This window comes from Eulemur rufifrons, chromosome 6, assembly GCF_041146395.1.
Source record: "Eulemur rufifrons isolate Redbay chromosome 6, OSU_ERuf_1, whole genome shotgun sequence".
In the NCBI taxonomy this organism is placed as follows: domain Eukaryota; kingdom Metazoa; phylum Chordata; class Mammalia; order Primates; family Lemuridae; genus Eulemur; species Eulemur rufifrons.
Window position 1 is genome coordinate 25,987,620 of NC_090988.1, and position 103,998 is coordinate 26,091,617.

At 40.1% G+C, this 103,998-nt stretch overlaps 2 protein-coding genes across 2 annotated transcripts in view; both read left to right on the forward strand.

Moving 5' to 3' along the window:
• Window positions 1–731: 731 nt before the first annotated feature.
• Window positions 732–51,453, forward strand: SLC35F2 (solute carrier family 35 member F2). The gene is made up of 8 exons (XM_069470924.1): window positions 732–1,289; window positions 32,664–32,839; window positions 37,442–37,569; window positions 41,150–41,309; window positions 42,165–42,321; window positions 42,881–42,933; window positions 44,488–44,642; window positions 50,645–51,453. The coding sequence occupies exons 1-8, from the start codon at window positions 1,180–1,182 to the stop codon at window positions 50,828–50,830; spliced, it is 1,125 nt and encodes a 374-aa protein (XP_069327025.1). The 5' UTR covers window positions 732–1,179; the 3' UTR covers window positions 50,831–51,453.
• Window positions 51,454–100,023: 48,570 nt separating this feature from the next.
• SLN (sarcolipin) overlaps window positions 100,024–103,998 on the forward strand; it is a 4,386-nt gene continuing 411 nt past the window's right edge. Inside the window, exons 1-2 of the mRNA XM_069468978.1 lie at window positions 100,024–100,116; window positions 103,790–103,998. The exon at window positions 103,790–103,998 is cut by the window's right edge and continues 411 nt beyond it. Coding sequence (XP_069325079.1) covers window positions 103,864–103,959 — 96 coding nt within the window. The 5' untranslated portion in view covers window positions 100,024–100,116; window positions 103,790–103,863 and the 3' untranslated portion in view covers window positions 103,960–103,998. The remainder of the gene's footprint in view (window positions 100,117–103,789) is intronic.

Here is a 103,998-nt window from a genome sequence, read left to right on the forward strand (position 1 = left end):
ATAATCAATATTTAGTCCTCTATGGATGACCATGTTCTTGTCTTTCCGGGTTTTTTTCCCCCATTTCACTTCAACAATTAAAAAAAAAATCATTTCGTTTAAATTTCGTAGTTTCTGCAGCTGCTAAATTTGGGGTTCCTAAAGCTACATTTCGCTTTCAAAACCTATTTTTTTCTTAGAATCTTCTTACAGAACTGCAAACTGGTCTGCATTACCTGTCTTCTCAAACACACATTTATTTCGTGTCCCCATCCACCCCCCCCACCCCGGAAGGAGGTGACCAGGAAAAAAAAAAATGGTCCCAACACCTTTTCTTTTGTCTTCCGCATCTCCTTTTCCGGAAGCAGGGGATCAACCAGACCCGCCGACTTCCTTCTGTCTGTGACAGTCAGGAACTTTTCGACCCCAGTTCTTCGTCCCCCTTTGGTCCGCGGAAACACCGGAAGGCGTGGCCCCGGCCCGGGCATCCTGGTTGGCACCGTCTCGCTCCCAGGCCCCGCCGAGACGACTCAGTACTGAAAGCAAACCGAACACGCCGCGAGGAAGGAGACGTGCCTCGCTGCACGCCACAAAGACACGTTTGCACGATCTTTTTAGGATCTTATCCATGTTTTGCGAGGAAAAGAAACACAACTGAAGCGTCTTCGGTTCTTTTAGATGGGGCTTGCTTGAATCAGTCAGTCAGAGGGAGGGAGAGCCGAAGATAAGGGGAGGGGTCAGCCGGTTCTTCCAGTTAGCAAAGTTCAGGCGGTTGCTAACTCGCTGCTTCTTAGGTCGGGACACCCTGGGAATCAGCCACGATAACCTCGTATCACCTCATTTGCTGATTTGAAACAAGGAACCATAAAAACCTGAAATGCCCATTGGGTGCTACCCAACACTGAGGCTCGACTGCCAAGGAGAAGCAAAAAATTGCCCTTTCTCCTCTTTCGCCCCCGGAGGTGCCAGGTTGCAATCTGCAAATGTATTGTCTGGCCCGTAGGGCTTGACGGTTAATGATTGGTGGCAGAAGGAGCGCGGCTGCGAAGCGAGAGGGACGCTAGCGGGCGAGCCGGGGAGCGTCCGCCGGCGCAGGGCCGAGCCCAGCCGAGCCCCTGCCGGCTGCAAGGCGCCGCCTCCCGTCTTCCGGGCCCCGGTACTTCGGGGGGTTCCGGGCGCCGGAGCCGCGCAGGGGCTCCCATGGAGGCAGCGTCGCCGGCGGGACCCGACGCTCCGCAGCCTGCCTCGCAGGGAGCGGAGGGCGAGTCCCGAAGCCTGCTGCGCAGGATAAAAGGCAAACTCTTCACCTGGTGAGTGGAAGCGGCGCGCGGCGGCTCGGCTAGGGGGGCGGGAGCCGGCGGGGACCGCGCGGGCGAGACCTGCTGGGGACCCGGCTCGCACGTGTCTGCGGAGCGCATGCACCCGCGGCCGGAGCAGGGAGGCAAAGGTGGCGGCTGCGCGGACTTTGGTTCAGGGGACTCAACACGTGCACTAGGGATGTTGCGCTTCACTTGGCCTCTGGAAGCACTTCGTGCTCCTCCCCCTCGGCTCCCTCTGAGAAATCGTGGCAATGTATTGCAGAGGATTTGGGAGAAATTTACGCTGTTGGCACTGTTAGGTCGGCCCCCAGTAGCCTCCTGGCGGGGAGGGGGCGAAGTCCCCGGAGATGCTGTGAGGGAGGGGTGCCCACCCCTGGGCTTGGCAGGTGAATGCACTCCACTTCCTGGCGCCGGCGTCCGCGTTCCTAATGCTGCGCAGCCAGTCACACCGGGCCGGGCGATCCTCCACTAACATGAGTTCACCCAAGTGAGAAATCCGGGTTAAGTTTTGTGCTGCTGCCCGGCGGGAGACCAGAGCCTGCCTCCTTCCTGGGCCAGAGTGAGGTGCCATGGCCACCTCCAGGGCTGGGGTCCAGAGAAGCCTGTTTCTCGTGTCACTGTGTGTGCTCTGTGGAAAATGGGGAGGCATATTCTTAAGGGATTGGCAGCAACTCTGGGGACAGCATTTCTGTGTTACTGGAGGACTTACGTTCTGGAATTAGAAATAACCCAGGACCTAAATAGTGAAAGCCATTTATTGCGCATTCATTCTATGTGAGGTATCATGCTTATCAGTTTATATGGTTAATATCTAATCCTCGCCACTTTAGGAGATGGCGCTACTGTTATACCCACTTTGCAGATGTTGAAACAGAAGGCTAAGCAATATGCCCAAGACCACGAGATGATCTGTAAGGGGTGGTGCTTGCAAGCCCTAAACTGCTTTCGCCACTGGCACCTCATGTAACAGGCACTTGATTTTTTTTTTCATGTTATAAAAGTGAATTTCCCTTTAAAGATTGTGAAAGCTGTGTCCTGAAAAGCTATACCATTTTCAAAACTAGATCGATAAAGGTGTATGCATTTTTGTCATGTAAATAAGTATAGTTTTAAATAGAGATGCATGTGTTCAAAGGAAAGTTGGCCAGAAATCACCTTGTATCAACCACTTGTGTATGTCCTGATAAATTTGCCACGAGATCTCAGCTGGGAGGCAGTAGTGTAATGGCATAGATTCTGGACTCAGATCTTGGCTGGGTGACCTTGGGCAAGCCACTTCTCTGTGCTCCAGTTTTCTTATTTGCAAAATGGAGAATATGACAGTACCTACCTTGTAGGGCTGTTGTGAGGATTAACTGGGTGACTACACAGGAGTGGGCAGACAGAGCCTGGCTCATTTCAGTGTTCTGCATGGGTTAGTTGGTCACCATCAGCTCCATTCCTGGGTGATGGGAACATGTAGTGATTGCTTAGGGAGATTGTCACGGTCCTGTCCATGGCTGGACTTTAAAGTGTTTACCGAGTTCTTGAGCTTCTGGCTTGGAGGAATCGCAAGCCGTGGCCCACACAGGGGAGGGAGATGACAGACGCTCAGCAAGTATGCATAAAGAATTTATTGTAAGGAAAGTTTAAGGGTGCAAAAGTACATTTCCTAAGGGGAAATGGGTCTGTGTTCCCGAGTGGAGAAGATACTGTCTTCTTCTATGTTTTTCCTTTTATATGCTAGTAGTATATGTTGATGTAAAGGTCAGTTATAATTACTTATGACTATATGTCACGGGTTTTGGGGTCTGGATTTTTCCAGGTATGGACATAACTTAAAGGTTATATTCCAGACATTCCTTTCTCCTATAAATGTGTTGGGGAAAGTCACCATTTATGGTGGTCTTCTGATTGGTGGTCACTGTTCTATGGTCTGATTAACCCATTCTTTAAGACTGAAATAACTGTTTTTCCCTGGTTATTTTTTCTGTAACTATTTTCTTCTTATTGTTTAAATGTTTCCTTCTTCTTGTTTTTCTGCCTCCTGTCATTCCATCACCTCTTGTTTTTCTGTCCCTAACAAGATGCCAGCAGCCCTGAGGCTGGGGCAGATGATACTACCAATGTCAGTTCAGCAAGATGTAGTAAGAATTAGCAATGATTTTTTTTCTCCTAATGTCTTAATATTTTCCAAATCCTGCTATGTTTTACAATCAGGACTGTCTAGTAGGCTCCTAAGTATGAGATTTCTACTGTCTCTGAACAAACTTTTTTTGTACCTCTCTGAGGGATTTTTCTTTTCTTCTTTGTGTGATTGCTATTTGTGGGCCTTTTACATTCCCCATGGACAGAGTTCTTTAACAGCAGGATTCGTGTCTTTTTCATTTTTCAGTGCATGTAAGAATGAGTGAGGATGACAAAGGTTCTTGAGGCCTCCTTTCCATTCTGTCACTCTTTGAACTCTTTCCTTTATTGGTCTTTATTTCAAAGGTCTTCCTTCAGTGGAGCTTCCTGTTTGGTTGGCTGGACGCTTTTTTTCATGAAGGTTTCCAGTCCTGGCTTTGGCAACCATCCAGGCACTTGGATTCTGGATTGCAGTTTCTCCTCATCCAACCCAGCAATCAGAAAAGTGCAGTTTACCAGATATCCAGTACTCCTTATACTCAGTATTTTATAAACACTGTTATTCCAACTCATCTCCCAAGTTTGAGTTTAGCTTTGTGAATCCCCAACCATGGCCACAGGGGGGTGGAGAGAGTTTGGCAGATGAATATGATATCACCATATGGATAGGATACAGGGGGAGATTTGTAACCACACAGCTCCTTTCTGCTCCTTGTACCAAAAAGGGGCAAGAACGGTCTTTTTGGCAACTTGGTACTAAATATAGGGGAAAAGATTGGGGCCTAGAGCTGGTTCTGTTTTCATTATGAGGAAAATATATTCTAGGTGACCTCAACTCCTGATATACTTGCCTTCCTTAGGCTACAGACAACTTTTCTCTGTGATTAAAAATATCAGATCATTTGTTCAATAAAAGTTTATTGAACACTTACTATGTGCCAGGCATTCATGGTAATGAGCACCATGTGTTCCCAAGTGGACTCTGCTTGTAATTTTGGCTTTTGTCATTTATTGCTATCAACTTAAATGAAGAATACTGTAACAGAAGGCCACGGATTTCCAGGAGTGCCTGAAGATACTTACTATTTAATTGTATACCATCAGGCAGTTTACATCTGACACATAGGCTTTAATTTATTCATATATTTTAAAATGCTTATTCTGTGCAACAAACGTCAACTTTATATCTCTAGCAAAGCCTTTAATTATTATTTCATATATTTATCTTTTTCCCATCAAGCAGATGGTCAGCTTTTTGAGGGCACAGATTTTATCATATTCCTTCTGTACGATAGTGCTGGATATGGTTCATTCATTCATTCTTTCATCTACCAAACCTTGGACATCTATAATATTCTAGGCTCCAGACTAGTCTTTTCGGCTATAACAATCAATAGAATTTAGTTCCTGCTCTTGAGAAAGCCTATAATCAAATTATGGTAAGAAGTTATCATAAGTGCTATAAAAATGAGTACAAAGTTCAGTGATGACATAAAGGAGGGCAGAGACCAAGTCTACTAGGGTGAGGTAGGGCGAGGGAGCTTAAGGGAGAGGTAATTGGGATCCTGAAGCATGCATAAGAATTTTCCAGGTGGACTAGGTGAGGAAGCGTAGTTTAGGCTTGGAAGTGCCAGAGAGTGTTTTACTTAAGGCATGGGCTGGAGGAGGGATGAACAATAATAAATAATAGTTGGTCAGTCTACACATGCATGCCTTGTTATTGTCTAGCAAAGGGCCTGGGTTGGCCCTTTGGTTTCTCCTTTTATTTTTGTTTCCTTCTTTCAAAGGGTAAAGCCCAGACATTTTTTAAGGAGTCGTTTAGTTGTGCTAACTGTACAGCCTTTATCTGTCTATTCATTTGACAAACATCTATTGAGGTCTCATTGTGTGCACAGCATAAGTCCTAAGCTGGTGTGTAGCCCTGCTGAAGGATATTGTTCTGTAGTGTTATTTAAGCAAAGATGTAAAATGAAGGATTTTTTGTGGCTTGTGCAGTTCTCTGGGGAATTGGGGAACTCTAGATCCTACAAATCTCCATAAATTCCCCCTTCCAACTTTTTACTGTGAGGTTATTTAATATCTAGCTCTTCTACTAGACTCCAGGAGTCAGGAACCGTGTCTAGCTTTGGTCACCCTTGTATACGCTGATGTTACAGCACCGACCTTGCAATAAATTCACAAGAAGTATCAGTTACTGACTGAATGAATTCCTAATTCCAAATAGGAATTGTAGAAAAGATCACATCTCCATTTTTAGGTAAAAACTTCCACTTAGCCCTATATGTTTATGACCCAGTCAGGTTGTTTTGTTCATCTAGTCAGTGTTTCTCAATCTCAGCCTTATTGACATTTTTGGATTGAATAATTCTTTGTTGGGGCTCTTCTGTACATTGTAGGATGTAGCAGCATCCCTGGCCTCTACCCAATAAATACAGTATAGCACCCCACCCCGACTCCTGCTCCCAGTTATGACAATTAAAAATCCCTCCAGACATTTCCAGATGGGGAAGAAAATCACCCCTGTTGAGAACCACTGATCTAGCCTATTGTTTCTAACTGCTGCAGAGTATTCTGTGGCTCCATGGTCCACCAGTGATGGGCAGCCATATAATTTCCAACTCTCAGCCTCCACAGACAACACTACGATGAGCATTCTCATACGTTTCCCCTTATGTACTGAAGAAGAGCTTACGGACAGGCCTCCAGGTGACTTTGGGTAGAAGGGAAGGGATGAACCCCAGGATGGAGAAACCTTGGGAATGATAGAACCACTGTTGATTGCTACTGTTCAGTGCCCTTCTGTTAGGCTATTCATTAGGCTATTCCTATTAACTGCTCTGGAAGAAGGAGGAGGCAATCTCTCTGGGTTGTAGCCTATTAGCCCAGGGAGCTTGGAGGGGGTGGTTGGAGCAGTGATTGCTGGCTAGACAGTCTGAACCTGTTTCATTAATTTCTCAATGCTGCAGGGAGTTGTTAAAGGGACAGGCAGTAATTGTCCCCATGGAATGTAGGTAGGGAGAGGTAAGAGTGGAATTTAAAAGCTTCTCTCGCCCCCATGTCCTTTAATGGGCCTCTGGCCACTTCCTGTCCCAGGCTGTAGTCCTCTTCCTGGCCCAGACCAGTTCTAGACAACCTTTGGGTTGTTCTTAATTTTCTTTGCTTTTTTCTTCAGGCTGATTTGAAGGAAGAGAAGATGGCTGCCAGTGCTTGTTTCCCATCTTTAATTTTTTTTTTTTTAAGAGATAGGATCTTATTCTATTACCCAGGCTAGAGTGCAGTGGAATGTTCACAGCTTACTGCAGCCTCGAACTCCTGGGCTTAAGCCATCCTTCCACCTCAGCCTCCCGAGTAGCTGGGACTACAGGTATGCACCACCATGTTCTGTTAAATTTAAAACATTTTAAATTTAGAAGTGGAATCTCATTATGTTGCCCAGGCTGGTCTCAAACTCCTGGCCTCAAGATATCCTCCCACCTTGCCCTCCCAAGTGCTGGGATTACAGGCATGAACCACCGTGCCTGGCCTTATTTCCCATCTTGACAGCACTTCCCAGAATATTCCTAGAATCCACCTCTCCCTTCAGCCCCTATTGTCACTCCTTCATTTCAAGCCTATATCATCTCTCCTCTGGACTCTTATAATATTTATAGCTTCCATCCATCGCCTCACCCCACCTCAATCATCTTGTTGCACAGGAGCCACAGTGATGCCACATAAATAGAAAGCATATCAATAGCTGTTATCAAATGAGAATTCACTGTGTATCAGGCATCCTACTTACATTTCATCAATCCTAATGACAATCCTCTAAAAACAGATTTTTTAGTCCCATTTGACAGAGCAGGTAAGTAACTTGCCCAGGACGCTTGGCTGGTAAAAGGCAGAGCTGAGATAGTTGCGTTTGATTCTAAAACTCAGACCTGCTTTACTATTTCGGAAATCTCACCTCATCATGTTTAGGCTTCTCTCCTTGAACTACAAGGCTCTCCATCACTGGCCCACTTCCCTCTCCAGGCTCACCTCCAGGAATGGCCATCTCTCCCTTGGTGCTTGGTCGAGTGACACTGACAGGCCTGTGGTTCCCATGCACATCATGCCTGCACCTTTGCACCTATAGTTTCCTCCTGGGATGCTTTTGCTATCTAACTTCTTGTCATGGCTGCTTGATAACTCTTTGTAGACACCACAAGTTAGGAAGTCTTTGTCCCTGACTTCTTTCTGTCCCTTCTCACACACATTTTGGGTTGGGTGTCCCTCTGCACCTTTCAGGTACCTGTTCCTACCTAACTCATCATGGCATTTACCATATTGTAAACTTAAATATAATGATCACTTGCCTGGAGAGTGCCCTAGGGGCAAAGATGGTAGTTCCTCTCAGAAGTCCCTGCAGTACATTGTGCCTGGCACAGAACTGGTAGCATTTCTTCCCATTTTGGAGGTAGACTTGGTTTTTAGGGACAGTAAAAACCTATTTGCATCCAGATTTGGTAAATAAGATGTAAGAGTTGAGACTGAAATAAAATTGGGCTATTCCTGAAGAGCAGCTTTCAGAGATGCTTTGAAGCTAGCCACATTTGTGGAAGAAGCAAATTGCCTCTCTAGGAAACTGCTTGTGTATAAAGTTTTGGTAAGTTTATTAAAAAGCTATAAGAACTTTCTTATGTTATTATTTACTGAAGATCACCAGAGAGAACTAGTCATTTCACATAGGTTAGTTTTTCGGATGACTTAAAACTCATTCATTTAAGCATTAAAATTTACTTTTAAATCCAGTTGAGGTTGGGTGCTGTAGCTCATGCCTATAATCCTAGCTCTTTGAGAGGCCTAGGCAGGAGCATTGCTTGAGGCCAGGAGTTCAAGACCAGCCTGGGCAACATAGCCAGACTCTGTCTCTACAAAAAATAGAAAAATTAGCCATGCGTGGTGGCTTGTGACTGTAGTCCCAGCTACTTGGGAGGCTGAGGCAGGAGGATTGCTTGAGCCCAGGTGTTTGAGGTTGCAATGAGCTATGATGATACCACTGCACCCTACCCTGGGCAACAGAGAGACAAAGAGATCCTGTCTCAAAAAAAGAAAAAAAATCCAATTGAATGACACTATTTATGTAATAGATCACTCATTTCTGCTAATTCATTTATTCCTATTTTTTGGCAGCAGTTCTTCAATGTTTAATTGGTTTGTACTGAACAACTCTCTAGGGTAGGCCAACCCATTTAATTACTTAGTGCTTCTATTTGCAACTAATCCTGGAGATTTTGCTAAGAAAAAATAAAACATTATTTAAAATTCATGACATATTTAAAACAAACATGAGACTACTCTCATTTTAATAGACAAATTGCATTCAACATGATAACACATTTTCTTCATGATGCAGGATCATCATTAGGAACTTAAATTATTCTTCTGAGTGGCAGCAGTATGTTCAGGGCATTGAAGTGAATTACTTTTCTTATTTGTTTTTTGACGTTTTTCTCCAAGGTTGTCATATGTGATTTTTTTTCTGTGTTACCAAGCATATCTCTGATAACACATATGCTTGGAAACAAATTATGGTTTCTAACCTGTTAACACTGTAGAAACAAGATAACTCAGTTTCTTACAATTGTTTATAGTGAAAGTATAAATAGGCCCTGAATAAAGATTTGAACGGTTTTCATTTTAATAAATTAAAAAGCTTTTAGTCCACAGATTTTGGAATGTTAATGTGGGTGGTTCCCAAAGGACTCCCAAAGGAGTCTATGTTAATTAAAGTCATCAGACAAGTGATATAGCACAAAAACTTGGTTATTTATGTCAATGATACAGAGAAAAAATTTATAAAAAACCACAGTTACGTCCAGAACTTCTTTCTAGTCATTTCTGAAAAACCAGAATATTTAAGGAACAAATGGATTCGATTTTTTTAGTCCAAAAAGTCCTCACTGAGAACCGGAAGCTGGTATTGTACTGGGTGCAGTAGCTCTCCCCAGAGAATTATAGGGACATTCCCACCCAGAAGAGTTTGGGAAATACTTGGGGAGAAGAGCATTTCCTAAGCTTTTCGTAGCGGCATCATGTGAGAGATAAAAGTAATAAAAGCCAGCCTTTATTGAGTAAGGCTTACCTTGTGCACCTAGTGTGACCACACTATTCTGGGGCCTCAGAGTGAATTAACTCATGTAAACCTTACAATAAATTTCTGCAGTATTATAATACTGTCATGGCCAGCCCCATTTGACACATGTGGAAGTTGATGCACAGAGAGGTTAAATCATTTTCCGTAACAGGATTAGTCACACAGTAAGGAATGCAACGAGGCTTCCTCCCTGGCAGTCTGGCTCCAGAGCCTGTGCTCTTAACCACTGTGCTATCCTGCTTCTTGTGGGAGGGCAGCAAACAGAAAATATAGGCCTTGGGCAGTCTACCCCAGGGCTTGCTCTGGATTATTTTTATCTCCAGCAGTGCCAGAGAGTATAAAGTTACAGGATAAATAGAATGCATCTTCCTGGAGCATCATTTATTTTTTTAGACTCCAGTTGCATGGAAGTGGATTAGTCATAATTCCTGGCTTACCATACTCTCTCATTATGGGCCCATGAATGGCTCAATTGTTTATTTATTTATATATTTATATATTTATTTATTGAGATGGTCTCACTCTGTTGCCAAGGCTAAAGTGCAGTGGTGTCATTGTAGCTCACTGTAAACTCACACTCTTGGGCTTAAGTGATCCTCCTGCCTCAGCCCCATGAGTAGCTGAGGACTACAGACACACACCACCACGCCTGACTAATTTTTCTGTTTTTTGTAGACATGAGGTCTTGCTGTATTACTCAGGCTGGTCTCAAACTCCTGGCCTCAAGCCATTCTCCTGCCTCTCCACCTCCCAAAGTGCTAGGATTACAGGTGTGAGCTACTGTGCCTGGACTCACTTGATTTTTTTAGTGGAATAAGTTCCCTAAACCCACCGCCAGCCCTAAAACTAGAATTTACATGTAGCTAGCAGTCACCTCCTTTTCAATCCCCCTTCCTCCCCAAAGATAATCATCATCTGGAATCTTCCTTTCTTTCACTATTCCTTTGCTCTCATTTTAATATAGTTTTGTATCTCTATATGTAATCCGTTGAGATTTATTTCCCCCATATCACATTGCTAAGATTAATCCATATTGCATGATGCTGTAGAACACTCACTTTGACTCTATATAATACTTTTTCCTGTGACTATACCATGCTTTATTCATTCATGCTGTTGATGGACATTTGGGTTTTTTTTGCTATTGTGAACACAACTTTTAGGAACATTCTTCTACAGGCTTCCTATTAGTCATGTGTTAAGAATTTCTTTCATATCCACACATGCACATATACATACATCTAGGAGAGGAATTGCTGGTTTGTAGGATATGTGACTCTTAAATTTCATAAAATAATGTCAAACTGTTTTCCAAAGTTGTTCTACAAGTTTACACTCCACTACCTGTGTATGAGAAGGCCTGTGAAACAACATCCTTTCTAACACTGCTATTGTTAGATTTTTAAATTTTTGACAGTTAAATGAATGTAAAAGAGTATCTTAATTTGCATATGCTGGATCACTGATGAAGTCGGGTCTCTGTGTATGTTTATTGGCCTTATGTGTTTCTACATCTGTGAAGTACCACCATTTCATGAAATGCTCATCTTTCCCACATTATTTTTAGATTAAACAGATTGCTGTATATACATTGCAATGGACGTGGATTTTTAAAGATACCACCTGAAAGTTGAGAACATTTTGGCTTTCATCAGCTTCCCCACTAATGCTCATTTATGTCTCTTTATCTGAAAGTAGGAAGTTCGGTTGAAAAGTTTGAGAGTATTGAGAATCTGCTGGATTGAATTAGGAGCCGTTGAAGCTGATAAAGGGGAGGAGTGCGACAGACTGTTTCTGGTTTGAGGCCTGTGGGGTGTTGAAAGACTGGAAAGGATAGTGTGACTCACAGGAAATCTCCCCTAACGCCTCTGTTTCCCTCCCTGGGCTGGGTCCTGGAAGCTTTCTAGATCAGGCTTGGACTTCTGTGTTTTTCTGGTGCCTGGTTGGTGTTTGATGATTGTGTGAGGTCAGTTGTTAGAGAAATCCAGCTCACCGCTGGCTGGAGCTATTAAAAACAAGAGGATTTATTCCTTTACAGAATCAAGGAAGGTTATGTTGCCAAACCACGGAGAGGCCAGAGAAGCAGCTGGAGCCAGGAACCCAAACCACACCAGGATTCTCTGTGCCTCTTTATTTGTGCTTTGCCTTCACTGTTGGCTTCATTCATCCAACTGCAGGCCAGTTGGTTATCTTCATCTGAGGTTTACATTTGACAGTTTAAACCACACAAAACAGAAACCAAACAAAAACCTCAAGTTCTGAAAACTAATTTTGTTTTGATAATCCACGAGGAAGTAAATTTAGATTTTACAATAGTTAAAGAAAATAGTCCTTCAAAACTTTCTGTTCAGCTTCAATGGGCAGGCAGTAAAATTTTACGGGATGTGACTTCTTGGCTGCCTGTTGAGAACAGGGTTAGTCTGTGCTCAGTTCCTGTGCCAGACTGGGTTGGGCAGAGGGAGGGTTGTGTGTCTGTCTCAGGGGCATAAACTCTTGTAATCCAGACTCTTGAAACAGCAGTGCATTTATTGCCCAGTGAGTCCCAAACTGCCTAATCCTACCCTTCCCCCATTGCTGCGCCCACCTTCACAGTCCCCCAGGAGCTCCTGTGTGGCCTTTGGAGTGTGTCCACCTTGGTGCTCCTCTTGGAATTTTTCTCACAGCAGAGTCTGTGGGGAGGGAGGTTCAGGGGGCAGGGGCCACATCCTCCACTTACCACCCACAGTTTAGTGCTGCCCTCCCCCATCTTGCTCCCTCCCGCCAATCTAGGCTCTAGACTCAAGTACCTCTGACCCGTATCCAAGGAGAATAGCTGATTTGAAAGTGTGTTTCACAATTTCTCATTTCAGCCAATCAAAAACAGAAGGCCAAAGAGAAAGAGATCATAAATAGATTTTTATGCCCTCTTCCTTATTTTCATTGTGACACCCCTTACTAAAATAATTGCAGAACATATGATCAAATGGGTTGTGCTGATCAAGGCCCATTGCTGGAGATGCAGGATAATTTGCATCACTTGATCTCCCTGTATGGTATCATAGTCCTCAATATTGTATGTTATATATTTTATTGTTGTCATCAGGGAGGCAGTGTATGGAGTGGGAAAAATATTGACCTACTAATTCTCTGACCTTGGGCAAGTTACTTCTCTGAACAGCTGAAACTCAGTTTCTCAAGTGTATATTATAATTGTACTAATAATCCCTATCTTACAAGAGTTTTTGTGAGATTTAAAAGAAACATCATATATAAGCACTTAATTTGAAACCCACACATATTGTTATTAAGCTACCTCACTTTTGTCGAGAGAAGAACAAAGGTTTTTTGATTCGCTAATAGATACAAGTAGGCCGCTTGCAATGTGACAACGGTTATGAGCTCAGCCTCTAGAGCCACCCTGGGTTGTTCTCCAGGTTCTACCATTTGCTAGCTGTGTGATACTGGGCAAGTTGCTTAACATCTCTGTACCTCAGTTTCCTTATCTATAAATAGCAGTAATAATGGTACTTATCTCATGATTGTTGGGAGGATTAAATAAGTTAAAACTATGAAATTGTTAGAATAGTGCTTGTATATAGTGTACACTCAATATGTACTAGATGTCATACTTATTATTGTTACTGTTACTATTACCAGATATTGTGTGGCTATGTGTATATAAGGAAGGGGGGCAAAAATATCCATGGCACAGTTTCTGCATTTAGAAGTTAGTAAAGCAAATGCGAAATATAAAATACTACAAGCAAGCCTAGGTAACATAGAAAGACCTTATCTCTACAAAAAATAAAAAAAATTAGCTGGGTGTGGTGGTACGTGCCTGTAGTCCCTGCATGTTGGGAGGCTGAGGCAGGAGGATCGATTCAGCCCAGGAGTTCAAGGCTGTAGTGAGCTATAATCACATCACTGCACTCCAGCCTGAGCAATAGAATGAGATCCTGTTTCAAAAAAACCCCCAAACCAAACCAAACCAAACAAAAACAAAAACAAACAAACAAAAAACACAACTACATGCAGAATGTAGAAAATGGAAAATTTAGAAGTGATCATTCTGGTGTGGGCACCTTTCTTACTATCATTATTCCCACAATTGTTTGATTTTCTTAGCATGGCAGAATGGAAAGAACACAGGCTTTAAAATTGTGTTAGGATTTTAATCTAGTGCTACTGTTTATTTGCTGTATGAACTTGGTTAAAAGACTTAAACGTTGGCAAAATGATACCCCCTTTATAGTGTTGTGTGAAAATCCAGTAAATTAAAATAATCTATGTAAGACCTCGGAATAGTGGCTGGCATTTCTCCCTCTCCTTTAATTGTATAGGGGCTGAGAGGACTAATATGTGTCCCTGTATTCCTGTCTAAGGGTCATGCAGGACTTAATATATGAGAAGAAATCACTGGATTTACAATGTAAGTTTGTGTTGATTTGCATGTAACTAGTTAAATGGTTTCTGGCTTGATGGCATGATTTTATTTTCTCCCTGGCAAATGATGAAAGTGTTTTAATCCAGGGTGGCTCCTGATTAGCTTTGCCTGTACTTACTTAATAAACTCTTTATTTCATGTAGTTACCTTGTTACTAAAGAAATTCATTGAGATGAATGTAAGTAGTTATAACATTATGATTCAAGTATTGTTTCAAAGTAGCACATGCATTATTGATGTAGGTATTAGTTTACGATTGCTGTTGTCATAACAAATTACCACAAATTTATTGGCTTAAATCAACACAAACTTATTATCTTACAGTTCTGTAGATGGGAAGGCCAACCGAGGTCTTAGTGGGGCAAAATCAAAAGTGTCGGTGGCATTGCATTCTTTTCTAGAGGCTCTAAGGGGGAATCAGTTCCTTGCCTTTTCTAGCTTCTAGAGGCATCTCTAGTCCTTGGCTCATGGTCCTCTTCCATCTTCAAAGCCAGCATCAACTGTTGCATCTGTCTGACCCTGTGTGGTCACATCTCCCTCTGACTATACCTGAGAAAGACTCTCCCTTTTAAGGACTCATGTGATTGGGGCTGGATAATCCAGGATGATGATCTCCCTATCTCAAGGTACTTAACCTTAGTCACACCTGCAGAGTTCCTTTTGCCCTGTAAGGTAACCTATTTACAGGTTCGGGGGTGAAGGGGAAAGCGTGGACATTTTGGGAGAACCATTATTCTTCTTCCCACATTTAGTCCATAGAACCTAGAAATGGTTCCAATAAGAAAAAATAGCTTTAGCGCCAGGTTTGGTGCCCTACACCTGTAATCCTAGCACCTAGGAGGCTGAGGTGGGAGGATGGCTTGAGCTCAGAGTTCGAGATCAGCCTGAGCAAGAGCAAAACCCTGTCTCTACAAAAAATAGAAAAATTAGCTGGCTGTGGTGGCACACACCCATAGTCCCAGCTACTTGGGAGGCTGAGGCAGGAGGATCACTTGAGCCCAGGAGTTTGAGGTTATAGGGAGCTATCATGACACCACTGCACTCTAGCCTGGGAGACAGAGCAAAACTCTGTCTCCCCCGCCACCCCCAAAAAAGCTTCAGAGCATAAAGAAATAAGACCATCTGGATGTTTGTAAAAATATAAGCAATAGTTCATAAAATATCAAGGAAACTTTTACTTAGCTCCTTAACTCGCAATATTTTACACATAGTCAGTGTTTGAAATAATCGACCAAGAATTGCTACTGACTGTTCAAATTGTACCCCAGGTTTGAAAGTGATTAGATAACAGCTGATTCCTTTGGGTGAGCTGCATCTGCAGGCTCCTGTCATGCCTGGAGAATTTACAATGCTGTTACCTCTGCTGGGATGACAGTTCCCATAACCCTACACTTGACCTGAACAAGTTGTCTTCATTATTCAAGTCTCAGATGAAATATCACTTCATGAGGAAGGCCTTCCATGAGACCCCAGATTAGGTTAGGTCTCCTACCCTGTACATCTCCTTGGTCATACCACACTGGTAACTGTTTCTTTCCTCTTCTTCACTGCTGTATTATGAATTCCATAAAGGCAGGGGCTCTATTTCTCTGTATTCCCATTGCCTGGCACAGTGTTAGGATCTAAAAAGAAATTTGTTGAATTGAACTGGATATAGTTAAGGAGATGATAAGTCATCGTGGGCTGTTGAAGTTGCCTTCCAGATTGGGACTGTTGCTACTCAGCAGGCAAGGAAAATTCTCACACGTTCAAGTCTCTAGATAGAAGTCTTGGAGTGGTGTGTGCACTGCGAAGGCCTCTCCTGAAAAAAGACACAAGTATAACCTTGATTTGATTGTTCCTGAGGTAGATCAGCTCCCTGATCTAGGGTAGACCGGCTGCAGTTTACCAGGTGTGCTTTGTCCAGTCCATAGGTGCAATTACCATCAATTATCTCAAGTGGCTATTTGCTCTTGCTCCACACCTCTCTGTCTTTGTGTGTGAGTGTCTGTGTTAAGTTTTCAAGGCATTAAATATTGGCCCCTTTAACGAGCACCCATTTGATTTTCTGTTTAACTCTAATTTTCTGGAGGTTTTTTTTTTTTTGATTCATTCAAATGTTTATTGAGCAGCTAAGGAGATACAAAACTGATTAAAACATCATCAAAGAGGTGAGGCAAACACACAAGTAAGGGAAAGCAAAGGGCAAGTTTCACTGAATCACAACAGTCAAAAGAAAATGCTTTAGGAAATCAAGAGTGAGATTGTTTCAAGCCTGGAAGGGGGAATGGGTAGCAAATCAGGAAAGGGGATTGAGATTAAAATAGAAGACTTCAGTCTGGTTCTGGAGGTTTTGATATTGGTAGCTTTTATTTTATTGGCTATGGGATGATATTGTGATGATTTAAAGTTGCCAGGTATTGCAGAAGGTTGTATATATCAGTAGTATGGACGATATTTATTAAACCAATTGGAATGTGTTAGGATATATTTGCATGCAAAATTCCAAGTAAAATGTAAAGTAATTATAATTCTATAATAATTGTGTTTTATGCGTATTATGTAATAACTGTATTTGCAGTTATTACGTAATACATTATTATGAAATATATGGAAAAATAGAACACTCAAGTAATATTCGGTGATCAGTTAAAAAGTCAGGGATTTATAGAAAGAAATGGCCTTAGCTTATATTTTTACAGCTGTAAAAATCTAGCCTGTGTTTTGTTTAGTTTTTAATTTTTAGAGACAGGGGTCTCACTATGTTGAGCAGGCTGGATTCAAAATCCTAGGCACAAGTAATCCTCCCACCGCAGCCTCCTGAGTAGCTGGGACTATAAGTGCACACCACCATGGCTGGCTAATTAAAAAAAATTTTTTTTCAGAGATGGGGTCTCGCTGTGTTTCTCAGGCTGGTCTTTAACTCCTGGGTTCAAGCAATCTCCTACCTTAGCCTGCCAAAGTGCTGAGTTACAGGTGTGAGCCACCACACCCAGCCAGGGTTCTGACACTTTTAAACAGCATCAGTTAGGAGACCCATTTCACCTCTCAGCCTCAGTTTCTTCATTTGTAACTTTATAGCATCGGCAAATGGATCAAAAATCAAATAAGATAGGGTGTAGAAAAGTTTTTGTAAACTGTGAGGCACTATTAAAAAAACATAAAGGGAGGTATTCTGATGGGGTCCATTAGCATGGATGTAATAAATAAATAATACTTGATGATGATGGATGTCCCTTGTCAAGTCCAGGGGGCTTTAAGTCAGCAACTTGGACACCTTGAATTGTCAACAGAGGACGAAAGGGCAGAAGGAGGTTTGGGGAGAAACAAGTGGGAAGGAGAGCTGTGAATCCAAATTAGCACAAGGGTTTACAATGGGGAGGCAAGAGGAAGTCTTCTAATGTAATTAGTGTTTTCTTGTAGTCCTTTCACTTTCCTGGTTCTTTTAAGAAAGAATGTAGGGAAAAGAAAAAAAGATAGGATCTCACTCTAAGTGGCATGATCATAGCTCACTGTAACCTCAAACTCCTGGGCTTAAGTGATCCTTCTGCCTCAGCCTCCCAAGTATCTGGGCCTACAGGCCAGCACCACACATCCAGCTAATTTTTATTTTTTTATTTTTTTGTAGAGTCAGGGTCTCTATATTGCCTATACTGGTCTTGAATTTGTGGCCTCAAGAGATCCTCCCACCTCAGCCTTCCAAAGTGTTAGGATTACAGGCGTGAGCCATGGCGACCAGCCTAAGAACGTAGGTTTTTAAAGTAGATTTCTCATTGTTAGAAACCTAGATGTACAAAATAAATAAAGAAGGAAACAACAACAACAAAAAAATCCCATAAGCCTACCCCAATTCTCTGGTTCTTTTAAGATTTAGTCATTCAGACAATTTGATCCACCAGTCAATTCATCAAGTCATTGACTTCTTACCCCTCCCACTAGTATCATTTGGCCCTAGACCCTCCTCTTGTTCTTGCAGGTTCAGAACAAAATGTAACAGTTCCAGGAGCTAGCAGAGTTGGGAATGCCCAGAGGGTTGAAGTTTGTCTTGATTGAAAATATCCAGAGTTGCAATAAAGTGACTCACAGTAATCCAATGGGTTATTTGCTGGATCTAGACTCACACTAAGCTTGGTCTTCTCTAAACTTCTGTTGTATTCTTATAAAATACTGCAAAATTGGTTCGCTTTCCCCCCTGCTCTAGTCTAAGAAGTACAATATGACACGGGGAAGAGAAAAACATATTTTGCCAATTTCAGAAATGTCTTGCTCCATTATTCTGTATAATAATCATAAATACAAGAAAATGTAACTAGTGTTGTAATATATGGTGTAATTTTTAGAAAAGCTTGCTTTATTGCTTCATTAAATAGCCCAGCTGTGGTTTTGGCAAAACTTTGTGAACGTGCTTCTAGAGCTGTAGGTAAGAAGGCTGACATCCGAACCTCTGGATTCCTGTTCCTTGCTGGAATTTTCCAGTTCTGTATGTCTGAAACATCACGATCAGTTCATCTGGGAGTGATCAGGCTCTGGGGAAAGTGGCTCTTGCTGTTCCAGCTCACACTTATACTTGAAAATAAATGTGCTAATTTATAATGAGGGAATTGTCACTACTGTTGACTGCTGGTCACAATAAGACCATACCAACAAAAAAACCTACATAAGAAATAATAAGATCTGAAGATGCTTGGTGAGTGTAGAAAAAGGACAAAAGAATTACATGTCCCCCAACTTCAGGAAACTGTTTCTTTTGTTTCTGCCTTGCAACCAGATGAGATTTCTTATTAATGGATCAGGAGACTCTTGGCTCCTGCATGGGACTGGAGAAAATGTGATAGCTTGCCAAGTTTTCTCTTTCTAGAATTTATATTGCCCAGCAGAGCAGACCACTATCATGCTGTCCCATTTCATAAGCATTGTAACTTATCTTACATTTTTAAGTTGAATGCTTTCTGATGGTCACATTCGGGTTGACACATTTCCAAGTTAAACCGTAGAATGATTTCTTCTTGTAGTCCATTCACTCCTACTTGTTGCAGATGGTCTTAATAGAGTTTTCAGAAAGGCCAGCTTCCTCTGGTGACATTTTTTACCTTTGCAGCAATTCAGCCAATGTTCATAGACTGGATAAACAAAGATGAATATGACATTGTTTCCGCCTTTTATGACCTTGCAACTTCCCTGGAGAGCCAAACACATATACTAACTAGAATACAATGTGAGGCATTTTTTTGTACTGGATCAATGATCTTAAGGTTTTTCCTCTATCACAAACCTCTTTTATTATTCTTTTCTTGCCAGCAATCCTATGTTTTGAAAGATTTTGACACCCTTCTCTCCCAATCGAATTTAATAATGAATTAATTTATTTTTTATTTCTCTCTTTTAAGTGATCAGACATTAGAATTTCTGATTAGCAAGAGAAAATGAGTGTTACCACACTTCATTGGTATAATTATAGCTGAAAGCAATTATCTGTGATGTTTAGATTTGTCTGAACAGCTTATCATGGGTAAATGTAGGGTTTCTGTTAGGCTTTTTTAAAAAACAAGTATTATTGCGGAAACATTCAAATAAAAGTAGAGACCATTCTCTGCTGTAATCTACCCACCACCAGTTTCAATAAATATCATCAACTCATCTTGTTTCTTTTATACACCTCTACTTCTTTCATCCTGGATGATCTTAAAGTAAATTTCAGGCATCGTATAGTTTCATACATAAATATTTTAATATTAATCTCTAAAAGATAAGGATGTAAAAGCATAATCATAACACTGTCATCCCATCTAAAAATTAACAAGACTGTCTTAATATCAAATATTCAGTTCTTATTAAAAGTTCCTCAATTATCTAATAATTTGAAAAAATAGTTTGTTCAAATCAAGATGCAAATAAGGGCCATACATATCAATGGATTGTTGTATCTGTTATATCTCTTTCTCTCTCTAGGCTTCTTTACTCTTTTTTTGCTTGCAGTTTATTTTCAATGAAACAATTCATTGGTCATGTAGAGTTTTACACATATTTTTATTTTTTCTGGTTGTGTCTTTCTGGTGGGTTTATGGCAGTTTCTCCTTAGCGTAATGGTTTTAAATGCATATAATTATATATGCATTATACATGCATATAATTATATATGCATTATACATGCATTCCATTATAGATTATAATGGAAACCAATTGCATATTTAGTTATCAAATTGTTAAAGAAATTATGATATACATTAATGTATATGCTCCTTTTCTTTAAGGATACATTAAATAATAAAATCTCACAATGGATCTTAAGCTACGAGTTTGGAGTAGTGATGAATATAAATTTTATTCTGAAAATAAAATTTTCATCTACAGTTGCCATATGATTTAATATCTGTGAATTCTTTTGGCAGCAGTCATAGGTATGGCTAGCACTGCTATAATTTGTTGCCTATATTTATAATTGAAGGGATTGTTAAATTTCAGTTAAATGTTATTGAAAATGAGATTTTTTTTTTTTCTTATCCAAGTTCATAGACCCCAGAATATTTTCATGGACCTGGTGCATGCACTCCAGACTAAAAACCCTTGTGGTCCTAGTTTTTGGGGAGAATATTTCGTGGGTATCGTATACTGCCATCAGCAGGTGTCTTAGTCCATTTTCTGTTGCTATAACAGAATACCCGAGACTGGATAATTTATAAAGAAAAGAGATTTATTTCTTACAGCTCTGAGGCTGGGAAGTCCAGGGTTGGACAGCCTCATCTGTTCAGCTTCTGGTGAGGGCCTCCTGCTGCATCATCACAGGGTGGAAGGGGTTCCCTGAAGGCCAGACTGGCTTTTATAACAGACCCGCTCCAGTGATAACCCATTAATCCAATGAATGGATTAGTCCATTCCTGAGGGTTCGTGACCCAATCACACCTTAAAGGCCCCACCTCTTAATATTGTTACATTGGGGATAAAATTGCAACTTGAGTTTCAGAGGGGACAAATATTCAAACCATAGCAGGAGGCATGTGATGTCTGCTTGTCTCTGTTTTTGTTATGTTAGCAGCTATTGAGGTTTATTGTCTAGATCCATTATTTTATTCAGGCTTGTAAAATGATGTTTTATTTCAGTCATTCCATCTTCATTTATTATTCAGAATACTTTTACAAAGACAAACTCACCTTCAACTCTTTTATTTTATTTTTAGAGACAGGGTCTCCCTCTGTTGCCCAGGCTGGAGTACAGTGGTGTGATCATAGCTCACAGCAGCCTCAAACTCCTGGGCTCAACTGATCCTCCTGCCTCAGCCTCCTGAGTAGCTGAAACTACGGGCACATGCCACCACACCTGGATAATTTTTCTTATTTTTTTTGTAGAGATGGGTTCTCATTATATTGCCCAGGCTTTGTCAACTCTTTGATTACCGTGAGGTATAATTTGTGTAGGAAGGGCAGGATAAATATTGCTTCCTTTCCTTTATTTACCAGTTTTCAAAATAATGAGTTGGTTCCCTAGCATCTTCCAGTGAGAAGACCAGTGTGTTTAAAACATTTTTTTTTTACATTGCTATAACTCATGGATTTACACATATTTGAGGTGTTTCAGTCCATTGCAGTTATTCTTATTGATGCCGAGAACGTTTTTTTGGTCATTGATCCAATAGTCTTTGATAGTTTTCTTGCCATTTGGTATGACAAGAAGTTCCAGGCTTATTTTGCATATTTGCTGCCTCAGGTCTGAAATTACCCATTCTCCAAAGAGCCTTAGGTCTTTTTAGTAGGAGATAGTATTTAGTTTCCATAATCTAGGCACTAGGGGTATTCATAATTAATGGGTTGGTCATTGTTTTAGGGCTTCTCAGTGGACAGAGATAGGAAATACATATATATTTAACTATAAAATGCTCATGAGTTAATTCTAACTTTCAATAAAGTTCAGAACTATAGGGTTTTTAACTCAGCCTCTTCAATCTTACATCTTCATTTTCTTTTTCCTATACCAAAAATCAATACATCAGTATAATTTCTTATTTGCTTTATTTTACAATATTTGCACACAGCCACAAAGTAATATCAACACTACCTTCAAACAGTTTAAGATACTTTACAGGTTTTTTTAATCCTATGGTATATTCTATTAGGAATGTACTATCAAATTAGCACATTTTAAAGTCACTTGAAATAATTCCTCTCTATTTAATTTTGCCACCAACTTAAAATATCAGATTTATTTTAGATGTGGGTTTTTTAAAGTTTAATTTTTGTTTTATATAATTATATGTTATGTAAAATATTTACATGGTTCCAAAGACAAATCTGTACAACAAGATATATTCAGACATACACATTTTATTTTGCTCCCTCTCCTGCCCTATACGTAACTTTAAAAAAGTTTTTGGCCAGGCACAGTGGCTCACACCTATAATCCCAGCACTTTGGGAAGCTGAGGCAGAAGGATTGCTGGATGCCAGCCTGGGCAACATAGCAAGACCCTGTCTCTACAAAAAGTAAAAATATTAGCTGGGCCTGGTGGTGACATCTGTAGCCCTAGCTACTCAGGAGGCTGAGGCAGGAGGATTGCTTGGGTCCAGGAATTCAAGGTTACAGTGAGATATGATCAGGCCTCTGCACTACAGCTGGAGTTATAGAGCAAGACCCTATCTCTAAAAAAAGAAAATGAAAAAATTCAGTTCCTCATTCACATTAGCCACATTTCAGGCTCAATAGCTACTTCCGAAACATTTCCATCATTGCAGTAACTTCTACAGTATTATACGGTGCTGATCCTTGGCACATTGTCCACTGTGGTAGCTGCTAGCCACATATGGCTATTTTAATTGAAGTTGAAATTAAATAACATTAAACATTCAGTTCCTCATTCGCATTAGCTATATTTTAAGTGCTCAGCAGCTACATATGGGTAGAGGCTACTGTATTGGATGGTACATACATAGAATATTTTCATCATCAAGAAAGTTCCATAGGAAACCTCTGGTCAAGAGGTTACTAAAGCCTGGGCAAGCCAGAGGAAGGAAGGAAATAAAATTTGTTGAGTGCCTCGGGTGGGTGGATGTCCTAGGTACCTTTTACATAAGTTATATAAATTAGCCCTTAAACTCATAAAGGTGGTGTTACACTCATTTAAAAAACATAAAGGAAACTGAGTTTTTGAAGCTAACTTACTCAACTACATAACACTAATAAAGGGTAGAGTTAGGTCTTCTGATTCAAGCTCTAGGATTCTTTCTACTATGTTCGGAAGGAAAACTCCTTTTCCAAAGGCCACATCCAAGGTACAATCTCTACCAGCCTTTTACAAAACATGATGTGAACCACTATTTTCACTAGCCTGCAGCTGTTTCTTTTCTTTTTCATGTTTCAAATTTAAATCTAGACCCCAGTTTTATCTAATTCCTGAACTTGTATTCCTTCCACCATAACATTCTTCGAGTTAGTTCACTTCTAAGGGTCTTTCTTCTACCTACAGTATTTGTCTACCTTGCATTTTAACATGATAGTATCTCAATAATTGTAGCATTTATTTGTTAATTTATTTTTTCTTTTTAATTTTTTTATTTTTTAATGATCAAGATCAGAATTGATATTCATTTAATAAACATTTACTGAGTACCTACTACAAGTAAGACATAATCCAGTGGGCAAAAAGAAAATGCTAATTTTCTTTCTTTACTTGCCTTCCTTTTGAGGTAATAATATATGCCACTACATTTTCTGTTTTTGAAAATTTGGCTTTTTTAGCCACTTTGAGTTTTTTTTTTTTTTTTGAGACAGAGTCTCTCTCTGTTGCCCAGGCTAGAGTGAGTGCCGTGGCGTCAGCCTAGCTCACAGCAACCTCAAACTCCTGAGCTCAAGGGATCCTCCTGTCTCAGCCTCCCGAGTAGCTGGGACTACAGGCATGCACCACCATGCCCGGCTAATTTTTTCTATATATATTTTTAGCTGTCCATATAATTTCTATCTATTTTTTTAGTAGAGATGGGGTCTCGCTCTTGCTCAGGCTGGTCTCGAACTCCTGAGCTCAAACGATCCGCCCACCTCGGCCTCCCAGAGTGCTAGGATTACAGGCGTGAGCCACCGCGCCCGGCCCACTTTGAGTTTTGAATATGAATTTGTTATATCAGAATGTGAGTTCTTCGAAACCAAGCTACTTATGCTTACTAGAATTAAATGATACATTAATGGCTACATTTTGAATCATAGAAATGTAGAGAAGGAAATAAAACAGCTCACCTAGGCTGCTTCTACTTACTATGTAAAGAAAAACTATAATTTATTATCAAGCGTGCTTCCAATATAATTTAAAATGCTTTAGAAATAGAAACTGGGTAGCCTATGTGCTAGGTAAGTGTGAAGATGTAGCATAAATGAATATTTCTTTCAGATTTGTAACAGGATTTTTATAGACATGCTGGAAGTTATTATTCTCTACCAGGTATTTACAGGTGGCAGATGAGATGGATTTAAAAATCTTCCTAAAGTAGCCGTACTCCATAGAAGTCTTTTAGCTCTAAAACTATTTTTTGCCTTTAGCTGACAAGATGCAACCTAGCAGCACAGATTTATTGAGACATAAAGTGAAGCAAATGTGTGATTTGCATTCAAACAATGCATTTTATCAGTCATTCAGAACTTTTTCTCCCATCAAATAGAAAGGAGAGAATAATTTAGTGGTTTGCCATCTGGACTGCATCTTAGACGCATCTAGGAGACTTTTAAAATGTGCTGATATTTCGGTCTGGGCTGGGGTCTCGGTGTCAGCATTTTTTGTTGTTCTTTTTTTTTAAAGATCCAATGATTTTTTAAAAATAAATAATCAGATAGAGGACTGCTTGTCTAACCTGGAGTTGCAGATGAAGAAAAGTTAAAGAAATGAATGGATCCCATCATTGTGTCTCATGTATGTATTATGTAAAACTAGGGTTTGATTTAGGCAAAAACCCATATGATAGCCTTCCCTCCATTCCTCAGTCTTCCTGAAATTGTTCACCTTTCTGGTCTGTGATCAAGTATTTCATCCTCTGAACTTTCTCTAGGGAGTCTTTACCCTTCCTTCCCACTAGACGCATGCACAGCTCTTACTTTAACACTTTCCCATTTTATTGTGGTTCTGGGTTGTCAGGTCTGACTCCGCCACCAGAGAGAAAGCTCTTGAGGCTATTCAACAATGGCAAACATCCTTTAAGCCCTTGCTGTGTGCCGGGCACTATCAATCACAGAGGCTATAATGTCCCTGTCCTCTTGGAGCTGAGAATGTTGTAGGGAGAAAAGCCTAAGCAAGGTGTTTGGGTTCTGTGATGGAGGGGCATGATATCTTGTCAGGGCACACAGCCTGAGCTCCCTGATCTGGTCTGGGGAGGAGAAAGAGGGTGTGGGACTGGGAAATAGGTGGGTCTTTTGAATTTGCAGTTCCTTGTGTTTGGCTCATATTAACAGCCAGTGAATTTTGGTCAATGAGTGAAGAGGTTACTGACTGAATACATCAATTAACAAAAGAAGGTAGTTTCATTGGAAAGCGTGTGTTTTCAGTGTGGAATGGGAGGGATGTTAAGATGTTCTTAAGCCTCTTTCCACCTGCTCTCCCACCCCTGCCCCCACGATCCATAACTCCTGTTTGCTGTGTTTTCTGGAGGGCTGACTCCACAGCGGGGAGCCGCCGTAGGGGGAAATATGTCGTGGAGTTGGACCGTATCCTGCCATTGAAGTTCACTTCAGTGGAGGTTCCGTTTGAAAAACCGTGACTGGATATATCCCGTGGTCGGATGCACGTTGCCTCTGGCCACTTCCCTTAGACAGGAGCAGGTTTTGTTATGGTGTAGCGAGTTCCTTTGTGCAGAATTCCTACAAACCACAATCTTGTAGTGAAACACAAATATGAACGTGGAACCATAAGTAACAAAAATTGTTTTGAGGCCTTTGTTGTCTTTCTCTACAAGTTCTGAGTGTTTTTTCCTCCTTTCTTCCCTGGTTCCAACTCCCTGCGCCCCCCCCCCCCCCCCAGCTTCTCTCTGTCTTCTCCCTGCTCTCGCTCTCTTGCTCTTCCATTATAGATGAAGTCATTATGATTTGGAGCCAACAGAAGTGCATTCCTGTAACTTTAAATCTCCATACTCAATTTGTGAGCCCTTTTTATAGAAGATGGTTATACTTTATAGTTGGAGGACAGCTTCCTTAATTGTACTGTTTTAGAATGCAAATATGAGCTTACTGGAGGAATTTTGTCAATTTGTGAACAGGGCTTAGTGCTTCCACACGTCTTATTCTCACTTATTTCAAATTTATAATTGCTTTCGAGTCCATTATGGGCTGCGAAAAATGGTCTGAATTTGATTAGGTTATCAGACGGTTGATTAGATTTTCTGTGCCTGGTACTTTGGACGTCCGGCTTCCCCATGATGTATAGGAAAGCGGTGTTATGCTGGGAGGGGAGAGGTCAGGCGAGGCTCCTTCTTTCCTGCCAGCAAGGTGAGGTGCAAGGATGCTATGAAGAAGGGGGTTTTAATGTAAGCTGTGTTATGAAATCATAATGAAGAGATGGAGGAGAGTGAAGAGAGGGATGTGGGGGAAAGAGAGGAAGGAGAAAGACATATGGAAGGTAGGAAGATACCAATGGTGGGGACCGACCTCACCTACTGCCCCCAGACCATGTGCTGTAGGAGAGACAGCAGGTGTTTCACGGAAGCAGGGCCAGCAGGAAGTTTGGGCATTGCCTCTGCTCCTGTATGATCGCAGGTAAAACACTCCCCTTTTCTAGGCTCCAGTCTCTTCGACTTAAAAAAGTGGGCATTAGTGCCAAAGTTCTGCAAATCTGAGACTTTCTTCCAGGGAGGAGAGGAAGTTTCCCTAGATCCTTTTCTTTAAGCAAATTTGAACCCTTTGATCCTGTCTTTTGATAGGTAAGAGCTCTGGCTTCCTCTGCCTTATTAACAGTCTGACTGTGGCGGAATTATGGAACCACTCTGAGTCTCATTTGCTCCATCTGTAACAGAAGTGTAAGAAAACTTTTCTCAGTGGTGCTGTGAGGATTATGTTATTGAGAATGTATGCTGAGATGGATACCAATTGAACATGAAGTACAGGAAAATTGGGGAACTGTTTCCTTGGCCAGGTGTCCCTCCCCACGTGATTCCTGACCGAAGTGTGTGGCTGGGAACAATGACAAAGAATGAATGCACTTTTTCATTCTTTGGCTTTGGTCCCGTATTCCTGTAGATGCCTGGTGCACTATACAGCAGTGGCCCCCAACCTTTTTGGCACCCGACCTTTTGGCACTTTTGGACTGGTTTCATGGGAGACAATTTTTCCATGGATGGGAGTACAGGTAGGGGGTTGCGGAGCTCAAGCGGTGATGCCAGCTCTGCAGCCTGGTCCCCGACAAGCCACAGGCCGGTGGTGGTCTGCAGCCTGAGGGTTGGGGACCGCAGCTACACAGGACCAAGTGGTGAATTTCTTTTGCCTAGCATAGGGCGGCCTTAGACTCCACATCAGTGCAAACCATGCCTCCTTCAGGAAGAAGTGTGCACCTGAGAAAGGGTAACAACCCCTGGATCCGGTTTGCCTCATCCGTCTGTGGCAGGTAGAGCCTAGAAAGAATACTACCTGTATGGGAGCAAGTCCTTAAGTCCTTGCTCATCTTGGTGAAAATTTCCTTCAGTAGCTTAATAAAATGTCTTTGGATTTGTCCAGTTCCTGACATCTTTCCTTCCCCTTGAAGGGTGGAGGTTCCTTCAGTTCCTTCCTTTTGGGAGTAATGGACTAAACTATATGAAGTAAAATAACCCTTTGAAGAACAATCTAGCAAAACAAATAAATGTGAAGATGTTCATGCTCTAAGACCAACAATTCCATTCTTGAATTTATCTCCAGAGCAAATGATTCCTTTCAACTTCCTTGCAAAAATATACAGTTATATTTATAGGATACTCTGAGTTTACTGCTCCCAGCAGGAAGCAGCAGGCCAGAATTTCTCCAGATGCCTTAGGTGGCCCCATCATGCCATCCTGTGTACTGAGGAGATTATATCTTAGCATATCTGTAACCCATTTTCACCAGTCTGCTAAAAACTAGAAAAACTCTTAGCTATGTACATCTACATATACAAGGATATTTATGGAGACATTGTTTATAAGAGCAAAAAAAAATTGGAATACAAGGTAAATATCTATTAATAAGGGAATGGATAAATACAGCATGATATGTTCACACAGTGGAGTACTATACAGTAGTGAAAAGGGAAGAACTAGAACTAATGTATCAATATGGATGACTTGATCAAAACAGCAAGTTGCATCATATATACAGCATGATGCCATCTATATAAAATTAAAAACTTAAGTAAGATAATACTATTTATTGCTTAGGGATACTTACATAAATATTAAAATATATAGAAATGCATGAGAATAATAAATACCAAGTTCTAGATAGTTATCTTAGGAGGGCTAAGAAATTGGGGAGAACACAAAGAGAATATGTTGATGTTGCCAATATTTTACTTTTTAAGGTGCTTGGTAGATACATGGATACATGTTGATTATACATTATACTTAGTTTATATTTTTTTATTTAAATTTTTTTATTTTTATTTTTAGAGAGAGCGTCTCGTTCTATTGCCCAGACTGGAATACAGTGGCACAATCATAGCTGTCTGAAACCTGGAACTCCTAGGCTCAAACAATCCTCCTGCCTCAGCCTTCCAAGTAGCTGGGACTACAGGCACACACCACCATTCCCAGCTAATTTTTAAAATTTTTTGTAGAGATAGAGTCTTGCTATGTTGCTCAGGCTGGTCTTGAGCTCCTGACCTCAAGCAATCCTCCTGCCTTTGCCTCCCAAAGTGCTAGAATTCCAGGTGCAAGCCACTATGCCCAGCCGTAAACTTAGTTATATTTTAAACATAAGAAATTTTAAAAATTAAAAATGAAATAAGCTGTGAGAGAGTAGTCCGAGATGAGGCTGGAGAGGCAGGCAGGGGTCTGATGGTAGCTGTCTTGTGGGCCATTTTAAAGTTTGGCTTGCATCTAAGGCCAAAGGGGAACCACTGAAAGGTTTTAGATATGGAGAATGATCTCATTGTATTAACATTCAGAACATGGCTCCTGCTGAAGTAGGAGTGAATTTGGGGAGGGTGAGAGCGGACTGGGAAGAGTGGTTAGGAGAAAGTTGCTGCAGTCCAAACTGTAGTGCTCCCTTCCTGAAACACCATCTTCTCTCAGCTTCCAATGTTCCTCCTTCCTGGTGCTCCCTTACATCCCTGGCCATTCCCCTTCCTGTCTGTCTGTAATTCCTCTTCCTCCAGCCCTTGAAATGGTGATGTTTCCCAGAGTGTTTCTTCTTTGGTCTCTTTTCTTCTCAAATTTTAGTTACGTGTCTTAGTCATCTCATTTATATCCCCCAACTTCAGCTACCACCTTTATGCACGTGATTCCCAAATTTATTCCTCCTTTCTCCCAGCTCCAAACTGCCTACTGGACATGTCTTCTTGGCTGTCTCATAATTAAACAAAATCCAGCGTGTCCAAAATGGAATTATTATCCTTTGCAAATGTGCATTTTCCTCCTGCCATCAGGATCTTAATTAACCATATTGCTGTATATCAGGTTGTCTGATCCAGAAACCTGGATATTATTCTACACTCTTTTGTCTCTGTCAACCTGTCGCTAACTGGTTTCCACAGTAGGAATTAAGGGTAACGTTTTGGCGCTATGTGCTGTAATGTATTCAAGGATCCAGAAACGCTCAATTCCTGCCTCAATGCTCAGTTTTCTCACTCCTATTTAGAAGATTTCAGTGATATCACCACCAGCAAGATATCAACATTAGAGCATTACATATAATCTTTTGTGTATGTGTGTGTGTAGATAGTTAGGATCTCCGGCTCTACATATAATCTTGGTATGAACTTGATCTGGTTTCTGCTGGCTTTTCCATCCTCATCTGCTACCATTTCTTTTATACTCTGCGCTGCAACAACATCAACCTACTTGTAATCCCTGAAAGTGCCATGTTATTTTAGGGCTCTGTGCCTTTCTGCCTGAAATGCCTTTCCTTATCTTGCCTGTCTGGTGAACCCTAAATGTTTTAGATCAACTCATTTTAGCACTTGTCTTGCTGTGTCCTAATTATGAGTTTGCATGGCTGTTTATCCCCAGTAGACTCTGAGCCTCTGAGGCACAGAAACTGCCTATTATTTTTGTATCTTCATGGCCTGGCAATGGTAGGCGCTCAACAAATGTATTTAGGATCATCTTACCCAGCAAGCTTCACCTCTGTTTTTTTGTCCTTGTGCTAATGTTGTTTGAGATTCGTTGTAGATTATTGAAACAAAGATTCCAGAGGAAAGAATACATTGTAAATTCTTAGGACAGATATTCTGTGTCTTCTGCTGTTCTGGTATTTTCTACTTTACTCAGCAGCTCTGGATACAAAGTACATGTTGAATAAATGAACGAAAAGATGAATAAAGAGATAAAAGCTGAGAAAGGATGACAGCATGAAATTCTGAAGCTAGAAGAAGCATCAAGAGGGCCTTGAAAGGAAATAATTACACATCCTGGCAATTTAATAGAAGTTTGGAAGTCAAATTGGATAACTTTAGGCACCTCATCTCTTCTCTCGACTTCCCTTTGACAGCCGAGAAGGTTGGACTGTGTCAGGGGTCTCAACTTGGCTCTCTGGGAGAATCACCAGGGGAGCTAAACGAATCCCAGTTTTTAGGCCCCACCCTAGAGATTGGTAAATAACCGGTCTGGTTTGGGGCCTGGGAATCATGATTTTAAAATGGCCCGCTTGTTGATTCTAGTGTGCAACCAGGGTGGAGAAACAGTTAGATGAACCTCAGAGTTCATCTAAGAAAGAACTCACATTTTATGCTTCTCTGATTTTTTTCTTTCTTTCTTTTTTTTTTTTTGAGACAGAGTCTCACTCTGTTGCCTGGTCTAGAGTGCCGTGGCGTCAGCCTAGCTCACAGCAACCTCAGACTCCTGGGCTCAAGTAATCCTTCTGCCTCAGCCTCCTGAATAGCTGGGACTACAGGCATGTGCCACCATGCCCGGCTAATTTTTTCTATATATATTTTTTTAGTTGTCCATATAATTTCTTTCTATTTTTTAGTAGAGATGGGGTCTTGCTCTTGCTCAGGCTGATCTCGAACTCCTGAGCTCAAACAATCCTCCCCCCTCGGCCTCCCAGAGTGCTAGGATTACAGGTGTGAGCCACCTCGCCCGGCCTGATTTTTTTTTTTTTAAAGAAGTTCAAGGAAGTATTTATATAGAGAACATTTTAAATGAACATTGCCTTGTTCTCAGTCTTGGTCCGTGACCCTTCCAGGACCTGTCTTTATCACCTCCTTTAAATGTCTTCCTTATAAATCTTCAAGGTTTCACCTAGGTTGTCTGTTGCTTATCTTCCACACACGCTTAATTTTTCTTGATCCCTTAACAAAACAATAAAAGTCCTGCTCTCAACTGCTATTTATTCTCCAAACTCTTTACACATCCCTCTTCTCCTCCCTTTCATCATTTTCTGAGAGAGTGATTTATGTTTGGTGCATTCATTTGCTCATCTTCTGCTCACTTAGCCTATTGAAATCTGACTTTGGACGTTACCGCTAATAAAAAGTTTTCCTTCAAAGATCTAGCAACTTCCAGCTTGCCAATCATACCGTCTCTTTAGTTTTAGTGCCACTTCTCTGTGCAGTTTCTGACACTGCAGTATTGATGATCTCTTCCTTCTTGAAATGTTTTTCTCCTCTTAGCTTCTGTGTCACGGCACTCTTACAGTTTCTTATCTTTCTCTGACTAGTCTACCTCATTGAGAAAGTGGGGAAGTATCATATGGGTATATATGGGAATTTCTTTATCCATTTACATTCATTTCTGAAATAAATATTTATTGAATGACAACAAAGTGCCCATTGTCTATTGCTATGTAACAAATTATCAATTTAGTGGCTTAAAACAATGCACATTTATTATCTCGCAGTTTTAGGGATCAGGAATCTGAGCATGGCTTAGCTCTGCCCTCTGTGTCAGGCCTCTCCCAAGGCTGCCGTCGTGGAGTTGGCCAGGCAGGAGTCTCCTCAGAAGACTCAGCTCGGATAGGATCCACTTCCAAGCTCTGTGATTCTGAAGTGCAGGCAACATTGAAAATCACTGCTTCTAGAGGGGCAGTGGAAGAAATCGGTATCTCAGAGAAAGGAAGGATGAGAAAATGTTGCACATTACTGAATAGAGAGAATTTAAACCTAGAGTTAAAGCTGAGTTTCTTAAAAACGTCACACGTACAGACACACACACGTATACATTTCAAATACTATATAACGTAATGAAGTAATCAAAATGATCTCTAAATGCATGGTCAATGAAATGGGGAATATGTCTTTGTGGGAATGGAGGGGAAATCAGAAATGTAAAAGAGAATAAAAATGTAGCCTCTCAAAATCCAACAATTCAGCCTCTTGTTACCACAGAGGGCCGTTCATCATCTGCGGCAAATGTATCTTGCTATTGCTCCATAAACCTATCTTGCTCTTCCTAAATAAACTTTGTTTCACTCTTAAAAAAAAAAAAAACTAACAATTCAATTTTTGTACACATGAAGTAAGCAATAAAATGGAATAAAGAACTGCCTGGAATAATTGGCATTTCACTTTGTGTTTAGCACTAAAGAGAGAGAGAGGGTGTGTGTGTGTGTGTGTGTGTGTGTGTGAAGGTATAACTTGCAAGTTATTCTGATCTCCTCCTTTATTTTCTAGGAATATTTTGAAAACAATTGCTCTGGGTCAGATGTTGTCCTTGTGTATCTGTGGAACAGCCATCACCAGCCAGTATTTGGCAGAAAAATACAAAGTGAACACGCCCATGCTTCAGAGCTTTATCAACTATTGCTTACTATTCCTGGTTTATACAGTGATGCTGGCGTTTCAATCAGGTATGTCAAATATGGGAATTACCTTTTCAACAAAATTATTTGCATAAAAACTTTTGGCTTCTAGACATTCAAAAAATAAGACACAGGGCAAAACCAAGAACAGGAAACTATACCTGTATTTCTAAAAGTTATTAGAAAACTATGACAACCTGTGAATTCTATGAAAGTGGTAACTAGAGATTTATGCATAATTCTCTGAGTTGTTGATTAAAATAAGTAGCACCAAACTGTTACAGAGTAGAAATTGTCAAGGAAGAAAAGAAAAAAAGACAACTATAACGTTGGCCAGAGTCCAGGCAGACAAAGGCCCACTCCTGCACTGTGGAATGTACTTTCTTGCTTCCTTTCAGCCTGCAATAAAGTCCTTTTTCTAAACAAACAAACAAACTGCAATGTCATTACGAGTTAGATTTTTTCTCAATATCAAAAATTATTAAAGCAATATTTAAAACACTTGAAAAGTCAAGAATCTCACTCTCTAAAATACATATTTCCAACAAAGTGGAAAATGCTCTGTGGAACATCAACTGCATATGGGTCAAATTTCTCTTTTGAGAGACACAAAAACAAGGAATTGGCAAGGAATTAACATCTTATCACTGGCTGCCTAAGCTACTTTAGAGCCATCATGGGATTATTATTTCTAGCTATCTACCCAAAAATGGGAAAAACTAGGTTCTAACATGTTTGTGCTAGGCATCATTTTTATTGCTTAAATCGTTAAGTTATACTTCTGCTCATTGAAGCCTCACAACTTAAGTGAGTATTATGCCCACATTATGGATGAGGAAACTGAGGCATATAGCACTTAGTCTTATTGGTCATAACTGGTGGAGCCAGGATTGCATCTTAGGCAGCCTGCTCCAGAGCTCATGCTATCACGACCACTCTGTATTAGAGGCTGCTAGTCATGGTTACAAATGACCTTCCCACAAGAGAAGAGCATGGTAATATCACATAAACTAAATGACATTGCATTTGGGAATGTGAGGAAAATGGGTAACCCAAACAAATTGGGAAGGTGCAGTACTTCCATTTTCATCATATTTAAGGCATATAATAAAATCACTGGCGTGGAGTTTGTTCATCCTCTTTTTTAAAATGAACCTCCATGCATATCAATGGTATTACTATGTGTCTATTTTAAAGAAAATAGAAACTAGTTGTGGGAGACAGGAAAACATTTTAAGGGGGAAGCACCAACTTTGGCAAGAGCTTTAGGAGTTGGAAGTAGAACTGTTACATGGTTAATAACGCTGGACTTCGCTCTTCTCTGGAAGCACCAGCCTTTAGGAGGTCAGTGGGATTCATAAATGCATCAGTGCAGTCCGTCTAAGGGATGGCTGTTACATGTTTCCCATGCACTCTTGTGTTGAGGAAGACTAATTCTGTGATCTCCCTCTGTTGCCCAGGCTGGTATGCAGTGGCACCATCATAGCTCACTGCAGCCTCCAACTCCTGAGCTCAAGCAGTTCTCCTGCCTCAGCTTCCCCATTAGCTGGGACTACAATTGTACATGTCCAGCTAAATATTTTGAAAAAATTTTTTGTAGAGATGTGGATCTTACTCTGTTGTTCAGGCTGGCCTCAAACTCCTGGGCTTAAGCTATTCTCCCACCTTGGCCTCCCAAAGTGCTGGGATTACAGGCTTGAGCCATCATACCCAGCCCTAATTGTTTATTTTTTTTTTTAATGTTTTAACTTTGAGTTTTCTTTTTCTTTTTTTTTTTTTACATTTCAGAGTATTATGGGGGTACAAACACTTCGGTCACATAAATTGCCTTTGCACCACCTGAGTCAAAGCTACAAGCATGCTCATCCCCCAGACAGAGCACACCACACCCATTAGGTGTGAGTTTACCTATCCTTTCCTCCCCTCTCCCACCTGCCTAACACCCAATGAATGTTACTTCCATATGTGTGCATAGGTTTTGATCGATTAGTGCCAATTTAATGGTGAGTACATGCGGTGTTTGTTTTTCCATCCTTGTGATACTTCACTTAGGAGAATGGGCTCCAATTCCATCCAGGATAAAACAAGAGGTATTAGTTCATCATTTTTTTTTTTTATGGCTGAGTAGTAGTCCATGGTATACATATACCACATTTTATTAATCCATTCATGGATTGATGGGCACCTGGGTTGTTTCCACATCTTCGTAATTGTGAATTGTGCTGCTATAAACATTTGAGTGTAGATGTATTTTTTATAGAATGTCTTTTTTTCCTTTGGGTAGATGCCTAGTAATGGGATTGCTGGATAAAATAGTAGTTCTACTTGTAGCTCTTTGAGGTATCTCCATACTACTTTCCATAGAGGTTGTACTAGTTTTCAGTCCCACCAGCAGTGTATGAGTGTTCCTCTCTCTCCATATCCAGGCCAACATTTGTTGTTTTGAGAGTTTTTGATAAAAGCCATTCTCACTGGGGTTATTCATAAATGATATCTCATTGTGGTTTTGATTTGCATTTCCCTGATGATTAGAGATGTTGAGCATTTTTTCATGTTTCTTGGCCATTAGTCTATCATCTTTTGAAAAGTTTCTGTGGCAACAAAGAAAATAAAATACCTAGGAATATATTTAGCTAAGGATGTGAAAAACCTCTACAGGGAGAACTACAAAACACTGAGGAAGGAAATAGCAGAGGACGTAATGGAAAACCATACCGTGCTCATGGATCGGCAGAATCAACATTGTTAAAATGTCTGTACTACCCAAAGTGATATATAGATTCAGTGCAATTCCTTTAAAAAACTAACATCGTTTTTCACAAATTTAGAAAAAATAATTCCACTCTTTGTATGGAACCAGAGAAGACCCTGTGTAGCAAAGGCAATCTTAAGCAAAAAGAACACATTGGGAGGCATTAATTTACCAGACTTCAAGCTATGCTACAAGGCTATAGTAACCAAAACAGCATGGTACTGGCACAAGAACAGGGACATAGAACAATGGTACAGAACTGAGAACCCAGATATAAAGCCATCTTCATAGCCATCTGATCTTTGACAAAGCAGACAAAAACATACACTGGGGAAAAGTTCAATAAATGGTGCTGGGAAAATTGGATAGCCACATGTAGCAGACTGAAACAGCATCTGCACCTTTCACCTCTCACAAAGATCAACTCATGATGGATAACAGACTTAAATCTAAGGCATGAAACCATAAGAACTCTAGAAGAAAATGTTGGAAAAACTCTTAGACATTAGCCTAGGCAAAGAATTTATGAACAAGACCCCAAAAGCAATCATAGCAACAACAGAAATAAATAAATGGGACCTGATCAAATTAAAAAGCTTCTGCATAGCCAAAGAAACTATCACTAGAGGAAATAGACAACCTACAGAATGGGAGAAAATATTTGCATGTTACACATCCGATAAAGGACTGATAACTAGAATCTATATAGAACTCAGGAAAATCAGCAAGAAAAAAATCAAACAATCCCTAATTGGGTTTTAATGATAATTATTTAGTTGTGAGTCTCACTACTTATATTTCTTTGTAGGTTATCTTACCATAAAGCCTTCTTATATATGTGCAAACTCTGTATCTCCTGTGGTGCTGGGTTCTCCAAAAGTAGTGAATCCAATTTTATTTGTTTATTTTTTTTTAGGGGCAGGGTCTCACTCTGTTGCCCAGGCTGGAGTGCAGTAGTATGATCATAGCTCTCAGTAACCTTCAACTCCTGGGCTCAAGTGTTCCTCTCACCTCAGCTTCCTGAGTAGCTAGGACTGACTACAGGTGCATGCCACCACGTCCGGCTAATTAATTTTATTTTTTTAAGAGATGGAGTCTTGCTATGTTGCCCAGGCTAGTCTCAAACTCCTGGCCTCAAGTGATCCTCCTGAGTTGGCCTCCCAAAGTGGTGGGTTACAGGCATTAGCCATGGTGCCTGGCCAATTAATTTGAATAAACAGAAATTGGGGGAATAAAAGATGTTTCTTGAATGGTGCCACTAAGCCTTTTCCCAAGCTTAACACTGACTCAATTTTCACTTGAAAGTTCATGTCTTCCAAAAGAATGATCACATGCAGAGTTTTCTTTGAAGAAGCCCATGGATGGAGGTTAAATAACAAATTAATTTATAGGAAAGCATTTCATTTCCTAGGTTAGTCTGTGGCATGTCAGAAATGGTGACATCCAGGCCTATATCTGGATATTATATTTCTGTTGCAATAGGAAAGGGATTTTTTATTTTTTTGAGATAGGGTCTCACTATATTGCCCAGACTGGTCTCGAATTCCTAGACTCAAATGATCCTCCAGCCTCAGCCTCTCACGTAGGTGGGGTTACAGGGGCATGCCACTGCACCTGGCTAGGAAAGGGAATGTAACCACTTTTCTCCTACTTTCTTTCTGGTGCTTTCATTGAATACTTAATCTATTATGACTCCTTAACTTGGGTCTCATACTAGAAATAGGTAAACTTTGACTCTGCTGAGCTGTTGCAGGAATTTGGGTTTTGAGTAATGGAAATTAGGAGCGACCACATTTGATACACACAATAAACGCTTGCTTTGGCTCTTTGATCTCCAAATTAACATGCCTGGTATCATTTTCAAGTAACATGTATTAACCTAGATTTCTTTCAACCAGGCAGTGATAACCTTTTAATTATCTTGAAAAGAAAATGGTGGAAGTACATTCTGCTGGGACTAGCAGATGTGGAAGCCAATTACCTGGTTGTCAGAGCCTACCAGTACACAACTCTAACCAGCGTCCAGGTAAGAGGGAGCCCTCTGACCTCTTTGCATTTTATAGCTTCAAGAGAAGAACATGAACTCATACTTGTGTTAACCTAATTTTATTGAAAACCTGTTCACTTGGAGAGAACCTAAGCCCAGGTGGGTGCTGTTTTCCAGTGGAGCATATGCTCTAATGAGCAATGTTTTCTGGAATTAGTAAAATGTCTACAAGTTAATCAGTTCCCAAACTGCGAACGCTATCACAGATGAGAACAGTCCCTACCCAAATAAGAATAAATATTTAGTTGGCAGTTGATGCTGTGATGTTGACAAGAGTTCTGTCTTATGTGTTGCTCAAATATGGCATACGAAAGTAGATGTACCTTGTACTATAGACAAATTGGAGGTTTGTGAGCAAAGTAGATATTCATGACAAAGGAACCATTCAAAGGAGCCTATTAAATATTTTGGGGAGAAGTGGTAGCCAAAGGTAAAACTCCCGTCCCTATTTCTTTGTTAGGTTTATTCTTGCTGGGTTGAAAGAAAAATGTTCCTACGTTGCAAGTGCTTTTCAACTTTGTAAAGTTGAGGAAGGCTGATTTCAGTTGTCTTAACATTAGCAAACTATGAGATGTATCATAACATTGAATCACCATTACTAACAACAAAATGTTTTATAAAAGGAAGTGAAAGTGAGATAGACTCCAATGCCAGGTTTGGATGTCATAGTTTAATGGATTTATAAGTTTCTGATGCATCACTTTCTCACTATGCAAAACAGACATCTCCAAATTTTAGAAACTGGAAAAATTATAATGACATTAGACTTATTTTACTTGGAAAAGATAAGGATTGATGACCACTCAGTATTTTTCCAATGTGAACATACATTAAATGTTACTACCAGAATGCATTTTATTAAATATTTTCTTTCCTGTAACATTGTGCTAAGCATTGACCTTAGCAAACCTCTTGGTTTTTGACTGGTATGGGTTAAAAAGCCGAGATAGGAAGTGGTTTGTGACAAGAGATGTCGCAGGAGGCACACAAAGAACCCAGAAATTCATAAAAATGAAAACCAGGAGTTACCTAGAGGATGACATTTATCACAAATAGGAGAAAGTGTATGCTTAGCATGAAGTCATGAGGTATCCATCAGTATGTAGAAGATGGTATTTTCTAGTCACATCTACTCTAACAATCTCACACACATTTTAATTACTTAATTGCAGAAACTTTGATCTCTGATAATGAGAAAAAGTTTTGAATTGGTACGAGGTCTAAACACAGATAAAACCCAGACACTTATAGTTAGATTTTTGTGACTGAAGTTCATACCTTGTACCATCGAAAATGACTTCTTTCATCCTAGCCTCTTCGAAAAACCTAAGCATTTGGTTGTCAAAAGTCATGTACTTATCATCTTAGCAAGGAGCATTTTTATAATAAGGCATCTAACCACGAAAGCTCCCTCCCGCAGCAGAGCTCCCTGTCACTGGAATTATTCAAGCCGATTCTCTACTTGAGTAAATCCCTGGTCTGGGTAATCTGAAAGGGTGGAAATTTGGATTAGGTGGTCTTTGAACCTCTTTTTTGAGGATTTCTTTGAAGATTCAGTAATTACAAATAGTTACGAGGTAGTTCCTGTGAAGTTCATGATGTTGCCAGGTTTCTACTCATGTCCCACTTTGCTGCCACACCAGCCGGTTCCCCACCCACAGGCTGCTCCTCGTCTCCCTTGCTGTTCTGCCGCGCTGCTCTTTCTAGAGTGCAATCCTTTTTGAATATCCTCGCCCCCGTTCTCTAAGGCCTAATTCAATTTCACTTCCTTTTCTCAGCTCTATTGTATCTCTGATATGGTCCAACTCGTTTTTATACCCATGTCCCCAGGGTCTTACTTCGTACCCTGCTTACTGTGGCTGTACCATAATTTTTAAATATTAACTTAAATGAGACTCTTGGAACTGAAGGCATCAAAGAGAAGACATCCATCACCAAGACTACATTTTGAAAAGAAAGTTCATGCAGACAAATGAGGCATCAGTTGAGAAATCGTGGAATGCTAGAATCGGAGGGGACCTGCATGATCATTTAGTCTGAGCTCTTTATTTCATACTTTCACTCCGAAAGAAACTGGCTGGAGATCACACAGCTGGCTGGTTGGTGGCAGGGCTCGGGCCTGAGGCCTCTGGAGCTCTGACCATGACATAGGCAGTTCCTTTATTATAGGGCCACTCATTGCCCACCAAAAATCGTTAAAGATAGAGCTAATTTAACTTTGATTTTAAGACACAAGGTTAGGGAGTCTTCTGTGATAGTTTTTAGGGTGGTTTATTTTTTCCTACTTTTTTTAGTTTAACGAATGTAGTTCAGACATTGTTAAGCCGTTATGGCTGGATTCTGCTGGTGTCTTCCGGGACAGGCTATCATGATTTGCATCTTTTAATGGTTTGTTATTCAGGCAGGCTCAATAAAGCACTTAAGAGATTAGAGTTCTGCAGCTGGAATAAATAACAAGGCAAGATGCCCATTCCTACTCATGGTGTGTCGGACTCCGGTGATGATACTGCAGTGAAAGGCCATCAGTAAACAACTATGCACAGGGTCGATGGGCTGCTGGAGATTTAGGGGCCTGACTTGTCCAAGACTAAACAGATATAGAGAGAATCAGTGACAAGGTTTAAAAAACAAACAACAGGGTGAGAATAAAACAGCAGTTTCAGGAGTATTATTACTTTAAGGAATATATGTTTTCCTTGAATACACTCGATTACATCAAGGATTATCCTTGAATTCACATAAAATTTGTGAATTTAAGAACTGTGTAAGTGCAATCTGTATTTTTCTTTTATCTCAGAAATGATTTTAGATTTATTGCAATTTTGACATGCCATTCAGACAGGCAATATTACGGGTATAGCAGGTGTTTTCTGGACCTAGGATCAACAGGTGTGGGAGAAGCATGTGATGAAGATGAGCAGGTCTGTCTCACATGGTGTGGTTGGGACGCCCCGGCAGGGGGATGGTGTCTGTGTGCTCTCTCATGGTAACCTGTACTGCTTAGCTCTTAGCCCAATTGCAATTAGATAATCTGGTTGTGTGTTGATTTATTCCATGTGTTTTCTTGCTTTGTGTGCCCCTGAGGGCACGGCTCGTATCTGTCCTGTTCACTTCTATTCCTAGCTCCTCACACAGTGTGTTGCACATTCGAGGTGTCTAATAAATATCTGTTCCCTGAGTAAATGGATGCATGCAGGAAGGAGAGTTTGCCTACTGGGCTTAAGGATAAACCCTGGTGGGAGTGGAGAGGTAAATTGCGCAGGCCCCTGGGCAGAATTCTTGGGCTCAGCAACTGGCTCTCCCATTTTTAACTGTGTGATTTCGGGCAACCCATTTCGCCTCTTTATAGCTTCATTTTCTGATGTATAAAATGGGATTGTAATATCAATCTCATAGAGTTGTGAGGATTAAATGAATTAATCCAGATAAAGCACTTAGTCCAGGGCTGGCTTATAATAAATGCTCAATAAATACTGACTCCTGTTATTATTAATATGGAATTGCCCATCTTTTAGCTAATGAGAGATGTTTTAAGCTGTTTATTTCTCCTTCCATGCAGCTCTTGGATTGCTTTGGAATTCCTGTGTTGATGGCTCTCTCGTGGTTTATTCTTCATGCAAGATACAGAGTGATCCACTTCATCGCTGTGTCTGTCTGTCTGCTGGGCGTGGGAACCATGGTTGGTGCAGACGTCTTAGCAGGGAGGCAAGAGGATTCAGGTAAGAGTGTGTTATTACTTATTTGTGATTTAGTCACAGAAGAGCTTTCCTCATGTTTTTACTTTTATTTTGTAAAGATACAGTAAATGGCAGAAAACATGTCCCGGTTAACTACCTTTTAAATTTTATTTTCAGATTTACTTGTTTATGGTATTTTATAACCACGTCGGCAAAACAATCTTTATGTTCCTACTAGCCCACAGCCCTTGTTCCTTTTTGTCACACTAAATAGTTTGGTTTGTCTCATGAGAGAGAAGTTTTTTTATATGTTTGCAGTTTTTGGCTCATACATTGGATTGGATACTGGAAAACCTACTGTAGATTCTTGTTCTTTTGTGTTTTTCAAAAGGAGACTTGGTGTTCATGGGATGATCTCTTTGTGAGCCTCTCTGTCAATGAGAACAACTTGCTATATTTTGTGTTAAATTCAGACAATTGATAGTACAAAATCTAATTAAGGTCTATGAATTCACCCAATCTACCAGTGATTCAGTGTCTCCTTAGATTAAGAGAGAAAATCACCTTGAAATCAGTTCCTTCCTTATAGTTTTCAAACTGATGTGACCCATTAATAAATTTCATTAATTTGTCATGTTATAAAATCATTTTCCAAGGGCTTAAGTTATGGTGTCTACCACTATCTTCCAGTCTGTTAGTCTTCCAAATTATGAAGAACCACAGCAAAATTATACTGGAAAGTTAAAAGAGTAAGAGACTTCATACTTCTAGAAACCAGGTTTTCTCCTTCTGTAAAGTCTTATTTAAATGAACACAAGTCAGATAAACTCCTGGGGACAAGCTGTTGAGGTTCACCTATTTACAATGTATTCCTTTTTGTGGCTTGTCGTCCTGTAGGGAGTGATGTGCTGCTTGGTGACGTCTTTGTCCTTCTTGGGTCTTCCCTCTATGCCATTTCTAATGTTTGTGAAGAATACGTCGTGAAGAAGCTGAGCAGACAGGAGTTTCTAGGAATGGTGGGCTTATTTGGGACAATTATCAGTGGCATACAGCTGTAAGATTCTAAATTTTTTTCTAAAAACATAGTAGGCAAATATATCATTGATGATGACTTTCTAACTACTAATATTCATTATTTATTGTGCCCCAATTCACATTTGAAATCAGTAATAGACATTGCTAAATGTCTATTAGAGAATTGTTAAAATGTCAAGAATTATGGTTTATTTTCTTAAAAATGTGTGAAGCTTAGGATTCCTGATTACAGTGTGGTAGAGGCATTACCAGGGAGGATTTTTTCCCCCCAATTATCTTCAGAAAATATTAACACATTAATTCTCTAAGCTTATTCAAAAGGAAAGCATAATGTCATGTTTTCCTCCTATAGTTGGCTACAATTAAAGAGCACTTTTAAAGGAGCCAAACGTATCTTTATGAACTCCTTTGGTTTTATTCTCTGTCACTTTTATTAAAGATAGTTATTTTTATATTCTAAGAAAAATTCAGAAGTCAACATAATTCCTCACCTTTGCTGAAGAATAATAAATAAAATGCTTGTAAAACAGTAAAAATTAGTATGTGAATCTCTCTTTGACCTCTTATTTTAATCTTAGATTGATTGTGGAATATAAGGATATTGCCAGCATTCAGTGGGACTGGAAAATTGGTATGTAAATAAACAATAATTCTTTTTAGCCAGTTCTTTCCTTTAACAAAAATCAACATCCAGAAATAAATGCTTCCTTTTAAAAATATTTAGACATCTTTGTAAAATCCCAGAGTAATTTGATGTATATCACCTATAGTGGTTTACATTGAGCTTTCCCTGAACATTGGTAGATGAACTTCCATAAAAGTTCATTCTTAGTCTTTACCTGCAGGGATAGCCTTTCTTTTCTTTTTTTTTTTTTTTTTTTTTTTTGAGACAGAGTCTGACTCTGTTGCCTGGGCTAGAGTGCCATGGCATCAGCCTAGCTCACAGCAACCTCAAACTCCTGGGCTCAAGCAATCCTCCTGCCTCAGCCTCCCGAGTAGCTGGGACTACAGGCATGCACCACCATGCCCGGCTAATTTTTTCTGTATATATTTTTAGCTGTCCATATAATTTCTTTCTATTTTTAGTAGAGACGGGGTTTCGCTCTTGCTCAGGCTGATCTCGAACTCCTGAGCTCAAACAATCCACCCGCCTTGGCCTCCCAGAGTGCTAGGATTACAGGCGTGAGCCACCATGCCCAGTGGATAGCCTTTCTTTACTAGGAATTCTGAACCAGATTGGAGACTGACCTTTGGTCATAGCCGCTTTAATTAGACCTGTATCTTGGGTCCTCAAACTTGCGAAGATTTTCATCTGCTTGATGTAATTTGTGAAGCATTAACCTGAATCACTGATGGTGTGGAATCACCCCCTACTTCCCATTGTCCCTCTCGTATGATATTCTTAGGCATCTGCACAAATAAATAAAGCAGAAGAAAATAGTGATGAGACAGGAAAGATTTGAGCCTTATTTGATGACGGGTGGAAAGAAGTTAAGTGTACATAAATGTCATTGAAGATTGTGTCTCATGCTTGAATAGTTTAATTCAACTTAATAACAGATTGCCAGAGAGAGAGCGATAGAGAAAGAGAGAGAGAGAGAGAGTGGTGTTGGATATGGAGTGAGACTAAAGAAATGGTTGCAAAGCAGAGATGCTGCTGATGTAGTCAGCATCCACATGAAGACTAAAGAGGATAGTTAGACTGTGCTGTCTTGGAGCATTTAATTTGACAAGATGAACAAATACAGTGGACCTAATAACTGTCTTTGATACCTTAAAAACACTTTATTCTGAATCCAATTACACAAATCATGTCCAACCAACCAAACAAATAAAAGCAAAGAAAAGATAATGAGTGATCTTTCTGGACACGTGATATTGATTCTGCTTTTATTGACCTTTCATCACAGACACTCTGCCCTGGGAGGGTGGATGGCAAGATTTTATTGCCTTGACCATCCAACGCCCTGTTGGATTTTTGAGGTCCTTATCTACATCACAACTTGTTATTGGTATTTTTTTTTCCCCAGAGAGTTTTGTAGTCGGATTGGCAATGCTAACTGTTAAAAAGGGGCCTTGTAGATAATATGTTGAAGAGTCAGGGAGTTTTATATGACAGCCAAGCCTCAAGTTCTTTTGCCTTCTGATTCCTTCCCATAATATTAGATATTCCATTTTTTCACAGCCTTGCTGTTTGTGGCATTTGCCCTCTGTATGTTTTGCCTGTACAGCTTCATGCCATTGGTGATTAAAGCCACTAGTGCCACCTCTGTCAACCTGGGCATCTTGACAGCAGACCTCTACAGCCTTTTCTTTGGACTCTTTCTGTTTGGCTATAAGGTAAGCAAATAGGTCATGTTCAAATAAGAACACTTGACTGGTCCAAAAGAAGCAGCAGCTTTCTTCAAGATTCTTAATCCAAAATAAAACCTTCCCATCCTCTTCACAAGAATTTCATTGGTCAGGCCTCACTCCTTTTACTGCTTCCAAATTAAGAAAATTGGTCCAAGTAAGAATTGCCTGGGCTGGGCACAGTGGTTCACACCTATAATCCTAGCACTTTGGGAGGCTGAGGTGAGAGGATCACTTGAGCCAGGAGTTTGCTACCAGCCTGAGCAACATAGCAAGACCCCATCTCTACACAAAATAGAAAAATTAGCTGGGTGTGATGGTGCACACCTGTAGTCCCAGCAACTTGGAAGGCTGAGGTAGAAGGATTGCTTGAGCCCAGGAGTTGAGGTTGCTGTGAGCTATGATGATACCGCTGCACTTTAACCTGGTCAACAGAGCAAGACCCTGTCTAGGGGTGGGGGTGGGGGCAAGAATTTGCCCTTTTAGGGTTTTTCTAAAGGGCGAAATACAATGGATTTCATCTTCTATGGCATGTCCTAGGACTTTAGCTTATGCAAGTGCTAATGCACGTTGCCAGGTGATAAACAAACAGTCCCAGAGCTGCCCGTCAACCTTGACGGGCAATCTAACTTAGGCTGGGCACTATGGACTTTCCTGTTCACTCTCTTTGCCCTGGTACATGGACAAAAGTCTAAAGTACCTGATAGAAAGGAAGGGGAAAGGGGTGCATCATCATGCATGCACGATGGAAATGGTTCCATCTTTCATAATGATTTTATGTCCAGAAGGGACCTTAAAGGTAAGTCAGTGTGGTGGTTTTTCAGACTTTCTATTTCCACAGCGTCACAGCATTCCCAAGCATAACCTGTTACCGTCAGTAACGGCTACTATCATGTGTACTAATTCTCAAGATAGAAATGCATTGGTATCTTCAGGGGAAGCCAGAGAGCAAATATGTAATTCGAAAAAATAATACTCCAGAGAGTCTGATACACCTGACCTTGAAAATGACTGATTGGACCATCTCATTTTAAATGAAGGAAAGAAAGGTCCAGGGAGGTTATGTGCAGTTGAGTGACCTATCCTTAGTCAGCAGCTGGTTAGTGGTTAAGTCAAGACTAAATTTTAGTTACCAGGCTTCTATCAGTCCAGTCTTCTTTCCGCTGCACTTTCCCTCTCATTTTCATTATTAAGGTAAGAATCTCAAGCTTAAGAATCCATCATGTTAAAGTCTTATACTGCAGAGAGAACCAAATAAATAGATTTTTTTTCAACTTCACAGCTAATTTGAAAACACCTAGGATAGTAGTTCTCATTCTTTTTAAATCTCAGGACCCTTTTAAAAATGCTTAAAAGTTGAGTACTCCAGTCACTTATACCTATTATTTACCATATTAGAAATAAAAAATGAGAAATTTATTCCTTTTTTTTTTTTTTGAGACAGAGTCTCGCTCTGTTGCCCGGGTTAGAGTGCCGTGGTGTCAGCCTAGCTCACAGCAACCTCAAACTCCTGGGCTCAAGCGATCCTACTGCCTCAGCCTCCCGAGTAGCTGGGACTACAGGCATGCACCACCATGCCTGGCTGACTTTTTCTATGTATATTTTAGTTGTCCAAATCATTTCTTTCTGTTTTTAGTAGAGACGGGGTCTCGCTCTTGCTCAGGCTGGTCTTGAACTCCTGAGCTCAAAGGATCCGCCCACCTCAGCCTCCCAGAGTGCTAGGATTACAGGCGTGAGCCACCGCGCCCGGCCAAAAATGAGAAATTTAAAAAATATTTATTAAGAAAATAATGAACTCATGTTAACATAAGTAACTTTTTTTTTTTTTTTAAGAGACAGGATCTCTGTGGCTGAGGCTAGAGTGTAGAGGTGTGATCATAGTTCACTGCAACCTCAAACTCCTGGGCTCAAGAGATCCTCCTGTCTCAGCCTCCCAAGTAGCTGGGACTACAGATGTGCTACCATGTCTGGCTAATTTTTTAAATTTTTTGTAGAGACAGGGTCTTACTAAATTGCCCAGGCTGGTCTTGAAATCCTGAACTCAAGTGATTCTCCCACCTCAGCCTCCCAAAGTGCTGGGATTACAGGATTGAGCCACCATGTCCAGGCTAAATAACATATTTTTATGAAAAAACTGTATTTTCCAAAATAAAAAAAAATAGTGAGAAGAGTGACATTGATTTACATTAGAAAACTCTCTTTGATATGTGGCTTAACAGAAAACAGTTGGATTCTCATATCTGCGTCTTTATTCTGCTTTGTGATAGCACATGTTATGTTGCCTCTGGAACATTCTACCTCACACTTGTAAGACAATGAAAGTGAAAAGGGTAATAGCATATTAGTATTATTGTAATAATAGTTTTGACCTTACGGATTCCCCTCAAGGGCCTTGGGTCTCCTTACAGGCCTTTGGATCGCACCTTGAGAACTGCTGCTGTAGAAATGGGTCTTTTCTTCAGTAAAGCCTTGTTGACCTGTTTGCTATCTTTCCCCACAGTCATTTGAGCAAATAGGGTGTTGGCTAATAATTGGTAATTTTAGTTTCAGTAGGGGACTAAATTTTGTATCCAGGCAGAAATCCTCAATGCTGATTTACAGTATTCCCAGGAATTGGCCATGAACTCACAACACTTAGCTAAATTATTGATACATTAAGTTCAGTGAGTTCTCAGAAATTTCTGCTTAAGGAGCATAAATGCTTTTGCCTTGCAAAGTTACATGTGACAGGAACCTGCTGTTATCTTTGCAGACTTGCTGGTTAAGGTATTTGTGAACTAAGACTGAAGGAGTATTTATAGCTTATTGATAGTATCATGAAAAGTAACAAATATGGGCCGGGCGTAGTGGCTCACGCCTATAATCCTAGCACTCTGGGAGGCCCAGGCTGGAAGATCGCTTAAGCCCTGGAGTTTGAGGTTGCTGCGAGCTAGGCTGAGGCCACTCTAACCAGGGCAACAGAGTGAGACTCTGTATCAAAAAAAAAAAAAAAAAGTAACAAATGTCAAAGTGAATCAGAGAAGTGGTCCTGATGGGCCCAGATTTTTTTTTTCTATGCGAGCTGAATTATCAAGGGCTGCAATGTCAGTCTTAAAGGTAGTCAGTGAGTTTTTTTGTGGTGCTGTGGCTGCATTTCACATGGGCACCACTAGGGGATGATAGTGTTTCTATACCGTAGTTCCAGGCCAGGTGGTAGCTATCCTTAGCTTCAGCAGCTCTTAACTTGCATGTGAAAAAGTCCTTTCATGTGTCATTTTTTGGCCATATGACTTTAAACTACTGTTCTCAGAATTGGAGCACGCAGTCTATAAATTCCTTTATACTTCTTTTGTTTTATGTTGCTTTATCCCTGCATGTCCAGCAGCTCACTCTTAACTCAGATCAGATTTTTATTGTTTTTGGTCAAAGGTTGCTTCAAGACTTATAGAGCAAAGAGGAGGTCTGCTGTGATCTTTAGAGTAAATAACAGAGGTAGAAAAAAAAATTCAGAGCATAATGAAGATATGTAGCATTTTAGAAGTAGTTTTTAAAGACAATCATAAGCATAATATATCTCCAATTTAAAAAATTATATATCTAAAATAACTTTGGCTCTGATTTTTTGAAGCAGATGGTTGAAAGAGTCTTAAATTTTTTTACACATATCTAGGTTAGACCTTAAGCACTCTGCCTTCTGTGCAACTGATTTTGAGTAAATACTTATTGAATAAAGTAGCCAAAAGAAACTTCTTGTATAGATCCAGACGCAAAGGGTAGAATTTACAAAAAGAAAAAAGTAAAAGGCTCTAATTCAGGAGACTTACCTCACTCCATTCTCCATTTATTAGTCTCCTTGTTCTAATAAAGATGCCTCCATTCAACTACCTGCCTGAAGAGACACATATTTTTTCTTCTGAACACTTAAAAACCACCAAACCAAACAGAACGGGTTTTGAACACGTTATATAGATTTTCCCACAGGTAAACTGTGGACATTTTGTAGGATACCATGATTACCTTTCATAATACCAACTTTAAAAGTTTAGGGTACTCTAAATAGCTCTAACTTCACCTAATATTCATTGAATCATTTTTTTCTACAAACATTATTAAACACCTGCTGTGTATTGGGCGCTGTGCTAAGTATTAGATCTAAGAATTAAAGCCAGTGCTGGGAAATTATAGTAGACCGCTCAGCTCGACATCACTGGCTTTGCATCATCACTGAGTCCAGGGAAGGCTTTCCTGTCTGGGAGAGAATTCCTTAAGGAATCCTCAAGGTTTAAGGTTAAGAAGTAGTAATTGAGCATCTACAAAAAAATTAACATGTTAAAACCACTGGTGACCCACAGAAGCCCACAGCTAGATGTGACCAGCAATCTACTTACTACTCATTTCAAAAACCTATTTAGTTTTTTCCTTCATTTTGGGGAGTGACTCTTACTTTCTTTTTCCCTCTCATCTTTTTTCTCTTCCCCTTCTCCAGCCCATTCCATTTTCTTGTTGCTTTTCTCTGTCAGCCCCTTATGAACTTTTTTATTGGGTATAATATGAAATCTAAGCTAATTTAAAAATATTTATTGGCTTCAATAAAATATCGTGTCCCCATTCTTAACTTTAAAATCAGGTTAGCAGGACCCTTCATAAACTGAGTTTGCTTGTTCCATTAAAAAAAAAAAAAAATCCAGGACATGTAATTACACATTAATTGTGCTATATAATTTTCCTATACCATTCTTGGTCAGTCTTTAGCTACTTTCTTTCTGTGCTTTATTTATCATGCAATTAAAAACAGATATTGATTTATTTAATACTTGAACTTTTTCTTGGATCCCCAATTCAAATAAAAGCAAATATACAAAGTACTTAATATAATTTATTTAAACTTTTGGGGTATGTCAGAATATACACCCAACGGATTAGTGTTCTGTCCTCATTGTGTTTTGCTCTGGGTGGTTGTTTTCAGTCCTAGAAAGGGGCAGGTTGAAGGTCACCAAAAACTCCATCTGTCCTTGTGGTGTGTTGTCAGAGTAGGATCCTGCTAGAACTAGTCCTTCTGAGAGCAGAGAGGTTAGGAGATGCCTCCTGTTGGGCTCTGTTCCCTGTGGTTGTCTTCACTGGACCATATACCAGTCACTTCTTTGGGCTTCAAACTCTTGAAAAGTGATGTCTTAGGCTCTTTCTGGCTCTAAAAGTCTGAATCTGCTCAGCCCAACATAAATTTTACTATATATCATTTGTCTAGGGCCAGGCATAGTGGCTCATGCCTGTAATCCTAGCACTTTGGAAGGCCAAGGTGGGAGGATCACTTGAGGCCAGGAGTGGTGGCATGTGCCTGTAGTCCCAGCTACTGGGGGCTGAGGCAGGAGGCTTGCTTGAGCCCAGGAGCTTGAGGTTTTCAGTGAGCTATGATGAGGCCACTGTACTATAGTTTAGACAACAGAGTGAGACCCTGTCTCCAAAAAATCCCTAAGAAGCAAAAAGCAAAAAAGCCAAAACAAAAAACCTACTTGCCTACAGAGACAAGATAGTCTATTAAATTTTAACAAAATGAATTTCATTGGAATAGCATACATGGAGAGGCTGTTGAGCAGATGTTGCCTGTGTATATCCACATTCTATTAACATCATAGGTCCTGTGATTCTTTATTTCATACCAGTAGTGTGAAGTCATGTCTAGGATCTGCACTGGGCTGTCTCATGGTGTCCGTGCTGATCTTTCACTTTCTCCACTAAGTGGGACTACTTACAGGGCGGGGTGCGGCTGGATCATCACAGAGAAAGGCAAAGTCCCATTTCTCCGAAAGATCCAAGGATCTAGCTGGTGAGGTGCTGTTGCCAGAGCCTTCCATTCACCGGTACATCCGGGAGGGTTTTGGGTGTTGGCATCTCCTCAGGCAACTTTCAGGAAAAAGGTTATGAGAAGGGAGCCCTCAAAGCTCGCTAGGCAAAAGGCAGCAGCAAAGATGTACGTGAGGGAGCCCAATTTTTAGCCTGCTTTTCTCTCCTAGTTTTCGGGACTCTACATCCTGTCCTTCACCGTCATCATGCTGGGCTTTATCCTGTACTGCTCCACCCCGACGCGCACGGCAGAGCCGCCCGAGAGCACCGTGCCCGCGGCCACCAGCATTGGCATCGACAACCTGGGACTGAAGCTTGAGGAGAACTTCCAGGAGACCCACTCTGTGGCCTTGTAGCCGGAGAGGACAGCGCACACCCGGGCCCCACCAGGACACAGCAGAGCCTGCCGACCACCCAGGGGACACGTGGGGAAGTACCAGACTCGGAGTCAACACTCTACGGCATTGGATTGGATCCAGTGGTTAGATTTTAGAAAGGATGTTAAACTGTATATCAAATGTAGAAATACCAAAAGAGAGCAGAGCCCAAGGCTAGGATTGTGTTTCTGTGTGTCTGAGGACCAATACCTATTAGTGTCTGGGAGACGAGGTGCAGGCACCGCACGGGGGTCCCAGAGGCGCGTGTGGGAAAGCGGGACTGGGGCGAGACCCAGGAGTGAGCCGGCCTCAGGACCGGGCCGAAAGCAGCCCAGCTGGGCTGGGCTATGTGCTCAGGGTAGCTTTCCTCAGTTGGAGGCTTTGGGCTTTTGCCCTGGGGAGGCAGTCATTGTCTACAGGCCTTGTGGCCTTAGGCATATGAGGCCTGGTGACAATTGCCTGTGGTGGCAAAATGGATGGGGCAGCACTTGAGAAGTCCTGAGGTTCAAGTGTGAGTACTACAGGAGGCTTAAGCTGGAGTGCTGTAAACCTAGGAAACCTCTCCTAATTGTTTCTTTTCATTTCTCTCTCTCTCTCTTTTTTTTTTTTTTTGAGATAGGGTCTTACTTTGTCACCCAGACTGGAGTGCAGTGCTGTCATCATAGCTCACAGCGGCCTCAAACTCCTGGGCTCAAGGGATCCTCCTGCATCAGCCTCCCATGTAGCTGGGACTACAGGCGTGCACCACAACACCCAGCTAATTTTTTCTATTTTTCGTAGAGATGGGATTTCACTCTTGCTCAGGCTGGTCTCAAATTCCTGACCTCAAGTGATCCCCCCACCTCAGCCTCCCAAAGTGCTAGGATTACAGGCGTGAGCCACTGCCCCTAGCTAAATTTTTTTAATTCCTCCTGCATTGTTCATTCCAGATCCCAGAGCAAACTCTCTCTGCTCTTAAAGCCTGTGACACTGGACATCTCTTCCACATTTTCAGTCCCAGATCCTGTTCTCCAAGATTTCTCAGACCCAAGTAAATGAATTGCACCATCCTTTCTGGAAAATTCTCATGACCCCCTGGAATATTTCTACTGATCCCATTTTCTAATATTAAGCATCAGCTCAGTAAACTAAGTCTTACTGCAAATTATTGCAATAAGGAGAAAACTTTGTTTCTATAACTGGTAGGAAAAAAAGTTATCATCAAAATCAAACACAAAAGTAATAATTTCTCAGAGAAGAGTAGGCCTAGGAGGAGGCCTCAATTGTTAAAAGAAGATACTGTACTACTTCTTAACAAATATTTGGAATGTCGTGAGATTTTTTATGATACTTCCTCAATACGGAATGTTAACATGTAGCATCAGTATAATATCAACCAACAAAATGCCACTTTAAGAAAACTCTGTATGTAAATTTTTTTGTAATAATATGGTAAAAAATGGTGGATCATGTTATTAAAAGACTTCAGATTCATGGGAGTACATTCACTGTGTGGTTTCTTTGATTAACAAGTTCCTCTTGTGGATTTTCAATGACTTAACATATTTGAAATTTCTTCATATTCAACTTTTCAGAGTCATGTCTTCTTTAAGGTGAGGGAAACCCATGTATTAATATTTGGGGGCTATGCTGCAATTGAAGGGAATTCAGAGTGAGCTCACAGATCATTTGCAGGAATACACACTTTCCAATTCTGAATTGCCACAATGAAATTTTTCCCTTTTTAAGTGAAATGTCATTCTCTGCCACAAATTAAAACTGCGTTTTCAATTTATGTTTGGTTTTCATTAACAACTGTCAGTGAATGGAAAAGGTTATGTTAAAATGTTTGGCTGTTTTGGGAAGATTTTTGGTTTGATTAGCACACTGATTATTTCTTTTTTTTAATTTGTGCTGTTTTGTTTATTGTTTCATTTTATTCACCTCAGTGACAGCTGCAGTCAAAGCTGTGGTTGTTGATCCTCCATCTATAAGATTGCTGTTTAGCTGCCAGTGTCATTCACAAGGTCTTTGGTCACATATTTGGGTGTTTAAGGCCAGGCGCGGTGGCTCACGCCTGTAATCCTAGCACTCTGGGAGGCCGAGGTGGGAGGATCGCTCCAGGTCAGGAGTTCAAGACCAGCCTGAGCAAGAGAGAGAGACCCCCATCTCTACTAAAAAATAGAAAGAAATTAACCAGACAACTAAAAATATATAGAAAAAATTAGCCGAGCATGGTGGCGCATGCCTGTAGTCCCAGCTACTCAGGAGGCTGAGGCAGAAGGATCGCTTGAGCTCAGGAGTTTGAGGTTGCTGTGAGCTAGGCTGAGGCCATGGCACTCTCGCCGGGGCAACAGAATGAGAAAACATATTTGGGTGTTTAGCATACCTACATATTTGATGGACTTTAGAAATAGGAGGTAGCATTTTTTTTAACTCTAGGAAATCATCCAAATCTCAATTTATCTCTGTTAGCTTCTAGAGATATACTTTGTTTACATATTCAAATGAAAACATAAAATTAAACATTTTAGAGAAAACTTTGAAGTACATATCAGACTGGAAAACATATCACTATAAGTAAATGTTAATGTCCTAACACAATTGAATTATCCCACTTGAGTCTGAGTGTTCTTGGAAAATCCTTAAGTCGCCCGTTATAACTGATTTGTGTCCCTCCTCATTAAACAAATATTTGTTGAATGTTTACTGTGTACAAGTAGTTTAAATTTGCCTAATAATGTCAATAATCAAGGAATTTGAAAACGTTGACCTCTGACTCATGGAAGGGCTTATCATCTAGTCCAATTCCCTTTTTTACTTTTTCCCCCTGGTTCTCTTTTTAAAGATAAATAAGCAATAATATGTGAAGGCATAGGAAGGTGATAACAGTTTGTCTCAGTTTTATGCCCAACAGTGCTAGATTCCTAGTTCATTTCTACTTCCCAAACTTGGCAAAATGTCAGAAACACTGGAGATGCTTTTAAAACTATAGATTCTCTCTGGTTCAAGTTGGTGTTAAAAAAGTAATAATTAATAAATAAATAAATAAATAAAAGATAGATTCTCAAGCCCTATCCCAGAACTACTGAGTCAGTCTGCAGGGGCGGTGCCCAGGGATCTCTGAGCACACTGATTGTTTCCTAAAATATCTTGCTTAAGAACAAACCTGTGTCGCTATAGGGATAATGGTGAGATAGAGAATCTCAGATGACAGAATCCCACGTGTCCATCAAGGTTGAGCTCAAATGTCGACGTCTTCTAGGAAGTCTTTCTTGGGCCACCCAAAGGGCTCCCACCCTCCTGTAGGCCCCCGCAGGCCTCGCTCATTTCTTCCTTTAGCACCTCACGGAGTGTTTGCGGTTCACCTGCCTTCCCCTCCACAGCTTGAGCTTTTACAGGTTAGCAATGGCCTTTTTTCATCTTTCTAGCCCTTGGTCATTTCACCTCTTGAGTGTTTATTAAATAAATTTTGCCTTTGGTCCCAATTCAGAACATTGATGGGGAGATTGACTTACAGTAAAAAAGGCTTTTATGCAGAAACATGTAGTTAGCAAGTTGTCCTGCGCTGCTAACCCCTCTGTGTTCTCTTTCCTCCCACGCCCTTCAATCCCCGTCTTTCCCCTGGCCTGCTCCTCATCTGGAGAGGGGCAAGGGAGTGCCAGTCTGAACATCCCAGGTCAAAACTCAGGAATTCAGTGTCCCAGAAAAGCAATGCTCTGAATGACAGTCAGCTATTCAAAAATAGTACTGTACAGCCGCACAATCTGATTTAGATAAATTTGTGAGGACTTGGCGTTTAACCAGCTTGTATAACACTGCTTCCATGGGGAAAAAAATATGTTTTCAAACATCTGGATTACACACACACTTAAAAAAATTTTTAACAGTATATTTTAATTAACCCAATATGTTTAAAATATTATGATTTCAGTACGTGTCACTAACCACATTTCGTGCACCAAGTGGCCACATGTTGGGCAATGCAGGTTTACCTTGTTCACATTAGACTATCCGAGGAATTGTTCATATAATATAAATTGTCTTATCACAGAGATTAATAGTCTTCAGTTATCACAATGTTTAAAATCAAATACATTTGATGACAGCCCATTAATTTTCATAAAGAATCTTTTAGTGATTATTTTATCATAAAATCCATTAATGACGATAAGAAACCATCGATCTAAATATATGCTGATCCCTGAGGTGCAAGCACAGCTTTCAAAACACGGCACATTCAGGCCGGGCGCAGTGGCTCCCGCCTGTAATCCTAGCACTCTGGGAGGCCGAGGTGGGTGGATCATTTGAGCTCAGGAGTTCGAGACCAGCCTGAGCAAGAGCGAGACCCCATCTCTACTAAAAATAGAAAGAAATTATATGGACAGCTAAAAATATATATAGAAAAAATTAGCCGGGCATGGTGGCGCATGCCTGTAGTCCCAGCTACTCGGGAGGCTGAGGCAGTAGGATCGCTTAAGTCCAGGAGTTTGAGGTTGCTGTGAGCTAGGCTGACGCCATGGCACTCACTCTAGCCTGGGCAACAAAGCGAGACTCTGTCTCAAAAAAAAAAAAAAAAAAAAAAAAAAACCCAGCACATTCTTTTGTTGATAACCTCCTCTAAATCCTTTTCTGGCCTATTAAGCAATATTTAATAATTTTTCAACATTTCTTGTAGATATTCATGACATTAATAAAAATCCACCTTACTGAATAGTGGAATAGTGTTGCTACATTGTTCTGTAGTATAGATGTATAATATTAATAATATATTATGCAACTAGACTATGGTTACACTGTAAGAAGAGAGGGCTTTGCTGGTGCTGTTGTTACTATTTGTATTTTGAAACTAAGTTCTCTTTTGTGGACAGGCATTTAACATTTCTCACCTTTCTGATACTAGCCTCTTATCAGTGGAGTTTCCAGCAGGTGGTGGGTGCTTTAACAATTGTAACAACTCAAAGGCCTGTGACATAGACAATAATCTGTCTTATTTTATAGCATCTGCATAATGTCCTGTTAAATCAAAGTGTTTTGTTTTGTTTTTAAAGAGAGTATTATCGTAACTGTCTTCAGCAGGGATTGCCTTTTGGTTAACAGTTGAAGAGTTGGGGTCTCAGAAAAGTTTCAACATCCCCCAGAGGTCACACAGAGTTTGGTGGCTAAGGATGCAAACAGAATCCGGGATTTTAACCTTTCAGTTTAGTCAGCAGCCAAAGTCCCCACTCAGTGAATTCAGAGGGGGTCATGGTTCCTGCGGAACTGCTGAGCCAGCAAATGCAAATGCTTCTCTAATGAGAGCTGTTGGGAAGATTTCCTTGGAAAAACTAGCTTGGTAGTACAATTTTCTCTGCAACCGTGAAGGCTGGCCTTTTAAGAAGCTGTCTGCAGCTCATCTCTGTGGGGTCTTATGTATGCACAGTCACGATTCCCTTTTCTATTATATTAATAATTACGGTGATGTGCCATTTCATCTACATTTAATCACTTAGTATCTGGACATATCCTCAGCCCTCAAAAGATATCAATAAATCAGGGAAATTCAGTAGATAGCCACTTAGCTGATTAAAAGGCAAGAGATTTATGAGGAAATTAGGTAATGCTGAACATGCAGTTTTCCAGTAGTCATGTAAAGGGTGTTTTGAGAAGTCTGACAATATATAAATGATATATCAGGGAGAGTAAAGCCTCTTTAGAACAGCAAAATTTTACCTGCCTTTCCATGCAGAAGGGTATACTGTCGCAGGGTTTATTCTCCCAATGCTCAAACTTTCATAATGCACTTTATTCTTTGGTTGGTTTATTTATTTATTGGAGACAGAGTCTCGCTCTGTTGCCTTAGCTCAAGTGCAGTGGCATCATCATAGCTCACTGCAACCTCAAACTCGTGGGCTCAAGTGATCCTCCTGTCTCAACCTCCCAAGTAGCTGGGACTACAGGTGTGCAGCATGACACCCAGCTAATTTTTTTCTATTTTTAGTAGAGACGGGATCTAGCTCTTGCTCAGGCTAGTCTCGAATTACTGAGCTCAAGTGATCCTCCTGCTTTGGGCTCCCAGGGTGCTAGGATTACAGGCATGAGCCACTGCACCTGGCCTATTCCTTGGTTTAAATATCGTCCTCTTCTAGCAGCCTTAATTTAAAATGCAGACACTTTTGGAGAAGGAAGTTTAGATTGAAAGGGGGAAGGACTTGATACCAATGAAGAAATATAAGCCATTTGAACAATTATTGCCTCCAACTGACCATAAACAACCATTCAGAAGGTTCCATATACTCATTGCTCAATCATCTATTACCATTCACTGCCTGCCAAACGGGTAGGCTAGAGTCTATACAAGGTATGACCTAGAGAACTTGTAGTACAGAAGTGGAGTTTCCATGCTGTCTTAGTCTATTTTGTGTTGTTCTAACAGAATACCCAAGACTGGGTAATTTATAATGAACAGAAATTTCACAGTTCTGGACGCTGGGAATTTCAATGTTAAGGTGCTGGCACCTGGCAAGGGCCGTCTCGCTGTGTCATAACATGGCAGAAGTCGTCATCAGGTGGTAGAAGCGAGGTGGAGACAGAGAGAACAAGAGGGGTGGACCTTTGAGGGTGGAACCCTCATGATCTAACCATCTCTTAAATGTCCCACCTCCCAATACTGTCACAATGGCAATTAAATTTCAACATGAGTTTTGGAGGGGACAAACAGTCAAAATTTAGCATATGCCAAGTCCTACCATCCCTGACCTTGGATGTTACTTTCTACCTACCTGCCTAGTGACTGTGCTTTTTTGTTTCTGTCTGAATGTTTCACAAACTTTCAGATGCATAATCTGACTTTGATCTTGTGATCCCATGTGGGACTCTATCCACCTTTATCTTCATGAAAAACCTGCTAGTTCAGTGTATATATCTTGGAAACACACACCCACACCCCACCATCACCAAGATAACCTCCACTGAGTTCTACTTTCTTGAAGGATTGCTGTTTTCAATAAAACTGATTACAGCAGCTTCAGGGAATCTCTCTCTGCCCCCGACACACATGTAGAGGCATTCCTGTAGAACTTTATTTTCCCAGTGCATCTGTTGGATTGAATATATATGTACTTATACTTGACACATGGGTGTACAACACTTATTTGGTCTTTACTGTCAATTTGGAGGATTAGACAGGCAGGAGGAAGGCCAAAGCTTAGTCCCTGATCTGCTAAGTGGAGTGTGAGACATGCCAGAGCAGGGAGATTTGGCTCACTTGAGAGCCAAACTTGGCTGATGAGCAATGTGTACTATCCTGAGTACTCTTTTGTTATAATGTAGGGACATCTTGTTGTGGGAGGCGGAGCAGGAGGACTCCAGGCCAGGCCAGGAGACACTGGAGGGGAGGTCTGTCTATAGAGAGCAGGGCACCCTAACTGCCTGGAATTCAGTGGCTGCATGCCAGTCCCCTAGGCAGAAGGCTAGCTTGGATGTGGCAGGGCACTTGACTAGGTCTCCAAGACGGGGATCCATGGGTCAGGGAGGAGAAACCAGGGAAGGTAAGAGTCCAAGGTCCCTGGGACTGAGATGAATTCAAGAAAGGTACCTGGGGGCACCAAAGACAGACTGAACTCAATTTGGTCCCCAAATGGGCCTATGCCCTTAGAATGTCCTTTAACTTTCCAAAATGAACATTTCTCCTGCTGACTGACTAGCCCGTCATTGCCTCAAGCTCAGGAAGTCAAACTGAAGCATACAATGGCTCCTATCTCCTTCATCTCCTGCATCATTTGCTCTCGCTTTTGAGTTTCCACTTCTGATTTTCATATTTCATTAATAGCACTTTTCTAGTGTTGCTCAGACACAAACCTCTGAAGCTACATTAGATGTATTCCTCACCCTTCACATCCAACAGGACACCAATGTCTGTTAGTTCTTCCGTGGTGACATCTCCCATGTCTCTCTTATTTTTAATTTATTCATACATAGTAGTTGTACATATTTTTGAGGTAAATTTGGTATTTTGATACATGTATATAATGTGTAATGATCAAATCAGGGTAATTGGGATATCCACCACCTCAAACAATAATTTCTTTGTGTTGTGAATATTATAAAGCATTTCTTCTAGATATTTTGAAATATACAATAAATTATTGTTTCTGTCTTTTTGTTTTTAGTTCTCACATTAGCTCAAACCCTCATTACTTTTGCTCATACTCCATGCTGTCCTATTCCATTCTATAGCCTTCTGTATTAGTCAGGGTTCTTCAGAGAAACAGGACCAATAGGATATAGATATAGATATAGATATAGATGATAAAGATATAGATACAGATACATAGAAAGAGATTTATTATGAAGATTGGCTCATATGATTTTGGAGGCTGAGAAGTCCCACAATATGCTGTCTGCAAGCTGGAGGCCTAGGAAAGCTGGTGGTATAGTTCTAGCCCAAGCCCAAAAACTTGAGAACCAGACGAGCCAATGGTACAAGTCCTAGTCCAAGTCTGGAAACCTGAGAACCATGTCTGAGGGCAGGAGAGGAGGATGGCCTAGCTCAAGCAGAAAGAATAAATTTGTTCTTCCTCTGCCTTTTGTTTTATTTAGACCCTCAAGGGATTGGATGATGCCGTCTCACATTAGGGAGGACAATTTTTTTTAATCAGTCTACTGATTCAAATGCCAATCTCTTCCAGAAACACTCTCACAGACACAGAGAAATAATGTTTTACCAACTATCTGAGCATCCCTTAGCCCAGTCAAGTTGACATAAAACCAACCATCAACCTTCTAACTATCTTGAGTCTCTGTCTATAGTTTATTCATTCTATACATTTTCCTAAAATGTATACATTTTAGGAAATCATTCTATACATTTTTCAATCCTACATATATCTGCCAGAAGAACTTTTCTAAAACATCCCTGATTGACCCAGAAATCTTCAATGGCTCCTTATTCCTCTTGTAAAAGTCCAAGCTGAGGCTGACTCTGTTCTTACCTTTCCAATCTTTTCTCCTGTTACTGCGTGCCCACACGAATTCATTCAAGACTCCTCCCTGGTTGATGCTCACGTGCTTTGTGCATTCCACCTTCATGTACTTTACAGGCAATTCTCTTTAGGTGTGCTTCCTTCTTCCACTTCCTCTTTGTGTATCTAATGCTCGCTTTATTCTGCCAGCTTCTGCTCAAGTTCACCTCCTTTCTAGATGATGCAGTCTGCCAGGTTCTCTCCCTCTTTAGAGTGAGTGTCCTGCCCAGTTGACACACATGAATCATCCCCTACCAGAAGCACACTGCGTACCTCTCAGCAGGTTGAATGTGGAAGTCAAAGAACATACTCACATGTTATAAAGGGGGAAGAGATTCATTCAAAGAGAGCCAAGAAATCAAAAATATCCAAATACATCTCACATTTTAAACACGTACTTTGGTGATATACTTCAGCATTTTGTAAGCATTCTATACACACTCTCTGCTCTTCTATTTCACAGCTTAACAGCCCAGTTACCTGATTGGGGCTATAGATACACCACTTTCATGGTTTCTATTTTTTCAGAAAATAGGAACAGTTTACCTTTTTGTTCCACTGTACTACATTTATAAGAATTACATTCATCATTGGGACCTTATTCTCCTTTTTATAAAATAAGATAAGCAAGAAGAGACAAAATTGTCAAAGAATTACATCAATACCCATAATTGCCCAGTGGGGGTAATGCTAGAAGTAAACTGTTGGCTGGCAGCAGCCTCATTCCCCTATTCACTCAGTAATGTATTTACTGAGCAACTGAGTGGGGGCACTGTTCTAGGCTATGGCACCGTAAAGTTTTCAGAAGTTGGTTTGGGGAATTAATATATAATATGTATAGGAAAATGGGAATCTACAAATACTCAATTTGAGGTCTACCTTCTGCCTTATGCTGCCAATTTACATAATTGACGATTCATGTGACTATATTATCCTCCTAATGATAATATATTCATAGGATCTAATGATTCATATGATTATGATCTGATATAATCATATCATTCATCATCAGTCATTCTTATGGTATTATAATTACAAGATCCTTGTGGATAGAGATTGTGCCTTGCTATGAAGTGAATGTTTGGGTCCCCCCCAAATTCATATGTTGAAACCTAATCCAAATGTGATGGCATTAGGAGATGAGGCCCTTTGGGAGGTGATCAGGTCATGAGAGTGGAGCCCTCATGAATGGGACTAGTACCCTTATAAAAGAGACCCAGAGAGCTCCCACCCTCTTTCACCATGTGAGAGCACAGTAAAAATGGCTATTTATGAACAAGGAAAAGTGCCTTTATCAGACATAGAATCTTGTATCAGTCAGGATAGACTATGTTATACTACTATAACAAACAATACCAAATATTTTGTTGGCTTAAAACAATAAAGATTTAGTTTTAGCCATACTACAGTTCCACTGTGGGTCTGTTGTCCCACAGAGTTGTCCTCACTCTGGGACCCAGGCCAATGGAGCCTCCATGGCAGAGGGAAAGAGGGAACCATAGAGGAATTTTAAGATTGCCTCTTAAGATTGCCCAGAAGTGACATATATCACTTTCTCTTACATTTCATTGACCAAAGCAAATCACATGGCCACATGCAAATTCAAAGGGTTGTAGAAATGCAATTCTACTATGTGTTTGGATGGGGAGAAACCTGGGGTGTTTGTGTGCACACCTAAGACTGTCAGAAGGTTTAAAGAAATTAAGCAATTTTATCAAATTGAAACCCCTGCTGTCTGACTTCAGGGTCTGTGCTCTTGGCCACAGACCCATAATATATTAATATATGATATTAATATATTTCTATGGTGAAATAGTAATGCCTGCATTATCTATCATTGTTGAAATAGTAAATCAGCATCATGGGAAGAAAATAACAATGTATTGCAGGGTATTACTTTTAACTTTTATAATAAAATCATTAATTATTTAAATTCATGGAGATCTTATTAGAACCAAGAGAACTGCAAACTTTAGGCATTGACATCTTGTTGCATCTTGATTAGAAGTACTTGATTTGGCAGCACTCACACCTGCCAGAGAGTGTTTTTAGTCTCTGGGAATTTGAAAATAAGTTCTGGGCTTCAGGTTTTGGCTGTTTCCCTGATGCAGGCCTGCTACCCAGGGAACTATTAGAAATGCCAGCCAAAATAACTCATGTGCTGCTACATTAAACCCTGTGAGAAATGGAGTTCTTCATCTAAAGCCTAAAAAAAGAACAAAAAAGTCTGGGCGCGGTGGCTCACGCCTGTAATCCAAGCACTCTGGGAGGCCGAGGCAGGCGGATTGTTTGAGCTCAGGAGTTCGAGACCAGCCTGAGCAAGAGCGAGACCCCGTCTCTACTAAAAATAGAAAGAAATTATATGGACAGCTAAAAATATATATAGAAAAAATTAGCCGGGCATGGTGGCACATGCCTGTAGGCCCAGCTACTCGGGAGGCTGAGGCAGTAGGATTGCTTGAGCCCAGGAGTTTGAGGGTGCTGTGAGCTAGGCTGACACCACGGCACTCTAGCCCAGGCAACAAAGCGAGACTCTGTCTCAAAAAAAAAGAACAAAAAACCCCACAAAAAAACAAAACGAGTGGGTGAATTAGAGTTGACAAATAGGTTGGCATCTGCAGGGCCTGGCCAGAGCGCTGTTCTGGAAGAAACCACTGGCTTTGTGAGTACAAAGCAGCCCAGCATGGACATTGTGAGCACGACTGTGTACAATCCTGCCTCCTCCTCTTGCTGGGTGAGTCTCGGGCAAGTGATTTAACTTGTGTTTTGGAGTTTCCTCGTCTGAAAAAGTGAGGAGGGAGCGAGAGAACTCACTCCAAGTGCTGAGTCATACAAGGCACTGCTCCTCTGGCCGTATTTGGGGACCATTGTCCTCTGTGGGTGCTGATACTGCTTCACAATGCTGCAGTCACACTCTTCATACCACTTTGGCTCTTTTTTCTTTTCTTTTCTTTTTCTTTTATGTTTTGAGACAGGGCTTGCTCTGTCACTCAGGCTGGGGTGCAGTGGGCTGATCATAGCTCACTGTAACCTCGAACTCAGGTGATCCTCCTGCCTTAGTTTGTTGAGTAGCCGGGACTACAGGTGCATGCTACCCTGTGTGGCTTATTTTTTTTATATTTTTTGTAGAGATGGGAGTCTTGCTATGTTGCCCAAGCTGGTCTTGAACTCCTGCACTCAAGTAATCCTCCCACCTCGCCCACCCAAAGTGCTAGGATTACTGGTATGAGCCACCGTGACTGGCCAGCTCTTTCAAGTTTAATGATCTCGCTATTCCCTTTGTTACCCTGAGATACTCAGCTGTTTCCTTTGTTGGCACAGAAGGAGAAAGATCCAAAAATAAAGGAACCACAAAGTGACTTCTTATTAATGTCATGAATATAAACTGCTTCATAAAAGTTACATCATGTTTATTTTGCTAATGAATTACTCTAGAACTCATCGTCCTTATTAGCAAGAAGTTCTCTCTCTAGGGGCTCTCCCCTTCCTCTGAATTATCTGAAAACCCGAGGGAGGTTGGGCAAGTCAGAATGGTTGAGGGGTGCTTTTGTCCAACTCTTGTACCGAGGCAGGAAGAGCTGTTTCTGATTGGTCAGCCTCTATTGTTCTATCTCCCCAACATACAGTACTACGGCCCTCCAAATTTCAATGCCATTACTTTCTGGGGTGAGGTCTGCACTCATCCAGATCTGCACAGAAATTTTTTTTCTTTTTCTTTCTTTTTTTTGAGACAGTCTTGCTCTGTCATCCTGACTAGAGTGTAGTGAGGTCATCATAGCTCACTGAAACCTCAAACTTCGGGGCCCAAGTGATCCTCTTGCCTCAGCCTCCTGGGTAGCTGGGACTACAGGCACATGCCACCACGCCTGGCTAAATTTTCTATTTTTTTGTAGAGCTGGGTCTCGCTCTTGCTGAGGCTGGTCTCCAACTCCTGAGCTTATGTGATCTTCCCACCTCAGCCTCCCAGAGTGCTAGGATTACAGGCGTGAGCCACCACACCTGACTCCAATCTGCGCATATTTGATGTGGTTCTTTGATAGAGAATGAGTGACCCAAGCTTGCTGAAGCTTGGCTAGGCATGCTGCAGTCCCTCATACTTAACATTTTAACTTATACACAATCTTCTCTAAAGGTGTCAGCTAGACTCAGGCACTTAAATAGGACTGGTTTAAGTGTCTCTTGTCCAGAACTACTGACTTCCTTTCTTGCCCAGGGATTTACACCTGTAGAGGTCAAGCAGTTTTAATATTTTCAAGCTTCAAAATAGAATATCCTCCCTCCCCACCACCAAACCAAGACCATCAATCCTCCTAAGGGGTACAACTCTCAGTACTTTGAGTGCTATAAAGGTAACTCACCTGTTTAGAGGAGATGCCCGAAAGAGATTCTACTGTGTTCACATCAAATTCGGGAACAATGACTATTTTCAATGAATCTAAGCTATCCTATTCCCTTTCAAAGGGAAAATGCTCTCAATGCATCTAGGGCCAGCAAGTACCTTCCTTGCTGAAAAAGAGGGGGAAAAAACCCCACAAATTTATCTGAGAGGTTGCATTTCACTACATAATTGGGATGATTTACACTTAAGAATAAACTATCAAGTTTGAAAAACCTGACTATTTTTCTTTAAAAGAAGAACATCTACCAGAAATATTTTTTCTGATGGGAATTAATAACTATTTGTGCTTTATTGTCATAGCAATAAAATTTGTTTCCAACAGTACTATTTCAATGTTGGCCCAGTGGAAAAATTAGTTCATGATTTTCTCACAGCAATAAAATATATTTCCAGCAATACAGCTGTGCATTTTATTTTATTATCTTTCTGTTTCATATTTAGCTTTATACCTTACGTCTCTTGGTGTGGTTGACTTCTGCCTCTCAGTTGCTCTCCAGCAACGACTTTGAAACTTGGTTTACAGGCCCAATTACCCTTGAACCTCACAATTTCTTTTATCTCCTTAATGCCAGTGACTGATACCTAACTTCTCTCTAGCAGTTACTCCGATATTACATCTAAAGTTTGTTATCACTGTGTAGTGCTTCACCTCTGTGTCTTAAGTTCCCATATTCTTGGTTTTGAGCACAGTTCACCTCCTCATACCCAGCACATGTGGTCTCCTGAATTCTCATCCTTTAATTACTTTGGTTTTTTCCATTCTTGAATATTTTTTCTCCTCTCTATCCTGCTTGGAGTTTGTGGTTGATTTCTCAGATCTCTTCCATTCTCACCTACACCCTTCATTTGCTTGTACCTACATCTTGCCCAGCAAAACCCCGATGCTGGATCAGTCCTCAACTACCTGCTTAACATCGTATCTGGTCTAACCTAGGAAACACGTGGTGGAGAATCCCCAGGGTGGAGTTTCTTCTGGGTCACCTCCTATCTAGCCACGTGGGAGCCATGATACCAGATAAGTCATCGGCAGTTTTGTAGTGGAAGCCTCCCCTATGGAATCAACTATATTCCATAGTCCTTTGGTTTCCCTGGTCATTTCTGATAGTACATTTCTCACTTTTCTGTCCCAACAGCTCTATACCATCTTTCCCAGGAAGAAGAGAATGTGTAGATTCTGAGGTTCATTGCAGCAGCAGCATTCCATTCAGAAGTCCTGGTTTTCTCCCCTGTAGGTCACCAGATCTTGGTCAAGATATGGAGCACAGTCCCTGGGGACCTCTGGAGAGCATGCTAGGCCCATCAGATGTTACACCTGCTGTTGACTCAGGGACACCGAATACTGCTTATTGAATTTCTGCTCCAGATTGTCCTGATGAGAGAACTTTCACAATGTAGCGCTTTATATACTTAACAGATCCCTTTTCCTCTGGAAATTTTTTTTTGAGACAGGTTCTTACTCTGTCACCCGGGCTAAGGTGCAGTGCATCGTCACATAGCTCACTGCAACCTCAAATTCTTGGGCTCCAGTGATCCTCCTGCCTTAGCCTCCCAAGTAGCTGGGACTACAGGTGCGTGCTATTGTGCCAGGCCAATTTTTGTATTTTTTGTAGAGATGGGGTCTTGCTCTTGGTCAGGCTGGTCTCAAACTCCTGGCCTCAAGCGATCCTCCACCTTGGCCTCCTAAGGGGCTAGGATTACAGGCGTGAGCCACTGCGTCTGGCTTGTCAAGTGATTTATCTTTGATAATTTACAACTCCAGGAACTCCAAAATTATGTGATTTTGGCAACTGACCCACAGTTTGGTTTTGCTTTTGGAGGAGCCCAAAGTCCATGTTCAATGATCTCTAGACTGACAGCAAATGGACACTATCATAGGTGCACAAAGTATCCTTATACTGTTCTATTCCTACTAACATATATGCATCACCCATCAAAAGCATAGCACTTACTGAGTGCATAACAAGTAACAGCATTCCTCCACTCAGAATGTCCTAGTTGCTTCTGTTACTTCCCCACCTTTAGACAGACTGAAGACTGGTTCAAGAAGTTTGCTAGTAAGGACTAGACCTCAGATTCTACTATCCAAGTGGTGTATGTACCAGATCTCTTCCCATCACATACATACTGCCCTGCTGTGCTGAAGGGTGCTGTTTTAAGCCACTAAGTTTGGTAGTTTGCTCTAATAGATGACTAAGACACTAACCATTAGTGGTGAGCACACACGTGTAGGTAGGTGAATCCAAGGTCAAGTCGGGTAGGGGCCTGAGAGTCAGGCACCCTGGATTCCAGTCTTACCGGCCAGCTGAGCCACCATGGAGAGCTATTGTGTTCAAGTCTTTGGGCCCTAGCTCCTTTTTTGTAAAACGGGGGTGATGGCAGTCTCATCTTTCATTTATTCATCTGAAATATTTGTTGAGTATTACCTTACACCCCAGGAGGCATCAGATAGAGGTGGGCTTTGGAGTTAGACCTGTGTTCAAATTCTAGCTTTTTTATTAACCAGCTTAAGTCAAGGCAAGTTACTTAACCTCTCTGAACCTTTTGTTCATCTGCAAAATGAGAATGACAATTGTGCCTACTGCTCATGGGTTTTTTTTTGAGGATTAAACAGGTCAATATATGCTAAGTTCTTAGAACAGGGCCTGGAATATAGCAAGTGTTCTATACACTCCATAGTAGTGTTTATTATCTTTGTGACTTTAGGCAAAGTTATATAAAGATGGACTTTTCTTTATAAATGTGGCTGTACTCTCAGATAAACCTACTTCATAGATTTCTGTGAGGATTAAAGAATGGTGCCTGACATTTAGGAAGCATTCACAAAAAATTATTCCCTTTTATACTTAATGCTTGTTGTTAACGTGGAAGAATTTCTTAGAAACTTGGAGGGGAATTGTGCAGTGGTTCAGCGCTAAGGCTTTGGGGAAAGATCTGTATTTAAATCCTGTATATTCTTTGTGACTTTGGGTAAGTTCCTTAACCTCTCTGAGCTTTAGTATTCTCACCTCAGTAGTTTCACCTCCAGGATTGTTTTAAGATTTAGAATGCAAAAGAGCTCAGCACAATGCTGAACACATAGTAAACACTCATTAAATAGTAGCTGGCATTACGGTGGAGGGACATTAACTAGCTTTGTCAGTATACTTGAAGATCAAAAGACTACACTGCACATAATAGATGTTCAATAAATCTCTGTTGAATGTAATTGCCTTCAGAAAATAATCTTTTTCAGGCTCATGTGGTCTTTTTAAAAATTAAGGTTTCCCCCTATTTATGTTAGTGATCAATTATTGTTACTAAAAACTGAAGGATAGATAAGGAAGTAACAGAAAGTTCTCCAAATTCCATCAACCAGAGACAATCACTATCAATAATTTGGAGAATATCTTTCCAGATCTTTATGCATGTACACATATGAAAAATTTTGCATAAATACAGACACATAGTCTGCATGTATAGAACCATATGGTACATACCATTTTGTAATTTGCTTTTTTGTACTCAACAAAATGTCATAGACATCGTTCCAAGCCAGAGAATATTGATCTTCCTATGAGTCGAACCGCGTTCCCTTGAACCAATATCCTGGGACATGGTAAATCAGGAAGCTGGACACTAGATGGCGGTGTTGAAATAAAAATTTTGGAAAATAAATTACGCTAACACAAGAACAAGAGGGCCCTGAGACTTTGTTCAGCTGAGTCCTGTTATTGACATTCTGATAATTAATAACTGGTAAAAGAACATTTATCTGATTAAGATTGCATTACTTTGGAAGCGCCATATTCACCTAGTTTGGGCTGCAAACATCAGCTCCTAAGACTTTTAAAGATTTGTAAGACTGTATTCAGATTTGTTTTATCATCCATCTGTGAAACTGAAACTTTGCCCTCTATGGAAGGAATCAACTACTACTTGCTTTCTCTTTCACACTGTCTCCCTGACGTGCATACTAGACGCAGCAGATGGACTGACAGTTTTGCTGCCTCCCACCCTGAAAATCAAGTCTGAATCCTGAACCACTTCCCTTGCAGCAGAGGAAGCGCTGTTCCATGGCAGTTAGGTGAGAAATGGCTCCCTGTCCAGTACAAGGCACCCTGGGGGTAGTGCTGCACTCTGAGATTCCAAGTCCCAGAGACCTCGATCTGAGTCTCCCTGAAATGTGTATTCTCCACAGCTACTACATCCATGGAGACATGGCATGTCAAGCTGGACCTTCAGAATCCCAGCTTTCCTTGGATCAGATTAAATCACGTTGTTTTTTGTAGGTACTTTCCACCCCTGATTCCAACACACACATACCACACACACCCCTTGGGCTGTGTACAGTATGATCTACTGGGGAGAGTGCAAGATGCAAGTCTGGAATTTCAGCTTAGCTACTAACTAAGCTTGCGATCTTGGTTAAACCCCTTAGCCTGTCTATTTCTCCATCTCTATTTTGTTAAATATGAGTAATAACAATATCTGACCCCATCCTGGGGTATCAAATACATAGATCATACGTGTGCTTAAGGCTCTCCCAACCCCACCCATAAAAAATGAGACAAAAATATTTTGAAAGAATTTGATAATTTCTGGCTGGGGATGGTGGCTCACACCTGTAATCCTAGTACTCTGGGAGGCCAAGGAGGAAGGATCGCTTGAGGTCAGGAGTTTGAGACCACCCTGAGCAAGAGTGAAATCCCATCTCTATTAAAAATAGAAAAAATTAGCTGGGCGTGGTGGTGTGCAACTATAGTCCCAGCTACTTGGGAGGCTGAGGCAGGAGGATTGCTTGAGCCCAGGAGTTTGAGGTTGCAGTGAGCTAGGCTGAGGCAATGGCATTCTAGCCTGGGCAACAGAGCGAGATTCTGTCTCAAAAAGAAGAATTTGATAATTTCTATTTTTAAAAACATTTGTCCTGGGGAAAAATCAGAACTTTATGAGTTTCTTTACATTTATTTTATGATTTAGTTTGTTTTTATCCTGTACTACACTGACTTCTCAAACCACTCCATGGTAGAAGCTTTTAAAAGTATAGTATCCTCAAAATACTCTATGATTCAGGACATGGGGGTATTTTCAGAGTGAGATCTCAGTCGGGTCACATTCACTGAGAATAATTCCATGAGTCTATTATAGCGCTGAGTCATGACACAAATTTCATCTTATGGGAAACAGCACAAGGAGAAGAGAAGTGTCTTTGTTCACAAGAGACACTTGCCCTGAGAGTGGACCATTCTGGCTTTAGGTGGAGAAAATGGAGATGTCTGTTTTAAACTCAGAGCCTGACTAGAGAGAGCTTGAAGTGATGATTTAAGAGAGGCCATTGTTGAAGGTTTAAAGACAATCTAGCTCCTTTCCTGGTAACAGGCAACCAGCAAGAGCGTTAACTGGTGACCCAAATGAAACATTGCCAATTTGATAACCTTCAAACTAACTTAATTCAATTCAATATATTTCAATTCAGTGAACAGCTTTTGAGTACTTATTGTGGCTAGGATATGCGAAAGATCAAGAAGTGAATGAGACTACAGGAAGTATAATCTAGAAGACACAAGCAGACACATATATATATATTTATATATACACTTTATATACACAACTCTGTCCTCTACTATAGGCTGATAAACCCAGCAACTTTGTCTATCTTATTACCCTATATCCAGTGCCTGAAAAACATAGTACAAGCTTATTATTATTTTTTGGACAAAGAAATATATTAATATAATCCATTCAATGCAGAATATGACAACTGTTTTCAGAGAGATTAAAGGTGATGACTGGGTGCAGAAGGGGCAAAAAGTAATGCTGATTAAAAGGAAAAAAGGAAGGTCCTGAGGAGAGATTTGAGCAGAGATTTGAGGGATGGGTAGAATTTTGACTGGGGAAGGAAGAGGTGACCAAGATTCAGCCCTTGCTCCGGGAGGGGACATGATAAGCACAGACAGGGAAGTCAGGAGGCAAGAGGAAGGTAAACTTAAAACAAAAACAAGCAAACACACATAGGCTTTCTGTGGTGGGCACTGCTCAAAGTACTTTACAAACATTAATTGATTTATTTCCTCCCTAATTTCTTCGTAATTCAGGAGCATGTTGTTTAATTTCCACGTATTTGCACAGTTTCCAAAGTTTTTCTTGTTATTGATTTCTAGTTTTATTCCATTGTGGTCTGAGAAGATACTTGATATGATTTTGTTTTTTTTAAAATTTGTTGAGACTTGTTTTGCCTCCTAACATATGGTCTATCCTGGAGAATGTTCCGTGGGCTGATGAGAAGACTGTATCTTCTGTACCTGTTAGATGAAATGTTCTGTAAATGTCTGTTAGGTCCATTTGGTCTAAAGTGCAGTTTAAGGCCAGGCATGGTGGCTCACACTTAAAATCCGAGCACTTTGGGAGGCCAAGGTGGGAGGATCATTTCAGGCTGGGAGTTTGAGACCAGCCCGGGCAACATAGCAAGACTCCATCTCTACAAAAAATAAAAAATTCAGCTGGGCTTGGTGGTGTGTGCCTGTAGTCCTAGCTACTCTGGAGGCTGAGGCAGCAATCTCACTTGAGCCCAGGAGTTTGAGGTTAGAGTGAGCTATGATTGTGCCACTACACTCCAGTCTGAGTGACAGAGCAAGACCCTGTCTCTAAAATAGATAAATAAATAGTAATAAATAAAATAAAGTGCAGTTTAAATCCAGTGCTTCTTTGTTAATTTTCTGTTTAGATGATCTGTCTAGTGCTGAGACTAGTCCGTTAATGTCCTCAACTATCATGGTATTGGAGTCTATCTCTCCCTTTAGATCCAATAATATTTACTTTATATATCTGGGTGCTCCAGTGTTGGGTGCATATACTTGTAGAATTGTTATATTTATATTATATAATGTAATCATTATATAATGAACTTTGTCTCTTCTCACTGTCTCTGACTTAAAGTCTGTTTTATCTAGTATAAGTATAGCTCTTCCTGCTCACTTTTTTTTGTAAATTTTTTTCTTTTATTTCAGCATATTATGGGGGTACAAATGTTTAGGTTACGTATATTGCCCTTGTCCCCCCTCCCCCCCCCCCCAGTTAGAGCTTCAAGCGTGTCCATCCCCCAGACAGTGTGCATCGCACCCATTCCATGTGTATATATCCATCCCCTCCTCCCCCTCCCATCTGCCTGACACCTGATGAATGTTATTACTATATATGCACTTAAGTGTTGATCAGTTAATACTAATTTGATGGTGAGTACATGTGCTTATTTTTCCATTCTTGGGATACTTCACTTAGTAGAATGGGTTCCAGCTCTATCCAGGGTAATACAAGAGGTGCTTTATCACCATTGTTTTTTGTGGCTGACCTGCTCACTTTTTGAGCAGCAGGAGTTTGCATGGAATATCTTTTTCCATTCCTTTACTTTCAGTCTATGTGTGAGATGAGTTTCTTGTAGGCAACATATAGTTGGGTCATGTTTTGGGATTTTTTTGTTTGTTTAGTTTTTTAAATCCACTCCACCAGTCTATATCTTTTAAGAGAAAATTTTAATCCATTTGCATTCAAGGTTATTATGATACACGAGAGCTTATTCCTGTCATTTTATTAATTGATTTCTGCTTGTTTCGTGTATGCTTTGTTCCTTTCTTTCTCTCTTATTGTTTATCATTGTGGTTGGTAGTTTTCTGTGGTGATAACATTTGAGTCCTTTCTTTTCTTCATTTGCATGTTTGCTCTCCCAACGGGCTTTATACTAAAACAGTTAGAAGCTTTGAGGTAGATATTCATGCAGAAGTAGATATATCTTTTTTTTTTTTTTTTTTGAGACAGAGTCTCACTCTGTTGCCCCAGCTAGAGTGCCATGGTGTCAGCCTCGCTCACAGCTACCTCAAACTCCTGGGCTCAAGCAATCCCTGTGCCTCAGCCTCCCAAGTAGCTGGGACCATAGGCATGTGCCATCATGCCCGGCTAATTTTTTTTATATATTTTTAGTTTAGTTGTTTGGCTAATTTCTTTCTATTTTTAGTAGAGACAGAGTCTCGCTCTTGCTCAGGCTGGTCTCAAACTCCTGACCTCAAGCAATCCTCCCGCCTCAGCCTCCCAGCATGCTAGGATTACAGGCGTAAGCCACCACGCCCAGCCAGAAATAGATATATCTTAAAAATGGTGTTAAACTGATAAAAGTAAAAAAAAGATTAAAATTATATTAAAAATAACACACACTCAACCCCACAATTTTCATGGGGATATATGCTTATTTCAGAATATTATATAAAATACATCAGAGTTAGTAACTTGGGGGTCAGGATTGAAGGGAAAAATTAAAGAGATAAAATAAAGCAAGAGAGATGTTTTGCATGGACTGATGATGATAATGTGTTAAGTATTAGGATTATGCTTAATTTAATGCTTCATCTAAGGTAGAACAAAACAAAACAAAACCTCATAAACAGACATCCCTGCAAATCCACAGGGACTAGGCTCATCTTACACTGGGCAAGCGAAGGTTAAATAAATGGATCATTAGAAATCGCATGGCATGCTGAGAAGCTGTAGGACAGATTTTCCAAGCATGTAAGTACTCTGTTGAAATAAATTCAACAGTCTGTTAAATCAAGGCCTCTATGCCTTAAGTGAAATGGCAGACATGGTATCCATGGCATCTTGCTTCTCTTCCTGAGACCTGATCGTAAAAAATTCACTGGATTTTCTCATAGGGGACCTGGTTAGCAAAATGCAGTTTTTCATTATCATGTGGTGACTGTCACTCCACAGGCTTTAAAATGGGAAGCAACTGCCAGTGACCTTGAGTCGCAAAGATTCATGGTTAGAATATTTCTGTCTGCTGGAATATTCAGCACAAACACCACCTCCTTGGTGAATTGATGGAATTCACACCAGGGCCCCTCTGGTGATGGTGTTTAGAATATGCACAGTCCTAAAGAGGGTTGAGTTTCGACTGGCTTAATCCACTTGACTCAAACACTGTGCCCTAGGCACTGTGGTCAAAACAAAGGTATCCAAGGGAACTGTGTTCCTTTGACTCAAGATGTTATTTTTAGAAAGAGTATATTAAATGGTCATCCTTTCCAGTTCACCATCTGATGCTTGGCACTGCTTAGCAAGATTCCATTAATTAGTCATTTGATTATAATTGACCATCCTTGTCTGGAAAGCTTATTATGGCAGTAAAAGGGATTGCATTACCTTTTTCATATATTAATGTGTTCATTAATTTAACAAATATTTATTGAACTCCAACTATGTGTTAAGTACTGGGCATACAAGGTTGAACAAGACAGACAAATTTCCTACTCTGTGGGTCTAACTTTCTGGTAAGAGAAGAGTCAATTAACAGATAAAGAAGAACATGTTACTGAATAATAGATATTTGAGATGAAAATAAAAGGGTGATGTCAGGGCCGGGCGCGGTGGCTCATGCCTGTAATCCTAGCACTCTGGGAGGCTGAGGCAGGTGGATCGCTCAAGTTGAGGAGTTCGAGACCAGCCTGAGAAAGAGTGAGACCCCGTCTCTACTAAAAATAGAAAGAAATTATATGGACAGCTAAAAATATATACAGAAAAAATTAGCCGGGCATGGTGGCACATGCCTGTAGTCCCAGCTACTCGGGAGGCTGAGGCAGTAGGATCGCTTGAGCCCAGGAGTTTGAGGTTGCTGTGAGCTAGGCTGATGCCACGGCACTCACTCTAGCCTGGGCAACAAAGCGAGACTCTGTCTCAAAAAAAAAAAAAAAAAAAAAAGGGTGATGTCATAGGGAATAAAGGGGAAGGTAGTGGGCTGGCTGCTTCAGGTGGGGTGGGATGGAAAGACCTCTTTGAAAAGAGAACATTTAAACTGAGACTGGAATAGCAAGGAGGAGTCAGTCATAGGAAGCTCTAGGGAAAAAGCATTCAAGACTGAGGCAATGTCTGGTACAGACTCAATGGCTAGGATAAGAAAATTTGGTGTGTTGAAGGAAGAGAAAACCTGAGCTTGAGGAACAAATATCTGCTAGTCATTTAGTTTTTCTCTTTCATAAATCATCTATTCATATTATTTACCTCTTAAAAAAATTGAATGTCCCCCCCCCCCTTTTTTTTGAGAGAGGGTCTGTCACCCAGGCTGGAGTGCAGTGGCACAATCATAGCTCACTGCAGCCTGGCATTCCTGGGCTCAAGTGATATTCCTACCTCAGCCTCCCGAGTAGCTGGGACTACAGGTGCACCCCATTATGTTTGGCTAATTAATTTTTTTTTTTTTTGTGGGGATGGGGGTCTTACTATGCTGCCAAGGCTGGTCTCAAACTCCTGGCCTCAAGCAATCCTCCTGCCTCACCCTCCCAAAGTGCTGGGATTACAAGAGTAAGCCACGATGCCTGGCCTTTTCTTTTTCTTATGCGTTTTCAAGTGATCCTAGTATACCTTAAAAATTAATCCTTCGTTGCTTTTATATTTTGCAAATATATTCTAATCTGTCACTTGCCGGTATGGTATACTTTGTTGAATAGAAATCCTTGATTTTGATGTAGTCAAATCTTATTACCTTATCTCTTTATGGTTTTTGCCTCTGGATTTTAAGAACTCCTTCACTGAGTTTGTATTTTCTTACATTGTTTTTCTTATTTGATTTATGTGTTTGCCTTTCACATAGCATTATTTAATTCATCTGGAATTTGCCTTCATTTATAGTGTGAAGTGTTAATTTTTTTTCCATGTCATGAGCCATGTTTTGCAACATCTTTCCCTCTAGTTTGATGGTGCCCCTTCCACTATAAACCAATTAAGATCTGGGCATTAGGGATGCTCATTGCTATTGGTGTGTTTGTTTGATTTAGAAACCAGGAGTTCACACTTAGACCTCCAATGCCAATCGACACCACTGAGATCTTTCTTCTTTCTCTCCATTCCATGATTGTACCTCCTTTCTTCCGCAGTGAGGACCCTGTCTTCCTCATCAGGAGAAATACAGAGCTTTTAAAGGGAGGACCCTCAGTTCTTGGCTATTGTGGTTAACTATTCTAATCGTCACATCTCTGCCAAAGACAAAGTGCTGCGTGGACCCACCTGGAGGCTGGCTCAGCCTAGGGTGGCTGAGCTATCTCTTGTAACACAAAGACCCTGCCCCTCCCAACCACTGGCCTGAGGCAGGGATGCAGGTTTTAGTTCTCTAAATATTACAAATTGAGACATTCCTAGTAGGCTTCTGTGCACTAGAAGGACAGCTAGACAGGCCTGTAGTCCCAGTTACTTGGGAGGCTGAGGTGGGAGGATTCCTCCCAGGAGTTCAAGGCAAGTTTGGGCAACGTAGTGACATCTGATGTCTTGAAAAAAAATCCTTCGTTCTGCCACAGTCTTCCCATCTGACCTGTTAACTGCTTCCTTCAGTCCCCCACAAGACTGGAGATTTGCTGGGACCATTCTAATTGCAAAATAATCTGTCATATCATCAGACCTGTGTCAGATCACAAATTCTACTCTTGGGTTCAATATATGGCCACCAAACTTCTAAGCCTATTGTTCTATAAAATAATTAGTGACAATGAAGTTTTATGTCCAGGCTTACTTGAGTAGATGGAAGGAAACAGTACCAGGATGTCTAGATCCCACCACCACACAAAGGTTTGTATGGAAGCTAAATTTAGATAGGTTTCCCAGAATATAAATAGACAAGGCACTAACTGGGGAATGCCTCTGGGGCAAGCCTACTGTGAAAAGAAGAAGCTTTCATAGTTTAAAAAAAGGTTCCAGGGCTTCTTTCCCTTGTAACAGCTGACATTCCTAGTCTCTTACCAGAACTTATTTGAACAAAAGGTCACTCATCTGCAATCTCTTCAAAGCCTTTGAGATTTCATAGGAGGTTAGAGTGTCAGGGCTGGAAGGGATCTTAGAAGTAATCTTTTTTTTTTCCCCCCTCCTAACCACTAGACAACTGGGGAAGAAGTGATTTTATCTATTCTTTCATTTCATTAACAAATGAGGAAACTGGTGGTGTCAAGACTGGGGTGGAGGGAAAAGTATTTGAAACTTCCACGTGAAAAGTCAGGCTTATTACAAATGTTTTGAAAAATAATTGTGGTGCAGAAATGGGTAAATAACTTTAAAATATTTTTAAAGATTTGATTCATTTTTTAAAAATTCTTTGAGGAAAAAAAAGGCTGACAAACTTGAAGTTCCTGTATCTTCTTCTTCTTCTTCCTGGAGTTAACCATAATCATGAATTTCGTATATATTCAGTCCATGCTTTCACACTTTGGCTTCATATGCATATATTAATAAATATCATATAATTATTTTAATTTATAGAAATGGTAACATAGTATGTAACATTCTGAAACTTGCTTTATTTTGTTTTGGTGGCAAACATAATACTTCAGTGAACCTCCTTGTACATACTTTTGTACATACATGAGAGAGTTTCTTTAATACATATGACACATATAATATTAACTACATATATTAATATTATATATTTGTGTGTACATATCCAGAAGTGGAATTCATTGCTGGGTCATAGAGCATTTTCAGCTTTCTTAGATATTGTCTTATTTCCTCCTAACGTGGAGTTCTTTGTGTCCCATCTTCACTGACATTTCTTATGGTTAGACTTTAAAATTTTTATAAACCTAATTGAGATGAAAGTTTGTCTTATTTTACTTTGCATCTTGATTAGTAGTGAGCATTTTTTATTTTTTTTTTATTTTTATTTTTTTTGGTTATTAAGATTTCCTGCTTTTTGTGAGTTGTCTATTCACATCCTTTGCCCATTTTTCTACTGGGTTATTAGTCTTTTTCTTATTGACTTGTAGGAATTCCTTGAACTCTGGATATTATTTCTTTGATGGTTTTTATACTCAGTTAATATTTTCCCCAGTCTATGGCTTATGTTTTAACTTTGTTTATGCAGTTCTGCTTTTACAGATGTTTCACGTTTTTGCATATTCGACATTAACAATCTTTGTGTCTATAGCAAGACTGACCTACAACCTGACCACCAAATCAGGGCAAGACCAAGTAATCCCAATCTCTCCAGGGTCCCCCGATTATTGGCTAATGAGTTATTCAGCACAAGTGTTCTCATAATTGGGATGTGCCGTGGATAATTAGCAGTGGTCAGTCCCTATCAGGTGTCAGAACGCTCTTGCCTTCTGGAAGGAGTTTGGATGATGAGTCATCTCCTGCTGGCTCTGCTCCTAAGGGCGTGACTTAGGTCACATTTGAGGAGCTGAGGCTGCAGAATGCGTGCTGGGCAGGCACCAGAAGACCTGGCTTCGAGCTCTACCACTAATTCCATTTGAACCTCAGTTTCCTGATACCAAAAAAAGAATCATACTGCTTCCCAGGGCTGTTGGATTCAAACTGGATAGGAGTGAAAATGCTTTGTAAGATGACGGATAGAAGTAAGATACTGTTATTACTAACTTCTGTGGGCTTCAGTGTTCGTATTTACAGAATAAGAGGCATAGAATTAGATATTAAGGCTATTAAGGCCCCTTTTGGCTCTATCATAGCCTGTGATTCTGTGACTGGGAGTAAAACCAGAGCCTCCCAATAAGGTGGGGTAGCAGGTGGCCTCTAGCAATTATGGGCCTCTTGGTAGGGCCACCTCTGGAAGAAGAAGTATTACAGGGCAGACAAGAGGATGCCCTGTCCCCCCTTCCTCTCTTCATTACTTCTCCCATCTCCTTCCCTGCCTCTCTTTCATCCTTTTCTCCCTTTCTCTCTTATTTGCTTATTTTTCTCCCTTCCTTTTTCCTTTCTTCCATTCCCCAAACTTGCTGTATTTCTTGGAATACTCATTCTCCCTTTCCTGGCTAACTTCTATTTGTTCTTCAGATATTCCTTGTTTTTCTGGGAAGCATCCTTTGGCAAGCTTTTCCTGATCCCTGAAATTTTGGGTGGTGGTACCCTTCCCATGTGCTCCCATAGTCTACTCACAACCTCCATCATGGCACTTGTCACCCTTACTGTAACTGTCTGCAACACTTAATAGAATGTAAACTTGGGGGTAGGGTGGGCTCATGTCTGGTTCACTGCTGTATCCCCAGAGCTTATTCCAGTGCCTGGAACAAAGCAGGTGCTGAAATCCTGTTGAATGAATGAGTGAATATACAGACACTATGATAGGCAGCATGGGTTCAGAGATAATGAAGACATATGCTTAGCTCTTAAGGATTTAAAAGTCTTGTAGGGAGGAGAGACATGCAACCAAGTAATGGCAATACTGTGTTACAAGAACAAGCAACAGAAATTTGTTCAAAAGTATAGCTATGTGTAGAGGAAAGAGTTTGGATAGGTCAAAGAAAGCACTACAAGAGATAGATGACCTGGATTTTGAAGGATGAATAGCCATGAATGTGTCAATCTGAGAAAAGCAAAGGGGATTCCAGACAGAGAAGCAGCATATTTATTTAATAATTAATCCAACAAGTATTTATGGAGCTCCTACTATGTGCCAAGTATTGTTGCGGGTGCTGAGGGTATAAAAGATTCAAAGTCAAAGAGCCCTTGTGGAGTCCCCCCACCTGCTGCAGAGGTCCACTTCTTGTACTGTCCCATGTCATCCTGTGCCTCTGCAGCTCTTCTGAGGGTGTGGGCATTTACTGCATGTGAAGTCCTCTGGAGCAGCTGACATGCCTCTTCTTGATCCAGGAGAACAGGGTCCTGGCTGTTTTTGTGCTGAGGAAGACAGGAAGGTTTGTGTTTCTCAGCGTTTTGATCAAAGGTGCACAGCTGTTACACAAGAACGTCTTGGAAATGTAATCTGACTGCCCCAAGGCACCAACTGGGCTCACCATCTGTCTCAGGCCAGAATTTAACTGAGGACTGTCTTTGGCTGAATACCCCTTGCATGGGTCAAATATTAACAGTGGCATCTGCCAAGGGAAATAACAAGGTAATAAAAGACAAAAATGGAATTAAGACTGGAGGATTTCTCATAAATCTGCACATACCATTATGCAGAGCTTTAATGGAGAAATCTGTAGAAAGAAATACATGGTTACACAAAGGTGAAAGATAAATCACTAAAAGGGTTGTTTTATGGTAAAACTGGAATTTCTACTTCCAGCAAGGTTTTGACTGATTCATATGGAGAGATAGAAAGGAAATGAACTTCTTTCTTGTCTAATCGGGTTCTGCTCACTTACCTATGTCATCTTGGTATTGACAAGCCCCCTTCTCCAGCTGACTGGCTGCAGGAACTGGCATAAGATTTATAATTTTAAAGAGAGGAGAGAGAGAGTAAAGAAGAGGCATTGAGGATATATTTTGCCATTTAAAAATGTCTCTTTACATTTTTTTTCAATTTTGTTGGCTGTAATTATTATTATTTTTTTACAGACAGGGTCTTGCTCTGTAGCTCAGGCTGGAGTACAGTGGAGCGATTATAGCTCACTGCAGCCTCAAACACCTGGGCCCAAGCAATCCTCCTGCTTCAGCCTCCTGAGTAGCTGGGACTACAGGTGTGTACCACTATGCCCAGCTGATTAAAAAAAAAAATTTTTTTTTTTAGAGATGGGGTCTTGCTATGTTGCCCAGGCTGGTCTCAAACTCCTGACCTCAAGAGATCCTACCTCTTTGGCCTCCCAAAGTGCTGGGATTACAGGTGTGAGCCACCTCACCCAGCCCAAACAATTTATTTAAAAGTTCTCAACCAATTCTCCTTATTTTAGTCGTCCATCTCTTCCTCCCCACTGCCACCGATTTGAACAGTATAAATCAAGCTGGCTCTGGGGTCTCCCTGTTACCAGTTTAGGACTTAGCTTTCTTAGCTTTGCTAAATCAGATACACCAGTCTTTTTGCTTTACAGCTTCCAAAATTTCTTTGTTGCTTTCTCCCTTTAGTTCTCTTTGTCCTTATGGCTTTATGTCTTTTAAAAAAATCTCTCTGCTGTCATTTTAGTAGGATTTTGAGAGGAATAAAACATTAGAAATACACTGGGCATGGTGGAACCTATAATGCTAGCACTTTGGGAGGCTAGCACTTTGTAGTCCTAGCTACTCGGGAGGTTGAGGCAGGAGAATCGCTTGCGCCCAGGAGTTTGAGGTTGCTGTGAGCTAGGCTGATACCACAGCACTCTAGCCCCGACAACTGAGCGAGACCCTGTCTCAGAAACAAAACAAAACAAAACAAAACAAAAATTAGGAATATATGTTCAATCTGCTCTTATTACTATATTAACCCAGAAGTCTAGAAAACTTTTATGTTACAGGTAAAGAGTTACTATTTCTGTTATCGAATCTCAAACATCCATTGAAGTCAGGAAATTAGCAAGCAGATAGTATAAAGGTTCAGATCATAGACCCTGGAATCAAACCTGAGATTGAACCCCATGTCTGTCATTTGGTAGGTTTCTGACCTTTTGATATTTACCTAACTCTCAGCCTTAGTATTTTTCTTCTGTAAACAGAGATAATAATATAGCTAATTTATGAGCTTCAACTACATATACATATATTATGTGCTGCTTACATTGCATAAATTCTAGAACATAGTAAATGTTCGATAAATTGAGTTAACTTCGATACCCATGAAAAAAACAGCCAGTAAAAGGAAGCCACAGTAAACAACTCCATCATCCTCTGAATATGTGTCATTGAGCACCCACTGCATACCAGGGACTATGCTAAGCACTGGGTATATGATGGAGAACAGAGCAACCTTCAAGTAGTTTAGAGTCTGGTGGGAGAGAAAACAATACCTAAGCACAAGTAATATATAATTAAAATTTGTGTTAACTGCTACAAAAGAAAAGAACAGCATGCCATGAAAGGGAGTAACAAGGAGGAATTAGTTTGGATTAGTCTGTTGGGAAAAATCTCTAAATAAGTGAGACTACTGCCTATGCCAAATCCAGACTAATGTCAAAGTGGATCAATAAAATGCACATGCCTTTTAACTATTCAAAGTAAATTAACATTAACCTGTAACACACAGGTCAAAGAGATTAGAGATGTGGCCTTCCTGTTAACTCATTTAACTTCTCTTGGCCTTAATTTCCTCATCTATAAAATAAAGGTTGGGGCCAGGCGCAGTGGCTCACATCTGTAATCAAACCTGGGAGGCTAAGGCGGGAGGACTGCTTGAGATCAGGAGTTTGAAACCAACCTGAGCATGAGCAAGACCCCATCTCTACCAAAAATAGAAAAAAATAGCCCTGCATGGTGACGTGTGTCTGTAGTCCCAGCTACTCGGGAGGCTGAGGCAGAAGGATGGCTTGAGCCCAGGAGTTTGAGGATGCAGTGAGCGATGATGACACCACTGCACTCCAGTGAGGGCAACAGAGCGAGACTCTATTCCCCCACCTCAAAAAAAAAAAAAAAAAAAAAAAAAAAAAGAATAGAGTTTGGAAAAATAATCTGTCAACTCACAGCTTCTTCAAGTCTATGCAAATTTAGGATGGTAAGAATGTTATAAACAGAGTTAAAAATAAAGAGAACAGGCTGGGTGTGGTAGTGTACACCTGTAATCCTAGCACCTGGGAAGCCGAGGCGGGAGGATTGCTTGATGCCAGGACATCAAGACCACTCTGAACAACATAGAGAGACTCTGTATCCACAAAAAAATATTGCAAAAATTAGCCAGGCATGGTGGCGCACACCTGTAGTCCCAGCTGCTGGGCAGGCTGAGGCAGGAGGATTGCTTGAGCCCAGGAGTTTGAGGTTGCAGCGTTCTGTGATGAGGCCACTGCACTCTATCCCAGGCGACAAAGTGAGACTTTGTCTAAAAAAAATAAGTAAATAAAATTAAAATAAAATAAAGAGAACAGACTTTTTTTCCTGTTAGTCCCCATGATATAGATTTACTGAATTTAATTTTTTTTAGTAAAACATAAATTTGTTTAGAAGTAATAAAGCCAGAAGTGAAACACCCATCCTCACTCGCCAATCGCTCCACAGGGACAACCATCACTAATTCAGTCTTTTTTCTCTGTCATGCCTCTCTTCATTTGTTCTGAGCATGTGGCATTATGCTCTCAGATATGAAAAACATAAATGTATACAAGACTGGAAGATAAGTGACAAGATATTAATAATGGTTAGCATTATTTTCTGCTTAATTTTTCCTAAGAGTTTTCTTTTTTCTCACAATTTTCACATATGACTTTTATGTTTAAAAGTTAATTTTATTTAAATAAAATAATGTTAGTTGTGAAGAATAATAACAAAAGCATTTTATCTCTGTCTTATTTATTTATTTATTTATTTTTTTGAGACAGAGTCTCACTCTGTTGCCTGGGCTAGAGTGCCGTGGCGTCAGCCTAGCTCACAGCAACCTCAAACTCCTGGGCTCAAGTGATCCTTCTGCCTGAGCCTCCCGAGTAGCTGGGACTACAGGCATGTGCCACCATGCCCGGCTAATTTTTTCTATATATTTTTAGTTGTCCAATTAGTTTCTTTCTATTTTCAGTAGAGGTGGGGTCTCGCTCTTGCTCAGGCTGGTCTCGAACTCCTGAGTTCAAACGATCCACCTGCCTCGGCCTCCCAGAGTGCTAGAATTACAGGCGTGAGCCACCACACCCGGCCTCTGTCTTATTCTTAAGGAGAGAAGAGAGCTATCTATTTGATTAAAAATATTGTGTGGAGATACTTCTAGCTAGTAATTATATTTTGCTGCAACCAAATTGCCCATGCAAATTTATTCTGTTGCCTTTAAAAAATGTGACAGCAAGGCCATGTTTCAATTTCTAATAACTATATATAATATTGATAAAAGGAAGTGCTGCCCTGTATCAACAAAGTATTCCTGTCTCTAATAAGTTCAGGGGCAGGTTTCTTTGAATAGAAAAATTTCTCTAACATCTTTCAGTAATTAGTAGAATTGAGGATTAATCAGCTTTGGCAGAGGGATGGTGGATCGCCATCCTTGCCTAATATTTTTCTTCTTTTTAATTTAGTTTTATTTTTGTTTTATTATTTTTTCTGAATTATAAGAAGGCCAGTAGGAAATTACCTATCTATCTATTATATGTATTCCCATTAAATGATCCATTTTGGTACAATGTTTGGTATAAAATTTCATATAACCAAATTATATCAGCATTATATGCTAGTTCCTTGAGAAATTCAGGTGGCGTCTCATGATGTCATATTGCTGGTGAAACTTTAAGGGATGAAGGATGTTCCATGAATGATGTAGATCATTTCAATGCCTGGGTTCCATAGAGTTACACCACGGTTTGTGAATCCTTATTCATATCAAACACAGCCTATGGGCTGAATACATAATATTTATTACTATTTTTCAAATATTTGTAGATGCTATGGGATTTAATATAATGTGAATTCATTTAAAACTATTAAATGATTTTGTCAGTATGCATTTTGTCAATAAATATTTTTTTACAAGTTTGGAAATCATTTATGTAGTGAAATGAGCACTTGATCTAAAATCTGTATTTTTGAATGGCCGTAAGTACTGCTTTCATATATAAAAGGTAGGATTCCATTCTGGGTTGACCATTGAACTAGTTGTGTGGCTCATTTATGTTTCCTCCTTAAAAAATAGAGGTAAGGCCAGCACAGCAGCTCATGCCTGTAATCCCAGCACTTTGGGAGGCTGAGACAGGAGGATTGCTTGAGGCCACGAGTTCAAGACCAGCCTGAACAACATAGAGAGACCCCGTCTCCACGAAAATTTTTTTAAAAACTTAGCTGGGCACAGTTGTGCACACCTGTAGTTCCACCTACTTGGGAGGCTGAGCCCAGGAGTTGAGGTTGCAGTGAGCTATGATTGTGCTACTCCACTCCAGCCTGGGTGACAGAGCAAGATCCTGTCTCTACAAAAAAAAAAAAAAAATAGAGATAATAATACAAAAATACAAAATCCATTTATTCCTACAGGAATTTTGTTGAGTCTCAAATGTTTTGAAGAAGACATGTACTTTGAAAATATTGGATATCACTATGATGGACAGCTATTACCGTAATTTTGTTCATGTAATGATATGAAGCATAACAAAAGAGGCGAAATCTATCCTCCAACCTCAGAGTCAGAAAACCAGGTTCAGCTTTCTTGATTTTTAAGTTCATAAAATTTATATTTTACTGTTTATACCAAAAATTTATTTTAAGAATAGAAGTAAAATTTCTGGGTCAGCATGTCTGAATGAATACCTGCAGAAATCTCCACCTTCTGTACTAAATATATAGGAATGAAACAAAATATTAAACAATATGTATAATCATATTAAGAAACAATTAGGAAAACCCCACTATAGACAAATTCAGAGAGGGAAACTACAGAGATAGCAGAACCTGAAAATACATAGTTCTCAGGAAGCTGGGACGGGAAAGAGGATAAAGAATTCAATGCCTTTGTGAGATCGAGAGATAAACATGCCCCAGTCATGATGAGGGTGGAAATCAGGTTTTCTTCTTCAATCTGGGGACAAGATGCTATTTTGTTTGCTTTCAAATATCAACTGCATCATGTGTTTAAATGGCTACTGAAATAATTTCACCTACCATTGGAAAAATATTTTTGTAGAGGCCTGGTAGCTGGGAGAGAGGTTCTGCATGAGACTGGCATTTGAGCTTGTACAATACCCAGTGGCTGTAACTGGGCACCTGCATAGCTGGGAATCCCAAGCCAAGATTGTAGTATATGACTAGGTTTGATGTGAGTTAACTGATGAGGAAAAATGAGGTAATTTTGATTTTGCCCTATCTGTAGTCCAAATACAGGAGAAACCCTTCACTGAAGATGAACTCTCAAACAAAAAGAACACAAAGAAACTCAATGTCATGCAAAACAGTCAGTAGAATCTATAAATAAGAAAATTCACAACCAAGGAAAGAGAGCTAACAGAATAATTTGGAAGGCCTGAGAAGTTTAAAACTTTAAAAATAAAACCCACCAAACGCCTCAAAAGAAAAATTACCATCCGGAAAACAAGACTAGATGTTTATGAAATTAGAAGAGGAAGATAAGAAGTGGAACTATTGGATATCTTGAAAATAAAATATAGTCACAAAATTTAAAAATATGATAGGTGGGATAAATAGAATTTTAAAAGAGTCAAAGAGAGAATGAATTGGAAAATAGAACAGGAGTAATCCCCCAGGATGCAAAGACAAATAAAGAGACGTGAAAAATGAAAGAGTATTTGAGAAATATGGAAGATAGAATGAAATTCAAGGCCATAAAAATAAGCTCAAGTCTTAGAAGTTGTTTGCAAGGAAGGACAGGTTATCTACAATGATAAATATCAATCAAATTGACAGCAGACTTCTCAGCCACAGCAATAAAATCCAGAGAACGATGGAGTCAATGTGTCAAAGTACTGAGGGGAAGTAAGTGTGAACAAAATTTGCTACTCAGAAAAATTATCAGTGAAGAGAGAAGCATAAAGAAAGCACATTTTCAGGTGTATGAGGACTAAAAAGGTTTACTACCCACAGACTGTTAATGAAAGAACTATTGAAAGATGAACTTTAGTAAGAAGATAAGTGAATTCAGGAGGAAGAAGTGGAATGCAAGAATCCTGGGTGTGACAATAAATCTGAAAAATACCTTGATAAATAAGTGTTGATTATATAAATGATAATACTCTTTCAAAGAACAGAGTATTAGAGAAATAGAATATATAGCTTCCAAATTAATACAGGAAAAAGTGAACAAACAAACAAAAACAATAAGAACAATGAAAAACCAACTTTATGAGACCAGGCAGGAAAGGGAAAAAAAAAATAAAGAAAAATGTGGCAAATAGAAAACAGAAAATAAGATGTTAGAAATATTTCAGAACAACATAATAAATATAAATAGGTTGAACCTACCCATTTGAATATAGACATTAGATTGAATTTTAAAAATTTAGATATATGTAGCTTAGAGAGATACATATAAAACTAAATTATATAGAAATGGTGGAAATAAAGGGATTTAAAAGTTATCAGGTGACTATTAATCAAAAGACAGCTAGTACAGCATTATTTAGATAAGATGATACAGAATACAGTGAAAAATATTGGATAACAAGAAGAAAATATCCTTAAATAGGTAAAAACCTTATCAGAGATGTAAAAATATAGTAAGACTCAAATATATAAATTAAAATATTCAGAATTATAAGGAAAACATGTAAATTCACAGTTATTTTGGTAGAGTTTAATACACCTTGCTCAGAAATAGATCAATTAAGCAGACAACAATTAGTAAAGGTATTAGAGATTTAGAAGTACAAATAGCAAGTTTGATCTATGTATTAAATGTATTCAATCTTCGTTTTAATAATCAGAGAATACAACACTTTTAAAGTACACAGAGAATAGTTACATGAACTTATTCTAGATTAAGCTCCGAATGCATTCTCTTAAAACTATAAGAATTTATACCAAATAGAACACATTCTTGAAAAACAATGAAATTAGATCCAAATAATAAAAAAAAACCAGAATATCCATATATTTTAAATCAAATCAAACCAAATCAAAAATACTCACAGGTAAACAATCTGTGGTTAAAGGGGAAATTCTAATGAAAAAGATAGACTGATACCAAGAGGGCTATCATACAGAGAGCAGCTAAATTAGAATTTAGGAAATTTATAACCTCAAATGCATATATTTGGGAAAAAAAGAAAAAGAAAAAGAAAAAACCCTATGCATTTAAATAAAGAAGCTAGAAACAGAACGAAGAATAAACCCAAAGAAAATAGAAGTAAATAATAAATGTAAAAAGAGAAATTAGTTAAATAGAAAAGAAACAAATTAATAAAAATAGCAAGACTCATTAAAAAGGAAAGAAAAAAGAAGGCAAAACTAAATTGCATTAGGAACAAAAAGGCTTAGAAAGAATGACAGTCCAGTAGCAATGAACACCCTAGAATCCAGACAGTACTCTCCAAATACCATTTCTCGCTTATAGAAATCAGGGCTCCTTGGAATAATGGGTGATTTCTGGAAGAAGTTGTGTCAAAAGGAGGATATACAAACCATCTTTAAGGTGCCATTCGACTAAGATGTAACAAATTTGAGCAGCAGACAGAACTAAACCTTGATTACTGATTGAAACATCAGTAATAAAAAATGCTCTAGCTCATAAAGATGTCAAGAAATCCTCATTGTTAACCACTGGGGGTTGATAGAGTATCAACTCATTATTATGAAAATTGATATACAAAGGGCAAGAATCAAGCATTTATCCTATCTTCTTATCTGAACTATATTTCTGAAATAACCAAATAGAGTTCAATGAAGGGAAATGCTTTAGGGATGGATTTTAGTGAATAAATATAGATATGTTATATCTACAGACAGAATTAAAATTTAGTTTGAACCCCTCACAAATAATAGATCAGGGCAACAGTTGTTAAAGGCTCTAAAGCTATTGGAACTTGATGGTCAGTGTTAGCAGCACTACAACCAGACATCTGCCTCACAATCTTATGTAATAAATATATAGAAACAAGTATTCTTGCTAAAAAAAAAAAAATTGAACCTGAATCTAATCACCAGTTTAGATGAACTTAGATCCAACCAGTACTTTGTGGGAAATGCAGAAGACAGAGGAGCAAGTTAAATGACATAACGTGGAGAAGCAGTGCCTCCAATTTAGAATGTGGACATCATATAGGATAAATAGCTCTATTATTCTGACAAATCAATAGTATAAAAAAAGAAAGAAAATTGATAGAAAATACAGACATTAACCAAATGCATTGTAGAGACTTCGTTTGAATCCTAATTTGAACAAACTGGAAAAAGACACTTTTGAGATAATTAATTTTAACATAGATTGGCTATTAAATAGAATTCAGGAATTACTGTTAATTTTGTTAGGTATGATAATGGTGTGGTGGCTGTGCTAAAAATGTTATCAACTAAAGATGAATATGAAGTTGTCATGATTTCTGGGATTTCCTTTAAAATATTCCAAAAGAAATAATGACAGAAAGGAAAAAAGAAAGGAAAGAAAGAAAGAAAAGGAAAGAAAAAAGGTGAGGAGACTATGAATAAATGTAACAAGATTGGCAAAATTTTCATAATTGTTGCAACTTGGGGTTCATTATATTTCTTCTATTTTTGTGTGTTTAAAATTTTTATTACAAAAAATTTTAAAGGGGGAACATAACAATAGAAGGAGAAAAATTAAAAGTCTAGGAGAATATAGTGAAAAGTGATACTAATAAAATCACAAAAAGATTAAACGGACAATTTTCTAATAATATAATATATTGTCAGAATTGACTCAGAAGAAATAGAAAACCTAATAAATAGGTCCTATATCCATGAAAAATCATGAAATCTGTAGTCAAAAATTTCCTTTTACGTTCACGGAAAGTTTACTAGGCTCGTGCAGTTTAATGGGCCAGTTGTAGCAAACTTTCAAAAGAAAAAATAGAGAATACAGTTGGCCCTTGAACAACACAGGTTTGAACTGGGTAGGTTCACTCATTTGTGAATTTTCTTCTAGCTCTGCCACCTCTAAGACTGGAAGACCAACCCCTCTTCTTCTTCCTCCTTAGCCTATTTGACCTGAAGATGATGAGAATAAAGACTTTTATGATGATCCATTTCCACTTATGAATAGTAAATATATTTTCTCTTCTTTATGGTTTTCTTAATAACATTTTCTTTTCTCTAGTTTACTTTATAGTAAGAATACATTATATTATACATATAACACACAAAATATATGTTAATCGACTATTTATGTGATGGGTAAGGCTTCCAGACAACAGTAGGCTATTAGTAGTTAAGTTTTGGGGGAGTTAAAAATTGTAGGCAAATTTTTGCCTGTACAGGGGTTGGTACCTCTCATCCCTTCATCGTTCAAGGGTATCAGTTTTTGTGTAGAAACTGTACGTATTTTACACAAGCTGTTTCAGAGAAGAAAGAAAAAGAGAAACCTACCTATCAGGCTAGCATAATCTGGATGCTAGATCTAAAAGGGTCAGTTATAGGAACTTGGATTATGCACCAAACCCATAACAGCTCTTCCATCTGGGGAGGTGAGAAGGAGCATATTACTGGGAATGGTGGTTCAGTGGAACCTCAGCTTTATTTACAATATTTTAACTCTTTTATTAAAAAAGACATGAAGCAATATGACAAAGACATTGAGAAGTATATGTTTTGTGTGGTAGAAATAATTTATTTTTTACTTTTCTAAATTTTTAAGTTCTCTCAAAAAAATATCCAAAGCAAATTACATTGTTTGCTTTTCAACTTCAACAGCAGAGAAAACCAGGCCTTTAAAGCATATTATGTGCCAACCTAATGAACAGCTGTCAGACTTGCTCAGTGGTAGGAAGCCTAGAATATACTATTGTTAGATCAAGAAATCCTGAGTAGTTCAAGTTACTACAGCTCTTCTAAACATCACTATCTTTTCTGAGCATAAATTGATAAAAAATTAGAACATTTTAGTTTTAAAACATTTTTTTTTTTGAGACAGAGTATTGCTCTGTTGCCCAGGCTAGAGTGCTGTGGCGTAAGCCTAGCTCACAGCAACCTCAAATTCCTGGCCTCAAGCAATCCTCCTGCCTCAGCCTCCCGAGTAGCTGGGACTACAGGCATATGCCATCATGCCCGGCTAATTTTTTCTATATATATTTTTAGTTGTCCAGATAATTTCTTTCTGTTTTTAGTAGAGACAGGGTCTCGCTCTTGCTCAGGCTGGTCTCGAACTCCTGACCTTGAGCAATCCTCCCGCCTCGGCTTCCCAGAGTGCTAGGATTACAGGCATGAGCCACCTCGCCCGCGCTAGTTTTAAAACATTTATTTGCCATGACTCCCCAGAATGGAATAATTATTAATTAACCAATTTACATTCATACATATATTTATTCAACAAACTTTTTAGAGTGCCTCCTGCATAGTGTACACTACATGACTAGGCACTAAGTCTATAAGGGTGAGAGATACTATCCCTATTCTTAAGGAGGGGAGATGGACAAGAAGGTCAATGCTAACTAGGTGGTAAAATCAGTAGCATGTAGGGCTTCGTAGATCACTGAGGTCCATCCATCCTAGCCTAAAGGATCAGGGAATGTGACACTTGAATTAAGTATTGTTAATCATCAATGATGGTGTGAGCCATTGAGGGAAGGAAAGAGGATGTTCCAACCAAAGGGAATGGCATATGAAAACATTGAGACTTGGAAACTACAAGTTTGCAATTGCTGGAGAAAAGAGCAGTGAGTTTAGAGACCAGATCATTGTAGGATCTTGCCTCAGAAGATTCTGAACTTAATCTGAGAACTACAAGAAATCACTGAAATAAGAAACAACGTGCTTTCTATCTGGAGTGCAGGGAAGCCAATGTCTCCTCTGACCCTAATTGAACGTTAATTGGTAGAAACCACATCAGGCTCTGCTGTCTGTGCAAGGACACTGATGCAGTGGGACTTCATCTTGAGTCTAAGGTGTATGTAGTGTGGCAGTCCAAGACTTGTCAGCACATGTCTCATATACAAGCAGGGAAGGCCCGATGGAGGTTGATTTGGTCTGGGAACTTGGGCACCTCCTGACAGAGAATTCATCCTAAGAGAAGGAAAGTGATGTCATTATGTCTAAGTGTTCCCTGGCTGAACTTCCCCATGAAGTCGTGCCTGGGCAGACCCTGGAGGGAGGGCAAGGTAGTATTCCTTCAGTGTGTGTGATGGTTCATCTTATGTGTCAACTTGACTGGGCCAAGAGGTGCCCTGATTAAATATTATTTCTGAGTGTGTCTGTGAGGGTGTTTCTGGAAGAGATTAGCATTTGAATCAAGGACTGAATAAGACGATGGTCCTCACCAGTGTGGGCAGGCATCACTCAATCCATTGAGGGCCCAAATTGAACAAAAAGGCAGAGGAAGGGTGAATTCTCTCTCTCTCTCTCTCTCTCTCTCTCTCTCCTCAATGTGGAATATTCATCTTCTACCCTCAGATGTTGAAGCTCTGGTTTCTTGGACCTTTGAACTCCAGTACTTACATCATTGACTTTCCTGGTTCTCAGGCCTTTAGACTGAGACTGAATTACACCACTGGCTTTTCTGGTTTTCCAGTTTGCAGACAGCGTGTCGTAGGACTTCTCAGCCTCCATAATCACGTGAGCCAATTACCATAATAAATCTCCTCTTATATGTCTATATGCATCCTGTTATTCTGTTTCTCTGGAGGACCCTAACCAAGACAGTGCTCCTCAACAGGGTGTAACACACAGAAGGAGGCCCACTTCCCCATGCCCACTCCCATTTGCTCCAGAAGTAAGTGTACTTTGTTATCTCCAATGGTCACAAGCTGTGGGACCCAGCATAGGTGGCTGCAGAGGGAGGGCACCTCGTAGACATGGACGATGCCCAAGGCAAGCAGTGATGATGCTCGGCAGATGCGACTGTGCATCAAGGGATGGTGGGGATGTCTGCTGCATGTGTTGGTCCTCGCAGGCCTGGCAGACCTGAAAGGTTGACTGTAAATGCCTGCTGAGTGCTGTAACATCTGGCAAAACAGGAACAGAATAGGAGAGGAGGAAGAAATGTTAGCTGATTGGACTTTCGTTAGCAAGAACATGTACCCCTCTGATGACATAGATATAATTGGTGGCCTGAGGGATGTGTGTGGGGTTTTCTGTTCTATGCTGACAAATGGGGGCAAGAACCAGTGAAATGCAAGCTAGATGGAGGAGGCCTGAACCACCTCTCCCAGATAAGCTGCCCAAATTCCCAGAATACTAGCCCCTGGCAACTCTGCATTCGCTCTTACTGTAAAAGTGTAAAAGGTTAGGTTACTCCCCAGCTTGTTGAACATGTGTCCAACTGCCCTCTGAGCTAGCACATCCATAATCCAACAGGAAACCTAGCCTGTAGCTTGCATCCAGCTAATCTTCTTCCACATTGCTGCAAGCAGGCGCTTCAGTTTTCTCATTATCTACACAGAGGGCAGAGATAGATTTTCACGATTCTTCCTCACTCCGTTCTCTCTGCTTTCATAGCCAAAGGCTAAAGCCAAATGAACTTGTTCACAGAAAACAACCAGCAATTTTGTCTGAGCCTTATTATTCTTGCTGTAACTGTAATTGTGTTATTCTGACTGACAGACTCTCAAAAGAGGTTCAGGGAAAATACCCTTGACCAAATTCACCTAGGAACAGAATGTTTCCAGTGGGTGTGTCTGGCTAGAATCTGCTAGAACAGTTCAGTAACAGCACATTAAAAGAGTGCTGAATTCTTATTTCCCATCAGAAAGATAAAAGCCAACATGAAATCTGGGAGTGTTTTGAGGGCAGATGGTATTAGTCTAGTAGTAAACACATTTTTGGCTGCTTCTTTCTTTTTCTCCCTGGTAACTATGTGTAATGTGCCGAAAGAAAGTCATTTGTTTGCAGAATCTTATTATAGAGCAGAAATATACTTGTTCCAGAAAAGAGAAATTTAACTGGTTCCAAGTCAAATGATGCTAACAGGTGTCACCTTGCCAATCCAGGACTTAAAATGGGTTGTTATAAATAGGAGTAACACATATTTTTGGCTCCTGTTCCCACCTATTATGCAAGACTGCATACCCCTGTGATGTTCCTCCCGATTATTTCCAGCAGCTTTGGGGGTGGCTCACATGTGCTCATGAACAAGGACTGTCAGCTATCAGTAGTGCCTGCCATTTTCTTGCTCTTGAACTCTGGCTTGTCTCTGCTGCTGTCTGCTGCTGAGCCCTGCAGGGCTTAATACAGACCGCAGGTAAGTAATTATTGGACAGTATTGCTGCTTCTTCCAGGCTCTGTGACACTTCAACTAAAGGACATTACATTTGCTGGTTTCACGGGTACGCTGAGATCTGTGAGATGACACATGCAGGGAGACTCTCTGTCTCCCTTTAAGTGTTACACACTGTTGAGGGTAATTGTTAAAGAGTAAAGAGTTATGGAGTTTTTAACCCATAGTCCTCTCCCCTCCCGGGCCCAGGCTGTGGGGAAGTAGCATGGGTGGAACGCGTGTACGGTGGCTATGGGAATGGGCCTCTCAGACCTGACTGCACCGTAATTGGGGCAGGCCCCAGCTGCTGTGCTCTGAAATCAAAATCACATTTACACAGAGCCCACGCTTCCCACGGGCTGTTCCCAGTCGATGACAGCACGGGAGGAATACTAAGACTGACTCATCCCTGGGAGACGTGGGACACTTTTGACGGGAGACTTTGACTAGAGGTTTCCTGACAGCCTTGTCAAAGCTTCCCTAGAGCTGTACTGCAGTCTAAGATCCTTCCACCCACTCTTCCTGCCCCCTTTCCCTGTCTCTTCTTGGGGTCAGACCTGCATTGCTGTTTGATGACTCTCTTTCTTCGCTCCTTCCGTATTTCCTCTGAGTCATTTCCCCTAATATGTATTTATTTTGCACATTTAGTCCCATCTTGGCATCTGCTTCTCATAGGACTGGACTAACATGGGGAATTTGTGTTACATGGTACAGACTCATCTGTTTCCCCTGTTGCTGAACCATGTGCATCTTTTGATTCACTTCCGTTCAGAAGACTGTTCTCTCCCAGGAGGCTTTGAGGTCCTTGCGTGAGATTTGCTGTTGACCTTGACTCCCCCTCTAATGTTTGCCAGGTGTGTTCAGACTTGTCTGGACCTCAGTAGGGATGTGATGTGAGGGAGGCTCAGCCTGGGCCCTTGCTATGCTTTTGAGAGCATCTATTCTGCTTCTTCAATGCACAGTAGAGAAACAAAAGAAATACAAGAAACTGTTCCTTTGAAGTTAAAATTCAGTTAGTGAGTCAAAAATCATACATGTGCCACAAGTGGATAATAACATAGATAATAATTATTTACTTATCAGCAAGGATTTATTGATCACCTGCGATGAATCAGTGTAGAACCAAAAACTAAATTATTAGGGTGGGGACTCAAGGCATAGGCTGAGAAAGAATTCTTGACACAAAGATTAGAATAGTTTTAAGGAGTGAAAGTTTATTTATTTCCCAAGGGGTGGGGGAAGCACTCAGCATGAAGGAAAGAAAGGTGAAGTGCTGACCCCAGGCTAAGGGGCTCGGGATTTTTATGGGGAGAAAGGAAGAAATGAAGGTTGCCAGCTGATAGCAGAAAATGGCTGTGAAATGGCTGCATCTATTTTTCCTTTTTTTTTCCCTTCTCTGTGAGTCTGTCTTCTCAGGGTCCTTGAAATGTGGGCTGGTGAGACCTGAGGCAGAGGCTTGCACCCCTGTTGTCTGCCGGGGAACTCTTCAATTGCTGTTAAACAAAACTCTCAAGAGATAACTAGTTAAGCCCCAGGCGGTTGATCAAACAAGGGACTGCTGTGCTGTGATCTTTTCTTTCAAAGGGGCAATTATGTGCTGTGAGCTTTCTCCTTTTTTTTTCTCTGTTAGATAGATCATTTTTCTCCATTAGATAGTTTATTAGCAAGGCCGTCCTATTATAAATTGTGTGGCATTTATCGCAAAGCACCATGGGCTATAGTAGAGGGCTCCAAATAGAAATTAAAAGTCTATTTTTTAGTTTGCTTTTCTTTTGCACACCTGGAAAAAGAATAGTTTTGGAGTGTGTTAAAACAAAAAAAATAGATTTTTAATTTGTTTTCCTTTTTACCTCATGTTTAAAAATGTTTATTTGGTGTGCTATGAAATACACAAAATAAATTACTATAGTTGCATCTGTATATAACCTATAAAAATACATATATTTTTGGTTTATTTTAGTTAATAAAGGGCACAATCATAAAGAGGTGGCAGCTTCTGAGATAGAGGATACTGTCCTTATTGTGCTGAATGTACTATTGTGTAGTGGTTAGAGCACAGCGCTGGGTCCAAAGGCTTTAAATCTCAGCTCCATCACTAACTTCTGTCACTCAAGGCACAGCCTCTCTGGGTCTGAGTTTTCTCTTCCATGGAATGGGAATGTTGTACTCACCTCGTAGGGTTGTTGAAGGGATTAAATAAGGTGATGCATGTTTAGAAAGTGCTAGTTGATATTGCTGTGGTTATTATTAGTTTAGCCCTAAGTAGCTTTTTACTCATTCTTGAGCCTCAACTCAAGTCTTCTAGTCTGCTTTGCTCTCCTATCATCTTGGGAGAAAGAGATTTCTCCCCTCTGGGACTCCTATAGCCTTTCTTGATATCATTCTGATATCACTTCTCTCATGTCATCTTTTTGTTTATTTGTTTTTGAGACAGAGTTTTACTCTGTCACCTGGGCTAGAGTGCCTTGGCATCAGCCTACCTCACAGCAACCTCAAACTCCTGGGCTCAAGCAATCCTCCTGCCTTGGCCTCCTGAGTAGCTGGAACTACAGGCATGTGCCACCATACCTGGCTAATTTTTCTATTTTCAGTAGAAACGGGTCTCGCTCTTGCTCAGGCTGGTCTCGAACTCCTGACCTCAAATGATCCTCCCGCCTCAGCCTCCCAGAGTGCTAGGATTACAGGCATGAGCCACCATGCCCAACCTCTCATGTCATCTTGTATCCTAATTGTTCACCTTTCTTTTTTAATTTTTAAATTTTATTGTAAATTGATAATTTATAGTCATATATATTTATGGGGTACAAAGCAATCTTATGATTTGTAAGTACAATGTAAAATAATTAAATCAAGATAATTAACATATCCATCACCTCAAATACTTATCATTTTTCATGGTGAGAACATTTGAAATTTACTATATGAGTAATTTTAAAATGTACAATACACAATTATTAACCATATTCACCATGCTGTGCAATAGATCTAAAAAAAAGTCTTATTCCTCCTGAGACTTTGTATCCTTTGATCCATTCCCTCACCACCACCCTCAACCTCTGTGACCACCATTCTACTTTCTGTTTCTATGAATTTGATTGTTTTAGATTCCACATAAAAGTGAGATCATGCAGCATATGTCTTTCTGTGCCTGGGTTATTTCACTTAACATAATGTTCTCCAATTCCATTCATGTTATCACAAATGATGGAATTTCTTTCTTTTTAAAGGCTAAATAGTATCCCATTGTGTATATACACCACATTTTCTTTATCCATTCATCTCTTGAGGAATACTTAGGTTGATTCCATAACTTGGCTATTGTGAATAGTATGCACTTCACTTTATTTTTTGGGGGGGCAGTGGTCCTATTTTGTGTCATTATGACTTCCTGTGTGCCTAGAACCATGCTTGGTATGTAGTAGTGTTCACTTGATACCAACTGAACGATTTCATGAGTAATGGCAGAAGTGATGACTTTGGCCTTCTGTGGTATACGTCCCCTGCTCTGCCATGACAGTAACTGGGCATCTGAGGGGCACATGGGTGGCGAGAGAGTCACGGAGGCCGAGCTTGCTTTAACTCCACACACGACCACCCCTTATACTCATGTTTGTGTTATAGGACTTTGACACTCAGTGACACTCAGCCCATTCTCCTTTGGTCATTAATGCAAAGAGAAGTTTTGCAGTTGTTCAAGAGAAAGCACCAGCATGGTTTAACTTACAGGCCTGGCAGGCTCTGTGCTTGTTTTTACACATATTGGTGTAGTGTCAAATCCCAGCGTGGTTTTACATACATTATCAATTGGATCCTTCCCACAAATTTTTGAGAGTTATTAGTACTCCCATATTACAGATGGGGAAACTGAGACCCAGAAAGGATAAATAATTTTCTTAATATTACTTAAAAAAAGTGGAAAATTCAGAATATAAATGCAGGTTTTTGCCACTTCAAGGTCCATGGGCTTTCCACTTGACCACAAATGGCTTGAACTGAAATGTTCAAATTAGCAGTACAGGGACCACTCAAGCATCTTCATGACCTTTTCTTGGGCTTCCCAGTGGCCAGAAGAGCAAGGCTTACACGATGGCTGTGGCAATAGTGACATAAAGAAAAGTTCGAGAAGCGGGTTTTCTTTTCTCTCTAGGCTTGTACTCATGTGTTTGGGAAAGTGAGAGAGAATAGCAGAAAACTGCCGCTTTCCCTCTCAGCAGCTCCAAGACCGGCTGGATGTGAAGACAGGAAGGTGACAAAGGCACCATGATGATCATGCTCATTACTGTGCCGTGCTAAGAGCTTATCGCCTTCATCGGGGCCTTGGTGACTTCTTCCATCGTGTCATACACTTGTAGAATTTAGGGACTGACATATGGTCTTTACTCTTCAGTCCTCAAAGTAAAAAGGTGGATGAAAGTGGAGAATCCATTAAACAAGGTAGTTTAGCAACTAATCAGGCACAAAAGCTCAGCACTGATTCTCAAAGGGTATAATATTTATACCTGAGAATGTGTAGCGTCATGGTGGTGGGGAACATAAATATCAATTAGAGATTCAATACCAATGTCAGTGTGAATCCTGTTTTCTTGATGTTTTTGGCCCTTGGCTAAATTCTGGATTAATAGGCATAGAAGTAAAGTCAAAGATTATTTAGTACGTCCTCCTGCTGACGGGCAGAACAGCACCTCGAAAGAAAGTTGATATGGAATGAATGCTGCTAAGTCATAGGAATTGCTCGCAGGAAGGAAAGTATCAGCAGAATTAAGTAGGGTTAATTGTAAGGGATGAATTTGCTTTGGTACTGATGTTTGAAATCTTGTCATTCTCAAGAGAGACACAGTAATATTGATTTTTTTTTTTTTTTAATGAACCTGTAGATCCACAGGGTAAAACTCTCCCTTAGGCCTTTGAATAATTGTCAGGTGATTTGCAGTGGCTTGTATATTTTTTCTGTAGAGGGCTAGGCCACACTAGTGACAAGCTAAATTCTGAGTGTAATCCCACCCTCTCATGAGCTCAGAAAAGCAACCACTAATATGCAGAGGCTTCTGCAGTCTAGGAATTTGTTAATGTACTGGGCACAATGGTCCCTGGTACAGCTTTAGATATGCTTAAATGAGACCACCAGATAGACAAACTGAGTTGACTTATCAATTCAGTCAAATAAGCAGTAGGATTTTTCCTCTGAGTTACTTTGAAATTGGGTAATTCAACCTAATTGACAGTATCCGCCAGCTGGTTTGGTGATATGTTAACATTTCTCCATTGTAGTTAACATTTTAAATGTTGTAGAGTTAATTCATATTTTGACATGTACAAAATAAATGCTTGTCCTATAAACTCAATACTCACACATGGTATAGTATGAATACTTTGATTTCAAATAAATTAAGAAAGGTTTTTCAAGTATCAGATTCCTTTACCAAAAATATCCTAGGAATTTGAGATTGGGTCTATGCAGTCTCAAACATGAATAAAAAGTAATGTAAAGGTTCCCCCCACCCCACCCCCTGCTTTGGGTGGTGAGCTTAAAGGTAATTAAAATTTTTAAAATACCTTTATATATTTTCAAAAATTCTACAATTATATAACTTTTTAATTAGACAAAAAATGATTTTGAGTGGTTACAAAAAAAGATGAGTGTGACTTGGTGACTAGGAGAACATTCGCAGCATTTGAAACAATCTGGCAGGGGCTTGTAGGCAAAAGACAGAAGTCTGACTACATTCAAGGAGTTTGCCAGATGGCAACAGATAACTGCCAATGTTCGATTGCCTTGTAATTGTTATACACTATCTGTCACTTCAGCAAGCCATCTTTTTACAAGGCAAGTGGTGACAGAATGTTGTATTAAGATTACCCATCGTTGGGCTTATGTTGAAACAAGGAAACAGAATGGAAAGTCTCTTTTAGGAATGTATCCCGGGTATGAGGAATGGTGGCAAAGGTTTGACTATGAACACAACCATATAGAGAATTTTGTTGATGCTTTCTGAGAATGCAGCATTTTGATTGACCCCGATTGGAATTCAGAGGGGAGATTTGCTCTCTCTCTCTTTTTTTTTATTAGGGTTCAGAATTTTATTATCAAAATTATTACATCTCTTGTGAAAGTCCAAATGTTGCAGCGAGGTGTAAACACTCCACTTGAGAAAGAAGTGATACTTCTCCCCTTCCAAGAGTTCCCTCCACTTTTATCTCTAAAGAAAGGATTTGCTGAGCAAACACAATTGCTGGGGTCATGTTTAAAGTGCTTAACTGATCTGTATTCAAGTCCAGTTGAGTATCTCAGGGGCTCCATTTACCTCCAAACATCCGATCAATGTGGAGTACAAACTCAACAGTCTAATTTTAGTCAGTGTTTACATTTGAAAGTTATGTAATTTTATTTTTTTCAGATAATATTCTATAACTCATGTTTTTCACTAATTTTAACCAGTTCTCCTTCTACCCCAATCTGTCCAAGCAACTGACTTGAGCTGTCTGAATTTGCTGCTGTATTAGTTTACCAACAGAGGTACACAAACCATGGCTTCCTTGGCCATTGCAGATGAAACTGTAGATTCATGTGTAAACTTGCAATGCACAGCTCAACTGGAAAGTTAAGTGGAGCAGGTGACTAAGGGGATAGCTTTCACTGCTTGGACTGAAGTCAGTTTTGAGGGAGCTAAAGATGCTTATTGAATTCTGGAGTGTGGGGGAAGGGTGTGCGTGTGTGTGGGCGTAAGGCAGAGAACTGTTCACATTTCAAATAACTAAAGATACGAGTGGTAAAGTGAAGTCACATTTTTATACCTTCACACGCTGAGTAGGGAGCACAGCCAAAGGCAGCATCGATTGGTTAAAATTAGTCTATCACTCTTGGTTTATGATGTTTTAAAGACGTGTTAGAGATATTCATGAAGATGTAAAAGAGAAATTTAAAAGTCACATCAGTTGCACTAAAAAGTCAACTGGAAACAGAAGGTTTTTAAGTTCCGGTGGTAGCAAATTGGCAGCCAAAGGAACAAAGGCTTAGTCAACATATTTCCATGTCCCCCTGAACACAAATAGCCTGGAACCTTCAGAGGTTGTTCCTTTGAGATGTTTCATCAATGACATCACAGTGATTGCCACCTCCCTCGGACTACTTTAGGCCCTGCCTAGAGTCCAGGAGTCCAGACAGCCTGGGAGGTGAGCAGGAGTTGGAGCCAGAGTTGGGGAGAGAGGGGAGAAGCCTTTCGCAGCCGGGTGTGTCCTTAACCTTCTTCAGGTAACGGCAGGACTTTTGTGCTTAGCATACTGTGTGTGTGTGTATAAGTTGCAAACGAGAAAGGCAGAGGAATGTTGACATTTCTTAATGTATACAATATTTCTTAAGATATCAAGTGACTATTATTGATTTCTGTTCTCCTTTCTCTCTCCTCATGGTATGCATTTTCTCCCTTAGTATTAAAAAAAATTTTTTTTGTATCAAAAAAGAAAGACTGTCTTCCATCGTCTCAAACCCTCCATTCAAAGAAAGTCAATGTCAGACTTCCTGGGCAATTTATTCAGAGTGTTTTTGGTTTTTAGTTCATCCATTGGCAGTCATTCTGGATCATATGGTGTGAACTTGACTCCAGGGAAGGTTTAAAATGAAGCCCAAAGCGTCTTTGCGAGTTAACAGCAGAAAAATGGATGTTTGCTGATCTGAATTTCTGCCTAATTTTGGCTCATTCTTCCTAAAGAGTATAAATGTGTGTGAAAGTCATGTCCACACCTTACAGTTAGCCTATGTGTTGATTGAATTGAATGCATTAGAAATTCTCACCTTAACTCTCTATGCTTTATTTATTTAAAAACACATAAAACAACAAATATTTGAGGTCACCATTAAAGAGCAAGAAATAGTACGAGGTAAACCACAGAAAAATAAGAAGTGTGATGGGCAGCACATATGTCAATTCAGAGATGACCCAAAAATGTGAAGAATGTATAAACATATACAGTTGTTATACTAACTATAAGGCAAGGCATTTATAACTATCACCCAGGTCAATAAACATCACTGCCAGCACCCAGAAGTCCATTCCTGATCACCCCACCCCTTTCTGCTCTTCTGCCCCAAGACATTGGGATCATCTGGCCCTTGGGTGTCTTCATAGTTTTACCACCTATGTCGGCATTCTATATGATTAAGTTTCCCGATTTTGACTTTGTATGAATGGAATTATATTCTGTTTCTTTTGTAAGTTCTTCCTTCACTCAGTAATTATTTTTGTGAGATCTACCCATCTTGTTGTGTGGATATAGTTCACCTATTTTCTTTGCTCTGTAATATTTAAATGTATGAACATATCACAAATCTGTCATCCATTCTACAGTTGATGAACATCTGTGCTGTTTCCAGTTTGGGCGATTGTGGAAATGTTGCTGTGAACCTTCTTGTATGTGTATCCTGGTGCACATGTACTTGAGTATCTTAGGGTAGAAGTGAAATTGCTAGATGTTAGGGAATGACCATTTTCAACCTTAATTTTTAAAAGGCCAAATTGTTTTCCAAAGTGGTTGAAAATTGACACTACTTCTTTTTAGGCAGGCCAGTTAATTGCAGTGATAATTCACTCTTGTAATCACTCCTATAGAGTGATTCTAGAGTGATTCTAGTAACTAGCTCCAGTCTGCCAGTTCCAGCTCTGCCTCTAATTTGCTATCTGTCACTACACAAACAACTTGGCCTCTCTCTAAAAGTCAGTTTCTCAGCTGTAATCTTGGGAAAGATAAAAATCACAATGACACTTGCCTGAGTTTCTGTGAAGGTAGCATGAACAGAGTTGTGGACTAGCTTTCAGCCCATTTCCTTATTTTTCAAGTATATTCCTGTTGGACCACTATCCATGACTCCCTTTATCTAAGAGCTTAATCTAATAAGCAGCTTTGGTGGGATGGTTATTTTGCCCTCCCTTAATTGGATTGTCTTGATCATTATAAACTGGGTTTCATATTTTCTGCATTTCTTGAGAACTTACCCAGTTAAGTGGGCATTTGAACTAGGGTTTGATTTCACTGGTAAGTTCAAAAGGGAGAGTCTGTCTTAGATTCTCATTCCTTTGCCTTCAGGCTCCTTGACTGGACTCATTTCTTTCCTGTTCCCCTCTTCCCGTGTGTACATTTTTATACATTGTTTTATATCATTTGTTTTCTTCTGTTTACTTTCTCCTCCAAGCAAAACTTTGTAAGGATTTTCATTGGCAACTTACTATTTCTTTTATGCTGAGGACCAACAGATGGATAAAAATTAAAAGGGCAATGAAACATAAATCTGTCATCTTTGGCCATATTTTAAACCAAGATTCAATAACCTACTGGTTGGCACCATATAATTGGAACCTGTTTGTAATACCAACGATTACATAATATGAAAATGGTTTTTCAGCTGGTGTTATGCAATTAATAATTAGGTCTGTTGATAATACAACCAATACAGTAATTACAATGAATAATTCGGTAAGGTTAAATGGCTTAAAAATACCATTCAGGCCAAAAGCTTGCTAACAATTCTTTCAGCTCCTTGAACTCCCACCCTTAGCAAACAAACATAATACTCTTTCTCCCTAAAATTTTTCACTCCATAGTAGACTTTTGTCCTAAGTATCTAAAATGTAGATATTTAATTATCTAAATTATCTAAAATATAGAAGTCTTTAATTTCATTTAGATTGCATAAACAACGTGCCAATTGCACTTCATCACTGAAGGCAGTAATTGAACTGACTGAGCTATAATTGTTCTCAAAGTATGATTTCCTGCATACACAATCTGTACACATTATGAAGATACCACCCCTGCTCTTTGAAGTGTTTACAATCTAGGCACATCCTGGACCTGACTAAAAATAGCTGGCACAAGCCCTTGTTGAAAGAGGAGTACCCATGAGGTTCACACTTGCTGTTTGGATTGAGTGCCTGCTATGCGAGGGGCTTTTGGTTAATCCCAATAGGCTCCATGCCCAATGCAGGACTTGTAAGAGGCCACGCAGCTGTTGAAACTACTTTGTGCTTTCACCAGGGTTAGATGAAGATCTACAGCAGCCTGAAATATCTTCTATATGTGATTCCAAGCAAGAACAATACTAAACCATAACATTTTTCTGTTTTGGTGCCCCTGCTTGCTGATACTCTAATTTAGCAGAGTGAACACATGCATATATATATATATATATATATATACACACACACACACACACACACACAGAAGTTGGAGAGAGAAAAATGTAATATTTTGTATTTTATCAAAAGGATCAATACAATAATAACAGAAAAAAATCAGGACAAAAACGTTGGTCTTTATGACATTAGTCAGAGAAGTCAGGCTTTCTGTATTTGTCAGGATTCTTCAGAGAAACATAATAAGTAGGGGGGTGGGCAGAGAGAGAGAGAGGTGTGTTTAAGGAATTGGCTCCCGTGGTTGTGGAGGCTGGCAAGTCCAAAATCCGAGGGTAGGCTGGCCGACTGGAGACTCAGGGAAGAGTTGCAGCTCCAGGACAAAGAAAGTCAGGAGGCTAGATGGCCCAGCTCAAGGTATTGGCAAGGTTGGTTTCTTCTGAAGCCTCTCTCCTTGGCTTGTAAATGGCCATCTTCTCCTTGTGCTTTCACATGGTCTTCCCTTTCTGTGTGTCTGTGTCCCAATCTCTTCCTATAAGGACATCAGCCATATTAAATTAGGGCCCACCTTAATGACCTCATTTTAACTGATTTACCTCTTGAAAGACCCTGTCTCCACACATAGTCACCTTCTGAGGTACTGGGAGTTAGGACTCCAACATGTAGATTTTGAGGGGGCACAATTTAGCCCCTAACACTCTCCTTTTTCATAACACTTCTATTTTCTTTGAGGAAAGATTGAAAACTGTCTTATAGGAATGCTCATTAATCTCCCCCTGTTTTCTTGTTGCTTTCTGCTAGGAGGTGAGGACCAGCCGGAAGTGTTCGTGTGCCCTCAGAGGTCTGCCTGCAGTTCTCACCAAGCCACTCTGAGAATGGAGTGGTCCAGCCGGGAGCTGTTCATCAACTTCACCATTGTCCTGATCACAGTTATCATTATGTGGCTTCTTGTGAGGTCCTATCAGTACTGAGAGGCCATGCCACGATCCTGGGATTGACTGAGACACTCC

What these genes read in the sequence shown, in the direction of transcription:
- SLC35F2 (XM_069470924.1), top strand. Translation starts at nt 1,180, where the DNA reads ATGGAGGCAGCGTCGCCGGCGGGACCCGACGCTCCGCAGCCTGCCTCG. An exon ending in GATGCTGGCGTTTCAATCAG is followed by an intron (nt 32,840 to 37,441) that starts GTATGTCAAATA and finishes TCTTTCAACCAG; the next exon opens with GCAGTGATAACCTTTTAATT. An exon ending in ATTATCAGTGGCATACAGCT is followed by an intron (nt 42,322 to 42,880) that starts GTAAGATTCTAA and finishes TTTTAATCTTAG; the next exon opens with ATTGATTGTGGAATATAAGG.